The 139,065-nt window shown below is 40.5% G+C and overlaps 18 protein-coding genes across 32 annotated transcripts; 4 read left to right on the forward strand and 14 right to left on the reverse strand.

Moving 5' to 3' along the window:
* Nucleotides 1-658: 658 nt before the first annotated feature.
* On the forward strand, nucleotides 659-4,380 carry LOC108597489 (protein atonal homolog 8). The gene is made up of 2 exons (XM_017984070.1): nucleotides 659-987; nucleotides 2,875-4,380. Exons 1-2 carry the CDS (start codon nucleotides 918-920, stop codon nucleotides 3,813-3,815), a joined length of 1,011 nt encoding a protein of 336 aa, XP_017839559.1. The 5' UTR covers nucleotides 659-917; the 3' UTR covers nucleotides 3,816-4,380.
* A 3,200-nt stretch (nucleotides 4,381-7,580) lies between these two features.
* On the reverse strand, nucleotides 7,581-9,205 carry LOC108600837 (galectin-4). Its single transcript, XM_017988636.2, has 2 exons — nucleotides 7,847-9,205; nucleotides 7,581-7,787 (listed from the first exon to the last, which is right to left on the reverse strand). The coding sequence occupies exons 1-2, from the start codon at nucleotides 8,991-8,993 to the stop codon at nucleotides 7,735-7,737; spliced, it is 1,200 nt and encodes a 399-aa protein (XP_017844125.1). The 5' UTR covers nucleotides 8,994-9,205; the 3' UTR covers nucleotides 7,581-7,734.
* A 117-nt stretch (nucleotides 9,206-9,322) lies between these two features.
* On the reverse strand, nucleotides 9,323-12,849 carry LOC108596325 (galectin-8). Of its 3 annotated transcripts, none has more exons than XM_017981951.1 (3): nucleotides 11,990-12,349; nucleotides 10,736-10,851; nucleotides 9,323-10,677 (listed from the first exon to the last, which is right to left on the reverse strand). In XM_017981951.1, the coding sequence occupies exons 1-3, from the start codon at nucleotides 12,332-12,334 to the stop codon at nucleotides 9,639-9,641; spliced, it is 1,500 nt and encodes a 499-aa protein (XP_017837440.1). In that variant the 5' UTR covers nucleotides 12,335-12,349; the 3' UTR covers nucleotides 9,323-9,638. The 3 variants fall into 3 exon arrangements, with proteins under 3 accessions (XP_017837440.1, XP_017837450.1, XP_017837459.1); XM_017981961.1 differs by lacking the exon at nucleotides 11,990-12,349 and adding an exon at nucleotides 12,723-12,849 and having other exon boundaries at nucleotides 9,324-10,677; XM_017981970.2 differs by lacking the exon at nucleotides 11,990-12,349 and adding an exon at nucleotides 11,203-11,492 and having other exon boundaries at nucleotides 9,325-10,677.
* A 661-nt stretch (nucleotides 12,850-13,510) lies between these two features.
* Nucleotides 13,511-27,856, reverse strand: LOC108607620 (histone-lysine N-methyltransferase, H3 lysine-79 specific). Its single transcript, XM_033294958.1, has 7 exons — nucleotides 27,760-27,856; nucleotides 21,667-21,909; nucleotides 17,388-17,650; nucleotides 17,189-17,320; nucleotides 16,846-17,126; nucleotides 14,035-15,528; nucleotides 13,511-13,974 (listed from the first exon to the last, which is right to left on the reverse strand). Exons 3-7 carry the CDS (start codon nucleotides 17,523-17,525, stop codon nucleotides 13,668-13,670), a joined length of 2,352 nt encoding a protein of 783 aa, XP_033150849.1. The 5' UTR covers nucleotides 17,526-17,650; nucleotides 21,667-21,909; nucleotides 27,760-27,856; the 3' UTR covers nucleotides 13,511-13,667.
* On the forward strand, nucleotides 23,471-49,635 carry LOC108607618. Of its 3 annotated transcripts, none has more exons than XM_017998533.2 (13): nucleotides 23,471-23,566; nucleotides 24,779-24,867; nucleotides 36,555-37,126; nucleotides 37,187-37,386; nucleotides 40,438-40,993; nucleotides 41,047-41,096; nucleotides 41,394-41,795; nucleotides 46,277-46,363; nucleotides 46,423-46,616; nucleotides 47,073-47,298; nucleotides 47,513-47,950; nucleotides 48,008-48,206; nucleotides 48,269-49,635. In XM_017998533.2, the coding sequence occupies exons 2-13, from the start codon at nucleotides 24,798-24,800 to the stop codon at nucleotides 48,437-48,439; spliced, it is 3,165 nt and encodes a 1,054-aa protein (XP_017854022.1). In that variant the 5' UTR covers nucleotides 23,471-23,566; nucleotides 24,779-24,797; the 3' UTR covers nucleotides 48,440-49,635. The 3 variants fall into 3 exon arrangements, with proteins under 3 accessions (XP_017854022.1, XP_017854023.1, XP_033150805.1); XM_033294914.1 differs by having other exon boundaries at nucleotides 23,548-23,566; nucleotides 24,785-24,867; XM_017998534.2 differs by lacking the exon at nucleotides 41,394-41,795 and having other exon boundaries at nucleotides 23,472-23,566.
* Nucleotides 49,636-49,853: 218 nt separating this feature from the next.
* LOC108596893 (sodium/hydrogen exchanger 8) lies at nucleotides 49,854-52,238 on the reverse strand. Its single transcript, XM_017983084.1, has 2 exons — nucleotides 51,455-52,238; nucleotides 49,854-51,365 (listed from the first exon to the last, which is right to left on the reverse strand). Exons 1-2 carry the CDS (start codon nucleotides 52,147-52,149, stop codon nucleotides 50,096-50,098), a joined length of 1,965 nt encoding a protein of 654 aa, XP_017838573.1. The 5' UTR covers nucleotides 52,150-52,238; the 3' UTR covers nucleotides 49,854-50,095.
* A 186-nt stretch (nucleotides 52,239-52,424) lies between these two features.
* LOC108607773 (NIF3-like protein 1) lies at nucleotides 52,425-53,459 on the forward strand. The gene is made up of 2 exons (XM_017998803.1): nucleotides 52,425-52,644; nucleotides 52,710-53,459. The coding sequence occupies exons 1-2, from the start codon at nucleotides 52,507-52,509 to the stop codon at nucleotides 53,412-53,414; spliced, it is 843 nt and encodes a 280-aa protein (XP_017854292.1). The 5' UTR covers nucleotides 52,425-52,506; the 3' UTR covers nucleotides 53,415-53,459.
* LOC108607772 (39S ribosomal protein L4, mitochondrial) lies at nucleotides 53,450-54,443 on the reverse strand. Its single transcript, XM_017998802.2, has 2 exons — nucleotides 53,766-54,443; nucleotides 53,450-53,706 (listed from the first exon to the last, which is right to left on the reverse strand). The coding sequence occupies exons 1-2, from the start codon at nucleotides 54,419-54,421 to the stop codon at nucleotides 53,487-53,489; spliced, it is 876 nt and encodes a 291-aa protein (XP_017854291.1). The 5' UTR covers nucleotides 54,422-54,443; the 3' UTR covers nucleotides 53,450-53,486.
* Nucleotides 54,444-54,593: 150 nt separating this feature from the next.
* On the reverse strand, nucleotides 54,594-60,989 carry LOC108607768 (uncharacterized protein DDB_G0287625). Of its 3 annotated transcripts, none has more exons than XM_033294973.1 (3): nucleotides 60,571-60,989; nucleotides 57,926-60,518; nucleotides 54,594-57,847 (listed from the first exon to the last, which is right to left on the reverse strand). In XM_033294973.1, the coding sequence occupies exons 1-3, from the start codon at nucleotides 60,896-60,898 to the stop codon at nucleotides 54,619-54,621; spliced, it is 6,150 nt and encodes a 2,049-aa protein (XP_033150864.1). In that variant the 5' UTR covers nucleotides 60,899-60,989; the 3' UTR covers nucleotides 54,594-54,618. The 3 variants fall into 3 exon arrangements, with proteins under 3 accessions (XP_033150864.1, XP_017854285.2, XP_017854287.2); XM_017998798.2 differs by having other exon boundaries at nucleotides 56,380-56,486; nucleotides 56,642-60,518; XM_017998796.2 differs by having other exon boundaries at nucleotides 54,594-60,518.
* A 26-nt stretch (nucleotides 60,990-61,015) lies between these two features.
* On the reverse strand, nucleotides 61,016-62,902 carry LOC108607769. Of its 2 annotated transcripts, none has more exons than XM_017998800.2 (4): nucleotides 62,049-62,902; nucleotides 61,814-61,984; nucleotides 61,723-61,761; nucleotides 61,016-61,639 (listed from the first exon to the last, which is right to left on the reverse strand). In XM_017998800.2, exons 1-4 carry the CDS (start codon nucleotides 62,474-62,476, stop codon nucleotides 61,030-61,032), a joined length of 1,248 nt encoding a protein of 415 aa, XP_017854289.1. In that variant the 5' UTR covers nucleotides 62,477-62,902; the 3' UTR covers nucleotides 61,016-61,029. The 2 variants fall into 2 exon arrangements, with proteins under 2 accessions (XP_017854289.1, XP_017854288.1); XM_017998799.2 differs by having other exon boundaries at nucleotides 61,814-61,993.
* A 297-nt stretch (nucleotides 62,903-63,199) lies between these two features.
* On the reverse strand, nucleotides 63,200-64,520 carry LOC108607770 (dentin sialophosphoprotein-like). The gene is made up of 2 exons (XM_017998801.1): nucleotides 63,388-64,520; nucleotides 63,200-63,310 (listed from the first exon to the last, which is right to left on the reverse strand). The coding sequence occupies exons 1-2, from the start codon at nucleotides 64,327-64,329 to the stop codon at nucleotides 63,290-63,292; spliced, it is 963 nt and encodes a 320-aa protein (XP_017854290.1). The 5' UTR covers nucleotides 64,330-64,520; the 3' UTR covers nucleotides 63,200-63,289.
* Nucleotides 64,521-66,115: 1,595 nt separating this feature from the next.
* On the reverse strand, nucleotides 66,116-72,054 carry LOC108607655 (glycogen phosphorylase). The gene is made up of 4 exons (XM_017998597.1): nucleotides 71,638-72,054; nucleotides 68,472-69,000; nucleotides 66,800-68,406; nucleotides 66,116-66,731 (listed from the first exon to the last, which is right to left on the reverse strand). Exons 1-4 carry the CDS (start codon nucleotides 71,878-71,880, stop codon nucleotides 66,582-66,584), a joined length of 2,529 nt encoding a protein of 842 aa, XP_017854086.1. The 5' UTR covers nucleotides 71,881-72,054; the 3' UTR covers nucleotides 66,116-66,581.
* A 1,711-nt stretch (nucleotides 72,055-73,765) lies between these two features.
* LOC108607657 (reticulon-1-A) lies at nucleotides 73,766-85,389 on the reverse strand. 7 transcript variants are annotated; one of them, XM_017998598.2, is made up of 6 exons: nucleotides 84,181-85,389; nucleotides 81,879-81,914; nucleotides 74,748-74,955; nucleotides 74,478-74,686; nucleotides 74,311-74,416; nucleotides 73,766-74,236 (listed from the first exon to the last, which is right to left on the reverse strand). In XM_017998598.2, the coding sequence occupies exons 1-6, from the start codon at nucleotides 85,268-85,270 to the stop codon at nucleotides 74,167-74,169; spliced, it is 1,719 nt and encodes a 572-aa protein (XP_017854087.1). In that variant the 5' UTR covers nucleotides 85,271-85,389; the 3' UTR covers nucleotides 73,766-74,166. The 7 variants fall into 7 exon arrangements, with proteins under 7 accessions (XP_017854087.1, XP_017854089.1, XP_017854090.1 ...); XM_017998600.1 differs by lacking the exon at nucleotides 84,181-85,389 and adding an exon at nucleotides 82,273-82,476; XM_017998601.1 differs by lacking the exons at nucleotides 81,879-81,914; nucleotides 84,181-85,389 and adding exons at nucleotides 78,397-78,544; nucleotides 79,272-79,359.
* Nucleotides 85,390-85,594: 205 nt separating this feature from the next.
* On the reverse strand, nucleotides 85,595-86,388 carry LOC108607658 (zinc finger HIT domain-containing protein 1). The gene has a single exon (XM_017998606.2). The coding sequence runs from the start codon at nucleotides 86,366-86,368 to the stop codon at nucleotides 85,913-85,915; it is 456 nt and encodes a 151-aa protein (XP_017854095.1). The 5' UTR covers nucleotides 86,369-86,388; the 3' UTR covers nucleotides 85,595-85,912.
* A 9-nt stretch (nucleotides 86,389-86,397) lies between these two features.
* LOC108607659 (general transcription factor IIH subunit 5) lies at nucleotides 86,398-86,766 on the reverse strand. The gene is made up of 2 exons (XM_017998607.2): nucleotides 86,657-86,766; nucleotides 86,398-86,601 (listed from the first exon to the last, which is right to left on the reverse strand). Exons 1-2 carry the CDS (start codon nucleotides 86,689-86,691, stop codon nucleotides 86,415-86,417), a joined length of 222 nt encoding a protein of 73 aa, XP_017854096.1. The 5' UTR covers nucleotides 86,692-86,766; the 3' UTR covers nucleotides 86,398-86,414.
* A 79-nt stretch (nucleotides 86,767-86,845) lies between these two features.
* LOC108598327 (transmembrane protein 87A) lies at nucleotides 86,846-89,718 on the forward strand. 2 transcript variants are annotated; one of them, XM_017984947.2, is made up of 9 exons: nucleotides 86,846-87,042; nucleotides 87,112-87,172; nucleotides 87,269-87,351; nucleotides 87,417-87,599; nucleotides 87,786-87,962; nucleotides 88,022-88,521; nucleotides 88,586-88,706; nucleotides 88,765-88,918; nucleotides 88,977-89,718. In XM_017984947.2, exons 1-9 carry the CDS (start codon nucleotides 86,938-86,940, stop codon nucleotides 89,207-89,209), a joined length of 1,617 nt encoding a protein of 538 aa, XP_017840436.1. In that variant the 5' UTR covers nucleotides 86,846-86,937; the 3' UTR covers nucleotides 89,210-89,718. The 2 variants fall into 2 exon arrangements, with proteins under 2 accessions (XP_017840436.1, XP_017840442.1); XM_017984953.2 differs by having other exon boundaries at nucleotides 86,847-87,042; nucleotides 87,801-87,962; nucleotides 88,977-89,717.
* A 1,356-nt stretch (nucleotides 89,719-91,074) lies between these two features.
* On the reverse strand, nucleotides 91,075-92,993 carry LOC108599398 (F-actin-capping protein subunit beta). Its single transcript, XM_017986210.2, has 3 exons — nucleotides 92,977-92,993; nucleotides 92,801-92,885; nucleotides 91,075-92,490 (listed from the first exon to the last, which is right to left on the reverse strand). The coding sequence occupies exons 2-3, from the start codon at nucleotides 92,801-92,803 to the stop codon at nucleotides 91,663-91,665; spliced, it is 831 nt and encodes a 276-aa protein (XP_017841699.1). The 5' UTR covers nucleotides 92,804-92,885; nucleotides 92,977-92,993; the 3' UTR covers nucleotides 91,075-91,662.
* A 7,784-nt stretch (nucleotides 92,994-100,777) lies between these two features.
* Nucleotides 100,778-107,920, reverse strand: LOC108608556 (zinc finger protein chinmo). The gene is given in 6 exon segments (XM_017999979.2): nucleotides 100,778-102,700; nucleotides 102,768-102,915; nucleotides 102,974-103,755; nucleotides 103,813-104,030; nucleotides 107,049-107,607; nucleotides 107,774-107,920. Coding segments are annotated over 5 exon segments (2,499 nt in total). The 5' UTR covers nucleotides 107,167-107,607; nucleotides 107,774-107,920; the 3' UTR covers nucleotides 100,778-101,467.
* Between the last annotated feature and the right edge of the window lie 31,145 nt (nucleotides 107,921-139,065).

Genomic DNA, 139,065 nt, shown 5'->3' on the forward strand with positions numbered 1-139,065 from the left:
ATGCGAAATTTAAACATTTTCCTAGAAATTCCTTTTTTGTACTGCTAACTGCCCTTTCGTTTATCAATATCAATGCATTCTCGATTTCTTTTGTCGCTTAAGTTCCTTTGTATGAAAAGCTTTAATCAAATCTAAATCATGTGATTCAATTGATTCTAGCACATTGTTTCAGATAAAGTAACACTATCCAATTGAATCCCTTCGCTTTCTAACCTATCCAGAGTCGAATTGTAGTAGAGCATTAAAGACAATGAGTATAGCACTTTGTAGGAATGCAGAGCAAGCGAACATGGAAGTGACCAATGTGCGGAATTCCCCATGGCGTTGTTAAAGCTGGAATTACAGTGGGTGCCACTTATGAGCACTCGCTTTACACCGCTGTAAGTAGTTTGCACTTCAACTGTAAAGAGGCAAGCAGTTAATAAAATTTGCCTACAAAATGCACAATTTCAGCCACTGTACTTACTCAATGACGTCACTGCGAACGTGTGTGTATCGAACTCAAACATGTATGCAGCATATTGCCGCTCGTGTCGCACTTGTTCGCAATTTACAATTGCTGCACTGCTCACACATTTACTAACAACAGTGGGCAACAAAAATAAAAAAGTTCTTTTTATTTATAAAATTTAGTTTTAAATTCTCTTTTGACGCGAACGTGAACGGACGTGCGCGCTGCAGCTCCGAACGTGTGTTAAAGAATGGGTCTGAAATAAATGAATATAATAATATTATGAGAAAGAAAGTCGAGTGCAAATAAAACAAGAAATTAATCAATTAATTGCGTGAAACGTTTATGTAAATGAATTGTTAAGTGAAGCGTACAAAATAAAAATAAATAAGTTTTGAAACTAAAAATACGTTGAATTCTTTTGGATTACGCGCATTAACTGGATTGTATCGCTGCCTGGATTATTATGGCAATCGTCGCAGACAAACTTTATATGCAGTTAAATGCAGCCGAACTGGCGGCAATCATCAAAAAAGGTATGTACAATTTTTATAAAAATAAAAAATAGTTTTTGAGGCTTAAAAAATTAGTGTTTAAGGTATACATCGATGTGGTTAATAACAGTAGTGCTAACTACAAAACAGCTGCCAACATATTGTTTTTAGCTGCTCTGCACAGCTATTTGTAATAAATATCTGAAATTGAAACGTCTGGCAAACGAATAGAAAATAACCAGCTGTGTGCTGTATAAATGGAAAGCCAGCTGATGATGACTACAGCGGCAGAGGCTTGGCACCACACGCCCCAGGGTCAGCAGCAACCCCCCACCTTTGGGTCTTGGGGTAGGGGGCAAAGAGTTTATATCCTGGCACTGCTCGCTTTGTTTAATTGTAAAATTTTGCTAACTGCTTTTGATTTGTCGACAAATACACATTTAGTCTTTTAGTTATTTATCAAACACATAATTTATTTTCTTTTGCCTTTGGGTCTGCTCTGGCTCTGCTTTGGTCTGTTGTATTCTCATTGTTTACCCGTCTATCGGATGCGCGGCGTCGTCAACGCTGGCGCCACATCCACAAGCTCTCGGGCGCCATTTGGCAATCGCATTTAGCAGTTGCGATTCAGCATATACACACTACTGCCTTTCCCATCGCCTTTTCTTGGGTCACCCCGGCGTCTGATTGCTGAGCGCTGCAGAGGGAGTGGGGCAAAGTGACATCTGCTGTCGCCGTCGTCGTTGTCGTTTGGCTATTTTAAACGCAAATAAATTGTTTTGCAGTCTTAGATTTTCATAGCTGGCATGCAATTTCATTTTCATTTTCATTTTCAGTGCTTACTATTGCTAATGAATATTTAGCTAAAGATTGTTAACACCTCACAACAGTTGGCAGTTCAAAACTGAGCCGCTCTGGCCAAGAGCAACGACCTGCTGCTGCTGCTGCTGCTGTAGGCGCAATTTGCAAAGCTTGCACTATTTTGGCTGCTTAAATGCGAAAGTCAATAAACAGTTACTATCGTGACTATCTTTCTGATGAACGTTTTCAAGTCTTAGTTATGCATTCGAATTGCTTTCATTCATAAAAGTGACGCATCACAATTTGAAATTGCATACATCATCATATAGGTATGGAACGTACTTATTTCCCTACTATAAGCGATAAGCAGAGGCTCCCACACTTAGACTTTTCACCCTTGAGTCGCAGACTCTATAGTCTGATAACCTTGACTGACACTTTCGGACTGAGAACTGAATTTTCAAAGCCGCACTTATAGTGAGTTATTCGTTTTAGTTAAAAAGCCCCCATAATATCCAAATGGCTTAAGATTTCTCGATGCCGATAACTCACATACATATGTTAGCTCTATTTATACAGCTTGAACTGGATAATTCACTTTGCAAATTGCGCTGCTAAAATTAGCCCATGGAGACGCTGTCTATAGATAAATAAAGAAGTTATAAATAGTTGTGTTAAGCAGCGCTAACACACCTAGTCACATGTATAATACGTATACGTATATCAATAAACCCTGAGTAGGTGTTAATAGCCGATCGACAGAGAGAGACAGCGCATGAGTAACAGAGAGATAGAGAGAGTTCCTAAGACTAGATCTATGAGTTAGTTTTGGCGCATTGCAATGAACTTGAAATGGTTTTTTTATTTGCAGCAACGCATCAAGTGAATCGCGTATCTGAACACTTGTATATATATTTTTTTTAATGCCTTTAGAGGTCATTGCTGTACAAGAGTGAGGCAAATCGGCTGGTAAACTGGTTTTATTTTCGGTTTGCAATGTGAATAACTTGCATTTACATTTTTAAAGGCATTTTATTTTTGCACTGCTCTGCGACCGACTGACTGAAGTATCTGACACAATTGCTTGATGTTTCAGCTTGAATAATACCCCAAATTTGTTACTTGCAGACTCACCTAGCTCCAATGATCGTGATGCGGGCTTTTGCTCAGCCAGTTCCGGCAGTGAGGGTGGCGACGATCTGCCCATGGAGCCGCCCATGGAGGCCAAGCCAATGGCGTTGGTGCGCAACAAGCGCAAGAGCACAGAACCATCCAAAGTCATAGACTCATCCACAGTTAGTCATAGTCACAGTCACAATCACAGTCACAGTCGCAGTCTCAGTCAGAGTCACACAACGTTGGGTCCATTGAAGAAGCGCATACGTTATACCTCATCAGCTGACTCGGGGGTGCTGCTAACGCCACCCGCCGAGTGCTCACCCCCACCGCCTGGCAGCGCTGGGCTGGAGCACGTGTGTCGAACTAGTCAAGCGCTGGCGCCACATTGCCACGAGGCAATGCCACATCCGGCGCACGTTTTTGTGCGACATCCAGGTGTGACAACGCTGCATCGTGATTACGCAGCCACGCAGCCGGAGCAGGAGGCACCCTTGGAGCTAGTTACGAAGAAGCAGCCACAGCAGCACAACAACAACAACAGCAAGTCAAAGCAGGCTGAAGGCGAAAGTGAACTCAGTTTAGAGCTAAACATCGAGGAGGACAACGACAACGATAACGGCAAAGGAGGAGCGCGACCGCAGCAGCGCAACTACAAGAACATGACACGTGAGCGTCGCATCGAGGCCAATGCGCGAGAGCGCACACGTGTCCACACCATATCCGCCGCTTATGAAACATTGCGTCGCTCTGTGCCCGCTTATGCCAGCTCCCAAAAGCTGTCGAAGCTTTCGGTGCTGCGCGTCGCCTGCTCCTACATTCTGGCGCTGAGTCGCATGGCCGGCGAGGACTACAGCGCGGACAGGTCAGAGCCATCGATAGCCGAGTGCATGGAAGCCGTCACCGCAACAATTCAAACCGAGGGCAAGGTCAAACGCAAGAAGGATGAGTAGACGACTGCACTTGCCTCCCAAACGTTGTACCAAGACTGAGTTGCAATTATTGTTACACACACACACACACACACTGTCTATGTCTATGTATGTATATATGTATTTGTAGCTGATGTTCGCTATATAGTCATACTGCTAGCTTTATGGGTTTGCCAAGCTTCTTTTATAAATTATTTAACAAGTTTCTAATTGTAATTAGTTGTCCATAAAGTATGAGGCGATATTAAACTATATATATATGTAAACTGCGATGTGATGTTATTTTAAAGTCGCCTGTAACCTTTACTCTTAATGTACATATACGAGCGTAAGCAGGAAATTCCTAAACTATATACAGAAATGCCTAAAAGACAAACAACTATAACGATAATGACAATAATTGTTTAGCTTTAACACACAATTCGTTAAGAATCGCATGGGGGATATATTTGACTAGTTTTACATAAATGTAATCGAACTGATAATCTCATTTTATATATGCGTTTAAAAATATTTAAGTGCCATGAAGCAGAAGCAAAAGTAACAGCTTGAATACAAAATAGACTATCTTTGAAAACTGAAATTTTTTGCATTTTGTGTATTACTCATGGTGGGTGCGAGCGTACCCGAAAATGTGGTTAACGCTAACAACAAATTGGAGCTACATATGTATACGTTGGGCTTATCTTATCAAATCAAAACAAACCATTTGACGAGCAGCCCAAAACTCAACAGGTGTCGGGTCAGGTTCAGGTGCACCAAGCGAAACACCCAAACACACGCACACAGAGACACACACACTCCCTGAGCAAAGCTGTTGGAAACGTATTTTGGCCCACAGCCGAACTAAAAGCTGCCGCAGCTTATCAGTCACAAAAATAGTACAGCAGTGTATGTGTGTGTGTGTGTCTATGTGTTTGTGTGCTAATCTAGCCAACAGGCGCTATTACTTTTTATCGTATGTCGACTAGGCTAACCTGGTACATGCGCACCTATGACGTACATTGAATGCAATGCTGTTTATCTAACACTTGCATCTACTTGACCCACTGTGCAATAACTGCATTCAATTACATCAGCTTACACTTGTAAGCCCAGAGCAAAAACATTGGCAACTAATTAATTAGATCAAGCCAAGCAGCCAACATCTGTTCGACTATTAAGCTATTCATGCAAATCACGCCATGATTCAGCCCCAGACACTAATCGACAACGCCATATGATAATGGGCAGACAACTAACTGTAAGATTATTGATCTCGTTTTGATGGAAATCTAAGCTGATGTAATGCCAACTTTTGATTGCAATGCCCACAAAGGCAGTTGTGCCAGTAAATTGCAAATATTATAATTCCAGGCTTTGCCTAATCCCTCGATCCGTAAATCATTGCAATATAGCGTATGCCAGTCACATCGTCATCCACTGGCGTCAGGCGTCTGCAGCAATGTGGTTACTATTCCTAGCGAAAGTGCCAGTTGCCAATATTTAATGCCAGACTTGTTTATGGCCCAGACGCTGGCTTAGATACTGTTAGGCTAATGTGCGCGCCACGTCGAAGGGTTTGTACTATGCATAGCCAAACATGGCAGCACTTTAAAAAAAAAGTATCAATTATTTCTTAAATTTCATTAATATACATAATTGGCAATGCCACCTTACGAAGCAAAAAATCGTAGTAAGCAGTGCAAAAAGCAAAAAGTCAATATGAACGCATTAAGATTGCTGGAATTTCTGGGGTGCATTGTTAACCGAAAACTAAGGTTACGAACACAGCAGCAACAGCAACAAAATCGAAGCGTGGAGAGTAAACAAACTCGTCCAGCGTCCAGCGTCCGGCGTCGGGCAAGAGGCAAGAGCAGCCTGACTGACGACAATGCCGAAAAAGGACGTAAGCGATGTGCCCAACTACCATATAAAAATTGTTTAAGCAGCCAAGTATAAGATTGATATCGAATGATTTTCCAAGAAATGGGATGCCGACACACAACGTTTCCTTAGTCGGCGCAGCGCGCCTAATATACAGGATGAGTCCTTAAAAAAAGCGCACATGCGAATAAATTAAAATTCAAGCCTAAGTTAATTTGATTTATAAATATATACATATGTGTGTATATATATTTTGAGGCAGCCCAAACCAGATGCTTGCCTCTCGCGCATCTGATGCAGCTGATCTTGCCCTGCTTTGGAGAATAACTAAGACTGTCAACACGTTACAAGCGCTTAGCATGTAATTGATTCTGACAGCGCTTAAACTCGCTCGACTTGGACTCGGAGTCCAGCGGATTAGCCGCGCCTTGTAAGGCTAAAAAGAAGAAGGTGATTGATTCTCAGACGCAGCTGGACACTGTTTTCAAACAATACTTGTGTGTGTACATCTTCACATGAAAATAAGTATTTTTGACTCGACTGCGTTTTTTCACATTTAGTGATTTTTTTTTGGCCCATCTGTAATTCGGTCGGCAAGCGGCACTTATGGTAGCAAGGCTACAATAGTGTGAGTTGGCTCGCATGCGAAACGAGTTGCATTCCATTGACCATTTCAAACAATTGAGCGCTGGCCAGGAGCAGCCTGTGCGACAAAGACTAAAGCCACGAATTTCGAATATAGTCGCGCTCCAGAAGCATTGATTGCCTCGTTGCCGACTACACAAATGGAATATTAATATGCGCTTCTTTTTGCTGCAGCCGGGAGAGTCCAAGAAAGGGACTGTCTGACTGCCTGAGACCATAAAAAGTGGTGCAAAATTTTGTCAATTGGTGCGAATGAATTTGTAGTCGGTCGGTCGCTCGGTCGGTCGGTCTGACTGTCAACTTTACTAACAATTTTTAGTAGAGCGCAGCAGCTTAGTAATATTTAAATATTTGCTGCGAATTGAGTAATAACTTAATCAACAACAAATTGCTGCAATGACTGCAAATATGCTGAACATGTGGCAAAGAATCAATTAAAGTCTGAAAATATGAAATTAATAAGCAATTTGTGCTCCAACCAGAACCACTTACAACAGCAACTGGTTGCCTACCTGTCCAGGTTACCTGCAACAAGCGCCACACGCATGCTGCTGCTGATTTTGAGCGAAAGCGACTACCGCGAATTATTGCATTCTTATGCTTCTTGTTTCGCTCAACATGTTGTTTTAATTGTTGGGGACACATATACATATTTTCAGCGTGGCAGCAACATTTTAATTTCGGCAACATCGGGCATTTTCTTGACTCTTTTTTTAAAGCTCATAATTAATTCAGGGTTTGATTAATTACACAAAATTGGCTGCTCACATCACGTCAGCTCGTCATGTTCATCAGCACGTCCTCTCAACAGCGCAGAAATTATTGAACCACAATTGATTTATTTTTCAATGCTGGGAGCAATGGCCTAGAAAAGATTTCGCGACAGTTTAAGCCAAGTATTCCTAATTTTCAGTTAGGAAAAACAAAGCAGAGTAGCACCAGCAGCAGGCAAAGCCATGCGAAGACCATAAAAGAGCATAAGGCATGCCTGTCACGTTGAAACTTGAACCATAAATAATAATTTTTTGCCCTTTATTGGTAAAAGTTACCTACGGACACAGCCTTGGGCTGGAGCTGGGCCCGACTTGCCGTTGACGTTTTCGGCTATCCCCAGTGCCTATTTTGATGCCACATGTCAACTGCCTTGCTCAACATATGTAGACATAAACGCCTGTTGAACACAGCAGGCATGCTGACCAGAGGACGACGTCTATAACTATAATCGGTTATCATATTTTATAATCAATTGCGAGCACAAGTAATGTCAGTGTCAGTGGCTGCGATTTCTGGACTCTGTACAACAAATAGACAAAGGTTGCTTAGTTCCGTTGAGATCTGAACAATTTGCTTCGATTTTGTTATACACATAGACCGCAATTTAATACAACCACATATTGATCTCACAATTTAAAAGTCGATTACAAATAGATTAGCGATGGAGATGCGAAGAAGTGGTTAAACGTAAACCGGGAAAGGATCGAGCTGTAAGTTGGCCCCCATTAGTCTTATTAATATTGTAATAAAATTCTCTTTGAACTCACTCAGTCTCAGCAGATGCGGACACAGGAAGGTCTCAACAGAAACATGCCATAGCTTGACATCTCCATATATGAAAAGCATATCCACATCCTCTGGATTCATGCGGTGTCGAAAGTTAACCAGCAATTTACCGTCCACATACACTTCGTAGTGAGTCTTGCGGCAGGCCACCAAGATTACAAACGCCTTTCCGGGTCCCAAATGCGTGTGTAGGCGCGACACTTCACTATTGACCCACTCATCGTTTATATACGCACTCCTGACTATGACTGCTTTGCCCATCTTGGCTTTGCTGGTGCGCAGAAACGTGGGATTGAACATAAACGAAACCGTTGGCTGTGGCCAAATGTTTTGGCCACACTGCAAAGCCACGCGGAACTCTTGGGGCATAAGGCGCACGCGTCCCTCAATGCGTAGAGCACGTCCATCGATTAGTTTTCTATCCGATGACAAATATCCGTAAAATGGCATATTAATTTTTGACACGATCTCTTCATGCTGTCTGAGATATATAGACGGCACCTCGATGCGCAGCCAGTCATTGGGCATCGTGTGTGCGCCCATGGCCCGTGGTTTGCCCTCAGTTAAGGGCACTAGGCCAGCCGCGGAGTGAGAGATGCGTATGGGATACTCTGTAACGTAAAATTTATCAACGACCATGTCGAAGACACCACCGCGTATATCGACGCCAACGATCCATTTGATTGGCATGCGATAAACATATTGAGCAAAATGATATCCGTTTACTGAAATGTAAAATGATTCCTCTGTGAGTAGCACCTGCATCCAAAAGGGGTCTCCATGCTTTAGCTGAAATGGCAAGTTTGAAGAGTTCTCCTGCAGCCCCCATTTATCCATGATGCGTGTATTGCGGATCATAAAGTTCTGCGGCAATCTGGCGCCAATGCGCAGTGGAATGTCGTGACTGCGCTGCTGATCGCAGTGCTTGGTGCTAAAGAAATCAATTGAGAAGTTCTCACAGTCCAATTGTATTACTCCATGAATAAAGAAACTGAGTCCTGGCATTGGCGGTTCCTGCAACTCAAAGTGATGCCGCATACGCGTTAAGCTGCGCTCCTCATAGAATGTGGACATAGGATCAAGTTCGCGCCGCAGGACAACGCTACGAGCACCTTGATAGATATTCATGGCCTTTCAGCCCGCCCACGCCTCTTTCGCATGCTCAAAATATTCACTTTATGAAAATGGCTTGAAATTCAATCGAGAGGCAACAATTTTGACAATGTACTTATTAAAACTTTACAAAATATGTTTCGTTAGTTTACGAGTTAAATTATGACAGACTAGAGTTGCCACACATCGATAGCAGTCCAAAGCTCGATCGATATCGATGTATCGTGAAGAATTTAAAAACAATCGCTGGCGCTCGTGCAAATATTAATTTAAATTTATACTGTGTATAACAACATTATATTACTTTAATTTCTCAGATCAATAAAATAAAGAAATAGAAATATTTAACATGTATTAGGAGCACAATGCTTTCTTAAAATTATGACTTTAAATGAAATGTGGATTTACAATATTTTTAAGCGCTAACAACTGATTGATGTGTGTATGTATATAAGGAAAAACAAATTTACTGCCTTTTAAATAACTTCTTAACAATATTTCGATATATAGAGACGTGAACATTTAAACGTTATGTATAGAAAAAAAGGTTTAAGCTTATGCAATTTTAAATGTATGTACAAAATATTATTAATGCATATTATTGTCACAAAAGGCAAAAGTGAGTAACAAGGCTTAAGGCATTCGAGTTTCAATTCAAATTCAAAAGTCATCCGAGTACATGGGATTGTGATAGATTCGCACACTTTTGCCCTTAACATTAGCATTGTGACCTAGCGTGACATTCCACAACTTGATGTCACCCTGAATATAGACTGTATCCACAATTTCTGGATCCACTTGGTACTTAAACTCTGTTATAAACTTGCGATTCACATAAACTTCAAACGATTTGTTTGCAGAGCATACAATTGCCAATGAAAATGTGCGTCCAGGTCGCAGGTTAGTGTCAAGCTCTGATCTTTCCTCCTCGGCCCAAGCACCATTATGCCAGGCATTACGACAGACAACAGCTTTGCCCATGGTGCTGCTGCTAGTTTGCGAGAATCGCGGGTTTAAATGGAATGCAATAATAGGATGTGGCCAAATATCCTGACCCTGTTGCAGGTTGATGTAAAACGAGTGTGGCAAAAGGCGTACACGTCCTTCAATCTTCAGACAGCGGCCTTCTCTTAGAGATTTAGGTGCCAACTTACCGTAGTAAGGCAGTGTAAGTCCCTGATTCTGATGTATATTAGTACATTTAACATTTTCCTTTGACGGACTTTGTGTTAGTTTCGCTGGCGAGCTGATCAGACACCATTCATGAGGTATACTAATGGTTTCCTCAGCACCTGCGTCGATCTCATCCGTTTCGGTATCCAGCAGCTCCGTAATAGTTTGTTCAGCTGACTCTGGTAAGCGCTGCGGATAGCTTTCAACCATGGTGCGTTGCATTTCCACATCCTCAACGTCGCCTTTGACTTCGAGTATGCGTACTGCCTCAAAGGGCAGTCGGTGCGAATACTCGGCAAAATGCTGTCCATTCACCGAGATCATATAGCATTGTTTGGTGACAAGCACCTGTATGGAGAATCTCTCAGCACGCCGTAGTAAAAATGGCAGCGCTGAGGAGACCTCCTCGCGACCCCAAACATTATGAACTTTGGTATTGCGCACTATATAGTTTTGCGGAAGTCGAGGATTGATGTGCAGAGCAATGTCTCGTGGTTCGTTCTTGTACACAAAGTTGATTGAAAATCTGCAACAAACCGTATGAGTTTATTATAAATGGAATATTGATATATTTGATTACTTACCTCTCGCAATTGCTGGCTATTTTGCCACGTACAGTGAAGCTGACCCCTTCACATAGTTGGCCAATTTCATCGTTATAATATTTGGGGAGTGCGTCGGAATATTCGTAGAACGAAGCCTAAAAATGAAAGCATAGCTTAATAATTAAACAATTTCAAAAATTAAATATTACAATGCTAATCAGCTGTGCATTACTACGCGTTTCATCGTGCAATGCATTCAAATATCTGTATAACGACATTATGGCACTAACAATGTAAACATATAGACAACAAGCCAACTGAGTTGAATTTACCCTGACCAAATTTAGTCTAGCATTGAAATTTTTCCATTTAAGTGCTATGAATGCTACACAAGCATGAGCAGACTCAAGTACAGTGAAACAATTAAATTCTTTATGTTTATATTTAGCTTATACACTTGTAGTTTCAACCTTAGCTTGGAGTGGGAGCACTCTCGGGCTGCTTACCTCATTTAAGCCACCCTTCTTTGCCTGATGACAACAGCAGAGCAGCTTTTGACACACAGCCTTCAAGCACATGTTTGTTTTGGCTTAAATTTAATTATTATTAACTTTTGCTTCAACTAGTATGATCACAGCTGGAATAAGCGCTTTGTTTTAAAGGTAGTTTTGTTGTTATGCTGTATATGTGCACATAAGAAAACGTGTACAGATGTGTATTCAGGGGCTATATTTGTACGATGACCACCGACTAATCACCACCGATTTGCACGACCTTTGTGTATATATATAACACTCTTTTACAGCATTTTTATATTTATTTATATTTTTATTTTAGTTTTAGTCTTATTATTATTGATTTTTTTCGAAGTCGTTGCTCTTGCTCCTTGCTTTGTTTTTTGTTGACTCACAATTTAGCGTGCGAGTCGCGTTAAACTTGAATAAAGTTTGGGCGGAGAGAGACTTGAAAACAAAAGCGATAAGCTATAAAAAGCTTTGTGTTAAAAACAGCTGATGAGAAAGCTTTTGCGCGCGAGCGGCGTAACAAAGCAAATGTAAATAAATGCTTGGAAAGCACACCGAATGTGAAGCAAAAGCAAAGACGCAATAGCTGAGAGCGCTTTTGGCATGTTTATAGAATGAAGCTAAAAATGCTTTTAAGCAAAGTGCGAAAACAATATTCTGTTACGCACTTATTGAAATTAGTGCATGTGTATGTATTATTGCAATTGTGTATACATATTTACATACATATATGTATGTGCATATGCATTTATGAAACTGTTATACGTACATTAAAACCCGTTGCATCCACAACTTCTATGTCTGCATTTGCCAATTCATCGGCTTCCCATTCACATATTTGTTGGCAAGAAGCGCTTGCTTCCACTGCAAAATCAATATCATCTGTGTCCATTACATTCTTTTTCATTTTGTTTAATTTGTTGCGTGCCGATAAGTTGTGCTTATACTGACGTAACCACTGTTCGCGACAATGAAACTCGAATAACTGTAGACGCTGCCGTGTATGATAGTAAAGCAAACTCTGGGGTAAATTGAATTTGTTTTGCCAGAGTGCATTCGACAGACAGATGAATTCGCGAACTGAACTAACAACGAGCCACGCTATTGCAGTCATACTAAACGAGCAAGCGGTCACTACACAAATACAATCTTTGTTATACTCTCTCTCTCGCTTTGCACTCACGCACACGTGTTTACAAACTCTCTCTCTCTCTCTCACAGTCACAGACAGACACAGACGCAAGCTTTGCGGGCTTATGAGATTGCTCTCGCGCAATAGTTTTCGATATTGCTTAGCACTGGAAAACCGACCGGCAGGTAGTAGGTGCTGTTACTTTGGGTTAAACTTATTGACTGTTTAAATATTTGATAAAAATACGCGCTTCTGCTTATCTTTGATATTAAATTGATACGCCCACATAGATTATGGGTTTAAACTTATGTATAATTAATAACACATACTATGGTTGACATACGTGTGCATTATCTATGTGTGTACTCACATCAATATCGGCATTCAAATGTAAACGGTTTTCCTTGCCATCGCGGGAGTTACAATCGGCCGAATGGTTGCGCCTTCCACAGCAACAAATCATTGTATTGCCCCAAAGTTGTACTACTGCAAACTAATAGTGCTTAAACTGTCCGATAATGTGGAAAATAATTACCAACCTTATCAGCCAATGTTGTATTTTCAGGCTACTTGCAAAAGCTTTAGATAAAAATATGTATATTCGCAATTTTATCTTTGTATGTTGTTGGAATACAAGCTGTTGCAAAATAGTGCTAAGAATTTATATACATCCACCTTGAACTGCGAGAAATATTCAACTGATGCTACAAACCGTATTTTTGTCTTAATTAATATGTATAGAGCCATATGAACAATCTGCTCAGTTACAAACACATGCACATATACATATATGTGAGAATATGACATCACGGACTCAGCTGTTGCTGTGGGTGTTAAATATTTACCGCACTGCTTAGGTAAAAATAATCAACAAATGATAAACAATATAGTTTTTTCTTAGTAAGAAATATTAACTGATCAAATTACATTTAAATTGTCGTACATTTGAAAGGCACAAGGACATAGCCTTGATTATTTTTCATTGAGTGATGCTCTTTCTTAAGCTTCAAGTTTAATGCATACAAATTCTATTAGAATAGACAATATAAAATATATATGTATATAATTTGTATATATAATTGTTGATTAAATTTAACAAGATTTTCAATTTTAAGCAAAATACTTTCTAAAAACGAATATTTAAAGCTTAACACTAATTTAATATATGTTTGTATCATATTCTTATAAAAGGCATAGGGTTAGAGTTAAGGTAAGCAGATACACTTACTGTGTACAAATGGAACTAACGTAGATTGAGAAATTTCAACAATGCCTGCACATATTTTATATGTCCAGGCGTAATCATAATAAAGGATTAACGCTGTCGCGTGGACCGGGTGCCCATTGCATGCTGGGATTTTTGGGAGAGCAATCCTTTCTCGTTGCCAGGACTCTTGTAGTATTTGGACATGGTTTTGCTGGTGCGTGTTGGACGATTCGAGCTAGTTCCAGGATCGGACAATCTGCTTTCTGCTCTTAGTGGCAAGTCGTCATCTTCATCCCAACGCTCCTTTCTGCCGTCCTCAGCACCCGAATCATCATTGATGTCTGTTTTTGATTTATAGCGACTGCGGCGATTGCGTGACGACGACGAAATATCATTGGTGCGCTCCAATTTGTCACTGAAATAGAAATTTATATTACTAATTGGCAATAAAATGAAAATTTAATTAAACACTTACTCTTTCAATGTCTTGTTGAGTTCCATGCTCTTTGATTTGCGCTTGAGTAGTTCAAGCTCGCGCTCGGCTATAGCTTTCTTGTGCTCCTCCGCAGATTCACCGGCCACGGGCTTTGTAGTCGAGTCTGCCATTTGCTTGACGGGCTCCTCTTGTTTCAAGCGCTTCAAGTGTTGCTGTTGCTCTTGGGCCTGCTTCAGCGAGCGCTTTAAGGCACTGCGCAGTGTGTCACGGGAGGTTTCCACTGGCACATTCTTGGCCAACTGCGGCAAGCCAATGGCTTCCAAAAGTTTTTTGCCCAGCACCGCCTTGACATCTTCCTTGCGATTGCTGTCAGCTGCTGGCTTATTCAAACTATTGTCTTCCCCGTTGTTGGCGGCGACTTCTTCAGTTGCTTCATCTTCATCCTCTAGTTGCTGCTCCGCACTCTTTAGCGTAGTTGATTCTGGCATTGTGCTGGTAGGAGCTTGTGGCTCTATCTCAACTGCAGACTCGTTTACGCTAGTTTCCATTGAGAGGCTGCGCTCTACCGGGGCTGTTGAAGCTCTTGCTGGTTCAGTCTTGGCAGTAGGAGTAGTAGTAGTAGTATTAGTAGTTTCTATATGTGTCTTAGCTGTTGCATCTTTTTGTTGTTGATTTGAGGTTTGAGCATTGGTCTTGCGCCGCTTTATAATCGGACGTGTTACAACAGTTGGCTCCGGCAGTATTTGTGCTGGCAATTTAAAGCTGACAACATTGGCATTGCCATCGCCATCAGCTTCAGTCTCCAGTGAGGCTGGCGTCTCGACAAGCACAATATCTTCCAAGTTCAGCTCACTGTTTGTGTCAGCCGGAGTCGAGCTGCGGCGCCTGCGTGTCGGTTGACTATGCAATTTCTCGCGTTGCTTCAAGATGGAAATCAAAGCTTCATTTATGGCATCCGCAGGATTTGAGCCAAATTGTGAGACGAGCGTTGTATTAATGTTAAGTAATTCATTTGCAACACGTGCTGCACTCGACGTATTGGCTGCTGCCGAGGTGTCAGCATCTCCACGAGCACGCATCTTGCGCTGCGAACGCTTCGCGTTGGACGAGCGACTTTCTGATTTACTGGGCGAAACAGGCAGCTGTGGTGTTTGTTCTGTGGGGCTTGAAGGCACTAATTGTACTGAAGTTTCTGGCGGTAATTTATACGGCATGGTGCACGGATTCACGTCTGTGCCCATGAGCCGCAGCTCAGTTGCTTCATGAGCTGGGCTCTTGGCAGGCGAAGTTTCTTTAGCAGCATTGGGCGTGGACTGATTCTGTTGCTGTTGCTGCACGGCAGCCATTATTGGTGTCAGATATGGGCCAAGTATCTGGGTCAAATCGTTATCCTGCAACAGGTTGCTGTCAGACATAATAACCGAGAATTTCGAGTTCTTTAAACGCGACATTTGCTCTTCGCTGTTTATGGACGTCACAGGCCATTTGAGCGCCTGAGTAATGAGCCTCAGCAGATCACAAAGCCGGATCTCGCTATAAGCAGTTGCCAAGTGAGGACATGGACATCCGGGCAGGCTTGCCCATCTCCGGCGCCAGGGCATCTAGCTATCGACCTATGGAGCGGCAACAGCTGGCACGCTCAGCAAGCAGGCTATTGTGGTCCTTGGCAGCTGTCGACGCCGATTCTTTTTTCAGAGCAATTAGTTGCGCGACGGCGAGCAGCTGGATCGGGCTTCCCTCGTCTTCTTTTTAAGGTGCCCTGCTAGTGATAGATTGCCTGGCAGTGCCTGCTTCTACGGATTGCTCCTTCGGCCATAAATTGCTTGAATGGTGGCAACAAGACGGTTGTTGCTTACCAAGGGACGACAGACGATATCATCAGCTGGTCTGACCGTGGATGGGACTGATTCAGAGCCGACAGAGCCTGATCCGTGCCCGCAAGAGGTCGCACCTTATATACTTCAATGCATTCTTCAGGTTAAACCGACGCTTCTGTGGCAGCACGTTTACTCACTTAACTTTTTACGGCTTAGGGAGCTTCAAGGATAAGTCTTACACAAAGGGGTCACGCTACCGAGGACTCGGCCTTCGAAGATTCCGATCTGCCACCTGACAGTATCAACTATCATCAATTACTGAAAAGACCTACCGGCAACTGTTGGCACGCCGGAGTGGCTGATGGACTGAAGTGGACGCAGCGAGCCGGGCCTGTAATGGGCATGTAACTGTTGCCCTTAGAACAAATATATCCGTCGTGTTGATTGAATTAGATATAGAGAGCCTTGAGTAGCTCTTATGCCGGACTGCGGTTGCCTTGATAATGGCTGTTCTCCATGTTCATTTACATAGCTCTGATTGCGAAGTATGAGATAGCTATACACGACAACACCCGCTCTGTCCGATATGAGGTTCTTCTCATAATTGCCAGGGCTCAGCTGTCGCCTATGAAATTCGAGAGAAATGCTGAGATTGAATAGATATACAAGCCGAAGCGCCAAAATCGGACGGTGCAGTCAGCATCTTCGAACGTCCAAGATGCGGCCTATCTATATAGTGGTGTAGAGCTGGGCGAGCAGCGTAGGGCTAGTAGCGTGAGCAGAGTTTCCGCAACATAGAGTAGGCGGACTAGTTGAGCTCCGGGGCAGAGCTTGCGGTAGCATACGCATCCGTCAGTCTCAGTGTCTGTAAATGCGCACCCAGTAAAATTAAGTTATGTTGAAGTCTGATGCCGAAGCCAAGCCGAGCAAATGGCAACTCGAGCGGTGTGCCAAGTACTCACAGAGTACTGGAGTTCGCGTGTGAATTTAACTGTCGTGTGTGCAAGCGTGTGTGCAATGGTTCTATGGTCGAGCTGTGGCTAACGTGATCACGATCTCCTCCTTTTTCTTCTCGCTCACATTCACATTACGTGGCGGCAGCGGTATGATGGTTGTCTCCGGCGGACGGGTCAGCATTATTGGCTGAAATGTGTCAATCCTTGGATTTTCTCTACGGTGATCAGAACGGTTGTTATTGCTGTTGCTGTTGCTATTGTTGCTGTTGGTGTGCTTGCTGCTGATACTGACACTGGCACTGGCACTGGTATCTTGGTTTTGTGTTGAAGGCACTTGAGGCACTGGTCCAAGTTTCGGCTGCCCAAATGTAAAGAGATGTCAATTAATAAAGTACTAAAAATTATTAACATTTACAGTACCATTGTGCTTAGCAAAAAGTCGCGAAACACACGTTGAGTATGCTTCGCAATATTGGAGAGCGAAGCGGTGGCCTCCACCTGTCGGTAGCAGGATTTGCAAAGCACCTTTGGCAGAGGATCATCTTCGGCGACCTAGAATAAAAACATTATTAACTTAGCATACATTGACATGAGTTTTTGCTATCATTGGAGCACTTACGGTCAGGAATAGATGCTTGGCTATTTTATCCCTTAGGCCTGCAGTCTTCAAGATGAACACACTCTCCGCCACAGAAGTGTTTTTATTTTTTGTATTGGCCGCGCAAATGCGGCACAAATGTTCAAATTGTGCATCCATCCTACGAAGGTGCGTATGTATTGAATTTAATGTAGGTGTATGTGTATGTATGCCGCAGTAACTTGTTGATGCAGACACACACGGTTAGCTGTACTAGCAGTTGGATCCGTTCATAACTGAATGTTCTGACAGAGAATAATATAAAATTGTAATTGTCCATTCATAAAATCGAATTTAATTTAATAGGGAACGGGAAACCGCCTACAATTGCTGCGTGTTTATTTTTAACTGCAGTTTCTTTTTTGCTTTTAACAAAAACTTTGCTAGTTTGCCAAACTCATTTCGTTGCACTCTTCACACACGCTTCGTTGTCAGTTGTCATTAGTTTGCACTGCTAACATGGCCCACACTAGCTAGCCTTCATGTGCATTGCACACACACACACATGCATACATATGTATATATATACGCATGTATTTTTTATTATTATTTTTATTTTTGTTGTTCAATTACATTTTCGTGAAAGTTTGCGAGCGCGTGAGAGCAGCATACAAAACAACAACGATCGCTGCGAGCTAGAGAGAGTTTCGTTTTCTGCTTCTTCCCGTTGCGGACTCTCTCACACATGCAAGTGTATTTCGGGTTTACGCTTATGTGTGTGAGTGAGTTCACTAACTATGCATTTGTAGATGTAAGCTGGTATAGTTTTGTTTTTTAAATGTGTATTGTTGAATATACGATATTTACAATTCTTCAAAGCAATTCTCCAAGCACTAAATACGTTTGTTTATATGTAACTAGTTTTTATATTGTGTTTTTTTACATAAATTCAACAAACGCGATTTCACCACACTTGCGTTGCGACGAACGAATGAAAACTGAAAGAAAACCGAAAAGAACACATACATATACTATGCGACTACTTTACTCTCTTCCACTGCAATCCACGTTGATTGTGTGAACATCCCTGCAGTACGCGGCACTACTGAAAAATATATGAAAACACTGGCGAATCGTCAGCTATGCCTGATACTGTGCTATACCAAACAGCATCTAATATGATGACTAACTGTTTATAGTTGACCTTATAAGAAGTTTATTTTCAAATTTTTTGATACAGTACCAATAACATATAATTGGCGTGTAAGTTATAAGCATATAAGGGTCAAACTAATTTAAAAAGTTGGTTATAAAGATTTCAAAATTTTTACTAAATGCATCCATATTTATATAGATTAATATATTAACTTATTCCATGACGATCAGTTATATATTTTAATTGAATATATTTAATACATGTATGTATATCGCTAAGTAAAGTCTTCAGCACCTGCGCCCAGCCCATACAAGCTGATATTGCTGACGAGCGTACTAAAGGGACGCGAAGAGCGTTTATTTATGTGTGTGCGTGACCGACAGTTGTTTTTATTTAATGTGAGCTCGCACGCACACCATCACAAGCACACGCTCGCGCACGCATACCAATGCAGTATTCGTGTATTTTGCTTTTTTTTAAACTTGTGTGAGACAATGTCTGTGTTAGACATTGTGATGGCGTACAGCCAGTTTTCCGCTGTACTAAATTGATGTTGTATATTGTCACATGCATACATATTTATGTTTGTGTGTGTGCGTGTGATGCGTATGTATGAGACAATATGTGTAAGTTTTCGCTTTGCCTACTACATTTGCTTCCCCACATTGAGTGCATTTTTTTCTATACTTTTGTAGCTTTGTGTCAGGGTTTTTTAGCTATTTTATTTTCAAATACACATACACACAAGCACACATATTTATTTTTATACAAGCATACATGTATTCACATTCATTTTGGCTTACGCACACAGTTGTATTTTTTATTTTTTGCTTTTCTCTTGCATATGCCATTCGTTAGCAGCTCACGTCTGTATAAGTTTGCTGGTCGGATGAGTGTGTGTATGTGTATTGGTGCGTGATCTTTATTTGCTTTTTCTTCGTTGTGCTTTCGTTTCTCACCAATACAAACGTACAAAATGTACACGCCATCAATGTTGGTCGTTTTTTCTTTTTTTTTGTAGCATTCCTTTTGTCACTTGTTTTATTATCGTTTTGAAAACTTATTTTGATACTTTTATGTGGATGTACTACTACTACATTCATACATATGTATATGTTGTACATCCATTCTATCAAGACTCATCTAAATTGTATTGCTTGTACATACATATTCAAACATATGTATAATAATCTTATGTATATTTATGTAAGTTTGTATGTACACGAATGCAGGCTGTGACATCACTAAGTTAATCGTATTATATGTACATTGCGCATATTTATGTGTGTATAAAAACACTTGCATTATACAATTTTGTAAGTATTTATGCATGGGAATGTATGAACATATGAATTAAGGCCAGCAAGTATTTGCATATGTACATACATATGAATGGTTTCGTTAATCGATGTACATACATATGTATGCATGTACAATAACGATTTTAACTGATAATAAAATGTGTTATGGAAACAGCGATTATTAAAATAATTAAAGCTTCAGTTACTAAATTTGTATAGACAAATAGTCGTTTTTGTTTTAAAAGTATGCAATAAATTAAAGGGATCATACATATGAACCTGTACATATGTATATAATTATGTACTGCATATGTATGCACATAAGAATTGAAGCCTATTGCTATAACAAATTATTTTCAGAACGAAGACATATGTATAGGATGCAAGTTTAAGCCTTAAGGGGCATTACATCTAAAGCAATGTGCAGCTAAAAGGGCTTATTAAAATATTTCAAGGATCTTAGTGCAGGGCGTAGTCGCTCTACAAAGAATTTTTATTGCATACTTCTGCACAAATTTTTGGAATAGCCTTTTTTAATTTTTATGAGTTCATCTGTAATGAGTTAATTTTTTACACATTGTATGTACATAAAACAAACCTCGATAGTAGATAATCTAAGTCCTAAGCAAGTCAAATAAAAAAAACTACTGCATGCTTTTCTGCAGCATTATGTATTAAACAATTTAATAATAATAAAAACAATATATTTTGTTTAATGTCGTTAGTCTTTTGTAAGGTTAGATCATTGCTGTTATAGATATTTGCACTCCATAGCATTTATAAGTGCCTAACGGGTTTTGCAAATCTCAGCATATTTTGTTGCATGCCTAAAAACAGGCAATGATCCGTTTTATTTATTTTACACGGCAGACAGCGAAATACAAATAATTTCTTTGCATACCTCTGACAGTTATATTTATACTATTTCTACTTATGCTTAATTCGGTATATATTAAGACCAATTTGCCATAGCTTGCCCACTTTATATATTCTCAATATTAATTACATGCCAATTAGCAAAAATTAAAATTATTAAATTGTACGAATCTATTTAGCCAGTAGACAAAAATCAACAGGAACTACCATTAATTGAAAGTTAATTTAATTGATTGGGCTGCTTTTGCATTGTGGCCAAGCTGTTACTTTTTGTGGCCGCACACAAAAAAGGGAAGCATTAAATATAAAAGTAACAGTCTAATTTATAAATCATACGTTGCCAAGGTTAACCAACAATAAAGTGTTGAATGTATTGTGTTGTAGTGTGTGCTACAAAAACAAGCCCAATAAAAAATAAATAAATAAAAAAAAGAATTCTTTGGGAATTTAATTTGTGACCGTAAGCTTTACAATTGGGGCGTGTTGCTAATTGCATTAGTTGGAGCTTTAAGTGTATGGTCAAAATGCTAACCAATTTGCCAATGTCTTGCCAGTTGGTTGCCTCATTGCAAGGACGAATCGAATAACTATATGATGGCCATATTCTGAGCGTGCAATCAGATTAACTAAAACCAGTCCAGGAAATGCCAATATGCTACATTTTTAACAATAACTTCCGCATTTTCAACTGTTTTATGTTAACTGGATCCTGTTTCAAGCTGTAACGGGTTCGTAGCCGTTTTATGGCAAAAGGGCTGGCCTAAATGTTACTTGGTCAACTGTAGCTTTGATTCAAAAATTATTAAGAACTGATTGCGATATAAGAATGAATTACCATTAGCCCAATCGAAACGATCAAGGCGTGGATAGTTAGAGACCGACCAGCTGTTTAGTAACAATTACTATTTGCTACAATTTAAATGAAGTGGTTGCGCAGGTTCGCCTGCTTGTTTATGCATAAAACAATTACAGCAACCGAACTACTCACTCTTTGGACTCCCAGCCAAGTCGCACTCGCATTCACATTTACGCTGAGAATGAGAAGCCGCCCAGCCCCTGAGAGTGGTTGGTGGAGATTGCGAAACCGTTCAACGCCACTCCATGCTTTGGCAGAAGGTCAGCCACTTGGTTATTGCTGTCTTTGTTTGGCGTTGCATTCACATTGTTATTGTTATTGTTGTTGTGGTAGTTGCAGTGCTTGCCGTTCTGATTTCAAATTGTTTAGCTGCACCTAAAAAACGAAAAGAAAAAAATATCTAAATAAAACTGAATAATTGCAAGCTAGTGAGAGTGTGTAGCTCAAATATATAATGAGGCGCTTGCATACGCAATTAACAATTTACAATTGAAAGTAAGTTGGCAAAATGTGTTCAGGGCCATTCTAGGGCAGCATTTCGGCCAACTATCCATTACATATGGCCAGCGTATTAGTAACTTGGGCGAAGCTAACATGTGTACAACAATCGGCTGCTCTGAAGGCCGTTCAAATTACAAGTACAGTGTCCGTGTGTAAGTATGCGTATGTGTGTTTAGTATATGCGACTTTGGCTTGTTTTTGTTTTGGTTTTAATCTGCGCATAGCGCAGCCCTAGTGGAAACTATCAAGGTTGAAGTTGTAGATATTTAACGGTTTAATCTGCAACATGCTTGTATCAACATACTTTTGGTATAAAGCCACATCATATGCGCTGTAAATTGATTTTGCAGCCAAATTGCTTCTCATTGTAATGCCCGTAGTGTTAAATCAGCTCAAGTCTTACTCTGATTGCTATATTATGCATTCCTATTTCAATGAAACTTTGTAAGAGTTGTCAAAGCGAGAGAAATAAAAAATAATAGTTTTGCACGCCGTCATGATTATTATGAGCATGTCTTAATATTAACGCTACTCATTTTGGAGCTGGAAGTGAAGGGAGCCACATTTTTGGGGCGCGGTTGGGCTATCAAACAAAGACAAATGGAAGAGGGCGGATCTAAAAAGGGGGGGAAGCCGCGTTTCAAAGCCAATTGCAAGCTGAACACATATACGCAACTAATTTCAAAGTTTGAGTTTTCCAAAAATATAAAAAGGTTTAAAGCTTGGCGCATTACATGGACGCTTAATTTTGGAACATTTTATAAGTAACAATGAATTTGGAGCGACACTTGAGCGCGTTATGCAATTAACGTTTTAATAAGCACATTATCATAATTTGTTTATTAGTGCACATTAAAGTTGAAACTTGTAGCCAAGACAAATGTCAAATTAAGCAAGATCTATATCTACATATATTATAACAGCTGAGTCACTGCGGAAACAACAAATATTCTCGTAAATACTCCCACACACACAAATTGCAAAGCTACTTGGCTAATTTTCATAGCGGATTTGCTCGACTGCTTCGACCCAGTTCTTTGTTCTTAGCCAGCACTTGCAGCTGATTCTAAAGTTTTACTTTCTATGCTACATTTTAGTTTAAGAGCTGCACAAATATAATTAATGGCCAGTTTAATAAATAGCTGACGGCATAAAATCATTTGAAGCTTTGGCAAATTAATGACAAGGAAAAAACTTTATGAATGTGATATATATATTTTGCTCTTATTAACAATGGCTTAAGAGTTACTGCCTGAGCAGCAACTGACCTCGCTGCCAATAATAACAGCAATAGCAACAAATACGGTTAACAGTGCTGCTGCTGTAAGTTAACAGCCAGCAAGAGAGCTTAAGCCAAGCTTGGCAACCAAAACTGGCTCTTGGCACATGGCTCTGGGTCTGGTCGCTGGTGGCGCAGCTGACTGAGCTGCGTTCGAACCACTTGTCTTGAGTTGAGTCTTGAGCCAGCCACAGTCACAGTTGCGTTGTTTAGTTGCTCGGATTAGGACGTGTGTGTCGTTTAGAGCGCACGGTAAGAAGTTGCCACAAATTTGGTTTTGGTTCTGCAGCAGCTCCTGTTCGCATATATGTGACAAACGATTGAATGATAATTAAAATTAATGAATAAGTGCGCACAGCAGGTGTAAATAGCAGCCTTGAGACTGTTGCACTCAACAAATCCGTGTATAGAAAGCTAATGCTGGCAAGGCTGACTCTGGCTCTGGCTATTGCTATTGCTATTGCAATTTGTAGTTCAAAAAACGCGAGTGTGTGCTGTGTGAGAAATAGCAGTAAATGCAGACAGACTGGCTTTTGCATTGAAAAGAAAGTTTTTTGTTAAAAAAGTTAAACAAACTAAATTAAACGAAAACGCTCAACGTTCGCTTTACATCGCTATATTCGCAGTTCGCAGTTTGGCTTCGCTGGCTCCTCGGAGAAAAGCGCGTGGAAAATCAAAATCTGTAGCATATGCTTATCGCCAGTGTTTCTCCATCCATCTTTCTATCTATCTGTCTATCTATCTATCGTTCAAAGACTTCGCTGCTTTAATATGCTGGGTCATTGCAGCAGCGCTTGAAATGCAAAAACAACAATTGTTAAATCACAAGACAAAACCCCAAGTGCTATAATTTATGTGTATTTATCGACTTGTGCTTGTGTGTGTGCGTCTCTGTGTGTGTGTTGCTTTAGTTGTGCGGATTTTCGGCTCAAAATTTAACGAAAGTGAGAATAATAGGGGCAACAGTCACGCCAACTGTAGTCCAACATAGAAAATTATATACAAACATATACATACATATATAAAATTAATGTATACATTTGCATGTATTGGTTATAGTACATGCAGCCAACTTGAATTAAGGTGCAGTCGCAGTTGCATAGTCAAGAAAAACTGTAGCACAAAAGCTTAAGAAAAAAAATCAAATCTAAATTGAAAGATTACGACATTGTTTTCTTACTTACATACAATATATGTAGTATGCTTGTCTGTATGTATGCCGCTGGCTTTTGTTTGCAGTTGAGACTGGTTTGGATTTTGGCTGTATTTTGGATTTTTTTTTCTAAGTTTTTGGCTACTGTTGCCGTTGTGCCGACTTCGTCGTCGTCGTCGTCCGCTTGGGTTGGCTGCCTGCATTTTGGTATTTCAAATTCTGTGAATTAACCTAAAATACAACAATAATAACAATAACAGCAACAGCGACAACAACTGCAACTACAGCATACAAAACAAATAAATTTATAGTTACAGTTACAACAGCAACATGGAGTTTTCATCATATCGAATAAGCTTATACTGGCTGCTGGGATTATGCCTATTGTTATTCGAAACAGGTGAGCGCGCAAGATTCTATGAAAAATCTAACACACCATTAACATAATATAACTATATAATACAATGTCATAGGTTTAGACAGACGCTGTGCGATAGCCAAGGGTGCTATAATAGAAATAGCTATTTGTCTATGTCTAAGCAGAGCATGAGAGGTTTGCCAACTTTGAAAAATATGCTAATCGCCGAAAACTTTGCTATTTGCTCAATTCAAAGCGATACACCCAGCACTGCTTTATTACGTATACGCAATATTGTAGAATCAGTTCAGCACATAGCAATGTCATTTAATAATCATAACAATGGCTTGCGAAATTACGTATTGAAGACTTTTACCTAACAACTAAAAATTAGTTCATACAAATAATGTGTAACATAATAACTTTCGAGCATAACAAGCTCAAGCTCGAGCGATTGGTCAGCTGAGGCTTCAGCTTACTGCGGCCGTTGTCAGTGAAAAGCCAGCAGCAGTCGCAGTCGTAGTCGTGGCTTATGTAAGCCAATCGGACGGCCAGCTTATTGCATATAATATACATATATACGCTGAATAGTAGTGTTGCATGAACGTATTGACCTGATGGCAATGTGTAACCAAATAAATTGTTTTAATAACAACCGTTAATAGTTAACGCATACAACTCTATTAATTGTTACTGTAACAATTAACAGCTTGTGAAAACAACAAAAGTAATTGTTGTTGTTACGTCTTTTGTTTTTGCAATTAGTAACGCCCTGCAGCTAAAGCTTAATTTAATCAATACGCAGAGCATTTCTAGCCAAAATCTGACGTTAGTTGGGGTTATCAAAAAATTACGTGCACATAATTTAATACAGTTTCCTTCCATTCACTTTGCCCACATTGAACTGTGTGCGCTGGCGTGCTGCATGCTCCACTTTCATTTTTGTTATTTTTTTGAAAAACTGCTGGGGTATAGCACACACACACACACACATAGACACATATATACATATATAGTTGTAGTGCATGCTTTTGTTATGATTACGTGAAGTAGACACATGCAAAACAACTTTTCGGTTTGTTTTTGTTTCTTCTGGCCAGAGCATAACATTGCAATTTGCAATTTGCATTTGCAGACACTTGAAATGTACAGTTAGCCCAGGACTATTCTGGCGCAAGAGTCGCAGAGTTCAAGCAGCGGCTTAAAAGGCATTGGCCGTGCAGCAAAGCAAAGCCATAAAACTTAACAGGCCGCTAGTAGTGACAATGCTTTCCATTTCGTTTTGGCCATAAATTAAACGCTTTGCTGTACGTCTGTGTGTGTGTGTGTTAACAAATTAACGTACCTTAGCTCATGCAGTGAAACTAACAAGCATTGTTTTGGCTTCTCTTACATTATAATATGTGACCGAGAAATTTAATTAAAAAGCGAGTAGCACATCATTTTAAGTGCCGCAACGAACGCAGCACGTTACAAAGTCGTGACGCTTTGCTATGTTGCAAACTGTGTTTTGAAAGCAAAAACGGCGCTTGGGTAACATAGATTGCCGCTTGGGAGTTCTGGAGCATCAATTGAAGGTCGGCAGCGCCGATGCCCAAATGTCAATGTCGACATGTTCGAGCAATTAACTAGTTAATAATAACATGTTATTTGTAAACACAAACGTATTAAGACTCTTTTTAGTGCACAGCGTGCGAAAGTGTTGGCACATGCGGAAGGGCGTCATTAAATAACCAACTAGTTGAAAACTATGTGCGCCTGCATAGTCGTTACTCCTAAATTATTGTAATTTTAGTTTGCACACACACACACACACACACTCACAGACACTTGCATGTGTGTGTGTGTGCTGCAATAGAGCTTACATTGCAAATAGGCTTTGGGCACTTTCGTTTTTATTTTCCATTGCACAGTGCAAAACAAAAGACTGAGGCAACGAACTTGCCAAACTGCCAGCAGGCAAGCAGCCAGCCAGCTAGTCAGCCAGTCAGCTAGTCATATTAAAATGCACACAAGCTAGAAACAATCGAGGGCAGCTTGAAACAATGTGCGCTACGTGAGTTGCTCCAAGAGTTTTCTGGCCAAGAATTTATTTTTAGATTTGCATACCGATTAGAAGGCCAAAGTATTAAATAGACTACACAATGGGCACTGAACCGCACTGAGCACAACAATTGACGTCTATATACATTATATCATGAACAATATAAAAAGCAACTACTACAAACTACAAGCCTCAAGTGGCCTTGTCTGGCACGATTGCTCCACTTAACACTCCAACACCTGTCTCTGCCCGACCTCTGCCGCTAAATTGGTCTTTTCTTTCACTCGCTGCCTGCTGCCTGCGTATGTTGTCGTTGTCTTGAGGCGAACGGCTCAGTTCGGATCGGTTCGGTTTGCTTTGGTTTAATGCATAGTGCGGGGCTATTGCGTAAAACTCTTAATGCTCATGATTACTTTATGCGTGTTTCACATTTACGGCTCGTTGCTCCTAACATACTTATCCCCACACACACAAACCTGGACAACTGGACGTACTCGAGGCGCGAGCAATGCATATTTTACTAGATATTGTATATTAAAGTGATTCGCGTCATTGTAATTGATTGGACACAGGCAATGGAGCTGGAGCTGGCATTCTTTTCAGCCACAACTTTCATTTATGAATGGACTTGATTATGTAAATCGATATAAGTATGTGCACACATTGGGGACCATTTGGCAATTACTTTTAATTTACATGCAGTCACTGTTACCATTCGTATTCGTACGCACGTAATTAAAGCCAAACAATTCACTTTCTATATGTCACTGCATGAATTTTAGAAAATATGCCCATAATGTTAACTCGCTTAACTTGCTGTTAATTTGAACCTGTTACACAGAGGTTATAGGTTTCACTTAGAGCTAATTATGATACAAAGCTTTGCATACCTGGGGAAAGGGTGTGAACAGTTACAGTTCCGCCGACTGTGCGGCTTTTGTTGGGACGCCATAGTTCATCGCGCTGTTGTTCGCACGCTCAATGGGAAGTGGAAACGTTGCTGAAAATATTCAAACATATTATACGATGAACATAAATATGTATAACATAATACAATATATACAAAGAGTGAGAGCGCTGGATTATGCACATGCCGCATCGAGTTGATGAGGCAACGACTCAGACGAAAATAAGTTGTCAGTTCTTGGCTTGGCAGTAAAAGGAAAGGAAAGCAAAGCTCAAGGACTGTCAACGAACTTCGGTTCATTTAAAGAATACATTAAACAAAAGCACGTACTAAAATTTATAACGAAACGAAGGCCTGACTGCAAGCTTTTGGCACAGGGAGCAATTTAGAAGATAGCTTTAGCCTTCTTAAACTGCCCCAAGGCCGTCAAGGGCAACTTTTACTACTGGCTACTGCTAGTCATATCTATATGCATATGCATATGCATATGCATGTGTGTGTGTGTGTGTGTAATTTATCAAATATTTACGCGTATTATGCACTGTTGCTTTTGGTGCTAACCTTTCACTTTCACTAACCAATACACTAGTTACCAGCTGCAGAAACTTACGATGCCACTTTGGCTGCACAGTGTCCACGTTTCAGCCGATTAATGACGGCTTGTTGGTTATATAAGAAAGCGACTGCTGTTGTCGTTAGTTAGAAAATCATAACTGCCGCTTATGATTGGCTAATACTTATTTTGCTTTAATAAGAATGTAAGTATGTCAAATGGCAATAGTACGCAATACTTAAATTCAACATTGGGTTTGTTTGCTGTTGTTGTTGCTGCTGCTGATGATGATGATGGCCATATACGCATGCATTTTGTTGATTTCAGTCAAATCATGTTTTCGACGAGCTTTGGCTTGTTGCAATAAACACTGCCAATTTGGTTAAGCATAGCGGGAACCTGAAATTGCTCGACGCATTTTCAATGCCACTGAAATTACCAATAAAAAAGAGAAATAACAAGAAAACAGCGTGAAAGAGACTGCGGCCAGACAAGACGACACAGCACGCCTACCAACTGGTTTAATTCAAAATATATACAGTTTGATGACATTAGGTGTCGCTGCTTATTTATTTATTTATTGTAATGTAGCCAAAGCCACTGACCTGCGAATCCGCTGAGCCAACCCGAGCCGAGCCTCATTGTAAGCGGCTTAGTGCGAAAATCAACAAAATATAAAACTATAGCAAAGCAAAGTAAAGCAAAGCATTTGCATTTGATTTCAACTGTTTGCTGATTGTTACAATCAAAAGTGATAAACAGCTTAATCACACAGTATGGAGTGCGGTACAGTGGCATATAACGGTAAAACGTAAATATACATTTTATTTTTATTTGGCTTGTGCTCAGCGCTGAGGTTATTCACACCGCCTACAAAACGTATGTACAGTGTACACTGTGCGTAGTGAGTGCAAAGTAGTTTAACTTGTTGGCTACGCACTTAATTTTATTTTAGTTGCCAATACAATTCACAGACTCTTATTATAATGTCATGCTCACTTGAAAAATGCAATAAATCCATTTGGTTCTGGCATTGCGTTGGATGACATATAGATATATATATGTATATGACAAGACAAGACATGCCATTGTCGACTTTTGCGTAGGACTTAGCACTTAATCATTGGTAGGCGAAGCAGACAAAGAAAAACATGCAGCCAACAGCAGCAGGAGCAGGAGCAGTGACTGTGGTCTGTCTGTGCTCTCGAGTTCGCCTGTTTTTTGCACTTAGGCAGATGCATTTGTGCTGATTACAGTGCCAACAATATTTTTATTGTTGAACGTGTGTTTTTATTGTTTGCTGTCTCATGTCCTGACGCTGACGCTGACACTGAACAACATAGTTACCCATGCAGCCTCCTCCCAGAATTGTTGATGTGCCCAGCGATAAGCTCATCGAGTCAGACACTGCGTGGTTAGCTGTTGACATTGACTAATGTTAGTGTGGGCTGGCTACAATAATTGCAAACTATGTTGAGAAATAATCCTAAACAAAAAAGTGCTGCATTATTGAATTATAGCCAGCTGATGTCAGCTGTATGTTTATCGAGAATTATTGCCACTAACTCGAATTGATGTCTAATAAATTTCATTGGCCTTCGGTCGTTAGCAGCGTGTAAAATAAATATGACTACCCATTTGTTATTTTTATAGTTAAGCACTCTCGAGAGCATCTAATTGGTGAATAGCAGATACTCTCACGAAATCAATGCAATTCGCGACTGACAAGCCAAATTCACTTGTTCGTTCGTGTCATTAGACAATTATTGTTATTTGTGGCGAGCGTATCGAAATTGCTGCTACTATGTATATTGAAATCAATCAGCAATCAAGCAAACCGGATAACAGTCAAAAGTAAATATTGTACGGCCAACGATATCCGCTTAGAGCTCTGAGCATGCTGAGGAACCTGTTATTGGGCAGCTAACATGTGTATCAGCATAATAAAGCGTAAAATGCTCTGAGGGAGGAAAAGATTTGCATGGCTATGGAGCTATACAGCTATAATAACAATAATAACAGCATAGTCAGCTATCGGAAGTAAATTGAGCATTCAACGCTTCAAGCCAAATATATGCATGAGTATTTCGGCAAACATTAGTCACGGCAACAGTAAAAACTCTGCAAATAGTTAGTCAGTTTAAAAAGCACGCACAAAGAGTTGCGGCCTTGACTTTGGCTTTTCACACATTTATCTGTTTGATTACTCAACGGGTTTTTTCTCTCTCCTTGCATAAACATAATATAATCAATAAAAAAATACCTATCTGTCTACGTAAGATGTTTCTATGCTTCAAAGTTTATGATTTTGTTTACTTAAGCGCAGGCACTCAGAGTTAATTAAATTAAAAGCTGCTAATTTTTAATCAATTTTTGTAGGCTAATTAGTAATTGTTGTAACTGTGAGCGCCGCACTGTTGAGCGGGAAAAAACCAATTTAATTATATCAATAATTAAAGATCAAACTTTGCGAAGCTGTAACTTTGCGTAAAAAATTCCCATTTAGCTGTTCTATACCATTTTATGTAGGTCTGGCAAACATAAATCGAATGAGTATAAATATGCAGGCCTTAAAAAATTGTTTAGCAATGTTATGAACTAAAGTGTAAACAAACAAGTTAAATTTCTGTGCAGCATCAATTTTTCAGAGGCTGTAATTCAGCGAAATTGCATCCGATTTCAAAGTTTCATGCCTTGTTAGACTCGTGAGATGCATAAGAATAAAACTGCAATCAAACTTGGAAAGTCTAGGATTTTCGATATTTTGGAAAACGTGATGTAACCCCTGTAAATTTTTGCCAAAAATGATGCCGTCTTCATTTCTTATCACTTTTCTAACTTTGAGAAGCTATATCTCAGCCAAAAAAAATCGTACAGAAGTGTTTATAGGCTTAATTTACTCATGAGATACTAAATAAACATTTGCTTTTGTTTGATTGATAAATAAATTGTTTTGACAAAGTTATGGCAAGGAAAACCAATGCTGAAGAGGTAACTTTTTGTTTAATTTCAGACTTTGCATAGCTATAAGTCAGCTAAAAAAAATCCGATCCATATGCTTTATACGTCAATTTGTTGGCGTAGAAAGCACAATTAAAATGAGTATAAGAGTTTGTTTGATATAAAAATTATTTGGCGAAGTTATGAACAAAATAGTAAACTAACATGCCAAATTTTTTGTGGAAATATCGCAAGCTTTGATAAGCCGTAATTCAGCGAAATTGCATCCGATTGCGGAGTTTCATGCGTTGTAAGACTCGTGAGATGCATCTCAAGAAAACTGGATTCAAATTTGGATAAATTAAAATTTTTGATATTTTGTCAAAAAATGCAGTGTTACCCCTTGCTTAAATTTCAAAAATGCGAAAATTTTTAAAAATGTAAAATTGAAAAATGTAATGATGCAACTTTGTTTTTAGCATTAAAACGAGCATAACGTAGTTTAACATTCAATAATCGGTTGATTTATACGAAAGTTATGGCATAAAAACCAATGCAGTCAATTTGCTTTTGCTTTTAATTTCAAGCTGCGAGTAGCTGTAACTTAGCGAAATAAATTCCAATTAAAGTGTTTATAGCATATTTAGACACTTGATAGTGTAAGCAAACACTTTCTGCTTAATTTGATGAATTAAAAAATGTATATGGCAAAATTATGGCATAAAAACTAATGCTGCCCGCTTACTCTTATGTTGTTAAGCTCTGTATTTAAAATACAACTAAACTTAATAATGTCGAATTGCGAAAGAGAATTACATCAATAACAAAAACTTGTTACATCAATAATAAAACGTTGCCTTGTGCAATCTTCGGTGGCTATAAAAATGCCATTTGTCTGTTCTATGCCATTTTATTGAGTAATTTCAATTTAACTGCCTTAACTGAGTTTTGCAGAAATGTCTGCCTAAGCAAACACAGCTCACTAGTTGTTTGTTTTCGTTATGCATCAATCTTCAGTCATAACCTTTGCATTTAGTCGGCAATGTAGTCATCAAAAGTTCAAGTTCAGTGGCTAAAGCAAACGAAACAGGTGAAGCGTGTTTTACTGTAAACTGCTGGGGCCCATTTTGGCGGGGCCAGGCTCAGTTTACACTACGCCTCAACAGGTTGGAAACCACTTTCCTTCATCAGCAAATAGCTAAGCCAAGCGAAGCCATGTATCTTGTCGATGCCGCGCAGCATTGAATGAGGATGTTCGCTGATTTGTTTGCCTTCTGTGATTTATTTGATTTTATGTAAATTATCGCAGCTTGTCATTTTGCTTGTCCAACAAGCAGAAAGGTTAAGGTTTTGCCTAAGCTCTGATGAGTAATTAATTTGGCTACCTTCGATTACGAACATAACTCAAAGATATCAGGCAAAAAATCACAACTGCGATAGAGAGAAAACATTGAACAAATTAAAGCTAGAAGCTTAAAAATAGTAGCTTAATTGCTCTGACTTAATGACCGTTTTATGTGAGACACTTTTCAAAAAATGATTTATAATCTAAAAATAAAAAACTATAAAACCAACAAGCGTGTGATTTAATTATTTCTTAGCCCAAAGCTCAATTTTTTTACTTGATTCTGCTCAGTTTATCTCGCAGTCTATCTAATAAATGTTGAGCTTGCATGTTGGCGTCAGGCCAAGTCGCCAAAGCGACGACGCGACGCGACGTGTGTCACCTTTTATAGTCTTAGGCCAGCTTGTTGAGGCGTTGGGTGACCCTGAATTGGTTTCCAGTACGTGCAGAGAGAACGTTCGATTCAATGTACATTATTAAAATGTCATTTAATTTAATGGCAAACAGTAATGGCATGCAATGGCGCACAAAAGATTAAAAAGGTCGAGTTTTAAGCCGAATTGAATGTTAGTAACTGTTTTTATAATGCTAAAGAGACTTGCTTGGCTTGTGCACAGAGATACTTTTGAGTCGATTAACCAAATGTTCCCTAACCAAAGCCACACCCCAGCAGGCAATACAATGGCACTCCAAATCCGTTTCAGACCGGACACACGGCCGGAGTGGAGTGGAGCGGAAAGCCACGAGCAGCAGCCGTTCACTTTTTCGGTTCTAATGGCAAAGTCTGTAAGCGCACTGAACAATTACAGGTTTTATTATTTTTTGTTTGCTTTGTTGAAGGTGTTTAGACTGGCGCTAGCAGCTCCTACAATATGCTCCATTTTCCAAAAAAGTCGTTGGCTTGTTCAAAGGCTTACCCAGTCGTTTGACTATAATAATTTAACTGCGCGTTAATCTGTCTGTTTGTTGGTTTGTATCTGACTTACTTTGCTACCCACACATGAATTAGAAACAAAAAATAACTAAGCGCTTTGGCAATAATTTGTGGCAATTACTTCTGTCTCTAATGGAGGCAGGGCAGAGCAGGGCGGGGCGGGGCGGGACAAGGTATGTCGCACGTTAAGTGAACTAACTCTGACTCTGTTTTTGGTATTTAGGCTAAGGAGTGGATTGAACTGCAGTGAATGCCTGCATTGCTATTGTTCATAGCTATATATGTCTATATATCATGACTGTCTATATAGCATAGGCGTTAGCAATAAATGTTATACAATGCATGTATTTATTTCCGTTTGAATGCAAAACCATCTATTTGTGCTCATTAATGTTTGCGCTTTGTAAACTATTTAAATCAAAACTTTCCGCATGCATTGCCTGAGAAACACATCAGCAACTTCAAGTACAATACAGACAACTTAAATGTATATATGCATATATGTATATGTGAGTCTTTGTTTTCGGTGTTGGCCATTGTTAATCATAATTAAGCCAGCTGAGCTGTCTGTGTGAAAACGCGCACATTTGAATTTCAAATTTGGCATTTGACAACAGCTCAATGGTCTCTAGAGAATTTGAATAATATGTAATAGTAGAGACGACAGCTGCTAACGTTATATTGAAAGCGTTAAACACGCTCATCGATCATTGCATAAAGTTCAAATTCTTATCTACAGAGTGTCGCTTTAACAAGCGTCTCGTCAACAACGTTGAAATCAATTTAAATAGGCTTAATATTTTCATGTCCAAATATTTGCGGCGAGACTTCCGCGCACCTGCAGTCAAAGCGCCACTTGGACTTAATCTGCACATAAAGTTGCTCTTTGTCAGCTTATGCAACACAGTGGGTGCAAATTAAAGCTACGCAACTTTTACTTTTGCAGCTAGATTCTTTGATCGAAAGTAAGCCAGCATTGCTTTTGATCTGAGCCTTGACCTCTCAACAGCTGCAGCAGCTCAGTCTTCAGTCAAAGGGGCGTATGATTTAATTGAAGCCAAAGATTTGTGCGTTGTGGCCATGGAGTAATGTGCTGTGGTTAGCTCAATTGTTGGAATGTTGAAATTATTTTCCCAAATGTAAATTTGGTGGCTTTGGATTTTCAGCTTTTTGTTAACTCCCAGACATGCGCAAGATATTTAAGTATAAATATTTATCAAGTGACGACAGCAAAAGCAACAAAGAACGAGATCGAACCAAAAGCTAATGCTCAGTTTTTTGCGAATGCCACCACATTCGGATTCGGATTCAAGTCATCAAGCATTGCAACGTTTCGTAGTTGCAACCGTTGCAACCAGCCGGCCAAATCGATTTACAACTAAGCGAAAGTGATCGATTTTAAAGCAGGCGTGGCTCACCGCATTTATAATGCACTCTGCACAGGCCTTGCGAAATGTTCACTAGCTCATGTTGTTGTTGCTGTTGTTGCCGCTGCTGCTGCTGTTGTAGTTGCAGTTGCAGTTTGGCTGTTGCTTTGGTTTTGTCGTTGGCAAAAAATGTCGACGTCGCGTGGTCTAGTTGCTGTAACTAACGGCAAGTTTTGAAATAGCTTGTGAGTGAGTGTGTGTCTATGTGTTGGTGAGTGTTGTGTCTGTTTCTTATGCAATATTCTCCGTTTGACCCACATTTCGTACTTGTTCGTACTCTTGTGTTTATTTTTGTGTGCAGTTGCCATTGCCGAACAACATTCACTTTGACTAGACGCCACAGAGCCAGTTAAACCAAATAATCGAAAGTCTGCCTATATAATAATATTCAAAAGTATTGTGACAAGAATTAATAATTCGATCAGTTTCCTTTTCTGATTACGACGACAGCAACTGAGAAGCTAAGCTGCAAATTAGAATGCTGCTTCGAAGGTTAATTGGGGGTCTAGGAAATGAATGTGGGAAAAGAGAAATGAAACTTCCTGAGCTGAGCTTGTGCGTTAGCGTGGCACTCGATCGACTCAAACGGTTTCGTAATAAAAGCAACAAATTGTATTTTACTTGTGCCTTGAGCTAGCCGTTACGCCCTCTCATTGAATTGTGCAATCGATTTAAATCTGAAAGCCCAGCAATGATTTATTTATTTATTTATGTGTATTTTGTTTTGCGTTGTAATTTTAGACCGCACCTACTAAAAAGCTTGTGGACTATATTAATTGTATCAACGCGCTGTTGAGTAGCCCGACCTTTGATCGCTTTACCACTCCAACTATAGTTTAGTAATTAAATTGCAAAGCAACAAATAGAGCACTAACAACTAATACAATAATAATAAGAAATAACTCAGCAAGGCAATTGACAAGCGACCTAGCAAACAAAAATGAAAGAAGCAAAAAATTAAATAAACAAAACAAACCCAATCAGGCTTATGGACGAATTGCACAACAGTCAGGCACGCTCTAGCTTCAGTTCACCCCCCCGCCTGTCTACCTAGCGCCAAATACATATTGTGTTTAGTGGAGCATAAACAGCAACAATGAATCGACAGTTGTGTGTGTTGCCAAGTGGTTAAGACTCCAAACAAATGTCATTCGCTCTCGCTCTCTTTGTGTTGCTGATTTCGCATGGCCAATTGCCATTGGCACGTGATTAGCTTACACCTTTGGTGTTGCCCCTCTTTAAACTCCCTTCACTCTAGATACATACATATGTGCAAACTATTCGGTAGACCGCCTGTCAGTCAGTCCGTCCGTCCGTCTGTCTGTCAGCAAGTGTTGCACTTGTTCAAGTCGTTTGCGACGCTTATGCGCAATAATTACACAAATTGCGTTGCGCGTTAATTTAACATTGGAATGCTAAGTAGACGTCCTCCAGTAGCCTTGGCATGATTGCTCATGTGTGACGTCGACGAAGCCAAAACAACAATTAAAGCACCAATTACTTGACAAATTGCCAGATCCCAGACTATAACATGCTCCACTTAAGCAATGACTAACAACTGAAACTCTTTGCTTTGCAGACACTGCAGCGGCTCAGAACAAGCGTGGATTACGAGTTAGCAGCGCACGCAGCTTTGGAACTAATGTGAAGTCAACGAGCGGCTCGAATGGCATCAGCTTCGACTGCCCCGAAGAGTTCGGCTACTATCCACATCCCACAGACTGCACTCAGTACTATGTCTGCGTCTTTGGCGGCGCGCTGCTCGAGAGCTGCACTGGCGGGCTCATGTACTCGCATGAGCTGCAGACCTGCGACTGGCCACGTAACGTGGGCTGCGAGGTGGTCGACAGCGGCACCTCAGGCACGGCCAACGCTCGTGCGCAGACATCGCAGCAGCAGCAGCATCAGCAACATGTGCCCAGTCGCATCAGATTTGGCGTCGCATTCAGCAGTCCAGCCCAGGAGCCGGCGACGGAGAAAGCAGCCACAGTGCCGCCGCAGTATCATCGCTCGCCACCGCAAATAATTCAGGCGCAGGTGCACAATGTGCCGCCGCCGCCGCCGCCAGAGCTGCGTGTGGCGCCCAATCCGGTGGTCACGGTGCGCGGTCACCCAAAGCCGCTTTTGGACTCACGCGAGGATATTGCAAAGGTGAGCTTGGGTCAGCAGTTATCGCTTGACTAGCACTGCTTGAACTTTCTTTGCTTTCAGCTATATACTGAGGCAGAGGAAACATTGCCGCCTGTTGAGGAGGAGGACAGCAATCGCCAGCAACGTGTCTATCGTGGACAGCCAAGTCCCGTTAGCCAAGTGCAGCGTGATCGCGATGGCATTGCCATACAGCAGGCCAGCATCAATGCCATACCCAATCATGGCAAGATAGGCTCCTATGCCTTTGGCACTGCGTTCAGGTAAGAGCTCGAGAGCTGCTTCTACTTCTCCATCTATCGTAGTAGTAGTGTCTTGTCATCAGCTAGTACTATATAGAACTTGAACTTAATGCTATATTCTCAACTTTCAACTCACTCAACTACTCTCTTTTTCGCACAATGCATACTGCACTTTATCTATAACTTGCTCCAATCAAAAATAAAATACAAACCGACTGCAAATGCTTTTCATTGGCTAAAACTCTGTACGCAAACAGCGAGAGCTTAAGCTTTAACGATGACCTGACTGTTTTAGAACAAGAACTAGCCCAGAATAGACTACGACGCAGACGCCGACGCGATCTGAGTGCCACAACAGCAGCAGCAACACCAACAACAACAACAGAACTAGCAACGTCTACTGAAATAACTGAGGACTCGAACACTTCAAGTGAAGTCACAGAATTTATGCAAGTGGACAGTGACGAGGATACGACAAACAGCTCCAATGACTCTAAAGAGCGCTTAGACAGCAATGAGACAACAGCAGCAGCAGCAACAGTTGCTGCGCCAATACGCAAGTATTCGTCAAAGATTAGCCAAGCAGCGGGTGAGATGGACTTTGCTAACGATTACATAGAAACTGCTGCTAATGACAGCAATGATACAACAATTGAGGAATCAAGGCGCAGCATACGCCAATTGCGTCCGCTGCACTTGAATCCAAATTGGCAAGCGCATAATTATCGCGCCGCAGATCCCACTGCTGCCAATCAGGCCTACAAGGGCAGCTATCGCTTTGGCAGCTACAATCCCTACCTGACGCCTCCGAGCCAGCAAGCGCATAGTCCACATAGCTATAACCAGCTTGCTGCCAACTCAAACTATAAGCTGCCCATACAGCAGCAGCAGCAGCCTAGACTTGTGTACACAGGCTACAACTTGTCGCTGGCACCACCGACTGTGGAGGAGGACAACTTTCGTCCCATTGTGGGCAACTACTATGGCGCTAAGCAAGCAGCTTCGGGCGATTTGCTGCCCTATCTTATACAGCAGCTGAAGCAGCTTAAAGAACGCCGCAAGCAAGTGCAGGCCGAAAACTTTGCCTACTTTCACCTGGACAATCAGCCCGCACCGCCGCCCACGACGCTACGTAATCCACTCGAATATTATACAACAGTCAAGCCCAGCCAGCAGGTTACGCCCAACGGCTATTACACTCATTACAGCACTATGGGTGGCTTCTACAACAATGCGGCGGCACCGCCAGAATCCACCAAAGGCAAGCTCATCGCGCAGTACAGCATTGGACAAGAGCAAGTGCCGCCGAGCACAACTGAGAGCAACTACTTTCAATACAACATTGTTGCCAATCAGAAGATGAAGAGCTTCTATAGCACAACAAAGCCCAATCAGCTGGAGCACAATCCAATCAAAGTGCGGCCACCCGTGACGCCGCTGCATGTAACGCCCAACATTGATATAGTTTCGGCACCTAATCTGGGCTACAACAGACCCAGCACCTTGCAGCAGCAGTTTCCCTATCGCAGTCAGTTGCCGCAGCTGCCGCTGGGCATTAGCTATGCCTCGAATGCAACTATGCCCGAGTCCTATCAGACGTTTACCAAATCGATTAGCAGCACTGCTGTGCCCAGAACAGAGTTGACAACGACGCAGCGCACAACTGTTAGGCCCATAGTCAACTTTCAATTTAATCTAAATGAATTCATGTCGAATTTAAAGGCAAGCGATTTGGCCAGCTTCAATCCAGCCATCAATCCTTTGATAAAGTACTTTAAGCAATTAAACAGCGATGGCCAGCCACAGGCAGCGGTGGTGCTGCGGCGACCTGTGAACAGCACGCGGCATGCAACAAGCACAACGCAAACGCCAGCAACAAGTGCAACACGCGTGCTCAAGGGCTACGAGAGTTTCATACAGAGCATTCAGAATCAAGCGAATAATCAAACAAAGCTCAAGGATAAGCCCGCTCTAAGGCAAAAGCTACGCAGCACAACAACAACAACGACGACAGAGCCAACTGTTGAATATGAGGATGAGGATTATGATGATGAGGATATATTGCCGCCGTTGCTAATGCCGCCCTACATGCCCATGTCGGAGACTATGGCACCGCCGCGGCCACAGTTGATAACTGAGCAACCAACTACAGTGAAGCCTACAAAGCCACGCGTCAACTTCCAGACTGGCTTCATGCAGGCAACCACAACGCGCAGACCTTTTCCCAGCTTCTCGCAGTTCAATCCACCCGCAGCAGACAGTGGCGTCCCTGCGTTTATACACTTTCCCAGCGACATATTCCAGGAGCTGAAGCAACGCTTGCCACAGCAAAGCAGCAGCTCCAGCTCGACTACAACCAAAGCTCCCAAGATGCGCTACACTGTGCGCCCGCAACGCACGCGGGGGCAACAGAAATTGCGCGAGAAGCCCGTCGAGGCGCCTAAGAATGAAGCCAATCAAATTATAGTCAAGCCCAGTGCCGCGCTGGGCGGACATAATCTCAACTCGATACACAACAATGCGCAGCCGGAGCGACTCAGGTATATATAGAGTATTGTCGAGACCAAGCAATGTGCCCAACAATTATTTTATGCCGCTACACACAAAAATTACACCAGCAACAAATACTTGTAAATATTTATAAATAAACCCAACATAACGGCGCTGGCTGCTGGCGCTCCCACTGTTTATAACTTTACGTTCTCTGACCTTAACAGAACTTAACAAAAACCAAAAGAAATGTGTACAGTTGACTAAACAAAGGACTGGGCTGCTTTTCACTAATTTTTCCCCATTACTATCACTCACTCTATCTTTTTAACTCTCTGTCTAATCATCTACATCTACTAATGTGTAATTTATTATTCATTGTTTGTACTATAATTGCCAATTTTTTGTTTTATCTCTCTCCCTCACACGCATTCATATGCCATATGAATATATCTATATATATGTAACTATCTATCTATCTGTATGTGGATTGTATGCTATAAATTCTGTGTATATATATTTTAATCTCTGACCCTACCTGTCTGTGTGTATGTGTGTGTGTGCGTATGTGTGTGTGTACAGGGTTGAGTCATCCTCACCATCATCGCTGGTGGCGCAAACATCCGATAACATATTTCTACAACCAAGCTCACCAGCTCCACCACCGCCACAGTTAGCATCCAATCGTAACTACTATAATACATCCATATACAATCATGGGGTGGTCGGCTACCAAACACTTCAGCAGGCGAAACAGCAACAGCTACAACAACCACATCAACAACAACAACAACCGACACCATTCCAACAACAACAACAAGCGCAACAACAACAACAACAGCCACAAGATTTATCAAATACTTATGATTCATCATACTATTCTGTGTATGATGATGATATCGATTTATATAGGGACATTGAATATCAGCAACAGCAACAGCAACAGCAACAACAACATCAGCAGCAGCAGCAACAGGCACCTCAGCAATATCAACAGGATATACGCCAGCAGCAGCAGCAGCAGCAAACTACTTATCGTCCTTTGGAATTACTAACCACACCCACAACAGCAACTCAACGTCCCAGCTATATACAACCCCAGCTAAGCTATAATGTGGACTACGATGAGGAGCCACAGGTAACATCAAGTTAAACTACATTTTATACAGTTGCTAAGTTGTGAATTTGCAGATCGAGCAGGAGAATGTCTATGAGCAGCCAACCCGTGCTCCTCCACAGCGGTAAGTATTGAGCCAGAGATTTGCTTGCTATGCTAGTTAATTGGTAGCATCTTCACCTTAATGTTAGTCCATGCCCTAAAAGTTACATAGCCCATAGATTAATAAGTGTCATATTTTCGGAGCGACCAATCAGCCAAACTAACTAGCAGCATTAACCTTGAAAATTCTCTACAACCAATGCAACCAACCGCCCCCAAATCAAAGTTAGCACACATACACACACACACACATGAAAATTGTGATTCGATTACAACAGAAACTCAAGTCCAAACACCCACAAACAAATCTATCTAACAGGCCCGATGAGGTAACCATACAGTCTCTAGACGCACGTGCCACAGCTGCAACAACAGCAGCCTATGATACGCGGCATCATTACGATACTGTTGTCGGCTATGAGGATACGGATTACAGCTATGGCAACAAAGCAACAGCGGCGGGTTCCTATCAGAGCGAGCGTCCCGCTGCCGCTCCCGTAAAAGTTACGCAGAAACAAGTGGATGCTGATTATTATGCCAATGATGTGACCATGAGATCAAATGCCTTTAGAGTAGCTTCGACTACGCCCAAGTGGAAAGAGACAACAGTGGCCAGGACAACAAAAACCACTACGCCATATGTTAAGCTCACAAAACCTACAACAACAACAACAACGACTACAACAACAACATCCACAACAACCACACAAAGTCCCTCAAGGTACTTGCTAAGCCACAACCAAATTTAAGACCCACACATGAAAATACTCAGGTCTGCTTTTCTATAATTGGCATTCCATTAATTATACACACCCACACACTACAAGCAAAACTCATAAGAATCTATCAAGCTTAGCATCAGACAAACAATTTAGATTTGCCCATATGACAGTGAAGCTGAATCAATTGTTTATTAATTAGTTTATGCATAGTCTTGTCAGCTGAGCGCTCTACACATTACCATTGAATGCAGTTTATTTATTCATAACTAATCTTTAGCTGTAATGCTCTTTCGCTCTGTCTTCTCTGATCAAAATTTCTTTGCATGACTTGTCGTTTCTTTAGTGTAAGCTACTTATGTGTTTTATTTTATTTATAAGTTTTGTTTCCTAACGCATGAACATACATTTATGCATGTGTTTATCGTACTAAGCTCTAACCAAAAGATCCAGAGAACCAAAAAACCCATATTAGCTACTTATGACAGACGCCCACTCGACTGGTTAAACTAAAGTTTAATGACAAACACATTTCTTCAACAGCTCAAAGCCGCATGCAAATAAACCCCTTAAACCAAATGTTATAATCAAATTAAAGACAACCAAAGTACCACGCGCAACGACAACAACCACCACCACAGCCCGAACTACAACAACAACCACCAGCACCACAACACCCGCTCCTACTCCTACTCCTACTACCCCTCCAGCTCCTTCCACTTCCTCATACAGCTCCAATCCTTTTCTCAAGTCAACCCTACAAATTCTGGCAAGATCTTTGATCGGCGCTGCCGCTAGAGCGCCAGCGCAAAGTGCCAATCCCAACTTGACCATAAACAAATTCAATAATCAGCCACAAGCCTACCCCTTGATCAGTGAGCCGCGTTCGCAGGTAGACAGCAGTACAAGAAGTAGCACAGCCAAGGACATTGAGACCATCTCAGATGGCAGCGAACATGTTCAAGTGCAGACCGAGGCAGATCTGCCCAATCTGAAATATTTTGAAACAAGCACTGCACCCAAGTTTCTTGACTATATAAACAGCGCTGCATATGGCGCAAACGCAGGCAGCGCTGCTACGTTCTACGAAAGCAAACGGGAGAAGCTGCAGCCCAGGGATAACGAGTTTATTTTATTGGAGCCACAACAGCGTAAGCGCATACAGAATTTTGTAGAGTCGGATATTGAGCCCAAGGGCTTTAAGGCTACACCAGGCATACTGGAGATTTTGGACAGCTCAAGCACAACGCGACCCAACAGAATGTATCAGTATAGTCTTGAAAGCGGCTCGCATGGATTCAGTTTGAGAGCAGAGCAGCAGCCTTTGGAGGCGCCCATAGCTAAGGATACAACAACTACACCAGTAACAACAACAAGCACAACAACAACAACTAGCACTACAACTACAACACGCTTGCCGCCAAGCTCAACAGGCAGCCTGCACTCAGTGGACTATGAAGAGATTATACCCACAACTTATGCCCCATTGCGTATTTGGCGCAATGGACGACCCACAATTCAACAGGCACTGAAAAAAGCAACGACCCGAGCTACAATTAGTGCCATCGATTCCGCACACACATTTCCACAGTCCACAGAGCGCACAACTGTGCCCACAATTAGCCCCACTCGCCCCAATCTCTACAAAGACAACTCGAATCGTGTGACCAGCAATCCTGCAATGCGCTTTGTATCGCCCTATAAGAGCTTGGAAAGCCTATTGCAGGAGGAGAGACTGCAGCCAAACAAAGTGCGAACAGTGCCCAGAGCACGTTATCCGAATGCTGCATCATTTCTGCAGACATCGCCCAAGTCCAACAAGAATTACTTCTTCATAGGCGCGCCGCAAAAAAATGCAAGTCTAGCAGTGCTTGCCACAATGGCAACCAGCAATGCACGCAACTATAGCGTAAGTGATGCCATTCTAGGCACCTTCAATCCTCAAGGACTGCTGCAAACAACCACAACAACTACGACGACAACAACAGCTGCGCCACAAGTGCTAAACACAACTGAAGCAGCAACAACTACGCTGTCTACGCTGGTAGCCTCCTCGCCATTGCAAATTAATGAGTCGCCAGCGCGTCCACGTGGACGCTCGCGCTATACAGCAGCTACAGCTACCGCTGTCAATGCACTGAATGAGGCACCCACTACATATGCACCCAAGTTTGAGCTGGGCGAGCTGAGAACTTGGACATCTACTATTTATCCCAGACGCAAGCTAAATCGTGGACGCGTGGCAAGCCATGCGGCACGCCAGTCCTATGTGCTGCCCACTTACAAGTCGCGGGAGAAATATGAAAGCTACAAGACAGCACAAAAGGCAAAGGAAGTGGCCTATAGCACGGAAGTGGCTTCATCTACAGCAAGTGTAAGCGAAGACATTGCAGACAAGCCGCATGCCGAGGCGCTAATAGCTCAAGGTGCATTCAAAACCAAACAGGACAATAGCATTGAGCCTAGCATAAGCTCGGATGCAGCGCCGCAGGAGTATGAAACGTCTAGTTCGACTGAATACGTTGTGGAGTCTACCAGACGCACGCCAGTGAAGTTCCTCTACTCCAACAAGTATCGCCAGGAAACAGCTGAGCGCACGCTGGCCGATAGTTTACAGAATGCCGGCTATATATTAACTGGCAGCAATCGCACCAGCAAGCTGCGCACCAACAATGTGTTGGAGGAGCTGCAACATTTCTTGGCTGCCAGCGATAGCGATGAAAGTGGCGCTTCGCGCTTTGTGGACGAGCTAACGGACACGCAGGAGAAAGCAACAAGCACAACTCCAGCTGCTCCTGTACTGCTACCAAGCATACGCTCCTCACTGCTTCAATCGAAACCTCTCAGAAATGCTGCAAGGCTTCGAGCAGAGCTAGAATCCAATAGCATACCTTTGAGCACTACTATTGCTGCTGCTGCTGCTGGTGCTGCTGCTAGTAGCGCACCAACAACAGCAACTGCAAGTGCAACAGCAAGCACGTCTACCACCACTACCCCCATATCTATATATCCTCCTACACCTACCATACGACTTTCTCGCGTTAACAATGCTATCAAGTCGTCCATTGCCGCCGCTGCTGCTGCCGCTACTGTCGCCCAATCAGCGCCGAACACAACCAGCAACATCTATCAAATGTCTGGGGTTAAAGCCAATAAGTTCCAACACCAGCATACCACAAGCAACAACAACAATGGCAACAAGTGCTCCGATAGCACGCTGAGTGCCAAGTGCAACGAGATTCCGTCAAGGTACTATACACGTGACTTCTTTTTCTCTCTCTCTTTCTCTCTCTCTCTGTTTAAGCTGCTGTTTTAATACTGCAATCATCTCACTCTCCTCTCTACCTTTTATACAAATTCACCAGTAATTGTTTGTTTTGTGAACACACAGCTATATAGAAGTCTAAACTCTAAAGAACTTAAAACCCAACTCGTACTCGTTGTCGTAGATTTCGTTTCTCATTTACCACCCATATATTCACCCCACTTATCTCGAAACTATGTTCGTTTGTTGGCTTTCTACATACTTATTAAAAACAAATAAATTAGCAAAAACATGCCCATAGTTTAATTGCTCCCCTCCTCCTTGGACCACAAATAATATCCAAAAATCACGTAGTATTCGCCTTTTGTCGTTTTGTTGCTGTTTTTTTTTAGTTTCTTTTTTTCGTTTTCTGTTGATTTTTAGTGCAAAATACATAAATACTAAATTCTAAGCTGCTCTGTAAAATGTTGCGACAATGTACAGACTGGTGAGCATATGTAACCAATCACAGTATATAAACAATTATATAGGTGGTGGTTTTTATTGTCTTACAGAACAATCTTAAGCTTCTGAAATGGGCTTTTTCATTTTTAAAGCGAGAACTAAAAAGTAAAGATAAATTAAACCTTCTAGTCATAGTTTGCGGCCTTATACATATAAAATAAATCTTTAATGTTGTTTATGTTTTCAAATCTCTTCCAAATAGCACATTTTACCAAGCCAGACTTAAATATGGTATTTCTGTTCAAATAATTCACAGTTATTATGAATGGACTATGTAAATTTGCACTAAAAATTAAACAACCTTTTCGCAATTTACGTATGTTTTCTATATTTTTTTAAGCAGCTTAAGCGCTGCTAAATAATTATGTACCTATATGTGTGTTTGTATAAACTATTTTCGACTGTGGTCTATTTAGCGAAACAACATAATCTGTTTCTATTCTATCTACAGAGCTATCCCGCAACACTGACATATATAAGTATTCAATATATTTTTTGGTTCTCACTTAATTAACAATTGGTGTATGGGCGTTAATGTAATGTGGTTTGTGTTTGGAAATGGTTAACTATAAACACTGGCTTTTGAACTAACAAATAATGTACGTATGCAATTTTGATTTGTAGCAATTGATTTGTAGCAATTGAACGTAAAATAATTGTTCGGCTTGCCTGAATGTCTTTAAATATAATAATATAAAATATTAAACAATTTAGAAACAACAATAGAAACCGCGGCAGCACAATATATACCAATCAGGATCGCGATGTTGTGCCTACATCAAATCGAGGAACACATCCACCGTAAGTAATGCACACTGATCTTTGTTAGAGCGCTAGGCTAATTGATTTTCAACCAACAGACGAACACGCCCAACGCTGAAGCCCTCTGGCACTATAGTGTCGAAGGCTCAAGAGTTTGTGGATATCTACAGATATCCACCAACGCGCCCGGATCCACTCTATCCACAGCCAACGCCGGATAAAACTGCTGCCAAGTGCCGCAAGGATGTTTGCCAATTGCCAGATTGCTACTGCGGTGGCAAGGATATTCCCGGTAAGTGCTCAGTTTGACTTTCTTTACTGCTAGCCATGCTTGTGGCTTAACTAAACATGCCTATGAATAATAAAAACGACTAGGCGGTTTGAGTGTAACGGATACACCTCAAATTGTTTTGATAACATTCGACGATGCCATTAGTACGCTCAACATTGAGCTCTACGAAGAGCTCTTCAATAACAAGACGCGCATGAATCCCAATGGCTGTCCCTGGCGTGCTACTTTCTATGTATCGCACGAGTGGACAGACTACGGCATGGTACAGGATTTGTACGCTGATGGGCATGAGATGGCCTCGCATACGGTTTCGTAAGTCGCTGGATATCTAATGCATCAACTACTCGGGCTCATCGTGTGCTTCAATTCTTGTCTATGCTTTTTTACTTTCACACGCCATTTTCTATAATTTCCAATACGCATTTCTCTATTCCCCATACTCATTGTGGCTGTTAGGCGAGTTGCCGGTCGAAAGCATTCCACAAATTGTGCTCCTCACATTTGACGATTCTGTCAATGATCTGAACAAGCAATTGTATATAGATCTGTTTGAGAAGGGCCGTGTCAATCCCAATGGCTGTCCCATAAGCGCAACGTTTTATGTTTCTCATGAATGGACTGATTATAGTCAAGTTCAGAATCTGTACGCCGATGGACATGAAATGGCATCACACACAGTTTCGTAAGTAATGCAGACCGATATCATAAATTACTGTCAAACTCAACTCACATTTGTCATGCTAAATTTACTATCAATTCAATGCTAAATCTACTATCAATTGCATGTCGTTGCTTTGATATGCGTACATATAAAAAACACTATAGAAAGTAATATTATGTACACATATTTAAGCAAAATTTTAAGTTTTACTTGAGCTTTGTTTTCCTGTCAACAGTCACAGCTTTGGCGAACAGTTTTCGCAAAAGAAATGGACTCGTGAGATCGCCGGTCAGCGTGAAATACTTTCGGCCTATGGAGGTGTTAAGCTTGCTGATGTACGTGGCATGCGAGCTCCTTTCCTCTCAGTGGGCGGCAATAAGATGTACAAAATGTTGTACGACTCCAACTTCACCTATGATTCATCCATGCCAGTCTATGAGAATCGCCCACCCTCCTGGCCCTACACATTGGATTATAAGATCTTCCACGATTGCATGATTCCACCATGCCCAACTCGCAGCTACCCAGGCGTTTGGCAAGTGCCAATGGTCATGTGGCAGGATCTAAATGGCGGTCGTTGCTCTATGGGCGATGCCTGCTCGAATCCCAGTGACGCCGACGGAGTTACGAAAATGATTATGAAGAATTTCGAGCGTCATTATACCACAAATAGGTAAGTTATCGAAGCTAATTTAAAACCACGAGCCTAACGCAAGCGCTTGCACTCTAGGGCACCATTTGGACTGTTCTACCACGCCGCTTGGTTTACTCAACCCCATCATAAAGAGGGCTTTATCAAATTCCTTGATGCCATAAACGCCATGCAAGATGTCTGGATCATTACAAATTGGCAGGCACTTCAATGGGTGCGAGATCCTACTCCTACATCGCGCATTAATTCCTTCCAACCCTTCCAGTGTGACTATTCGGTAAATATAACTAACATAGGCATTAATAGATTTTTGTAACAATGCTTATTCATTATTTTTAGGACCGTCCAAAGCGCTGCAACAATCCGAAAGTTTGCAATCTCTGGCACAAGTCTGGAGTTCGTTATATGAAAACTTGTCAGCCCTGCCCCGATATTTACCCATGGACTGGAAAGTCTGGCATTAGATCATCGCGTATAGACAATGACAATGTAGAAGAAACAGCAGCGTAAACACTATATCCTATATTCAGAGTCTGGAACTGCATGAGAATGTAAATCAACGCTTACATGGCCGATAAAGTAGAGTAGAAAGTAGTACGCGACAATAGCACAAAATACGATATTCACTCGATAAGAATGTACTTCAATGTCTCAACTACATACAAACATATGTACTTTCTGTAGCTAATTTGTTAAACAGTAAATCATTTAACTGGTTTACCTTTCGGAGAATGTTACTCAAAATATTTATTCCCTAACTATATACAAATTTGAATATCTAATTTGCTGCCCTTTCTATATGTAAGTAGTTTGAAAACGCAATATTAGATTAACTATTTTGATTTTGAATATTCTTACAAGAAGCCTAATAGAATATCCACTTACTGTATAGTTATTAATACGTAGATGGCTAGGCAAAGTAGATATAAAATGTAAATTTAATTTGTGATAAATTTAAGTAACACTACATGCGTCCATAACTTTAGGTGTATGAAACAAATTAGGCATGATTCTCAATAAGATTCTGCAGTACTTATTCATAAGAGTCCAATTTTCATCAACATATGTATTTATCTAAGCACAAAATCCATTTTAAATTATGTATGTTCTTAACTTGTTAAACATTATGGGTAATGGGGTTGCCTAGCATATATACAAGGAATCGTTCATATATAACTACGTCAAGAATTCACTAAATGCCCTACTCAACTTAAAGAAAACCCATAAAAATGTTTTACGAAATCGAATTTTTTACATTGCAATGACGAATTATATGAACGGTATCCTACATAAAGAAAACATAAATAAATGTAAGAAATAAATAAATGTACTTCACTACATTTTATACATGATTTATTGCATTTTACAGTGTAAGATTAGAAATTATTAATCAAATACTCAAATCTGAATTCTGAAACCTTTGAGCACTTAACATTGTACTATGAACCGCAGTTCAGATAAAAGGCATATTAATTCATAAAAAGCTTAAAGGGTATGATGGATGTACGATGTACCAATATGAAAGTATTAGATGAATTTGATATGTATAAAAACTAGAAATGATAAACGATTAGAGTTACTTTTGATGTTATTGTACGTATGAAATGCAATTAGTGAGTGAATTATGTGTTTTGTGCTAATGAATGTAAAAATTAAATGAAGTATGAATATAATAATAAATGCGATATTATAATGAATAAGCATTATGTTCAACTCACTTATTTTTGAAGAATTTTATTATTGCAGATTTTGCTGAAAGTCAAGTTTTGAAAGCTTTTCAAAGGTTTTTGGTTTAATATTGAAATCAATTTTATCACAATTTATTTCGCATAGAATACAAACATTTTTGGCTTAATTTATAGACAATCTTACATTTAATAAATATACAATAGAAATATGCATAAAATATATTTAAGTATTTGTTTATTTATCAATATTTTCTTGTAAAGTTTATCAATCACCCAGTTTAGGACCTTCAAGATTTTGAATACTGCGTAAAGTATACACGTGTACATACATCTATATAACACATAAAGCTAATGCAAATACTTAGAGAAAATTCATAAATTTTATATGTTGCTTATAAAAAGTGTCTGCAGATAACAAATTCAATTATTAAATGGTTTTAACTAGACATTTTGGCCTCATATCAAAGCAGCTTGACGCTTAAGCTTGTGTTCTTGTTAGGTTGACTTGACTAGTGGTGGCTGTTAAGCCAATATCCTCGTCGGACTCATCCGAATCGAGTGGACTAATGCGTATCGCCTGATACCATTTATTTGTCAAATCTGTCATTTGTGACTTGCATTCATGCAGTTCCTGACTATTAAAACGGCGTGTGAAAAAGGGTATAAAGTACTTTCGATCCAAGCGTCCAAAGCGATCACGTGCCTGGGTAAACGAAACGTCCTCTTCCTCGGTAAGCTCTGATAAGTGCTCCGAGTCGATGGCCTGACCCCATTCGCGAGTCTTTGATAATGAAATCGATTTACTACGCTTACGACTTCTACTGCTGCTACGTTGGCTACTGTTTGTGCTGCCTGCTCCGCGAGTTCTACGCTTCTTGCCTGGCTTAAGGTACTTTAGCAAAGGCATTGTGGAGCCGCCCAAGACAAGTGTTGTGAATAACACAATTATAAGCGTTGTTGTTATAATCACACGTCGCTTTTCCTGACTGTCCAGATGCAAGTGCAGTGACAATGCATAGGAAATGGCACCACGTAGCCCAGAGAACCACATGATGAATTGCATTTTGTTATTGATTTTGTGCTCACGAAACTTGTTCACCAAATAGGCCAGCGGAAATATATTGCAGGCGCGTGCTATGAGGCACAGTACTATAGACCATATGACAAATGATAGCTCTACCTGATGCTTGAATGAAAATATCGCCAGACCAAGATAGGCAAATACACAAGTTTCAGCTATGAAAGCCATGGTGCGCATTGTTTGCTGCATTGTTATCTGCGTCACAGTCGATAGATTAAAATGCGTATAGTGCGACATGACAATGCCACAAAAGAGTATAGCCATGATTCCACTCAGGCGTATGCCCTCAGCTAACATATAAGGAGCATAGGTGAACATTAACATAAATGCAAACTCTAGAGACGGATGCTTGCGCAGATCGATATGCTTCAGCAATAGGGCGGAGATAAGAGCAAATACAACGCCTATGCCTGCAGAGGCAAAGAACATGCCACAAAATGTTTTCAGAGCACTCAATATTGCCTCGCCAGTAGAAGCCTCAGCATTGGCGTTGATTGTTATGGATGCAGTTAAGACAATTGATATGGCATCGTTAAGAATGCTTTCGCCAAAAACCAACATGTTCAATATGGGATCCACGTCAAGTGCATGAAATATTGCCACTGTGGCAACAGGATCAACAGCGGATATTAAGCTGCCAAATGCAAAAGATTCGGAGAAGTTTAGCCTTTAAGCCAGACATAAACGAAGAACAATAAAGAGCAGATAAATACATAATTAGCTTACAATAGAAATATAAGAAATGCAATCACTCACCGATAAGCCACTTCAGCCATGCCCAATAGGTAAATGCCGGCTCCAATTATCAGTGCAGAAATAGTTGTTCCAAATATGGCAAAGACGAGAATCGAGCCAATGTTTTGAAAAAAGTTGCCCTTGTGCAAATTATAGCCAGATTCGAAAATGATGGGCGGCAATAGCACAAGAAAGAAACCCATTGGTGAGAACACTTCCTCTTCGCGTTTCCAGCTGCCGTTGTCGCCAGACATCACATTAAGCGAGAGACCAATGAATGCGCCCAGAAAAACCACAACAATGGACTCTGGTAGGTATTGGAATCCAGTTTGTAGCATACAATGTATGAGTAGAATGCCCAGCATTATGACACATATAACAAAAAAGAGCGACAGTGACGAATTGTGCTCCTGCTCTACGGCGTGCGAATCAATCAATGACGGTTCTGTAGATGGCGATACGGTAGAGTTTTTTGTTGAGGTGGAGCTGCTATTTGAAGGCGGCGCTACAGTTCCATTCACCACATTGCCACTTGCAAGGTCTTTCGTTGTAACATTCACTCCAGTTTGACTTGCAACAGCAACAACAGATGTGGACACATTTGCATTCGCATTTTCCTTGTCATTGTCCGACGCTGTCACTCTCAATATGGCAACTACTGCCAGTAATAGCAACAGTAGAATCTTATGATTTCTATGAAGCATTTTTAGCCACATTTATGTTGAGTGCAACTGCAATTATAACAGTTTACACTTTTCTATATTTTTACAAATATTACACACGTCATGAACAGCTGCGCGTGAGATTACTATCGATGGAGCCTAAATTAAAAAACCTGTGCACTTGAGAATGACAGTGTGTTGTTGTGAGCAGTATATACACTATCGATAGATCAAAATGACCGGTCAGCTTGAGAATGACAGTGTGTTGTATTAAAGATAATTATACTATCGATAGATTTCAAATGAAAAAAGAATAAATAAACCGTAAACTCTAACCTTAATATTTGCAAATTTTGTTGCAAATAGAGGCTTTCAGACTTTGGAAAGCAAATATTGAATCATAAGATTTGCATGTTGCTTCTTAGAAAGATGAGCAGCTTCCGTGGACTGAAACTTGGCCATGTCGTGGCGCAACTGGAAAACTTTGCACCGGCTTCGCTTGCCGAAAAGTGGGACAATGTTGGACTCTTGATTGAACCACAAGGAGATGTAATATTTATCAAAACTATAATTTTGTTTCTTGCCTGTACTAATAATACACACAATAATTACAGAAATTGGTGAAGAAGATATTATTAACCAATGATCTTACCGAGCCGGTAATGAGCGAAGCTGTTGATGTCAAGGCCGATTTAATTATAAGCTACCATCCGCCAATCTTCAAACCCCTCACACGCATTACCTGCGCCAACTGGAAGGAACGCGTGGTTGCATCTTGCTTAGTTAACGGCATTGCTTTGTACTCGCCACACACGGCCTGGGATAAGGTGCCGGGCGGAGTCAACGACTGGTTAGCTAAGGCCGTCAATATAGAATCCATAAAGCCATTAGTACCAGAACCAAATGCCGAGCCAGGCACCGGCTCGGGACGCATCATAGAGACTAATATGACCATATCGGAGATAATTGATTCGCTACAGAAGCACATTGAGAATGATGTACATGTAGCCTTAGCTGTGGAGCATCACCCCAAGTCTGTTATACGCACTGTTGGAATTTGTGCTGGTTCTGGCTCTTCGGTACTACAGGGCATACAGGCTGATCTTGTCATTACTGGTGAGATGTCACACCATGAACTGCTGGATTTCAATCATAATGGCACTAGTGTGCTGCTATGCAATCACAGCAACTCGGAGCGTGGATTTTTACGTGAATTCCTGCCGGAGCTGAGCAAGCGTTTGGGTGCCAGCTGCCAGGTGGAAATATCAGAAAAGGACAGGGATCCTCTCCACACAGAATGTAGACTGGCTAAGCAGTAGTGATTGAAGTTTTCTACAATATATATACATCAAGGTAAATGCAAAAACAAATTTTTTATTGTAACAATTATTTTACACTTGATCTAGTTTGAATTGGCCACCTTTGCTGGCAGCATCGTTACGATTCAATTGATAGAGCAAACGTTCTTCCAAATGCTTTACAGCGTCGACAGTAAGCACAAGAGTATCGTGCTTTAGCATAGAATAGACATTTAAGCCAAATGAAGGCATCAGATTTACATATCCCAGCATATCAGTGGCGTAGCATATGTTTTCAGAAAATGTATCTTGCCTGCAAAAAGAAATCACATTTAGTTTCGCTTGCCGTTTACACTATTTGGCTCAACTCACTTATCAATAATTAGCACAGATGGCCCCCAGTTTCGTGCCTCTATTAAATCCTTAATGAATTGGGCATCACGTGTGGGAATGTCCACATTCTCAATTATATGTAGATCATCCTGCGCCAGTTTAACGCTCAACATTGACGTAAGCCCTAGCACTCGTTTGTAAAAAGGCAGCATGTAGAAATGAGTTGTTGGGGATCGTGGACCATGAATGACGCCACCACCCTTGAAGAGCGGTGATCTGATGGAACCATGTCTTGCGCGTCCCATTCCCTTTTGCGGCCAAGGCTTGCGGCCGCCACCTCGCACTTCGGCGCGCGTCTTGGTCTCAGCCATACTTACATAACGATATTTGCGCTGCCATTCAAAATTTTCTTGTATGATGTCAACGCGAGGCTGAGCAGCAAATACATCCGCATGCAGCTCAATCAGTCCCACTTTTCGTTCTGTCACCGCATCAGCATTCTCAATCCATGCCTGTCGCGTGTTCCTCTTGCTTATTGCATGATTTGTCTGTGACAATATTATCGCCGGGTTGGTTTCGTTGCTTGACTTCTTTGTGGACTCTGCAGTTGCACTGCTTTGAGCGACTGTTGAAGTCGCTGATAGATTCCGCACAGCAGGATGTAAAACTTGCCGTGCTTTAATTAACAAATTCATCTTTTTTCAGAAATGTTTAACTTTATTGCTTTGTTTTTGATTTGCACATGGATGACAGTGTGTAGCCTGATGTGTGACCATATTAGTTTACAAAACTTTCAGTATTTTCGTTATCGAAAGCAGTATCTGTTGAAATTTTGAATTAGCTTTTAAAAGCTTTATGCTGCTTAAAAGTATTTTTTATGTATATCTGTGATTTAACATGAGATTGAATTTTGATTTGTATGGTTCGACTTAATCATAGAAAAGAAATTATTTTCGCTATTACATGGCGGACAAGCAACCTCTTCATCATTCTTATCAAAGCAAACGCAATCCGTGTCGGAAACTTCTTCTGCGTAACTATTTCTAGAAAACTTATAGCTTGAATCATACAGCACTGTAATATCATTGCATGTTTGATCATTGCATGTTTCATCATTCATATTTTCAGATGTACAAGTACACAGTCCATTATTCTTGCTATTGTTACATCGACAAATGCAAATCTCATTTGCTTCAATTTGTTCATTATTGTTACATTGACAAATGCAAATTTCATCTGCATCAATTTGTTGATCTAAAATTGGATATGTTGCTTCTTTTGTTTTCTCATCGGCTTCAATATGTTGGTCGAAAATTGGATCTGTTGCTTCTTTTGCTTTAATCTGCTTATCTCTCTTGGGCCTCTTGCAGCAGGATAAGAAACTCGACTTCATAGAGTTACGTTTCGGTTTCTCTTGCTTTTCCGTTTCATTTGCTAATTTTTCACTTGCTGGCTCCTTGTCTTGTGTTTCATATAGTAAACTGTTTGACTTTTGTTCTCTGCTCTCAGACTCTACTGTTTTGTTTTCTCTATTCACTTCCGTATTACGTTTCCTTCCAATTGTCGGACAACAAGATAGTAAGCTTGTCGATTTCTTCTCTCTGGCCTCTGACTGATTTTGCTCCTTCGGCTTGCCACTGGTTCTACTTTCAGGATAAGACTTTTCTTTGTGTTTCCTGGCACAGCATGGGAATAATCCTTTAGGCTGCGAGTCTTTTGGCTGCAAGTCTTTGGGCTGCGAGTCTTTTGGCTCTTTTGTTTTAACCTGCCGTTTTTCGCTATCTTGCTTAGCAAAGCAAGGAAATAAACTTTTAGACTTGGACGCCTTTGTATCTGATGGCTCACGTTTTTTTCTTTTGCAGCAGGCAAAGAAAGTCCTCGAGTTTGAAGTATTCGATTTTTTTTCTTTTATATTCTTTCTACTTTTTATTGGGCAGCATGATATCATGGTTTTTGGACGTGTTGGACTTTTTTCTTCCCTTTTATTAATCCGCTTTTCTCCTTTTGGTTTATTCATACATGGAAATACTCCAAAGCAAGTTGATGACTTGCGATCTTTCCTTTTTTTGCTTTCTTGTGAAGGCGATCGTTCTCGTTTGTCTCGTTTCTTACAACAAATAAATAAGCTTCTTGGCTTTCTTTCTGATCTTTGCTGCTCTCTTTCTGTTTTTGGCCTTTGACAGCACGCAAAAAGGTTTGTTGACGCCTTGTCACCCGAGTCGTGGCTTTCCAAAGTATCCTTTTTCTCTTTTTTGGCGTTGTATTCATACTTGGGTTGCTCGGATTGCGTTGAATATTCTTGAGTTTCATATAATGGAGCACGTTTTTTGTCTTTAGCTTTTTCATTTCTTGGTGTTGAATTATCTATTTCTGGCTCTTGCGGTTCGAAATAATTTGTATCATCAGATTGTTGACTGCAACAAGACGGGCAACAGTCTAAAGAATCAGTATACTTAATTGTTGAGTCTTGATTTCGTCTATATTCCTCAATTTCATGCAGTTCATCTCTACAACAAGGCGGATCTTTGTATTTCCGTTTGGGACTTTCATATGGTGTATAATTTGTTTCATTATTAAGGTCACATTTACATCTTATTTTATATCCCAAGTTTTGCGCGTTAGCCCGACTTCCTGTGGAAAAAGGCAGCCCATTATTCAAATAAGTATTATCTGAATGATTTCTAGGTTGTTCTTTTTCAACAGGATGATATGGAGGTGCGTCATATTTATAATTCCCATCAGGCTTATTCCTGATCTGCCCTGCGGAGAAAGGGAATCCATTAGTGAAATTTGATTTTTCAGAATAGTTTCTGGATTGTCCTTTATCTACAGGAAGATCTGGAATGCCACATGGGGCTCTGGCGGATGCTTTTTGCGTTGCTGCTTTTTGTTTCTCAAATTGATGTAACTTATACCTTTCATAGTTGGTCAATTGTGGTCCCTCAATGTATTTGCTATGCTTATATTGTGGTTGGGGTTTTACATTGCATGGCTGTTTTATTGCCCTGCAATTAATTTGTTCTTTCTGTGCAGAATTTTCAATACATGGGCTAATGTACTTGCGAGTGGAATAAACTTGTTGCATTGTATGAGAGCATTCTAAGGCTTTGTGCTTCACATTGCATGGAATTGCTTGGTAATCTCTTTCATAAAGTGGATCTGATCTACCGCTACGCTCACGAAGTTCGCTCTCGCTTTTATCTTCACACCTACAGCATTTTACTTTAGCATCTCCACTCACTGTAGAGTATTCTTTGCTTATGGCCTGATTTTGCGTTTGGGGATTTATGTAGTCGTATTCAGTTTCTGTAAGTATGCGAAGATTCGCGGGTGTATTTTGCTTTGAGCTAGATTGTGGCATGTGGCTGCAGTTTCCAGATGGGCACATGGACTGGGAATATGAGTATTGAAAGGCATTCATTTCTGGATATATTTGTGGACCGGTCATATAGCAAATATCTGTCATATAACTTGGGGCTGAGCAAGCAGCAAAGGGACATGTGCAACAATTTTGCGCATTTTGTTTGTATTGTTGGCTGGCAAATTCATTATTCGAATTTCTGGCATAATTGTTATTGCCATTCGTGTCAGCGTTTTGTTTGTATTGCTGATTGGAAAACTCATTATTCGAATATTTGGCATAATTATTATTGCCATTCTTATCGGCATTTGGTTTGTACTGCTGATTAGGGAACTCATTGCTCGTTTTTCTGTTATAATTGCTATTGTTATTCTTGTCAACTGACTGAGAAAGTTTTTCCTTTTCTTGTTGAAGACTTTCCACTGCTTGATGTAAGATTTTAATAATCTGATTCATGCAGTCGCCGTTGCATGTTTCAGCTGCAGCACCACCCACCTTGGATGCATTATTTTGAAATGGGTTTCTGTTGCCATTTAATGCTTCACTTCTGTTAGCAGCATTTTGTGAATCGCCTTTATTGCAACACAAGCAGTCTCCGTTGCATGTTTCAGGCGTGCAACAATCTGACGATTCCTTGTCAGTTAACGTTTTACTTCTACCTTGAGTATCATATTTTACTGATTTGCCGTTACTGCTTTGTCGATCTTCCCTGTCAGTTGTTAACGTTTTACTTCTACCTTGCGTATCCTTTTTTACTGATTTGCCGTTACTGCTTTGTCGATCTTCCCTGTCAGTTGTTAACGTTTTACTTCTACCTTGCGTATCCTTTTTTACTGATTTGCCGTTACTGCTTTGTTGATCTCCTTTTTCGATATAAGGTCTATTAGATTTGCCTTTATACTTTTCTTGAGCATCACTTTTGGCAGTTGCTTTAGTTGGCTTACTACTTTGTGGGCAGCTGTCTGAGCAGTTGCAGTTTGAATCACAGTTATCACATTCACATTCACCGTCGTCGCTATCCTTACGTTTTGATTTTTGATTTCGTCCTAACTGTTTCCCCTTCACCTCTTGTGTTTCTTTGGCCTTAGTATTCAATTTTGAAGGCTTTTTATTTGGTGTTAGTTTGCTTTTTAACGAGCTTTTGTCTGTTCCATTTTTTTGCTGAGCATTTTTTGAATAAGCCATGCAACTGATGCGGCATCCATCGCATGTCTCAGCTGTATCATTTATAGTTGATTTGCCCTTACTTCTTTGTTGATCTCGATTATCGGCATACGACTTATTTGATTTATCTTTACTTTTTTGTTGAGCATCATTTTTTGTAGCAGATTTAGAGCAGTCAGCGCAGTCACAGTCAGAAACACAATCACATTCACACTCATCCTCTTCACTTGCATTACGTTCTAATTTCTGGCTGCGCCCTATCTGCTTGATATCTGCCTCAGACTGTTCTCCAGCGCTGAATGATGCCGATTTTGACAATTTTTTACTTCTATACTCTTGCGCCTTCACATTAGGATTAATGCCGCTCTCAGTATCTGAATACATTCCATTCATTAAATTACCACAATGCGGGCACTTGCAGTCGACTTGTACTTTTTTGTTCATAGAGTTAACATAGCGTTGTCTGCCATTGCCTTCACTTTCCATCTGGCTGCCATATTCTTCATATACTGTCTCTACACCATTTTCATCATAGTCGTTGCTCAATTTTCCATTTCTTTTGTTCCTATCCCTATTCGCTTTGGCCATTTTAGACCGTCGATCGCTGGCATATTCTGCATCTTCATCGTCGTCACTGGCTTCTTCGTCTGTTAAATATTGGTTAGCCAATGCTCTGCATTGTTTGCACTGTAGTTGGCAAGCTTCGTCTTTACATGGCTTACTACTATCGCCTTGGATAGCAGACCTTCTCGGACTCTTTTTAGTTGCTGCGCTGCTATTGCCTCTGGGTGGTGACGTTGCTCTGCGACTGTTGTTGACTTGTTGTGCATTTCTCGCATTAGCTGGGGAGCTTCTTAAAGTTTCACGAGCACTCTTTGCTCTGCCAGCCCCAGGCGATTTGACATCTCCCGGCTTCCTCTTCGCTTTATTGTTGGTTTTGTTGGTTTGGGTACATGCGCATACTGTGGGATTATTATCACCTGTGGCAAAACAACAGTTGCTACATTGGCACGTTGCTCCCATTGCCTTAGAAGAGATCGCTGTGCCGGACTTAGCAAGAGATGAAGCTCTGCCACCCTGTGTGGCTCTGTTCGGCCCATTTGGAGCGATCTTTCGGGCAGCTTGGTTAGTTTGCTTGCTTGCCTTTTTGCATAAACACTTTGAGCAGTTGCAATTGCAATTGCAGCTTTCATCAGGATTAGCACTATTGGATCTGTTGCTTGACATTTTTTTGTCGCCCATTGAATTTGTTTTGAGTCCATCGGGTGATTCAGTATTTCTTCTATTAGCGCCATTGCGCTGCTTTCCATTCTTTTCAGCATTTCTAGTTTCAGTATTGGTAATATTTTGGTTTTTCTTAGAATTTTTTAACACATTTCCAGCTGGCTCTGGAGATAATTTTCTTCTGGATTTGCCACAAACTGTTTCACAATTATCAATGTTAGCCAAGTCCCTATAACGCTGCAGCTCTTGGCTATTAGCCAGCTTTAAGCTCCACGCACGTTTGACTTCTTCTTTTATGGACAATTCCGAAGAGGACTGCTCATCGTCCATATCCGAATTGTCGTCATTTGCTGAGTACATAGATCGTTGTTTAGTATTCGAATTGTCGCCATTTGCTGAGTACATAGATCGTTGTTTAGTATTCGAAGGCGGGCGGCTGATTTTTTGAATTTTGTTAAATTTATCCTGATCACAAAAGCAAACATGTCCTTCGATTGAATGAGCGCTGGTCCTTGAGCTCAAATCCGAGGGAGTGTAGCCACCATACTTTTTATATCGATTGCTTTTCGAGGCTGCATTGCTCTCCGCCTCGGACAGCTCATCGTCGTTCGCCAAGCAACAGCAGCTGGCTGAAGAGACTGACGTGGCGTCTGCTCCACCACTGTAAACTCTTTGCTGTGGAATTAGCTGCGGACTGTAGTCGCAGTCATCGTTGTCTATCGAAAGTTCAGACGCAAATTCAGCTGGGTCAGCTTGCTCTGTTTGCGCTGCTATTGTGTTTGTAGCATGGAACACTCGATCAACGACAGTCTTCATGCAAACTTGACAGCTGTTGTCAGCTGTGGGTCTGAGGCGTCGCTGCATCACGTAGGAGTAGAGCTGGTGATCATACGGCGTGCGATTTAAGATGTCACAGTTGATCACTTCATCGAGACTATTGTCATCCGGCATAACATCAGGCGCTTTCTCATCTAAGTTCCAGCTGGAGGGATAGCCAGAGATAGAGCGATCAGTTTGATTTAAGCTATGCCCAGATTTGTTATCTGCAAACAAGCAATATATTATTAATCGATTTGTTGGCTTTCATTAACTTACCAATGTGCCTTAGTTTGCGCCACGATTGCGAGTCCAACTTTTGATCCGCTTCCGATGCGAGCAGCCTCTTCACTGAGGCCGTCCATAGCTTGTTAGACTTACTCCTTGCGGCTCTCTTGTGGCATGGCAACGAATCTCTGGACACGCTCTGCTGCATGCTCTGCACCAACTCAGCATCTCTAGACATTGCAGGCAGCACAGTAATCCCGCGGATGCCACAGCCGCAAGCAGTATTATCCGTTGGATATTGATTGCCGCATATGTTCTTAGTCAGAGCCCGCCGCATGGGCTTGCGTGCTGTGCGTCTCTTTTTCCGAAAGCTGGCCATGTTTAAGCAGTGGTCGAAATCACGAAAAGTTGGATTTAGTTAGACTAATAATTTGTAGGCATGTTGGCAGTTTTTTCAGGCAATGCTTTGTTTGTTGGAGAGCTGGCTTTAGTTTTGACACTTGCCCATGGCTAGCACCAGTTACAGCAAGGTCTGCAGCAATGTCCATAGCAACCTCTGTAGCAGCAGCAGCAACACGGCTTTGGCTCTATAACAAAGGGCGGATCGGCAAATCTATCATAGATTGCTCTCTTTTTCTTTTTCTTGCCAGTCTGTTTCTTCTTGGACAGAGACTGGAAGTAGCAGATGCAGTCCTCGTTGGGTGTCAAACTCTCTAGCAGACACTCCAAGCAGCCCATATCGCACTCCTGCGCTTCGGCTAAATCGCGATTTTCTATTGGACCATTGGACGCTGATCCAGCTCCATAAGGCATATAAAGATTATCAGCTTGTGAGCTGGAGTAAGGCTGCGGTTGCTGCATTTGCGGATCATAAGGAGCAATGCTGTTCATATATGCGGAACTGCTGGGAGCATTTCTTGGCTGTGTTTCGCAGCCTTCGCAGTCTCTGCAGCCCTCACAGCATTCTGTTTGGCTATTGGCATAAGACTGGTAAGGATTACCACTAGCGTTTTCCTTGCCTTGGCCAAAGCCATTACGTTGCTGAGTATTGAAGCTAATGCGACGCTGCTCTTGAACGGGCCCATTATATGGAGTTTGCCCATAAGGCGGCTGACCATTGCTGTGAATATTGTGTATACGATATATTAGATAATCGATAATTAAACAATTCAAAGTAAATGATTTTATAATTACGCTACTCACCCATTATATGGAGTTTGCCCATTAGGCGGCTGATTATCGCTGTGAATAGATTGTGTATAGATTTAATCATAAAACTGAGCGTTATACTTACAAGCTCATTATGTTGTTGTTGTAGTTGGGAGCTCCATTTGAAGACATTACTATAGGTGCACCGTTGCCAAAGTTTATGTTGGGATTATGTGCAATGGGATAGCCGCCATTATAGTCGACTGGAGCTTGATTGGCAGCAGCGAATCCATTTGGTGGCTGCATTGCTTGAGCTCTGGGCGCACTTATAAGAGTTTTTAATTTGAATTATGTGCATAAGTAAACTAAAGCTTACTCACTTGACTACTATCAACAAAATAGTTGCTTGTGGTTGCCTGGTCTCCGAGTTTCTCTTAGCCGTAGCTTGTGGCGATTCAGCTACAGCCTCAGCAATATTCCTTGATTCCATTTCAGGTTCGCGTTCTCTACCACGCCAAGAGTTGTTTTCGGCTGAAGGCGCCGCGCTCCCTAAATCCGTCGTGCGCGAATTCGATATATATCGTGAGTCATATTCTTCTCTTCCGTATTCTGAGCTTATTTTGCTTTTGTAAGTGCTGTCTATCTCCGAATTGTAGCCAGCATCATCCTGTTGTTGTTGCTGCTGCTGCTGCTGGTTGCTGTTGGTTATGCGTGGCCAAGACTTGCAGTTTTTACAACAGGATATAAGCGACTTTGAGTCAGTCCCCGACTCAAGCTCTCTACGCTCAACACTATACATACTGACCATTGACCACTGCAGCCATCTCCCCCTTTCCGTTAGCTTAAATAGAATATTGTTGTCGCCGATTGAACATGAAAATATAGATTTGATTCAGAGCATACTGAGTTGCAGGAACATTACGTTCATTTTTAAGGCATGCGATCGAATCGCTTTGCCAACCTTTGTCTGTATTCCTCTTCAAGTAAGCATTGAAACTTGGCCTCTTGCGCGGCTGTAACATGCGCTCGTGTCCCTTTGGCGCAGTCACTTAAAGGCTTGGACCAGCTAAGGATTTTCGGCACATGGAATTTCGGCAGCATTGGTTGCGAGGTTTGTGTTGTCCTTGTGGCAAAAGCAGCCGTAGGTACTAAAATTGCATGTTCGTGGTCGATTGTTTTATTATTAAGCTTGATAAAACGCACAGTCTTAAAGGCAGTGTTCTGCGGACTACTGGTGCACACGCTCTTGTCCTTCATGACTACAAATTTGACTGCTTGGCTGCCCATCGGCTTGCAGCCATGCTCCGTTTGCTGCAGTTTATGGCAAACTGAAATTTCGTCCAACTCGCTGAGGGGCGCGTTGAATTGCCGGCCATAGTAGCGAAACCTGTCATCTGACAGCTGCTGGTTTATTGTGGCAGTTTCGCCCGCATTGTGTCGCCTAGATTTAGACTGGAGGGCAGTGGTTGCTCCTTTTTGGTGGCAACAGCATTTACGTGCTGGTCGCATATTTGTTATGCGCTCCCTTGAGCCGTCCGACTGATAAATGGCCTCGGTGACTTTACTATACCTTACCGTTTCTATTGAATTTGGTTTTAATTTAATTTCACTGGATATTGCACTAGCCTCTTTGCTTCCGACCCTGCCAAACGTTTTCATTTCTCTTAGCTTTGTATTCAAATTATGCTTACATGAACTGCAAATACAATTGCAACTTGCCTGATACTTGGACGCTGGGCTCATGGCTCTGCTCGACTTTTTCTTTTCCTTTGATTTTGATTTCATCTTGTCAGTTGATGCTATATTCTCTGTGCTATTGCTCATAACAAAGACATTTCTTTCTAAAAGTTGTTCTTTGGAAGTGGAACGAGTAGTGGAAGTAGGAACCCTGGCGTCAGAGGCATTGCTAGATGGCTTTTTATTTTCTTTTGACCTTCCATTCATTTTATTTTCAATAGAAATATCACTTCCCGAAGGAGTTTCAGGCATTGAGGCACTGGTTTTGTCCATCTTGCCAGATTGCTTATTTTCTTTTGGCCTTTCTTTCATATTACTTCCCCTGGGATTTTCAGGCCTTGAGCCACTGGTCTTGTCCAACTTACTCTTTTCTTTTTTATTTTTTTCTTTAGCTTCTATGGAAACTGTACTTTCCTCACTTGAAGTCATGGAGTCTGTGCCTTTGTTAAGTTTCTTCTTATCTTCAGTAGGCATGCTACTAGGCTGACGATTGGAATTTAATGGCATGCTCTCTGTGCTTTTAACGCCACTGCAATCACGGCAGTTGGGACACCACATGGTAGTGCCACAATCTCTACAATCCACTTTGTTCTTGGAGCTCTTGGTGCGTTTCTTAGACTTTTCCGTTGGCGGATTCCGCGGTCTTCTGTTAGTAGCTCCAGCTCGTGGGGATGTGGTTGGTATGGCTCCTGATGCTACAGGTGCTACAGATGCCGCAGCTCCGCGTGTTGCAGACGCCGCAGCTCCGGGTGCTGCAGACGTCGCTGCTGTGGCAGCAGACGCAGACACAGGCTGAGCTTTTAATATGTACACTTTATTTACTGGCTGCAGCTTGGCAGAAGATTTGACGCGACGTTTCATTGGCCGTTTTTCCTGCAACTTATCAAGCTTGCAAAGTGTTTGGTACATGAGATTCGTGAGCATATTTAACTTGCAGTCGATGTTACTAGGCTGCCGATTGCCAGCGAATGGCTGGGCAAAGTGCACTCGTCGTGGAATTGGTGTACACTTACGCGGACAGCTATTGCTGTATACAGATGAGCAGGGCGAAGGTCTAGGGGCAAGTGTGGGCGAGGCGGTTGACAGACAAGAACTGCATTTGCTACATACAGACAAATTAGACGAAACAGCGGGGATATCTGTTTGCATATCATGCACAACACTCTTCAATTCACTGAGTACTTCATTGCAGACGGTCTGTGTCCATGGCTTAGGCAATATATTGCCACCAGAGCTGAAGCGTTCGGGTGTCTGCGAACTCTGGTGCAGCTCGTAATTTTCAGAATCGCTGCTCACTTGATTGAAGTTCAAGGCGTCTGTGGAGTGCAAGATATTCAAGGGTTGGCATCCATGGGTATTGTCTGGAATATTAACACGAAATCTTTGCACATGGCTAATATTTGTTGGTATTACGTTGGCCAACTGTAGTTTATGCAAAAGCTTTTCTAATTGGTCTTCCATTGATGAAAGTTATTGCATTTTTGCCAAGAGCTTACTAAAATTTTGACATTTTTTTCAAAGCTAAATGGATTATGAGCAAATTAATATCTTTACTTTTTTGCTTATATCTTGGCTATAATTATTATATATATGCAAATGATGTGGCTCTTTAAAATATAAAAAATAATGACAAATAATAATTTATATGCAGGAAAATAAGGACGATAATCCGCTGTATTTATTACAAAAAAAATTGTATGCAACATATGCTGAGTAAGTATGTTGCTTAAGTCTTTTGTTTATTTACATTGACAATGGCCATTTTTATCGCGTTTTGCAGCTCCAGCTCCTCAGTTATCCTTTTAATCCCAAAAAGACATGCATTTTCGTGCTCCTGGGCATCAAATCTATCGAACTGCATACCAATTTATCCAAAATTGAAGAAAAACATTTTGTGAAAAAAATTCACAGGGGGTTAGTCGCAAAAATATTGCTGAAAACACAAATTGTCCTTTTACTCGGAAGCCACAAGGACGATTTCGATGTCCTTTGGCATGCAAGTAGTGCTCATTGAGAGCTTCCAGAATATACTACTCAAAGGACGAAAGTCCTTACAGGAGCTGAGAAAATCAGCTTTTTTCGTATACAGAAAAATGTCTATATCTCCCGCATCCTTTGCAGGATCAGGACGAAATTAGTGTCAATCGATCCCTTTTTAAAAGGACTATCAGCTGACCAAAGGACATCCGTATTGTCCTTGTAGTTCCGGAGAAATGGAGCAATGAGTGTTCGTGACCACTCTCCTTGCTCGCCGACGCTGAAAAATTTTAAGTTAATGGACATTTAGATGACCCCATATTTTTTTGATGCAGATCGATAGAGTTTCGTCCTGTGAGTGTCGCAAACCAAAAATTTTGGAAATGTGACAGGATATGACCGAGCTATGGCCAATTTTCTCTAGCGGATTGCCATTGCTCTGCAGCTGCAAACTGTTGCATACTTTCAAGATGAGCGATGTAAACAAAAATAACTTAGGCAACGAACTGGATTATATGCCAAGTCAGCTGATGATTTATGATGATGAAAACTGCCGCTGACGTCACAGAGATCTGATTGTGAGATGACCAAAATGTAGCATACTTCTGGGATGGACAATTAGATTTTTTTTGGTTGCTGTCTTGGCTAATCACATTTACTTAAATGAATAAGTTATTTAAATTTAAGTTAATTCAAAAGTTTTTTTTTTCTAATGGTAAATCAAATATATTTATTTAGTTGTAACAGTTGAACTTTTATTTAACACGCATAAGTATTTGTTTTCCATATCTAAAGAAGCTTTGCACAAACTTGCGATATTCTTAAAATGTTTATTACTTTGAAAGTGTTCCTGAGGTCTTATGGCTAGAGGTACTTTTGCTTGTACACAATTGTAGTTAAAACATTTTAATTAATTTGTATATTAGCAATAAATTTGTTATTTAATTTTATTAAATAAAATAGTATTTAATAGTTGTATAGGTTGTAACAATTAGCCCGATTTTTGATCGATGTACATATTGCTAGCTTAGTGCTAGCTTAAAATTTGGATTTCGCTTTCAGTTAACTCTTAAATGTTGCTTTGTTTTGTTTTGTTGTGTTGTGTTGCACTTTGGCTCCTAAATAAATTTGACTTTAACAAAAGTAAAGTGTACGCATAATAAAATTATATCAAAAGAGAATTGTTGTTGTTAATTGATTTATTGCTGATCCTCGGGGGCCGGCAGCTTCTCCCAGGTGGGCTCGACGCCCCAAATTTCGCGTGCATATTCGGCAATGGTGCGATCCGATGAAAATTTGCCGCTTGAGGCAATATTGTTGATGGACATCTCCAGCCATTTGGCTTGATTCTAAGTAAGAGAAGTTAGGCAATTGATTAAGAGTGCATTAAAGAGATCGTAGTGGCAGCTTGACATACCTGATAAGTCTTGGAGACCGCGTCCTGCGACTTCATGTAGGCTTCGTAGTCGGCCAGCAAGTAGTAGTGATCGTACTTGAGCAGAATGTCTGCGATGTTTTTGAACTCATTGGGATTGCCGGGGCTGAAGAAACCGCCTTGGATTTGATCGATAACCTGCTTGACCTCGGGATTGGCATTGTAGTAATCGTAGGCATTGTAGCCCTTCTTCTTCAGAGCCTCCACCTCAACAACGGTCATGCCAAAGATAAATATGTTGTCCAGGCCCATCTCCTCGGCCATTTCTACGTTGGCGCCGTCGAGAGTGCCGATGGTGAGAGCACCATTGAGCTGGAACTTCATGTTACCGGTGCCGGATGCCTCAGTACCAGCGGTCGAGATCTGCTCGGACAAATCGGCAGCGGGCATAATTTTCTCAGCCAGTGTGACGCGATAGTTCTCCAGGAAGATGACCTTCAGCTTGTCGCCCACAATGGGATCGTTGTTAACAACATTGCCAACGGCGCAGATCAGCTTGATGATTTGCTTGGCCACATAGTAGCCGGGAGCGGCCTTGCCACCGATCATAATAGTACGTGGCGTGAAATTGGCGGTGGGATCTTTCTTGATGCGATTGTACAGGGTGATGATGTGCAGGCAGTTGAGCAGCTGGCGCTTGTACTCGTGTATGCGCTTCACCTGAATATCAAACATGGAGGCGGGGTTCACCTTGACGCCGTATTCCTTCTCCAAAATGGCAGCCAACTTCAGCTTGTTCTCCTGCTTGACGCGAGCCACATTGCGCTGGAAGTTGGGATCCTTGGCCCACTTCTTTAGAGCCACAAGCTGATCCAAATGCACTGGCCACTCGTCGCCGATCTTCTCGGCAATCAGGTCGGACAGGCCGGGGTTGCACAGCAACAGCCAGCGACGCGGAGTGATGCCGTTCGTCTTGTTCTGGAACTTCTTGGGGTCCATTTCGTAAAAGTCATGGAACAGCGAGTCCTTGAGAATCTGCGAGTGAATGGCCGCCACACCGTTGACAGCATGCGAGCCAACAATGGACAAATGGGCCATGTTGATGCGCTTCTCGCCGTCCTCCTCCACCAGCGACATGCGACGCATGCGGTCCAAGTCCTCGGGGAACTTCTTCTTCACATTCTCCATGTGCAGGAAGTTAATGTGGTAGATGATCTGCAAGTGGCGTGGCAGTATCGACTCCAGCATGGACACGGGCCAGCGCTCCAGCGCCTCGGGCAGCACTGTGTGGTTGGTGTAGGCGCAAGAGCGCACCACAATATCCCAGGCCTTCTCCCAGTCCAGATGCTCCTCGTCAATCAGTATGCGCATCAGCTCGGGAATGGCCAACGATGGATGCGTGTCGTTCAGCTGAATGGCAACCTTCTCGGGGAAGTGATCAAAGTTGGTGCGCACAGCCTCGCGCGAACCGAACTTGGACGCCTTGTAGCGGCGAATGATGTCCTGGAGTGTGGCGGCGCACATGAAGTACTCCTGCTTCAGACGCAGCTCCTTGCCCTCGAAGAAGTTGTCGTTGGGATACAGCACGCGAGAGATGTTCTCGGCCAGATTACGATCCAGCACAGCCTGAATGTAGTCACCATCGTTGACTGCAATAAAAAAGCAACAGAGATTAGCCCGCTGCACTTGAAAACTTAACGCACTTGCTACTTACAGAACTTCAGATTGAAGTCAATGGGCGACTTGGCGGACCACAAGCGCAGCGTGTTCACATGGTTGTTGCCATAGCCGGGTATGGGATTGTCGTAGGGCATGGCGTACACTCGCTGGGTGTCCACCCACTTCTTGCCCTCGGGCGTATCAATGACACGACCATAGAAGTTAATTGGCAGCATGAATTCGGGACGTGCCTTCTCCCAGGGATTGCCATAGCGCAGCCAATCATCAGGCTCCTCCACCTGCTCGCCGTTCTTGATCTTTTGGGCAAAGATGCCGTACTCATAGCGTATGCCATAGCCATAGGCAGCCAGGCCCAAGGTGGCCATCGAGTCCAGGAAACAGGCAGCCAAGCGGCCCAGACCGCCATTGCCCAAGCCAGCGTCCTCCTCCATGTCCTCCAGGTTCTCAATGTCAAGGCCCAGCTGATACATGGCCTCCTCGCACTCGCTCTGAATGCCCAAGTTGATCATGGTGTTGGTCAGCGACCTGCCCATGTAGTACTCCAGCGACAAGTAGTAGACACGCTACAAAAACAAAAGAACAAGCAAAGAGAGTTAAAAGTTTGTCAAACATTCAAAATAAGTTACATTATTAACTGCCCAATTGCTCAGCAGCCGGCTGGCGCCAAGCGCTGTCCCAATGACCTAATTATAATGATCTCAAAGTCTCGAAGGTCAGCCATTGGGAGTCTTATCAGTAGCGGTACTTAGCTAAACTATAAATAGACAATTTACATTTGCCGGTTCGTTACGGGCTTTTACAACAAAGCGATTCAGCAGTCAGTCTATCATGCAATCAATCGCTCGGCTTGCTACGTCCGCGGTCATAATAACATAAGTACATTGGATTGATAGCAGCTGTGCTAATCAAGAGATTAGCGAATGCAACCGCATGGCTCATGGGACTGCACTTTGCATGCTATGGAATCATGGCATAGTTTCCATGCAGGCGACATAAGCATCCATATCAATGCATCTCTGGTCAATGCTAAATAAAGTCTGCGAACTTGTAATGCGATTCAAGTGTCGCCAATTAAGATTTCTATGCATCGATTATCAGCTACGGCATCCTTGCTACTTATATAAATCAAAGCTTAGTTCTAGTAGTAGCAACTGCATATGGCCCGCCACATTGTTATCTGAGAAACTGAGCTCTATCTATTATATAGATTCCAAATAAAACCAACTAATAGCGCTATATTGAGCATATGTTCTGCGGTCTTCGTTGTAACTGAATGATAACAAATGCTGCTTTGTTTGTTTACGGACATGTAAAGCGTAACAATTAGAATTATTTATTGTCATATGGTGCGGATAACGTTGTACTAGAATTAATTTACATGACACCTTATGCCATCAATTATTGATTACTACTCTTAAGCACACGCGCTGACCTTCCACTGAAGCATCAATTGGACACCCATTCAATTAGCTTTAAATTATAACTAGTTTAAACTTGTCGTTCTTATATTTGTGTGACGTCTAGCAACAGCTGCTACCCTAAGCTAAAATATATATAAAACATATATTTAAACATATATATAATTTGCCAACTATTTTTTTGTTATGCTACTAAATTAGAAACAATCTTCTTTGCACTCAATTGCACTTCATGGAGAACAAGCACCAACGCACCAATACAAATGCAGCACACACATACAAAGATATATGTCTTTGAGCATACAATGCATATATTAAGGCAACAACAAATTTAGACATAAACGAAACTAGAACGAAGACAGAAAATCATATAATATACATAAGTGAGAAAATTTTCCTGACGGAGGCGGCAGCCACAGGCGGGCACAACGACTCTCGCTTTCGTTAATAACCTTTGATTGACCTTGAAAATATGTGTGTTTTTTGTTAAATGATTGTTAGTTAGTTGCTTACATATAGACAACATATATACATGAATTTTGTCATACTCTAATTGTTATAGTTGGCAAATTAAAATATTCGCTTTTATAATAAACAAATAAACGTATATTGGCTATGCTTTTATTATTAACAGACGGCAGCGTTAAGTAAAAATATGAGAAAATTAATAAAAGTTCAAACTCTTGACATGACTGACATTCAGGCAAGGACAAATTTCTATTGAAGTCATATAAAATGTTGAGATACACGAAATTTGCACGAATGCCGCACATGATTGCATTTATATATGTGTGTGTATATGTATCTTATGGATACACACCGCTGTTACATTAATAATAAAATAACGCATTGGCAGTTGTTGCTAGACGAAAATACAAGTTTGCTAGACAGCCTTAAATACATAGTACACATGTGTTTAGCATGGAGACTATTTAAAAGGGCTATACCCGACTAGCATATACCACATAATGCGACAACAGATGCTACAATTAACAACACTATTATTTTGATTGACTTATTTATTAATAATCCTTATCTGTTGTGTAAACTTTAATGTGCTTTAATTTTAAACAAACTAATAAACAACAAAATCAACCTGTGTGTGAAACAGCTGCTCACTATATGCTCCCTATCAATTATTATTAAAAACTATAATTAAATTTGCGTGTTACGCAGCTGAGAGAGCGAGAGAGGGAGCGACAGAGAGTCGCCGGCTTTTGGTTTAAGATTTATTTTTCATAAATTTGCATTTGCTTTGAACAAGGAGAATGTTGCAGTGAAAGTATCTAATGCATTTATTTAATACCTCGCTGGCATTCACACGTTTTTGGGACTTGGCATTGATCCCAACCCAGTGCACTTCGAGCAAATTTGCGGGCAATTAAGAAAGTGAAAAATAAAACAAGAATGCAACCAAAAATATATGTACATACAATACATACATAGAAATGATAATGAATGTGTGTAGGCAATGAGAGCGCACGACGAAAACAAAAATGAAAATCGAAAAGAAATAAAAAAAGAAAATATTTTTGGCCAACGTTAAGAGTTGTGCATTAGCGCACAACGCAAAATGTCGTAATACCAAAAGAAAAAAAAAAACTATATGGTGGAGCCTTGTTCAAATTAAAATATGTAAACTCGTATACATAAATCTAGTTAAATACTCAGTGGAGCTGGATGAGCGCAGGATAAGTTTGGTTAGGTCGACTTTTTGTGTGCCGTTTAAATAATCAATACTCTACAATGGGGTGGGTCAGTGTGTGTGTGTATGTGACCTACCTTGGGATCCTTCTCGTAGTAATGCTGCTGTGTGCGAATCCAGCGTCCGACCATATTGTCCTTGACGGTATTCGCAAGTGCGAAATAGTAATCACGCAGTGTGGCCACATTGCGATCCTTGACGAGAGTGTAATGCAGGTGGCGATTGAAGTTCTTCTTCACCTCGGTTACGTTGCCCACCTCAGCGATGCCCTTCACCGAAATCTGCTTCCTGCGATCTGCGTCCGATTGTGGTTTCGACATCTTGACTGCTGCCTGCCTTTGACGGAGGTTCTATTAAACACTTGCTCGTTTGCTAACTGCGTGGGTGCGTGTCCCCACACTCTATAGACAATATAAACTATGAAACGAATTAAACGGGCACACCAAATACTCGTGACAAATGCGCAGCCAAAGACAACCGTTCGCGGCAAAATCCGGAGCACTTCTCATTTCTCGCGCACTCTTGCATGCGTTATTAGTCACAAAAGCTTTTGATACTCTCTGCCTTTCGAGCAAGAGGTATGCACAGCTCATCGCTCTGCACATGGGCGCAAAGCTTTAACAGCTCATGCACGCATACAGAGATAACTAATGCTTGCGTTTGGCCCAGGGTATTATCGGCACACTGATACACAATTTGTTGTCGGCGCAAAGCTCTCTCTAGCTCTCGCACACTTTCTTGCCCACTCTCTGCGCTTGCATTTGTATTTCGTATGTTATCACTCTCCACACTCTGCTCTGATGCTGCCTCACTTGTCGTTGTTGATTTTCTGTTAGTGTTGAACAGGTTTACATCACAATAACTGCACTTTAGACAATTCTCTGAGAGTCTTCAGTTTTGTATACTGTACAATTGCTCTCGCGCGCTCGCAGTTTGTGTTCCACCTTGTCACCTTGGTGGCTGCATGAAGGTCATACAGCTGGACCTCTAGCGTTAAGCTTGCAAAGCACGAGCTTTCAAAGCTATTTAACAGCTGTGTTGTTTGCTGTTAAGTTTAAGTTTAGCGCGCAGCAAAAATGCGATTCTGTTAGATTTATTAAAGGTTTATTTTTATTGAAATTTTACGTTTATATCAACTATAGTTCTTTCGAAATGTTACACTTGGTAATTTAGAACATTCTTGTTGTGTATCTGTGTATCATACAGCAAGCTGACTGCACAATTACGTGATATTGTTGTATGTAACGATGATTACAGGTCTACTAAGCCCCTCAAATGGTTTTAGCTTCTCGATTTTCGTTTACACTTAGTTTTTAGATACATATGTATGTATGTAGATAGAAATATCGCTTAAAGTGTGTTTGTAATATGCAAAAATATCTATTATTATTTATATAATTATTCTTACTTGTTTTTATTATTATTATATTGAGGGGGAATGGATAATCAGCGTCACTGGCTTGATACGTTTATACAGCAACTCAAATATAATGTGTACATAATAATCAATAACAATGAGCAACAAATAGTTACAATAAAAACATATAATGAAGCTACAATAGTATAATTATTTAATTCTTGTATACGACGCAATTTTCAATGTTGGCAATAAATCAACTTGCGGCAAAAAATTTATTTAAATATTTTACTTTAGCTTAAAAATTAATTGTACGCAAATGTATTTTTCTGAATCAAGGCCAAGCTGCTGTTTCTTTAAATATAAGTTGGATTCTGTTTGTTTTTATCATAAGCGCAACTCAAATCGATCTCAACATAACAAAACCAATAACGTATTCCAGCCCAAGGCAAATTGGTCCAAATGATGGGCCCTAATTTGGTAGCTGAGCTGCACTTGTCGCTTTTTTAGATCCAAGGACGAAAGCCGATTATTTAAAGTCGAATAGTATTCATATATATATTCGCATTGTTGTTTGATACGATTGCTTAAACAGAAAATAATGAAAAATAATAATTCACTTCACTCCCTGCAAAATGTTTTTAAGTTCACTTTATTTTGATTTTTTCTTTTCTATAAAAAAAATCAACAAAATCAAAAATACAACTAAATCAAAGAATTAATTTAAAAAAAGTGTTCTAATAAAAAATGTGTACATGTATTGATAATTTTTAAAGGCTTCTTGTATAGTTTTACATCTATACATAGTATGTTGTTTCATTATTTGTTAACTAAGTGATGAAATTATACGTTGATTTTTGATTTGGGTATGTCGTTTAAAATCTCTCTCGTAATAGCAAACAACAGTTGACGAAAAAGGGTTCGTGGATGTTTTTTTTCGTTTTTTAATTTTCATGTTCTAGAGTTCGGTTTGAAAACTTTGATAAAAACTTAAAGCCACAATTACTACTTTTCTTGATTTTTTTGTTGTGTCTGTTATTCAATTACTTTGTTAGGTTGTTGTTGCTGCTGCTGTTGGCGTTGTTGTTAAGCTTATTGTATATTATAGTTATACAATTTAAAATATAAACAGTTTGCCGTATTTTATTTATTTGTTATGCCCGATGAATATTTAACCATTCAAATTATGCTTAATAAATAAATAAACATGTAGCTTGTTGTTGTTTCTGTTGCTGTTTTAGTTATGAATCTACTTGTCCTTCTCAGACTCGGCTGCCACTACGGGCTTTTTGTTGCCAATAGGTATAGCCACCCGGATTCTAAAATAATAAATTGATAATTAATATATAGTATAGTGATATACTATGGTAAGTTATAGGAGCTTTGCGCTTACTTGTCGGTGATTTCTGTCAACTTGGAGCGTACCAAATCCAAATAGGTATCGATTGATTGCTTGTTGTTCTCATAGACCTTTGGCAAGGTGAACAGTGACACGAAGGCTGTTAAAAAATAGAAATACAATTAGATACAATTAAACTGGCAGGTTTAAGCTTAACGCACCCAGAATGACCAGAGTCATGCCATTGAACCAGGCACCAATGTAGGTGAAGACCCACAGAATGACGCCAAACTTGATGGAGTCAATCAGATCCTCAACCAGAAACAGGCGCCTCAGCTCCGCAGTAAAGCCATTGATATGTGCAACTGCCACGCCAGCAACGTGCTGAATCTTCTCCTGCGAGAGTGTCAGGTCCAAGTCCAAATATTCTCTGCAAGAGAATCAAAGATTAGCATAACTATTTTATTTAATTATTTATACCAAAAACTTACTTGAAGGGATGTCCGTCGTTTGTCTTTTGTACTGCCTGCATTACAGATTTATAGATTCTGAAGGCAACGGTGCCGAGCAGCGCCAGCAGCGACAAATATGCAAACACACTAATCACGGAGAAGCTGGAGATGGCCACCAGCGTGACCAGACCGGCGCCAAAGACAATGCCAGACTTTTTGACATCGCGCCAGTAGATCAGAGATTCCACTGCAAATGAGATTGGCAAGAAATTGTTATTAATTTGTTAAGTTATATAAGCAGGCGCACAGCTTAACGTTTTTGGAAGCCACATTAGCAATGCATTCTCTATATACATATAGATATGTTTAATAAGCAGTCTCTTGAGTTTTGTCTAAAGTATTTTAGAACCGAAATACCAAAATATACAAAGCACACACACACACACATTCACAAATCCCCTTTAGACAGCTGTCTATAGGCATACACACCAACATCTATATGTATGTATATATCTCAGTCTTTTTTCAACCACAAATTATGCAATCTTTGAGATACATGTGAGGCATACACTTTGCACAGCAAAAATCTCATTGCAGCCAGATAATAATAATGATTGGTAAGCACTATAAGAACTATGCATGTATACATATGTATAATATATGTACTCAAGTACATAATGCGATTATTCTATATGGCATTCGTAGCGCCCGCCCCCTCGCGCTCGAGCACTCACAAGTTTTATTCATTTTTCTTCGTGATTCTGTGGATCGCTCGCCGTGCGGTCGGTCGTTCGACGTTCGTTGCCAAAATTTATACTAGAGAAATATTATTTGGCGTCTGTGCGCTGAACGCAATTCACTCAACATTTTTCCGGATGCCAGGCCGGAGAATGCGCAGAGCGCTCATAAGATTGAGAGCAAGCAAAGAGATGAGCCATGGGGAAAACGCAAATGTAAACAGTAAAAAAAGATACAAAAGTGGGAAAAACAAAGCGCACAGCTGGATGCCAGCTCCAGACTCCAGACAGCAATCAATGCACTTTAACTTAAAATAAATACACGCCTATTGAATTTATTTCAAACAAGCAGCATAAACAAACTGCAGTTAGAACTTTCTTGTTAATCGGCACATCAAATAGAGGAAAAGAAAATCAAAATGTATTTTCTGAAACTTGTTTTGGGGGGATGAGCCTAAAAACAAAAACCAGTAATGTTGCCATGCAGCGAGGCCAACTATATTGAAGACAAATTAGAAAGGAGACAAAAGACTGAGGGTATCGAAACTGGGTTAAGATATAAGCGCATAAGACTTGCATACACAATAACAATATAATATAGTACTCAATGTATTGGAGAAAGTTGTTGCCGGCTGTTTATTGAAAAGGGAATTCGTTTCAATGGCTCCCAGTTGAGCATGTGAAGACATTGAACTGATTTAATGGCAAAACCTGTATGCGCTGAAAGTGAAGTGGTCTAGCTTCTAGTCTAGATAACGCAAACACGTTTGCTAGCGCAGATAGCAGCGCACAAATTGCTTTTAAAACACTTGACACATGTCAGTTACCATCAGCCAGGACTTCTTCAATCAAAACTCACAAATTGTTAAAAGTTTAAACAATTTAATTGGCCATTGGTTGCTGCTGCTGTCGCTTGTACAGCAAACTGTTTCATTTGTGCCTTGCTCAGCAACTCGCAGTTCCCCCAACGTGGCAAAATTATTCACAAATTATGCAAAAAAAACACAATCGAAAATTATTCATGTTGCTGTTGCTGTTGCTGTTGGTAACTTTTTGTTTTGGACAAAAGCGTGCAGCGCTGACTTGATGGGGCTTGTTGGCCACGTTGGCGCTGCTGCTTCCATTTCGGTGCGGCTGCTGACGTTGGCAATCAAAGCAGCGCATTTCAAGTTTACCTCAGAGCGTACCATAGATAACGCTTAACGGTAAATCAAAGGTGGACACACACCGTTGATAAGCATGCTGCTCTATTCAAATCACACATACACATACAAATACACATCTATGTACTTGCATACGTATGTATGTGTAGTTTATAACATGCAAATGCATTTGGTTGCCATTTACCTGGTCCACGCTCGGGCAGCGGCTGGAAGTTGCCGTTGGAGTTGTTGCGTGTGTAGCGTTTGGTGGTGCCTCCGGCCATTATATTGGATTTATTAGCAGTGAGTAGGCGCCAAAATGTATGCAAGTAAGATTCGCGTGTCTAGCACTAATTAAACTTGGCTAAATATGTAGAGAAAACTACACACACACACTGAAGCACACACACACTCGTAACTATGGGAGACGATACTGCGGACCGCCGTCTGCTTCGAACGCAGAAAAAGAACTGGAAGAAGTTAAACAGCGAGCAAGCCCATAAGCCGCTGCTGCCCAATGGAGCTCAGCATTAGAGACAGACAGAGCGAGAGAGGGAGAGAGCGCCAGTTGCTGACTGTGGGTTCGCATTAAACAAGTTTTCTGGAATGCTCAGCATGTTGGGCAAATGCACGAAAGAAGCGAGAAAGGCAACCATTGGGGAGCGGAAGAGAGCGCGCGAACGCCGATCCGCAGTGCATGAAAGTAAAAGATAACGCGCAATAACAAAAACAACATTGAATACGTAGGCAGCAGCGGCGCATTGAAAACCGAGCGAGCGACTCGTATTAAGAATTGTCAACGCAACGTGTCAAGCAACGCGACGAGCAACACACGAAGCTAAAGTTACGTTGCGTCTACGTCGACGTATACGTAATGCGCCAAACGTTGTGGGCGACCCCCGTTTGTGGTTTTTCGACTTCGAATAACATAGTGTGTGTATGTATGTGTATATGAATCATAGGCGCACAAACTTCGCCAAAGCTGCAATCAGTTGTGTGTACAGTTTGACAGTCATTGCTACAATCAACTGCGTAGAACAAAGAGCGCAGAAAGTGGTGAAAGCAACAGTTTTGCTGCTAGAGCCAAAACGCAATTTAACAACAAACTGCGTGTTACGCACACTCACACACATCTGACATCATATTCTAACCCCCATTTGACGCTCTCTCTCTCTCTCTCTCTTGTTTGCTCTCTCCAGCAACTGCAAGCCTTACTCACCCGCTATATACATAAATATATATATATATGTATCACGTTCAATCGTTTTTGGCGCGAAGTGCGTTCAATGAGTAATAAGCTTTGCTTTTCAGTGATATCATTTGCCCGCAAAATATCAAAATAACAAAACAGCAGTCGAGAGCAGACATGACATAATTTGCAATAAAATTTCAAACAAATTAAAACTGCACCTGACATTGTCAAAAAGGCTGCGAGCGCATTGCATAAGCGCTAAGCAATAAAAAGATATTGAAATAATTCAAATAATTCTAGCAGCCATTGAGAATAAATATTAATGAGCGTTGCCATATAACTCATTTATAACTAATTTGATAGACTTGGGGCTTGCAGCTGATTACAGATTGCGTATGCGTACCGTTGGCTGATAATATGCGTTGGTGACATGCAAAAATTTAATTATACAAATACTTGTGCATATGCATTGTATACGCTGTCGTTGGGCCAAGTGGAAAGCAGCAAATGATTATAAATAAATAATGCTTGTAAAAATAACGCACAGGCAAATGTCGCGTCTAAGTATATAACGTATTATAAACTCCTCGCAACAATGTTGCATATAAAATACTTACACGATTCTCTATTAATTGGCAAGTCTTTAATTTCGCCAAGAGTCTGTAGTACCGTTTGCAGCGTTTCTAAGGCAGAAGCCATGATTTATATTTGATTTATCTGTATATATTATATATTATGTCTAGCACTAAAGTAACACGGCTTCAGCTGTAACGAAATAGAGCGAAATTTGTTGTATTACGCACGCGATTCGGCATTAACATGAACCGTTAAATCAACACAACCGACCGAGCGACCGATAGACAGACAGACCGCACTAGAGCTCATCGAACCCAGAACTAAAACCGTAGCCAAAAAAGCCTTCAACTCACCGTTCAATTAAATTGACACAAAGAGCGACAAATGACTTGGCAAAAGTGCATGAAAAAAAGAAAAAGTGCCGCGTCGCTGGCTACTCGACTATGCTACTGATATGAAAATAGAACCGACAACACATACCAGAGACTAACTGCAGTGCAGATAAGTAAAGTGTGTGTGGGTCTTATACAGCATTTGCTGATAAACCTGCGTGCGAACAAAAGCCTTGTCCCTGACCAGAAACAAAAGAGAGAGAGAGAACTGTTGGGAACTGTCTCTCGATTTATGAGCGCACTTGGACTTGCATTAATCGAATTGAAATTGGCTCGCCTTTGAGATGAATATTATTAAAAATGTCCAAGGAATTGGCTTTTATACGTTTTACGTTATATAATTATAGAACTCGCGAATCTTTGTACTGAGTAAAAGAACAACACAATCGACTGAATGCCAATGAAATTCATGCGTGTTGTGTTCTTTGTCTGTCTGTCTGGCGTAGGTCAAGCTGGGGGTTCAACAGCTGGTAGCAACAGAGTTGCATCTGTGTGTGTGTATCTCACGGATGTATGTATCTTACAGATATATGGAAACACGACTATGAGATCGTAGCACTCTCGCACTGAACACTGTGACGTTGACAAAGTCCGGGCATCAACTAAAAGTACAATTAATTTCAGATGCGCTCGAGCGCAGGGCGAGCACGCTATGAATCTGTAGGTAGTACACACACACACACACACATACGCACACAAACTGTATGTGTGTGTAGGTATAGGGGCACCCTCAGCCTATGGTGAATTGCAAATAATGCGACTGAGCGACATTGAGACCTACAGAGCACCTCAGAGAGCAACAGAGCGGCAGAGAGAGAGAGCGCGTCAGAGGATCGCTAGCATTGTTGTTATTTAGCAAGCACACACACACACACATACGCATTGCCAATTGCTGTGCCGATGTGCGTATGTAGGCAAAACTCAATCCGTTAGACTGCAGATTGTTGCCCCTAACATGAACATGATCATGTCGTTGCATGTCTGCAAGCAGGTAAGTACCCAAGGCTGTACAGCTCAGCAGGTACTCAAGATCATCGAGAGAGTGAGAGAGCGAGAGAGAGAGAGCGAAGCGAAGGATCTGCTAGTGCGTACCTGGTTAACTATCATAAACAAGCTGAAGCAAACACAGTCACGCTTTTATTTATTGCTTTATTTTACACACATGCAACGTAACTGTTCAGTCCAATTTTAAGAGAGCGACAAATAGAGAGTGAGAGAGCAGCTGAAAAGCTAAATTTAGCAGACACAAGTGCAAAAGATAGCCGCAGTTACCGGCCGGGCAGTCTGTTAATAAGAGAACGGGCGACAATTAAAACTTTATTGCAGTGTAAATTTGCACTGCTTGCTTAAGCTTTGCACTGCTTAGTTAGTGGCGCGTCTAGATTTTTAAATTGTTTTTATTTCAAGTTCATTATCAAGCGTTGGCGTGGGAATTTTGTAGCGAGACTAATTGAGATAACAATTCTTATCTTATCAGCGCGCTATGCAGTAAGTTGAAATTGCAAGTGCTGTAGAATTTTCTGCCATGTAATGCGCTTAACAAATCGTCTACAATTGCTTAACTTATATAGCTACTATATAATCGAACAAAAGTTATATCCATTATAGACAAACATCGAGCGGCGAAAGTTAATTCGCATATAAATGCAAATTAGCAAAAAGCTTGCAAAAATTCTGATGATCTAATGCGTTGTTTGTTTGACTGGAAGCAAATTTTATCATATCTGTGTATATTTATATATAATCTATATACGTAAACAAAGCTGCAGCGGCAGCGGCACGGCACGTAAGCATTTCCTCTTGACTTGCTTTTCATTCTAAGCAGTTAGCGCAGCGAAAAGCCGGCCGGCAAAAACTAAAGCCATATGGACTAGAAAGTCTTTATTGGAATCACTCGAATGTCGTCATGGGCCAAAACCGACTGTGAAAGTAAGGCAAGCGTTAGTCATAATGATAAACTTTTGGGCTATTAGTATAAATTGTTAGTGTAAATAATTTGCAAATAATTGTCAATAGATCGCATATGCTACGCCTACAGCCAAGTCGGGTGAATGGCTTTAAAGCCGAGTGGCCGCCCATGCTCATGAAGCGTTCAGTGTGCACAGTGGGCAGTCTGGAGCTGACTGAGAGGGCCAGGAGTGCTGCTCTTAATAGTGTAATTACTTTTATGTGATTAGCAAGCGGCAAGTGGCAGCCACAAACTTTGAGCAGAGCCACAAACTACCAAATAAGCAACTTTGATTGTTTGCTACTCAAAATATATAAACTTAGTCATTGGAACCGTAAGCGTAGCTCGTGCTAGTTAGCTGATCGTTTAAGCTTTTGTATAGAAAGTGCACTTTAGCTCACATGTGTATGTGTGTGTGTGTGTGTGTGTGTGTGTGTGTGTTATATATTGCATGCCAGCCTTAAATGAGAGATGCGCGGGGCCGCAGCCCAGACGCCGCCGCCGCATCCACATACAGCACACACACATACATACATAGTTGAATATACTTATATTCGTATCAGTTTTCAGTTAGTCGTTTCGTTGGTGAAAAGTTTTCATTTATATGGCATAGAAAAAATGGCAAAAGTCGCGCTGCATGAATTTGTTTAGCATGCGATCCAATTACGCTCTCTAATCCTGGAGGAGGAGGGTGGCCATTGAAGGTAACTGAACTGCAAGCGTTGCAGGCCATAATTATGGCCAACACACACACACACACATGCATATTTATTAAGTGGCAGGCCACAACACATTTTAAAGCTGCGCCTGGAAAAAGTTTCCAGGCCAGCAGGTTGCATTGATGAATACGCAAATAATACAATAAAAGAAAGGATATGTTGTTGACACACACACAAGTGCACAATGAGCACAACAAAAACAAGGACAGCGGCGGCTTAATGGGGGTGGATGAAGTGAAGTGAAGGGTGGTGGTGGTGGTGGCTCGATGACATCATTATGTTGGGCAACTTATTGTCATAACGCATATTGACAATTGCTGTACAGTTATACACTCAGATTTACAGTAAGGCGGCGCACACAGCTTTAAGCATTCAAAGTGCAAGGAGCGCATACACACATACATATGCATATGCATGTGTGTAAGTACATAGCTTTGTATATATGTACATGGGTGCGTACGTACCTTGTGGGTGCAAACGTTCGGGCTTGAACCAGGCATCTGCAAATAGGCGGATTGATATATTGATTTTCGTTAGTTGGCGTTATATTTTTATTGTGCAAGACAGCAAGAAAGATAGACAGAGAGAGATAGAGAATGAGAGATGAATAAGCAGTTAAATAGAGAGAGGCATGCTTCGTTTAAATGCGCGCAATTAAATGAAAATCAAAAGTGCAATCAATTTTAAAATTATATATACAAGCATTTGTTAACACTACATCGATTATACAACACACACCACATTAAGTTCTAGTTCCCACCCCCGAAACCATTGACAGAGGTTAGTTTTGTTTATAAATTGCATATATGCAAGTAAGTTATGTATATAGCTATATATATATATGTGTGCTGAACTTACTGGGATCCAAAATAGAGCAAATGAATGGGCGCTGCTTGCAGACGCCGTTTTGTCCGTTTTCACCCACTGTACACATTTTATTTCTTCTTTTCTCACTACTTTAATTGTATGCACAGCAGCTTCGCAACTTTTACCGTTCCTACTATATACGGTAAGTATTTTTTATTTGATTGCTCGTCTCACGCGCTGGCAGAGCTTGAGCGTAAGCACTATATAAAGTATTTACGACGAACCGCTTTAACAAATTCTTATGTACATATGTAGTATGTATGGTTGTTTTTTTTTAAATATATATGTATATATGCTGGGATAAATTGCAGTTCCGACTGGCAGGCACACGACGCGTGTAAAGACTGAGCTTGGCGTCAAAGCTTTATGTGTAAGGACTAGAAAAACAGCGCACAATGCGACGACGCGCAGCTGAGAGCGAGAGCGGGAGAACGAGAGAGAGCGAGAGTGCGTAAAATCAATAGATTACCTATTCAATCTGGGGTTGAGCAGCGAAAGCTCAAGCTCAAGCTGAAGCTCAGCGACTGCAGCTGACTAATTCAAGTGTGTAGAGCTTTGTAGAGTTCTCTCGCCTGCCCAACTTGAGCGCATGCGTTCTATCCACATTCTGCAGTTTACATACTCATCGTAGTTGGAGCAACTTAAGGGTTAGATATGCCGCACAGAAATTACCAGACGGCGTTTGCCTTTCATTTTTTTTTATTTTGGGTGCGGTATTTGGCAGGTGCAGTGGGCTTGCACTTAGTGCAGTTACCACTCACACTCAAATCGCTGGGTGTGGTTAGGCGAGGGTGGGATGTGTCGAATTTCAATCAGGAGTCCACAGGCGATGACATGCCTGGACAGCAGATGCATAAGAAATCATAATAATAAACACATCTGCAAGTCCAATCTTAAATTTGTCAGCAAGTTTCCAACATCAATACAATTTTCCGCCATTATCTCAATTTCCATACAGCATGAAATTTAAATACAAATTTAGTCTGCATATGTGCACAGCCCCCCATGTGTTCAGCCCATTTGTCAATTGAATTAGACTGGGCTTAAATTAGTGGAAGGCATAACCATGTACTTATTAGCAGATAACTTGGGGTTTGCAACATTCGTGGAACTGCAAATGCATATACTCAATTTATATAGTTGTTGAGCAATTGTTTTGTTTTTTGTATTAATATTATACACAATTTGTTTCGATCATATACGAATGAATGAACTAGACTACTTATTCATCAAATTCAATTAGATGATTCAACGCATATGTATGCATATATATAAAAAGAAAAATATGTATACATAATATTTATGTACAACACCTTATTTATTACCTGATAAGTAGGAGAGAAAACATTGCGAAATTGCGAAAATACATATAGTTTTTTAATTGGTCAGTAATATCGTGAGGAATGTGTGCAAGTGAGTCACAGAACAAATCGATGACATTGACGTACACACATATACATACACATATAGCAAAATGTTCCCATAACAGATCGGTGACGAGCTTTTCATGAATGATTAGAAGAGTACTTGCATCAAATAAAGAGAAAAGGGTCAAAGAGTATGTAAAGATTACTACAAGTGTAGCAATGATTTGGTTTTATTTAAAGTTTACGAGTCATAATTGTGCAAATGCCAACGAGAACTTGCTACCGATGACATCACGAACGACAAAACAGAAAAGAAACACAAATATACGGCATACGTAATAATCTACTAAGGCCACAAGGGAATGGGGGGATAGGAAGAAAATATGGGCTAAGTAAAAGCAACATTAACATTCACAACTCAGTGTCAATACGGCAAGAGCAAAGGTGCAAGGATGTTAAACAAAAATAATAACAAATGGATAAGTTCAAAAACAAATAATTGAATATAGATTTATAGTTTATTTGCACTTACCGAGTCCATACTTGTAAAATATCTCCTCAACAGACACAATCTTGGGCTGCTGTTGTTGTTGTTGTGGTTGTTGTTGTTGTTTCGGTTGTGGAGCTGGCGTCTTGGGCTTGGACGGCTCTACTTTAGTCACGGATGGCTTCACTGGTTCCGGCTTGGGCGTTGGTGCAATCGCTACTGTTGGCTTAAACTCATCCTCATCAGCATCCAAGTCGGTGACAACAGCTGCAGGTGCAGCTGCTGCCTTGATTTGCACTGGAGGCGTTGCAGTGCGCTCCTCCTTAAAGTCGCTTAGCAAATCTTCGGAAGAAATAAACTTTTCATTGTCCTGTTCCTTAAGCGCATCAGTTATGGGTTTCTTGGCCGGCGACGGTGAGTACGAAACGGACGGCGAATCTGTGTCTGAGCCCCTGCTGGGGATCACATTGGAAGCAGCAACAACTGGCTTGACCAAAAGGTCTTCATCATCATATTCATAATTGGATTTGACTGGAGCACTTGGCGCGAATGGCTGCAGTGGCGCTGTTGAGGGCTTGCTATTAAAAGTGCCTAACCAATCGTTATCATCATCAATTGGAGCCGCTGCAGCTGCAGGAGCAGCAACTGGAGCCGCTGCAACTACAGGAGCAGCAACTGGTGCCACAACTGGCGCCGCAGCTGGTGCCACATGAGAGTTTCCAGCGAAGCCACGCTCGGCGTTCATAAAGTCACTGGTTAGATCACTGATGCCCTGCTTAGCACTTTCGCCTGTTTGCGTAAGAAACTCGTCAAAGTCATCAGCTTTCTGTGCAAACTTGGCATCCAGCTGCTCCTGTGCCTCCTTTGCAGTTGCCGACATGCGCTGCACGAACGCTTGTGGGTCACCGAAATCCAAATTTTTCTGCTCGTTGGCAAAATAATGTTCGGTGTGCGCATTGTCGTCCTGCGCCCCACCACTCACATTAGCGGGGTTGGGGTGGGGATTGGCGTCGCCACTGCTTAGATGGCCAGTTAAATCATCATACGCATTTTTTGCCTTGTTGCTGGCGTTGCTCAAGATGTCCTCAGTTGTTGCAGCAGCTTCCTTTTTCAAATCGGCAAAGTTGAAATCCATATTTCTTTATTTTTTTTCGTATTGCAAGTTACCGCACACTACTAAACAAATCGCACATACACACACAGTTTCAGTGGGGATGCGTTTAATTTCGCTTATTTAACGTATTGATATAAAATAAAATAAAAGCTTGTCGGCAATTTTGTTATATATGCTTTAGACAAAAGTCGTTTTACACAAAATTTCGTTTGGTTTATTATTTTTTTCTTCACGCGTAGTTCATACAAGTTGACACATGTACGCTTACTCGATTGTTTATTTGTTTAAACAAACATGAGCTTGACGCAATTCTTAAAAATACAATATTTAATTTTTATTTGTTTAAATATTCAAATAAAATCTGCCGCACAAGTTCGACGCAACTCCAATCAACAACAACTTTTACACGAGTGTTGCCAAGAGTCATATGCTCAAAAATACCTACTTTCGTTTTGTGCAACTCTGTGAGCTTTTTTGTGGTGGCAGTCCAATATATGGTGGCTGGTACTTTAAGTTTAAAAAATACTAATTTTCGTTTGGCAACTCTATCCACTGATTTTTGTGGCGGCAGACCAATATAGAACTTCTGTTATTTTGATGCTTCAATTAATTTAATCAACTTAAACTTAATGTATATATGTAGGTATTTAGAAATTGTAACTGTTAGCTAGTCCATTTTAAACAGCGGGTATCCTGATGAGTTCGTAGACAACGTATGCGACAGTAACGCGTGCCGCATGCTGTACAAGAATATATCGAAAAGTTGCCGCATACGGCACAGAAGTGGCGCACTGGTTTCTTGGGCTCTGGAGCTGAGGCACTCACATAGTTAGGTTTTTGTTTGTTGTCCTCTTCGAGAAGTTGTTGAAATGTTTTGCGATATTTGGCACGAAAATATTCAGCGCCTTTTCGCTTACCCTTCTTCTCCTTACTGTTTTTAATGCTATCCTGGAACTTGGGTAGCTTCTTGGACATCACAAGATCGGCATGTGGATCATCTTGAAAATTATCTTGCTCCAGAGCCTCTAGAGCTTTGCGCGCACGCCGCTGTCTCGCTGCTTCATCCAGCACACGTTTCTTCTCCGCATCCTTAATGCGATGCGATTCCCGACCCGCCATTATGTTTGTTGTTGTTGTGTATTAGAGAATTTTGTAATTGATGGATTTAAGCGTCTTTTTCATGCAACGGGAAACTGATCCGATCCATTAGCTCATCCACACGCGCCTGCAGCACTTCCACAATGTCTGTTGAAATAAACAAATGGCTTTCGTCCAAATCTTGTATGATGAATTTTCTTCCAAACGCCAGCTTCTCATCCAAATGCAATAAAAACTGTTTCATAGCCGGATCACTAAAACAGTAACTATTTAAGTGATTGTCTATTATTATTAAATGCATGCACTTACCATTCCACAAGCACACCTTTCATAACATTTACCATGTTTTTTGAGGAAATTAAAACATTAGCAAAAATTATGCGAATGCACGATAGCACTAACACTTATCATCCAGCATAAGTCAACGACAACAACACTATTTTTGATTGCAATAACCCGGTGTAAGCACAGTGTCATCCTGGCGATGACTAAAATACAAAGAGAAAGAGCGAGAGAAAAAAACAACCATCAAGCTAACGAAATTGTATATTTTTATATACGTGTATTAGTTTAGTGTATCCATAATCATAATGTCGAGGATCTATTCAGCAGCTTTGGCATGGCTGTGGCTGCTAGGCATCAGTCTAGTAGCTGGCAGATCAGAACCGGGCATCGTAAACATTGTAATAGATCAAGTAAGAATACGCAGCCAAAACAACAATTACAAATAATTCTAAAGTTTAAATGCTTTTTGTTAATGACAGGACCTGCAACCTAGTTTTGAGTCTAGGCCGCTATTAGCAGGCACCAAAATCTACATTAAGAGTAAGTATGCAACGTGACAAGTATAACTGTAACTGTATTAATTTCCTCCACCCAACAACTCCCCCGCCACACACCTACACATACAACCATGCATAGTTGAGTGCATGTCTGATGCAGAAATACCGCTAACTATCAACTTTAAGCTGACAAAATATCAATGCCTCTATGAGGGACGTTTTGTGAGTGCAATCTAAAATAAATTGATAAAATAAGAGCGCCAACTAATAATAATGTTCCTTTGCAGCTTCAATATCTGAATGACAATCCAAGTTTGCAGCAAAATGCTAGTATTAGCCAAAATATCCAATTGACAACTATGAGCGCCAAGTGCACACATTTAATTGTTCTGCGTGAAAGCAGTGAAAGGGCAAATGCTGGGCCCCCGGAGCTAGTGCATCCCATGAAGCAAGACAAACATCCACTTTCGGTAATACTCAAATGACTCAGCTAGAATGCCACGCATATCAGCAATGAGCGTAAAACAACATTAACATATGTACAAAAAGAACTCGCATGTGTTATCAAGTATTTTTACTTATCGCTGGTATAGGCGGAAGTAAAAAACTCTATAGATAAAATATTAGGTAGAATTACTACAAAATTTAAAATGTAGTCTTTGGGTTTGCAGGCAACAACCAAGCCCATTGCTAATATCGCTGAGGATGGAATCTATAAAATAGACCTGAGCATTCAGTCCGCGCAGCCTGAACAGAAATTTCGAGCTTCGGTGAGCATAGAATACTTGGGACCGCATGGTTATATCTCGGCCAGGGATTGGCCTTTACTGCCGGTAAGTCTGAAGCATATATAGATGCATATTATGTAGCTAACACATTAAAATACTTGCAGTTCTATTTGTCCATGTGCTTTGTGTATGTGGTTTTTGGCATCATTTGGCTAATCGTCTCATTTGCACAATGGCGCGACTTACTGCGCATACAGTTTTGGATTGGCGGCGTCATATTGTTGGGTATGTTAGAGAAGGCCTTTTTCTATGCCGAATATCAGACGGCAAACACCACGGGTCATCCGGTGCAACATGCCGAACTGGTAGCTGAATTTGTTTCCTGTGCAAAACGTACACTAGCTCGCATGCTGGTCATAATAATGAGCTTAGGATTTGGTATTGTTAAGCCACGACTGGGACCAATGCTGCATCGCGTTGTGGGCGTTGGCGCAATCTATTTCATACTAGCCTGCGTTGAGGCCTACATGCGCATCACCAAGGATATAACTGAGCGCAGTGATCTATGGGTGGCCGCCATACCGCTAGGTGTACTTGATACATCCATTATTTGGTGGATTTTCAACTCGCTAGTGCAGACGACTCGTACATTACGCTTACGCAGGTACTAGCAAACCTTGATAATTTGCCAGTGAATTAATAATATTAATATAAACTTATACTTTTAGAAATATGGTGAAATTGACGCTGTACAAACACTTTACCAAGACACTAATATTTGCTGTTATTGCTTCGGTTATCTTCATGCTATTCGCCCTTCGTTTGCATAATACTCAAAATTGCACTCCAGTAAGTTTGGATTAATATTAACAGTCATTTTGAGTTCTACTCACTTTCTGCTTCACAGGGTTGGCATGACAGTTGGCTTAACACAGCCTTTTGGCATATGCTCTTCTCATTGCTGCTGCTGGTCATCATGATACTCTGGCGGCCAACAAATAACAATCAGCGTTATGCTTTCACGCCTCTACTAGATAATCCAGAAGACGAAGATGAAGAGGGTAAGCTCACTTGGAACCTGAATTTTTGATTCGTATCAAATTAAACTCTTTTGTGTAGATGAAGAAGACCAGTTTGTGGCTGATGCCTATGGCGTTAAAATGCGCAGCACACAATCAAATGGTACAGCAAAAACGCCATCCAATTCACGTGCAGCGACTACCACAGAGGAAGATGATTTACGCTGGGTTGAGGAGCATATACCGTCTGCAATGGGTGATTCTACGCTTCCAGTGCTTGACTCGGACGAAGAGATCATTAATACAAAGTTTGAAGTTTCAAAAATGCAATAAGCCCACTGCCGCTTGTTTTGGTTGCTGTGTACCTAAGAGACTTTTTGCATATTTCTTGCACATCTATAATCATAGTATATATTTAAAACGCACCAACACCATATATGATTAATTGCTGAACATTTGAAAAGTCTTCGCAGAGGAGTTGAGCCTCCATTGTTGCTGCCGACGCTTTTTATTTGGTTCGCTTGTTCAAGACCACGACTACGATATCGATATCGCTGCGCATCAGGGCAAACGCACACTTTCCGATCTGCCCGTGTAAAATACTGTATCTAATCGTTACTTATCTTATTTTAAAGTCACGAAAATAAATCTAACTTATTCATAATCAGTAGCTTAGCTTAAGTTGTAGATATTTTCAAAGTCACATATGGGTAAGCACAGAAGATTGTTATAACAAAAACGACACGCCCATATGATCAACCAGTATATACATCAATGCGCTCCAGTTTAATCGTCGTATTTTGTACAAATTCACAATCATATTTTCATAATATATGTATGTATTTATCTAACTAATATAATATTATAAAAAATGTAAGTGTGAAAATATTTAAATTGTCATAGCCAGTAGACGCGTAAACAAAATAAACCAAAAATTCCAATAATTTTTCGTTTCGTACCTCTAGCTCCTCTGTTATCCTTTTAATCCCAAAAGGACATGCATTTTCGTGCTCCTGGGCATCAAATCTATCGAACTGCATACCAATTTATCCAAAATTGAAGAAAAACATTTTGTGAAAAAAATTCACAGGGGGTTAGTCGCAAAAATATTGCTGAAAACACAAATTGTCCTTTTACTCGGAAGCCACAAGGACGATTTCGATGTCCTTTGGCATGCAAGTAGTGCTCATTGAGAGCTTCCAGAATATATCACTCAAAGGACGAAAGTCCTTACAGGAGCTGAGAAAATCAGCTTTTTTCGTATACCGAAAAATGTCTATATCTCCCGTGTCCTTTGCAGGATCAGGACGAAATTAGTGTCAATCGATCCCTTTTTAAAAAGACTATCAACTGGTTAAAAGACATCCGGACTGTCCTTGTAGTTCCGGAGAAAAGGAGCAATTAGTGTTCTTGGTAACTCTAATCGCTCGCCGAGGCTGAAAAATGCTAAGTTAATGGACATTTAGATGACCTCATATTTTTTTGATGCAGATCCATAGAGTTTCGTCCTGTGAGTGTCGTAAGCCAACAATTTTGGAAATATGGCAGGATATGACCCAGATATGGCCAATTTTCTCTAGCAGATTACGCAGTTCTCTGCAGCTGCGTGGTGTTGCATACTTTCGTAAGATGAGCTAATGTAAACAAACAAATGACTTAGGCCAACGAACTTGATCATATGATCCAAGTTCGTTGCCTAAGTCACTTTGGCCGGTGCGCCAAGTTCGTTGCCTAAGTTCGTTGCCTAAGTCATTTTACATGAAAGGCTACCAGCTGCTGATTTATGTTCGCCTGGTATTTTAGTCAAATATTGGTGACTGCGCGAGCTAAAAATTTCAGCTGACGTCACAGAGCTTCGATATGGTTAAGTGCTGCATACTTTTGGGATGACCATATAGTTTTTTGATGCTGATTGATAGCATTTCAGCCTGTGAGTATCCCGAACTGGAGAGAGGATATGATCGCGTTATAACAAGTTTTCTCACAGACATCGCACTTGAATGAACAGCTGTAATATAATAATATAAGTGTGTTTCCTAAAATGTTTATTGTATTAATGTAATTATACTTATGTGTTTGTGTACTGTAGGCTCATCAGAAAGGATCCCAGGCCGTATCAAAAACACTCGCATCATACAATTTTTTTGTTTTTGATTCCTTTGATAAATAATGATTTAAAATGTGACATTATAGTTTTGCAGATCGGTATGTAATGTGTATTTCTTCACATATTACAATACATGTTAATAAAAGTACATAATGTAAAATTTATGCTTCGAGCTTCTTATTGTTAGAATACACATACATATTACATGTTATATATAGATTTCTTTTTTATTTATAAACACATTATCTATTCTCAAGTGTACCAAACATTTTTAACATATAGAATGCAAACTTATTGGACAAAAACATTTGCCTCAGCTTTCAGTTACAAATTATGTATTAATACAAATACTTAAAGATACTGTCTAGAGGGCGGCGGCGGCGTCGTTGGCGCGATTGGCAAAAACATTTATGTTGCGACATTTGTGGGTATGTTTGGGAACTTAATTTTCAAAACTGCAACAATCGGTCAAGAATCGGGGGCTGTCAATTTACATTAATATAATTTTCATGATAACAAGTTTCACTATTTTGGTTTGTTAAGTTTTATCATTTACAAAATTAATGCCTGTTTGCATTGTGTTTGGATTACTTTATAGTCTCTTATGTTTATAATGCAATTGAATTATTGACCGTGTACTTTCCCTGCAACGCCCAAAAGCGCCAAGGCGTCAACTGCCTCAGTTCGATTCGGGTTTAACATTGCGTCTCAGTATTGCGGCTGCCAGATCCTGTTTCATAGCCGCCTGCTCGCGCTGATCGGCCAAGGACTGTGTGCTGCGCAAGCCGTTGACAATATCTTTGGTTTTGCCAAAGTAAATTGCGTTAAGAGTGTTGCGTATCTTGTTCTCCATCTCCTCAACCATTTTGCCAATGTTTGCAATATGTGGCGAGGATTCGCTTACATTAGCATCCTGCTCAGTCTGCCGTGTTAGCGAGCCGCCCAGATTCATAGTGCCTGAGCCCTGTTTGTTTGTCTGCAGCCATAGCATTGCCGTTGAAGTGAGCTTGTAGTGCGCCGTGCGACCAGTAGTTTTCTCCTGCACTTCCACCACATGTATGGAGTCCCAGCAGCCACGTATCATTTTACTACCATCACCTGCTTTTTTGATTAGTATCACAGCAGCAAAACCGTGATCCAAGTCCCACAGATAAACGGATGAGACGCCGCCCTCATAGTACATTTCACGATACTGATCGAAGGCATAATTGGCTTCGATTTCTAACTTGCGCAAGCGCTCCGATGGCATTTGTCCATCCTCTAAGGGAGGAAAATAGCTATTGGACCAGGGAGATCGATAGGAGTCGCCATCGCGGTTATAATCACAAAGCAAATAGTCCTTGCCATGTTCCTTGTCTTTGGCAATTTTTAGCGGCTGATCTACCGAGGACAACAGCTCCTCGCATAAATCTGGCGTTAGATCAATCAAATCAATCAGATTCTTCTCAATCTGCTGAGGTGGCAACCGCCTCATCAGATCCAACGCACAATCCATTTGCATTTCCGACTGTAATCAACACGAAATAAGCATTTGTTATTAAATTTGAGTCATTTCGCGATAAGCATAACTTCCCCTTCCCCCACTGTACAGCTACCGGCGCTCTGAGAATTCGATTACCATATATGGGCATTGTATTGCTTTGCAGCACACAGACCGCAATTCGCCACCCGCCTGCCCTAAATGCATTCACATAAAATATATCTTTGCCACATTCTCATTTTCATAACAATATGTTATGCTCAACCTATGGCCACAGGGCGGTAGCCATAACTCGTTTTTAGTTGCCTTTGTATTTCATATCTTTGCTATTACTCACCATTTTGTGCACACTTGCTGTTTTCTCTTATGAAAGCTTTCGTTGTTGAATATTTTGTGTTAAGTTGCTCAGTTCTTGTAGAATACTATTGTTGAAACAGAAATACCGTTTAGTGGATAACACAATAAAATCACAAAACAATTAAAACCATCAACAATTTACATTGTACAACTTACTCGATTATAATATTTTTTATTTCGATGTAGTGTTGCAAAATCCACTTATTTTAAATCGTACATCTTACAACACTTTATATTTAGCAGCTACTTATCGAGCAAAGAAATCGAGCACAGCTTATCGAGTAAAAGAGTTTTAACTTTACGCGCGACTTTTTAAATATGTAAATCGTACAATCAATTGAAATATCGACGTGTATTTCAAAATTATGAAGTCATTAGTTTATTTTAGCAACAAGTTTATTGAAATCAGAATCAGTTTTGCAGTTCTTATACTTTAATGCTCAATTTTCCCATTTCCATACTGTGTGAGTTTTCGTTACAATGCGTTTTTTCTGTGAGTTCTTTGTTGTGTGTTGTGTTGTAGCTTAGACCTTATATGTTACACAAAAGTTAATGCCAAATATTCATTAAAAATATATGTATTTAAGCTGTTTACTTAAATTTCACGCTTGCACATAAACATGGAGTGATAATACAGTATACAGATTAGATACATTTTGCCTTCCAAGAATTTCTTAAAACTCTTACATACATGCTTACCAATTTTGGTTAATGTGTTTGTATGTATGTATGTATTTGTATACAGCCAAATACAATTAAATATTGTAATAATCATAAACTTAGTTAATTGTGTATTGTTTGTTTTTTTTTTCAATTGTGTTATATACTTTTTAGTTAGGTATACTTGACCACATAAATGTAAAATCTCAGACTTTAATTTTTAACTAAAGTGCACTAGTACATACATACATACATAAGGATTTTGGAGACTCATCAGATAAATTATAAATACGCGCTTGCATGAACATAATAGTTCTGGAAATAAATAGTATTTTTTTTATTTTGTTTTTTACTAATCTTTGAATAAATTGCAATAAATTTAATTATAATGTGCAATATATATTTCTTGTATTCTCATTTTATAAGTAAATCTTTTAAAGTTTAATATTTCGGCTAATTAAATATTTATTTAATCATGCTTTACGCATTTATAGACATTCTTTGCCAATCATTAAATCATAAGCGGATTTTTTAAGTACTCCATTAATCAATTCTCAATTGTCGTATTTCGTATTTGTATTTCAATCATTAATTATGCAACATTTTTCTTATCAACGCATCGACAATTAAATGTAATCACAGTTTTATGTTTTCCTTCTTTATATAAACTCATTTTCATTTAGCTATTTTCATTTCACTATTTTTTGCTCGACGCCATTGTGTGTATGTGTGTGTGTGTGTGTATGTGTGGTTGTTGTTGTAGTTGTTGGATTAGTTGATGTTGTAGTTACATAGTTATGTGTTTTTGGGTTTGATTGATTTAAATTAAAACATACATAAATACATTTATGGTTACAAAAACTCACTCTATCCTAATCCTTTCATGCCAAACATCCTTATGAACACTCGTGCTAAATTTTCACATTGTATCAAACATTGTATTCTTTTTCTTGCTTTCTTTCGTTTTTTGTTTTTTTTTTTGTTATTACTTGGTTAATACTATTACGTATTTAGAAAAATTTACGAATATTGCACAACTTTGAAATGTCGTCGTTCGGTTAATAATTTAAAAAATATGTTTCTTTATATTTAATACCTGAGTTGTTCATAATCTCTATGCATGATTATTTTTACACTGCTGTTTGCTTGTCATTTAATTGTAATTAGTACAAATAGAAAAAACACTTTTCATGTCATTATTATGTTTTTTTTTTTTTATTATTAAATGCATGTATACTTCATTTTGAGTCTTGATAATGCCCTGAGTTTGCTCCAAATGGATTTTTATGCTTAATTTAATTATTTTCGCATTACTCCATTCAGTTAAGTATATGTAATAAGTTCCAATAATTTATTGCTGTCTGCTCGTAACTCTAAATTGAGTCTTTCTTTAAATTTAATTTTTCTTTAATTTAATCAAACGAATTTTTCGCTCACTTTGCAGTTCAGAACATTGGTAGCTTAAAAATTTCTCGCTTCGGATAATTACTCTATTGTTTTGCTTTGAATGTGTAACTCAAGTTTTTGAATTCTTTTGTACTCGTTTTAAAAGTTGTTGGGGAAAATAAACGAAATCCTGCATGACATAAGAACAAATTAATTAATCTTAACTTTAGTGAGTAACTTAATGATCAATCCAGCATCCGAAAGTCACACTAGTGCCAAGTATTTGACAATTTTACGATATCTAAACATTATGTTTTTGTTTTATGCCGAAAAATTTGTACGATATTTATAATATATGCACGTTAAGTTAATTTAAAATTTAACTGCTAAATTTTGTATTACCTGAAAATTTTGTACTTATCTTTGTTCCAAAAGTTTTTGTTTGTTTAGCTTTTTAGCTGGTATGGCCTTAATTCTTTTAAGTGTGACTTACAAGTTAAGTTAATTATACTCGAAATCAAAACACATACAAAAGTTGCTATTCAAGAAATGATAAACATAATAACTGAATGTCACTTAAGTACGTTAAAAGTAATTTGTACTCGCTTCGTATTTATAATTTTCGATTCTCTTACGACATATTGGTAGCAACTTGATTTACACATTGAGACAAAGGGAGAGCCTACTTTTGAATACTTTGTTGAATGAAAACATCGATTCTATATTATCATATCATATATATGTATACCGTATAAGCCTAAAATCGTCACTGAACTGAACTGTAAAGTCGCTTAGGTCTAAACATTATTAATATATTTTGTTTTTAGTTTTTCTTTTTCCTTTTCATTTTGTTTGGATTTTGGGTATTATGTAGTATACGTATTTGCATTAACATATCTAAGTAAAAACTGTTTATATTTGTTCAAAATCATATGTTGGCGAAACAAAAAAGGAAATAATAAAAATAGTTCGCTTTGTTCTATTTTGTGTACATAACAATTTGTATATGACCAATAAAAATTGTCAATTGTCAATTTTTTCAGCTTTATTTTGTTTGTTTGTTTGTTTGATTTAACATTTATTTAGTTGCATTTATTTAGCATTGTTGTAAATAGTATATTGTGTGTGTATATATAATATAAATTTAGTTTTAAACATAAACATTACGTTAATTAAAGTTATAAACAAGCCATTTGTTGAGTTTGTATATTATTTTAAAATGAATTAAACAAATTAAAATTTTACAACACATATCAAATAATATTGTTTGTTTTTATTTCACTTAAATAAATTGAATTTCGATTACAAATATTTGTGCATGCAAATGGTTTCATTTTGTTAATCCTTTTTATAGTTATTTTAAATAACTTAGCAAAATGTATAAATGTAAATAAAACACGCAGGTGGCAATACACAAAAAATAAACCAAATAGAAGAAGAATATTGCATAGAAAGATTCGCAACGAAGTTGATACAGTTACAGTTTTTAAAGCAGAAGTCGATTATGGACTATAGAGTAAAGAACTAAAGTTAAATAAAAACTGTGTACGCCTTGGTAAGTACAAGTGGGTTGCATGTTTCATTTTTTATATGTTGTTGTTGTTGTTGTTACACTATTGTTATATTAAACTAAATATTAATAGAAAACAATTACTAACAAAAATATATAACAAAAATTACTTATATAATGTATACACAACATACACAATATTATTATGTCAAAGTTTACATTCATCATTATTTTTATAGCGTAAATTTTGTTTTATTTTCGAATTTTGTACCTCTACACTTTACACAGTTTCTTTCATGTAAGTCCTCTCTTTATAATTTTCGTTTTTCGCTTACACAATTATATTTTATACAGCTCAAATAAACGGTAAGTTTTATTAAAAAATAAACAATTTACAGCATTTGCAGAGTTTATGAACAAAATTTTGAAAATACATACACATTGATTTCCAACATTATTATTGTTATTTATTTGTAAGTATTATTATTTACATTTGCGTTCCTTTTCATGTTTAGAAATTGCAGTTGCTTGGTAAAGAATACGCGTTAAATGCAAAATGGCGACATGTATGTGTTGAATTTATGTTTGTATGTAAAATTTAGATTAGCTTTTTATTTTTCGTCACTTAATGTAGTAGATCTTGCAAATACATTTATATTTTACAAAGAAATTATTTTAGGCCGCCTTTTGTCAAAAGTTTGGCCTAAAATGTGTCATTTTTATTTCAAGCTTTTATGCTTTAAATAAATATTTATCCAAATAACTGTTAAATTTTTAATATACATAATTCGCTTATGTATTTTAGTGAGTGCCTAAATGTTCATCTCGGTTTAAGTAGTTCATAAAAATATGTGTTTAATTTTAGTTTTTTTTTCCCAAATGTTAGCCTAAAGTTATTTTTTTGTTTTTTGAATATTTACGCATGTTTCTTTAAGAATATTTTTTTGGATGATTTTTTTTTGCTTGCTAATATTATGTAGTTTTTTTTTTATAACCATTGGGTTTCATTTTAAATTAGGTGTATTGGCTGCCATCAAAATGATTGGACAGTTACGCATAGCTCTAAAAAAGTATACCATTATTCAAATTATCGTTTTCATATTAATTTTTTTTTCGTTTTTCTCTTTTTTTTTTGGGTATTTGTGAAATTTTTGTTTTCTTAAATTTTGTATGCCTTAAATAATTTCTTTGTATTGGGTTGTGTTTATATATTTAGTTAATATATTGTGTTACTTGATACTTTCGTTTAGTTTTAATTTTAAGGTTGCCTCATTTAGTTGCTTTGCCAAAGAATTTTATGTATACAAGTTTACCTTACACGATCTTCTACATATATAGCAGTAGGTATAATGTAGTTTAAATGTTGGCTATCAATTTCGTATAGTTTGAGTTCGTATGTAGTATTAGCCGAAATCTTGCAATTTACATTAAATGTATGCTGTAATTGTTGAAATTTCGTATTGGTTAATTTTAGCGCATATTTACAAAAACTTATCTAAAAAGAGCGGGTTCTATAAAGATATATATTTATAGATTACATGTATTTTTTGTAGTTAATTTTAATTAAATTTTGTTGCCTTAATTGTAGCCGAAAGTTTTACAAATTGATTCGTTTTTGTAAATACAAAAGTTTTTAAATGTTGTTATTGCCAAAATAAAAAGCCGAAAGGTTGTGTGTGTGTGTGTGTGTGTGTAATAATAAACAAAAGCTGTGTAAGAACATAAGACTAAGTTTAATTGATGTGTTTTATTTATTTGCTTTACTGCACAGTCTATGGGGACCATTTGAGGTAGTTACGTTTACTATTGCAGTTCGATATTGTTGTTTAACTATTTTTGATTCAAATAATTGCTATTGTATTGTTTGCTGTTGTCAGTTACAATTAAAAGTTAGTTATTTATATGATTAATCTTAAGTAAAACTAAAACAAATGTCTCTCTCTGTGTGTGTGTGTGTTCATTTGTGTTGTGTGTGTGTGTGTGTGTGTGTATTCTGAACTAAAGCTATTTTCAGTTAGCATCTTCAAATTAACTTGTTTTAATCTTTTTATATTGTTTGTTTGTTGAGCAAACCAATAATAAAAACAATTAAAAACAAAGAGGTAGTTTCCATTCTGAGGTATATGAGTTCCTGAGTTTGATTTACATACATAAAGTTAAAGTACCTGAATAAACGCATACGCAAACCTAATATCTAATCAAATCATAAATCTAAACAACGTAGGCTAATGTGTAAATTAAGGCGCAATGTGCCCACGCCCACGCCCACTCCAAGAGCAGCTCGCCGCCCCCACAACGTACTTAAAAATAAAATGTAATTCAGACTCCAGAGAACATTGCGGGGCCGTCGAGCTGTCTATGTAGTGGTGGTGTAGGCGTTGCCTGCCTTCTGAGCAGATAGATAGTTGGATAGATAGACATATAGATAGTATAGGATAGGGGGACAAAAGGTGGTTTGTTGTTTATCAAGCAATATTAAATTATACACAATAATTAATTATAAATGTATTGTAGCAGTTTTTCTTTCACTTTGCTTTGTTTGTTTGTAGTTTCTTTGTTATTGCAATTAATTACAAAAGATTGCTCGACCTAAGAGTTCTTCTTCTTCCTTCGAGTTGTTGGTAAAAACAAGAAAAGAAACTAAGTAATTAAAAAATTATTTAAAAAAATATTGCAGCGCCAAACGAGGTTTGGGCACTGCACATCACAGAACAAACTGGGTTTTGGGTAAATTACGTAAGAACTACATAAGAAATGTAACGAATAAATAAGTTAGGACCGTTCTATGCGCTTCTCAGCGCGTCAACATAGTAGCGGTAGTAACTAGTTCTATTTGCTTTCTATGGTATTCAAATTTTGCACTCTCTCTCTAATAATTGTGCGTGTGTGTGTGTGTGATTAACATTCGATATATGAAAATATCGCATAAATATTTTAACATTTGGCTATTTGCTTATGCATGCTGTTTCTTGAATACTATTTGAGTTGTTTTTAACTATTGTATTTGTACAATTCTGTGTGTGTGTTGGTGTGCGTGTGTGCGTGTGTACATATATCACCCTGTAGTCTCTTAAAAACTGAAAAACTAAAAATCGAAAATTAATCATAATGCATATAAACAAATCAACTTCTTGCTAGCAACTGTTGGCGAGCCTAAGTGTTCCTACATATGCGCATATTATTTATCGAATAGACGCTTTATATGGCTTAAGCTAATTTACAACTGATGCTTAGGTATAAAATATTATTTCATATGTATTTACAGTGCTGTGGGTAGCGTGCGGGTTAGTAGGGGAGGGGGGGAGGACATACTTTTCATTATATAGTTTTGTTCACAACAATAATTCATTTTAGTTATTTTACAGCATATTATAATCGGTTTGTATAGAAATCAAATTTGTCAATGAGGCCGAAAAACAGAATTTTGAATTTAATTTCTTTGTAGTTTTGTCGTTTGTTTCAAATAAAAATACATTGATTTTGAAAAATGTTTTCCAAAGGCGTGCCAAAAGTTTTCATTTTCATTTTCATTTTCGTTAAATTGTTTTTGATTTGCTGTAAATATTGTTGCTTATTTGATGATGTTGCTTTCAAGTTTTTGAGAACGTTTTTGAGTGGTTTTTGCTTTCTCAACAAGTTTATTTAAGCTATAATAATTATGTTTATTCGCTTTTCTATTTATCTTTAATAAATATGCTTTATAGTTTTCATTTATGTTATAAAATTTCACTAGTAGTTTTTAATCGTTTTTTAATAGGCACCCAATTAACCAATTGTTTTATATCTGCTTGGTTGAAAAAATCAAAACTTTTGAAATCAACATAACGAAACGAAACGTATCGATATCGAATTCGAATTCGGAATTTCGGAATACTAAATAAGAATCATTATTCACATATAGATTTGTTTTTTGTAAGTTTACGTTTAAATTCAATAAAGCAAATGACGCTATTTAAGGGTATTACGTTTAAAAGGGGGAGCATGGCACGGGGCCAAGTGTTAAGCGAGACCAACTGTCTTGTCGTTCATTATAAATTTAATAAAATTATTTACAAAAAAGTCGACAATCCGAAACAGTTGGCGCCCAAGGCAATAAAATTGTAGTTTGCTCATTCTCATTTTTTTTTCCTTTTTCATTTTTCATTTTGTTTTTTGTGTATATTACTTTGTTGTTTATACTATTTAATTATTGCAGGTACTTGTGGTTGCGATTTTGTTGCTATTGTTGCTTTGTAGTATTTGTTGCTGTTGTTGTAGTAAGTAGTAGTAGTAGTAGTGAGTATGCTTATGCATATTCATTTATTTTGTTTGCAGTTTGTTTGTTGTTTGATTTCAGAGGCGAAAAACGTTTAAACAAATTGTGAATTTTACATAAAACACACACAAACAATTGTTATCATTATTATTATTATTATATTTCAGCTACATGCGCGGTACCAATCAAAAACGTTCAAACTTTTCTTCACTTTAATTTTCTTGCATTTTCCTTCATAGAGTTTTCAATTGTTCTGCTTTGAGGCGATTCTTAATTGGTTTCTCTTTCTTTTCTTGATTCGTTAATTAGCACCCTGAAAACGATTTTTCAACCGGATTGCAGTATTATTTAAAATTGCCATTTAATAATAAAAATTCAATTGTAGCTCTCTCAGTTAAAATTCTTGTTGTGGCTGTGGCTGTTTTAGTGTTAAAATGGGTTCGAAGAACAGTTAAAAAAAAGGAAAATCATGCGTTCCAAATACATGGATGTGTGTGTGCGTGTGTGTTGGTGTGTGTGTGTGTTAAGGTGAGTTCTGTTATTCAATAAAGTTAGTTAAATTAGTTAGTAAAATTAATCAATTGCCTAGGCCAGGCCAGTGGGGGCAGGCGTAGGTCTTTTTGGTGGTCTCCGAGGGCAACGACAGTTGCAACAGTAGTCATCATCATCATCATCATCATCATCGTCGTCATCGCCAGATCTCACTCTGATCTGCGATGCTCATAGCGCGCGCGTAAATCGTTTATCATCAATAATCACTCAATCAATCAATAAATTTGCATCAATTCTTAACTTAGTTTGGGCTTGGGCTTGGGGGGTGGGGCTTGGGCTTGGGCTTACTCGTTATTGGCATCCACATTGACCTTGGGCGTGGAGGTCAACATGGGCACCTCGTGTGGCATCATTTGGCTTGTGGGCGTGGGCGTGCGTTGCATGCCATCGTCGGCATCGTCGTCGAGAGGCTCCTCCGCGAAGGGCATATGCTCCTCCTGCTCGTCCTCCTCGCTGTCCGACAACGGCTCGATCTTGGGCTCGACCACAACAAGCTCCGACTCTGGCTGCATTTCGGGTGAGCGCATGGGCTCATCAATGTCCATGGCTAGCGAGGGTGCCTCGCTGGCCTCCGCATCGCTGCCGTCGGTTGTTGTGGTCGACGCATCGCCCGTCATTGTCGTCGTTGTCGTCGTCGTCGTCGCCGACGTTTCAGTGGCCGCCGATGTGTTTGTGGTCGTGTTGTGGGCCGTGGTGTCCATGGCCTCCGCCCGCTGTTGCTGCTCGCGCTGCTCCTGCTCGGCGGCCATGGCCGCCTTGATTTGCATCGCCAGCTCGTGGTGCACATGATGCTGCTGTTGCTGCCCAAAGCTCAGCAGATCCTGCGCCGCCCGCGCCGCAGCCGCTGCTGCAGCCGCCGCCGCCTGTTCGCCCCCCTGCTCCCCTGCCCCAGTGCCGCCCTCAGCGGCCATCGCGTCCCGCCGCTGCATGCACTTCTCCAATGCCATCTTGAGTGATTTACGTTTACGCTGCTTCGCCGCCTCCTTGTGCGCGCTCATGACTACTGCTGCCGCTGCCGTTGCGGCTGCTTCCTATGGTGAGTGATTGGCGGCCGCTGCTGCCGCCGCCGCTGCCGCCACATGGGCCGGCGCAATGGTGGCGCCGGCCGCCAGGCCAATCTCCTGCTTGTGCTCCCGGGCGATGTGGCGCCGCACGGTGTTGTTCCGCGTGAAGGTTCGCTCGCAGAATGGACAGGGCACTCGGATGCCCTGATGGCGCTGCCGGATGTGGGCGCGCAGGTTCGTCTCGTAGCCGTAGAGGCGGTCGCAGTAGAGACACTTGAGCTTCTTGCCGTCGGCGGTGTTCACGCTGTTCTTGTTGTTCATCTTCGTGGCGTTCCACACGTTCAGCATGTCCGCCGGCGCTATGGACGCAGCCAAGTTGCCCGACAACGAGCCGTCGGCGTTTTTCAGGTTCTCCAGCAGCGCGTTCGGTGTGGTCGACGAGGTGTTCGAGTTCGCTGGTGGCGGTGAGAAGTTTGAGTTCTCCAGCTTGACGCGCAGATCCTCGGCGCCGTTCTAAATGGGGAGAAGCACAACAAAAGGATTAAAAGGGAAACAGGAAAGCGGCGCACGCTCTACGCACATCTGTGGACTCATCCATGAGCTCGCGGTCGTCATCATTGGCCTCGTTGGCGCTGCCATTGTTGCGCTCCGACTTGACAATGCGCACCAGGTGGCTGGGGGTGTTGCCATTGCCCGCCGTGGTGCTGGGACTGTTGTTCTCGTAGCGACTGCAAAGCCAAAAGATAATCAGAGATTGGTTATGGGCAGACCGAGCGTGGAGCTTACCTGGACTGCGGCGAAGCGCGCTCCGAGTGCATTGTGTCCGCCTCTGTGGGCGCTGTGGAGCTGGCGCTGGACGAGGGTCGATGGTACGGCGGCTTGTTCACTGGACTGGGGCACTCGGACGAGTTCTTGGAGCCATCTCGCAGCACACTGCCGCGCAGCTCCTGCTCGGCGAAGGGACTGCGCAGCGGACGCTTCCGCAGCGGCTCGTTGAACGGCTGCATGGGACGGTGGTACATGGGCGGCACATAGCCCATCGAGGAGGAGCTGCTCGGATGCATCAGCGAGTCGCACTCCTGCTTCATTATGTTGGTGGAGCCGCCGCCCAAGTGCAGTGCGGCGCCAGCGCCGCTGCCCAGACTGATGGGTCCGTTGTTGCCTCCGACGCTGCTGCTGCCGCCATTGCCGCCGCCGCCGCTGCCAGCGCTCAATGGGCCAATGCCCGAGGGCGAGCCGCTGCCGATGTTGCCACCCGCGCTGCCGCAGCGATCCAGCGCGCCTGCGCTCGTCGCCAAGGCGCTCAATCCGCTGGCGGCTATGCTAGCAGCCGCAGCCATGCCGCCGGCCGCTGCCATGCCGCTGAAGGCGCTGGCCAGGCTCAGGCCATTGCCGTTGCCCGAAATGGCGCCGTTGCCCGCAGCTCCGACTGCGCCGCTGCCGCTTAGACTGTTGCGCATGCTGCGTCGTCCGGTGGGTGAGTCCAGCGGCGATAGATCGCCGACCATGTGTTGTTGTTGAGCCTGCTGGGCGGCCAAGCGACCAGTCTCCGTGGACAGACCCTTGACCTGCAAGCCAAATGGGCAATTAATTCCGATTACTTGGATTGAGAGTGACGAACTCACCTGCAGACTCTCGGCGGACTTGAGGAAACTGTTGAGCGCCTCTTGGGACACATGCACCTCTCCCTTGTACATGAACTCCAGCAGTGCGGCCATGTTGTCCGACGTGGTCGCCTCCAGGATGATGACGCACTGGCCATTTGTGGGCGTGGTCTCAAACAGATCGGCAAACTTCTTCGAGCAGGCGGCCAATATAAGTTTGTGGGCTTTGAAGACGACGCCTGGCGGAGCAGAGTGGGAATGGTGTTTATTAGCAAAGTGTGGGGAATTTATGCACAACAGGTGGCGCCACGCCAAAGCGAGAGGGAGAGCAAGCTGAGAAGACCTTGAACTCGTAAAAATCGCGTCAGTCAGACAGACAGACATGTATAGAGAAAAGCATAAAAAGGAAAATGACTTCCTTGCTACACACACACACACACATACATGAGCAATCAAATATGCTTAAACACACGTACACAGACGCACTTATTTGCCCTCCAATGTGTGGGTGGGTGTGAGTTATATTCAGCATCAACATCAACATCAATGTCTTGGCCCTCGTCTTACACACTTACACAAATGTATGTGTGTGCGTGTGTGTGTGTGTACCTGTGACATATATATAGCAGCTGTGGCTGCTACTGTGGCGTATACACAATATCAAAAGCATATCCTTTTTGCCCTCAACGACACTTGAAGTATTTTTTTATGGCTTTGCCTTTTGTTATGCTGAGACTGAGGCTAAGACAGCGACTGCGACAGCGACTGCGACTGCGACTGAGGGCAATTGGCCATTACAATTTTTCACGCGTACGCTTTTAGCCAAACTTTTATATGGGGCACTTGTTGTGCTCGGCGCAGTGTTGGGCTAAACAGCATTAAGTAATTGTTTAGCCAGCAGATGCACAAATACATAAGCACACATATATATATGTATATATAAGCGCGAGCAATCTTATCGCTTGAAAATATAGATTCGTGGGTTTTTGGTTATAGAAATGTGTGTCAATTGTTTTTGGGAACTGACGCCGATAAGGAAGCAGCCCGCCCATATAGAAGCGTCAAACTCGTGTTTATATTCTGCTGTCAAGGTTACCCGCAGAGCGAAACGCATTACGTATACGTAATAAAATATACGAAACTGAACATTGCAGTCGTCTAATATATTCCACTTGTTTGTTTTCATATCTTTGGCTGATTTTTTCAACACTTGATATAACAAAAATTGGGTCACAAGAAAACGCAAATAAAATTAATAGGCAGCAACTATATACACGCCATATATATATTTAAATGCATATGTATTTGAATAGCTGAGCTGATAAACAAATAAAAAATAACACTAATTGCCTGCTCTTGTTTACGTTCTGCCGCACACACACACACACATACGCATATTATATTAATATACATATGAAATTCCATATGTTTGGAACTTTATTTAATGCTGCGACGCATTTAATGCACTTTCAAATTGTTGTTTACCAAAAAGATGACAGCAGCGCTGCTTGTTGTTAATTCTTATTTTGATTTCAGTCTTAATCTTATCAATTAATGTGCGGCATGAATCATTTATGTTGTCAGCATTTAATTTAATAGAAACTAAACAACTTTTGTTGCAAGAAATCGAAGTTAGAATAAAAACGCTAAACATTTGACATTTATAAAAATAGATAATGAAGTATGAGCGACTTTCTGCCTGCTTCAGGCTGTCACATAACTTGAGTATACCCTTTATGCAATACAAAGTGCATAAAAATATGTTTATGTGGTATGAGACTAACCCCTTGGAACAGCAAAAATACATCCCTCGCTATATTTTTTCGGAATACTACATATGAGTATTAAATGCTCGAGGCTAGGCAAATGTTCATTTCCCAAAAGTGCTCATTTCTCAAGAGCTGAAACACCAATGCCAGTCAAATTCCATATAAATGTTATGAATACTCAAAAACAGTTGAAAGAAACATACGTTATTTACTCTTTTTGTTGGCAAATATTTAATGCTTCATTTGAAAATGGAAAGCAAAAAATAATATGAATATGAGGTGGTCCAAAAAAATATGAAAACCTCAATTAAAAGCAGCAGTCAAAACAAAGCAACGACCAAACAACATTCGCTTATGTAGGGGGTTGCGCATTTCGAAATTTTAATCAAAAGTAGTAGCACTTCGATTGATATAGCGAGGGCTTTGCTATTTTTGTTGTTTTTTGGCTGGACCAGACAGAGCGAAGGATATGCGGATTTGTGGAATCCTTTGCCCACAGCCAACTCAAACCCACTTAGTACTTAAGCACACAGTTCGGATAACAACAAACAGACATGCGAATCAAGCGGCTGGCATTGCTTATTCAATAACTCTGCATATGCACACACTGCGTATGCGTAATGTTTTAGCTTTAAGGCAACAGCTGTGGCTTTAATACGTCAAAGCACACACACAGACAGAATTGGAGCATATTTAAAGGCAACTCAAAATGCGTACTTAAAAAAGGGCCAACGAAGGATCCCAAAGATGGAAATGTGCCACAACATGCAAAAGTCCCAAAAGTATTACTGACCTAACACAATTCGACGGCCAAAATACTAAATAAATAGATAGGTATGTGTGTGTGTGTGTGTGTGTGTGTACCTATAAAGCGCTGCTAAATGCCGACGCGCTCGCCCGCATTTATATTCATTTAATAAGCCGCCATAAAACTGTAGTAAAAGCTGTAAATGAAATAGTAACACACACAGACAGAGACACACACATACACACACATAACGCATATATATAAAAAGGAGCCGCGTCTCTTTGGCCCCAAAAAGGAAAATCCATGTTTGTCTGTCTGTCAGTCGTTTGGGCTTTTGGAAAATCTGCCTTCGTCTTTGCCTTTTATGCTGCTTTGCTGGCTTATTAGCACACACACACACACAAACATGCCTCAATTTATGTGTGTGTGTGTGTGTGTGTCTGTCTCATTGTCTGCTTGGCTTTGCTTGTCTGTCCTTTGCTTGTTTATTACATAAACAAAAAGTCGATTTATTGATTTAGCCAAAATATAAAAAAAAGAGGCTCAAGCAGCGCTTGTAATCGTTTCAATATCTTAAGGCGGCACAACGCAAATTTAAAGCATGCTTTTAGGCGTGCAACCCAAAGACATTACTTCGCATATTGTTAGCCTTTAATTTTCTATTCAAGTCGTGTCTAATCAGCTTGCATTGCTTTTAATGTCACTTATAGTTAATAAATTAATTTGTTTTTGGCACTCACCATCGCAGGATAATATAACATCGGCCAGCAGATCCGATTTGAATAGGTTGGAGAATGTGATTGCTAGATTGGACGAGTAACTGTTCCATTTGAGGCAGAACTGCTGTTGTGGATCCATTTTGCTAATTGTCCAATTTGTTGCTCTCCCTCCTGTTGTTGTTGTTGTTGTTGTTGCTCTTGTGATTTAGCCTTGTGGGCGGCAGGACGTTGTTGCTGGCAAAGCCTGTTGCTTGCTTTTGTTGTTGCTTTTGCTTTTGCTTATTGTTGATTTTTTGATAATATTTTTGTGTGTTGCCAAAATGGAATTTTGTTGAATTAATTAGCAGCCGGCTTTGCATAAAAGCAATTTGGCCACTAACAATTCTTAGCCAAAGGGAATTTTGCAATTGTTTGTTTAGTTTGTGCGCTGTCAACAGCTTTGGCATGAAATGCCTTTTATTATTCAATTGTTCAGTTGTCGTATAGCAAACAAAACAATATTATTAACGAAAGTTGTTGCTGTTGCTGCTGTTGTTGCTGTTGTTCAAATTCGGGACGCGCACTCCGCACACGACAAATGCTGCAACGAGAATGTTTTGAAAAGAATTATTTGGATTATCGTATTAGGTTAAGATGCGTTGACAAGAAGAAAAATTCACCGCCTGCTTTGCTTTTCTCGGCAGCAGCAGAGGCAGCGGCAGAGGCAGCAGTTAGGTGCAACAAGCGTAAAGCTCTAGCGGTCTCACCCTCTCACTCGCGCGCTCTGTTGTTGCCTGTTGCCGTCTCGCTCTTGAGATTGTTCGTGAGGTTCGTCTAAGCCGCATAGCTTCAGATTTCATCGTCAAAATGCAACCGCTTCGTATATGAAATTCTATATCGTATACACCCGATTGCTGTGACTGTGACTGCGACTGTGACTGTGACTGCGACTGCAGCATTTGCTCTATGCGATGCCAGCAGCGTCAACCAATTTATTAGAAATTAATCGAGCATTTAGAGCTGGCCCCCAAAAGAGATACGATTTAATTCCCGGAATTAGTGTAGAGCTCAATAAAAAAAGCGCAAAATTAAAATAAAAAAAAAACGCCGACAGCTTTGACGTTGCTGCAACTACAATTTGTTCCCTACGCTTCGCTCCTGCTCTCTGGGCTTTTGTATGCGTCGTCTCATCTGCTGCTACGTCTACAGTTTCCTTGCGTGCCTTTTAACCTTGGACGCTTGCCAGTTCCTGGAAACTGCAGGTGACGAACGCCAACTCGGAGCTTGCTACTCTTGCTGCTGCTGCTGCTGCCGTTGCATGGGATGCGCTTTTTTTCTCCGAATTTGTTTAATCGTTAGAAAAATGCGACCGCGCAACTTTATTCTGTATTTCTTTTGTTGTTTTGCGGACTCGCTACCTTTGCAGCCTGCACTGCCCCTGCCCCTGCTGTTATGTGGAAACCAAAACCCTTTGGCCACAGCGCCCCGAGGCATGAATGTTGCAAAATCAACGGCTTCTGCCGTTGCCGTTGCCGTTGCCCCAAAAAAAAAGATATCGGTAAAAAGCTATTAAAAAATTCCAGCGAAGTTTGCAGTTCACTATTAACTGAAGGCAACAGCAGCGCACAAAGTTGAGTTGAGTTGGAACTAGCGTAGAAATAATTTTAATTGAATGAAGAACGCGCCTAACTGTACTTCGCTCTTCTAGGGAATTTGCACAGCTGCAATTGAGCGCTGCGAAACGAAGACGCACAAAAATTCAAAATAGAGCAAAATCTGTTGATCTGTTGAGATAAAAAAAACACATCATAAGCCACCTGAAGGGAATGCTTTCAAGTTTCAAGGCAAGATAGTTCAGATTACTCACTCTCTCTCTCTCTCACTGTTGCTCTCTCTCTTTCTATACCTACCCCTATGGCGCCGCTGCTCGGTGCCAAATTTATCTGTTTTGACAACAACAACAACATTGAACTGCGTTGTGCGTTGAAAAAAAAAACACGTAAATCCTTTTTGAGGCACTCACACATACGCGTGCGTTTTGCTGGAAGACGCATAAAGAGGACGCGCAGCTTTTGTTGTTGTCTTAGATTTGAATGTGGAACAGGAAGGGATTGCCAAATGGCATTTGGGGTTGCTCGCATCGAACGACGCACTTTACGTAACCCAAAAAAAATATCAAAATTACGCAATTCCAAAATGCAACGCAATAGCAACAATATAGCAAATATATATATATAGCTGGTATTTCAACTTAAAGACCTTGTCAAGTCTTTGACAATTCGAATTGTTGCAGTTGCAGTTCACATAATATAAAGTGATTGAATGAATTGATTTGTGTGGCAAATAATTCAAGTTAATGACGCATTTTATTAACTGTTTTTATTATAATATGCTGCATGTGTTTTATTTGTGCACACATTTCATCAAAGCAAATGCATTATAATATTAATGTGCTATACTTTGAATTTGTTGCTGGACGTTTCTTGCTTTGCTCGTTCTGTCTGCTAAAAAGTGTTGATATCAAAATAAATATAACAATAAGCCAGTTAATAATACACACCTCCTGCTTGCCAACGTGTCTACGCACAATGCCCACAATTAGACCCACACTTAGTGTGCAAACCACAAACACAACCAATAGACATTGCAGCAGCGCCAGCAAATCGTGAGTTTGCAACTCGGCGTTTTCATCAAATAAAAACATTGCTAGTTAATATTTTAGAACAAGTTGAAACAGAACACAAGGTGCACTGAGTTGACATAAAATCTAAGTTTAGTACATATAACTCTTTGATTTTGAACTTGACAGCTATTATGGAATAACATCCTGTCAAGGGTTACGCGCTTGCTTCGCGGGTGGTCCTTAACGCATTTGACAGCGCCAAGAACTCAACTCAGCTATATATATTACATATTTATCGATAGCGTTATAAGGCATTGCAGCATTAGTATTACAGGTTTCAGCTCTATTTATAGCGCTCACATAATCAGCAGCTGCATGGAATATATTTTGCTGAATTGCATAAAGTAGCGAATTATGGCAGACTTATGCCAGAACACATAACATTATGTTGCAGGCAACAGCTCGACACAGCGGGGGGTCTGATATTACGAGCTATTACAAATAGCTGTGCATTGAGTAATTCTGAGTCACAAACTCGTTATGGTCGGTATAAAAATAAATCAGTTTATAAATACCCAACGTTATTTTAAGTCACAAACCCATTGAGAAGTGCCCATAGTTACCTGCAAATAAACAAGTGCGAAAATTTATTGTTAGACATGCAGCTTTAATATAGACGCTACTTTAAAGTTTGAGTGGACTTTGTTGCATGCCACATTCATCAGCGTACAAAATAGCAAACCCCTTCTATTCTATACATGTGTGTGTGTGTGTGCATTGCTCAAACCCAATTAAAAATGTCAAAAAATGAAAATACCTGTAGGTAGTTAGCAGTTAACGCACGCAGTAAATATTCATCACGCCAAACCAAACCAAACCAAGCCCCCAGCCCTGGGTCTGCTGGCTCCAAGTGCTAGCTGTAGGCTTGAGGCTGAAACGGAACCCTTGGTTGCCACGCATTTGGAAATGGCGCGCGCGTCACACAGTTTAACTTTTCATTTCGCGGCTGAGCTGGACAGCGCGGGTAGTGGCTAGTGGGTGGGTGGCTGGTTGGGTGGTTGGGTGTGCTTATCAGCATGAGACGCACACATGTCAGAGCTGGCCATCATGGAATGCATTGTGGGCGAGGAACAATTGCGTTTGTATGTTTTCGAGCCTCGTCAGCAAAATTAAAAAATAGATACGCGCCTGTTCGCTCCAGAGCCGTTTGACAAAACTTCTATAAAAGAAACACACACACAGAGACACAGACACAGACACACACATGAGAAGGCAGCAGCATTGATGCGGCTCAGTGGCCAAAAGTGTCCACTTGCTCCCACTCTCAGTGCGACAGCAACGACAACAACAAGGACATTTTGCCAGTTTACGTTCATTCAACGAATTCAAATATCACACAAGGATCGAAAGGTACGCATGGATGGTTTGGCCTGTGTGTGTGTGTGTGTTGCTTTATTGCAAAAATACACAGGCTAACAAACGAGAAATCAGCAACCAACAGCTGCCAGCCCCCAAAGCAAACAGCAGCAATGTTTTGCTTTTGCTTTTTGTTTATGCGCTCTTTAAAATTAGAGTACATTGAATTTGTCATATGCTATATAATGTGCTAACTATAAGTATTAAATAAATGTGACATGGTCTTCACTTTGTGTCCAGCTACATTAATTGCGCTTGGAATGGGCATGAGCTGAGGCATGAATGGTTAACTTTGGGTCTTTGTTTTCCCAGCCAGATACGAGCTGCGTATTTTTTTATTGTATATATCATTGATGAGAACAACGATAGCAAATCTCAATCAAATGTCAAAAAGGTAACAGACAGCGCCTCCACCCCCCACACAGCATAGATGGACAGTTGGACAGATGGTCGGTTGGACAGCTTGGACGCACAGTTGCCCCCTGTACATGTTGTAATGTTGCAATTTTCACGCAGGCCACGCGTCGTATGCGCAATTGTTTCCAAAGCAAAGGTTGACCCAACACCTGCACACATTTGACAGCTTGAATTGTCTTCTCGAATTTGAAGCTGTCAAAAAAGTGTCTCTCCCGCTCTCGCTCTCCCCTCGTCTCTGATCTCTGGCATATGCAATTTTTGCTAATGTTCCATGCCTGTCAAATGTCAGAGTGTTAATTGAAATGGTCAGGAGCGCTTTATGCAAATCGATTGAATGCCAAGACATTCTCTAATTGATTTTGGCAACAAGGCCTCGGCTTTTATTGCAGTCGTTCAATATTTGTAAATTTCATTTTCATTTGCTGTAGCTTGTTAAATTTAATTCCAGCTTTTGTTGCCCCCCAACAGGATTTGTACTTCGACCATTGAAGGGCTTAGCGCACTAATTGACAGGCAAGCAAAAATATTTACGTACTCAAGTCCAAACAATCTAATCAATGCACTGCCCAGCCGAGGGATGCGTTTTTCAAAGGACACAGCATATTACCAAATAAATGGTGCAGTCTGTACCCCCAAAAGGATGCAAAGGACTAGAGAGGCCTATTGGCCAGCAAATAGAAGAGAACAGAAACAGAAACAAAAACAGAAGGCGAGCCGGATGGAAGCCTTTCAAACAAATAACAATCGCCTGGACTCCAGCGCTGGGCAAATTCATCAAAGTGAAGCCCCACGCCCCCAACAGTCTCCATATGTGTGTGTGTGTGTGCGTCTGTCTAACTGTCAAAATGCGTCGAAGCGAACATCATTGGATTTGTGATTGAACAAAAATTTCCATACATTGACTCTTTCTTTCATTTTATTTTATTTTTCTTTTTCTGTTATTCCAACGTGTGTGGGGCGCAGTGTTTCATTTGCAAAAAATTCATGCTGGAGTGATAATATTAAGCCCCTTAGCCAATGTCAGTCAATCCTTCATTAGTATCCTGACTGCTGCTGTCGTTGTCGCGCTACGTTTTAAATTTATATTTAGGGTATCGTAAGTTATGCAGTCGAGTGATTCGCACAAATCGTCAAATGTCCAGCGCGCGCTTCCAAAACAAAACAAAGGGCACAACAGTCGTGCACAGAATTTGTAGTCACTGTACTGCAAGTGGTTTTCGCTGTACGATTAGTCAGTTCAAGCGGCATATATCTAACCCTACTACACTCATTCGATTTCGATATCGACGTTCAATAATTGTGTAAAACGTTTTCAGTTTTACATTTCAATCTTAATTTAGTTGCAGGCAGCCAAGTAGACAGCCCAGGGTTGGGTACGCTTGGGGTGGGGGTTGGGCTTGGACTGGGGGGTTGTTATTTTTGCTGTTTGGCGTTTGGCATTTGGTCAGTTGATTTCTGTTCTAATGAAGTTTGTCATTGAGCTTTATTTAATTTTGAGTTGAGGAGCAAAAAGGATAAAGAGTATACAGTTCAATTCATGATTGATATTCCCCGATTAGCTGTGCAATAATAACAACATTTTGTAAACTTCAGTTCAAGCGGCCATTACTCTAATCGAATTCGAGGCACAAGCCAAAGGACTCGACGCTGTTGCAACGCCTATTGCTCGAAGCTGTTAAAAGGAGCAGCAGCTGCTTGTGTGTGTGTCTCTGTGTGTGTGTGTGTGAGTAAAATGTCTAACAAACATGCAATTAAGTCGTTAATACTTCATCGATTTAATACACGCGGACAGCCGACAGCCTGTGCTGCCAGCTGACAGCGTATCCTGGCCAAGGATTAAAGCATTAGCGCGTGCGAAACTGACAACAACAGTTTGCATTGCAGATAGCCGCGCGATAGGTATCGCACTAAGCAGGAAACGGAAATAAAAGTAAGCAACATATACAAATTTAACTTTTTTGCTGGGCAGCCCATCGATGATGACGATGGCAGACATTTGATTAGTTTGTTTGTGTTGGGCTTGCAGGATTCTCTTCGTTTGCGATATGCAATTACGATATAAAAGTTAAACAAGCAAACGATACGTCAAAAAATACGCGATTCGCAACGCGTTTTAGAAACATTTGATTAAAAACGCAAACAATCGCCCACTCACTCGAGTGTGGGTGAGGAGGCAGTAACCGTTGGTTGGCCAGGTATATATATATATGTAGGTATTATCCATCCAGGCACACATAAAAAATTAACAACGACGAATGTCCAAAGCAAATATAAACACACACACACACACACACATTGACAATTCATCAAGTCTAGAGCTGTGTCTACCTGTAATAAAATCATAACTGAGCTGCTGCTGCTGCTGCTGCTCCTGATGCTGATGCGGGAGCCAGACGAGACGCACTCCACACGCACGCATATTGAACTAACGACCGCCACATGCAGAGCGCTCGAGAGAGTGTGAGAGCGAGACCGCATATCTATGTGTGCAAAAGGTAAAAACCAATCAAGAGCATCAATAAAAGGCACGTCAATCAGTGTTGGGGGGCCAGGTTTGCACTAGGCTTAGACTTTGGCCCACTCTCTCGAAATTCTTTTTGTTTAGCACCCGCCCACCGCAGTTCAAAAATTAACAACAAAAAAAAACAAAATCATATTTCCGTGCGTATGTGAGTGGCTTTGTCTAGCTTGCTCCACACTCTTAGCCATGCGGGCTTTAGTTCAGTCAAGCTGTCATATCGACGCTTTGACTTGACTGCGGCTCCGCCTCCAACTCCTGCGCTGTCTGCTGCTGCACATATCATGATTTTTCAATAAATTCAGACGCCGCCACTTCGCTCATTGAATTTTGAACTAAATACAACTTTAACATATTAAAAGCGAGTTAAATTTTTATGCGTTTCATCTATTGTTTTTATTTTTTTGGGGGACGCACTTTACTAAAACAAAAGACTGTCGTTAATCAGACGGCGCGGACTCGAAAGTAATAACTCAAGCGTGCCCAAAGCGCATACGCATATCAAAGTAAAGCACCCACACACATGCAGCCGAGGACTGTCGTGAGTCCTTTTTGCCAGCAATCCTTTCAAGCGCACGCATTGCTGCATTAATGCGTATGGAAAACAATTTTTTTATGTTGTTTATAGCCGCCAAAAAAAACGTTATGAATATTGCTGAGGGTTGCAATGCGTGTGCGTGTGTGTGTGTGTGTGTCTCAGTCTGAGCCGAAATACGCGTCAGTTCGCGTTTTCTATGCAGATATATCCTTTCACTTTTCGGTAAGCCGCAGTTTGCGTGTCTCCGTTGACGCGCGGCCCCAAACCGAGCCCACAACATTTATGAAATATAATACAATGAGCCAGAGCCCAAAAGGGTTTACCCAGTGCGTAGCTAATGCCGCCATAGCTGTAATTGCTCTTGGCTAGGGTTAGGGTTAGGGTATGCGATCTTCCACTTGAGCTCGCTCCTTCGAGCGTCTGCGCTTTGTTTTTTATTTAATCACATATAAAAATCAGCCAACTCCAATTTCATTAATGAAAAGTCAAGTGATTTGCCAAAAAACTGGGCGTGGCACACACACGCACACGCACACAACTTGTTAGGGGTTGTCGCCCACAATACGCAGCTCTTTAAATAAAATAAATGCATATTGAATAAATTCAATGAAGAAGTTTTGATTTGGCTCAAAGCCCCTTAAAGTTTCAACAATCAGCGAGTGCGTTAATTAACTTTATTGTTAGTAATAGCTGCAGCTGCATTGTTCATATTTATTATCCTTGCTGACGTCATTTCGAAAAGCTCCCAAACTTTTTCGCCAAGTGCGTGACACACACACACAAACGCACAATTTGTTGCGTCCACTTTATGACATTTGCCTGCGTGGGGCACAGCCGATCCAGCAGTTGAACTTAATATATAAAACACACGCACACACACACACACATTGCATTTGCCTCTCTCTTGCTGCCCATTTATCGGCGCGTCTTCTTTAGCTTTAGCCTTGCTGCCTCTGCCTCTTCTCTTTCGCTTGCTGCCTGCGCATTCAGTGCACGTTCCCAGGCTTGTTGTAAATTATTGTGTATACGCCTCAGTGCGCCAAAAATGCGTGCGGCATGAGTAATTAGCAGCACACACACACACACACACACACGCTCACATATATTTAATAATTGCCTAATTGCATTAGACGCCACACAGCAGAGTAAAAAATAAAAAGCAAACTCTGCTGCACTTTTGCACTTCAAAGCTTCGTTTGCTTATTTCTCTTTCAACAAACCAGGGAGTGGGCATAACGCCTAAAAAACTGGGTGACAATTTGCTGCACAAGTGCGTAACTGTGTGTGTGTGTATATGTGTGTGTGTGTGTGCGTGTGCAACCCCCAAAAAAAGGCAAATATAAGTTTATGCGGCCCCAACTGCGTGCACTCACCCTTAAGCCTAAGGAAAATTGATTTTTCCGCAGTTTCATTTCGTTCTTGGCTGCAGCCTGCGTTTAATGTGCGTGTTCTTCCATTTCTTCTACTTCTGCTGCTTCTGTACATGGGCATAAATTATGTGTAGAGAGAGAGAGACTGGGGGGAGGGGCCGTCTGTGCGCCTGTGCGTCATTTGTATTGTTTTGACACTTTTACTATAGTTGATTTGCAGCCTGGAGCTGGAGCTGCCTTAACTAGAAGTTAGCAAGGGCCAAGCTTAAGCCGCTTGCATTCAATTCTTTCGAAATTATAAATTACACTTTAAGTGCGGCAGTTAAAAAGTAATTCCGGCTACTGAAGCACTTGCAACCCCAAAAAGAAAAGCCGCAGCAACATTTGCCAAATGTCACTTTGAGAACTTGAAGCCAAAAAGGACCAAGTATCTCACCTATTTGGACAGAAATCAGTAAAAACACAAACAAGAAACAGAAACCGGTTTGGCAGCAGCATGAAAGGAAAATCCTTGTGAAAACTGCAATTAGTTGAAACGGCACACGCCTGTCACATCAGCAATTTTGACAGCTTAACAGCATTTTTTTTGTTGCTGAGCAACCCTTGCCCAGAGTTGCAACAAAGATGCTCACGATGTTGCTTAATTAACTAAGCCCGCCAGCCGGTTTGTTGCAAGAGTTGCGCACTGAGTTGTTGCACTTCAGCAACTCTATGGGGTGGCTGCTGCTGCAGCTGCAACACAGCAACATAGATTAGGCACAGAGCAACACGCAGTTCTCACCCCGGCGCCACACTCGACCCCTTGGCTCAGTTCAGTTCAGTTCTGTGATAAAGGGAGAGGGTTGCATTGCCAGTGGCTTCATTATTATCAGCGAGCGAGCGCATTTGCAGCACGTGCCCAAAAGGAAGCTGAAGAGAAAGCGTGAATGGGCCCGACTGCATTTGCTGCGTGGCCGAGATTTTTCCTCGCTATTTTATTTTCATACAGCAGCGCAGCGCAGACTGGCAAAGGTGGTTGGCGACGCTTTACACTTGAATTTTCATCAAAAGGAATTGCAATTTGTTGTTTTTCCTTTTGTTGTTGCCTGTGGTTGCATGTCAAAGCGTAAGCGGGGTGTGTGCTGCTTGTGTGGGGCAGCAGCAGCAGCAGCAGCAGCATGTGCATCGGTGGTTCAGCCAAACCAAAGTAGAACATTTTGTAACAATAAAATTAGTTGTGTGTGGGGGGGGGAGGCAGTTGGGCATATGCTGAGTTACTCCTGGGAACGATGCTGCAAGCTCTGTGCTGTGTACTTTCTGTTGTTGCCACTGCACTTACCCTCTAAGGGTTGCAGCAACAAAATCGATAATTAGTAGAGCGAAAACTTACATAAAATATTTCTCCACGGGGTGGTTGCTTAATGAGTAAACAAAACATTTAGTTACCTGAAACGAGACGCAAAGAGTTGAGCATTAATTAATGAAAACTTTCTTAGGCTCTCATACATTCGCATACGTATGCGAAATATACAGCGAAATCAATGCCCAGCCAATGGCAGCAACGTGTGCAATCAATGCCATTGGCAACTGAAACAACAACAAGTGCAGTCAACCTTCGTGCACTCGCAAGCCGACGAATTAAAATTCAAAGCGAGCCACGAACTTGAAGCGACGCCGACACGAAGTCAAAAGCGCATGCGAATCGAACTGCAGCGACGCCGACCGAACGAACGAACGAACGAACGATCGTGCAAAAAATAAATGCACGCCCACATACACATGCATGCATGTATTTGTAATTGCACTACGTGAGTTTCAATTGCACAAAATGGCGTCGCTGAGTCTTTGCCAGACTGCGATTGCTTTTTAAATTGCTCACACTAATTGATTTAGCGTTTGTTTGTTATAAATAAATGAAATCATCCACGCATTTATTGCATAATCAATAATTACGCTGCACTCGAAATAAAATTCGTTCATTTGTTTGTATTTTGTTTTTCTTTTTTTCACCTTCAAAGTTTTTGTGTTTTTTTTTGCGCATTCGCGTGATTTCCGCAAATTTAACCTACATTTTGAATTTTTGGCATAAGCGAAGAGCAACAAAAGCAAAATGTTCAATAAAAATAGCCAGAGAGAGAGAGCGAGAGAGAGAGAGAGCGCAACATTATTGCGTTTAACATTTTATTAGTGCGAATATCATTTGCTCAGCGCTAGTGCCAATTCCCCTATATAGAGTACGAGCTTTCTAATGCACGAGTAGGCGTTCGAATCGAGTGCATGGGTGTGAGTCATGTGTGCGTGTGTGTGTGTGAATTAAAAAACACTTGCGACAGCAGACTGTATTAAATAAGTTTGAGTTTCGTTCTAAACGAATGTTAAAAGCAAAGCAAATAAGCATGAAAAAAATACATAACACGCACACATTGATATTGCTATGTATGTGCATAAGCCGGTATACACACACACAGGCGCACACAAGCGCATGGAGTCATACATTCGGCATATCTTGTTTGTTCTAAGCTACACATACATGCGCAGTATGAAACAAGGTCAAATGCAGTTATTTGTGTAGACGACGACGACGATGATGGCGACGCCGAAATTCGGCAATGGCGAATAAAAACAGAAATTGCGCTAATTGAGTGAGCGCAATTACTAAATACCCTCTAGTCGGACGATCTGCTGCAACTGATATATCTATATATATATATATTAGCTGCCTGATCTGAATGCAGTGTAGGGTATTCAAACAGTTTGATGGACACGCAGCTTGTCGCACTCTTGCGGCATATTTGCCAAAAAACTGTATGAGTGTGTGCTTGTGTGTGTGTGTGTGTGTGTGTTTAGTTACTGTTTGATTTATCTTTTCCGTTGTTGCTGCTGCTGTTGTTGTTGTTGGTTTGGTTGCTTTTGTTGCTGCCGCTTGCTGTGCAGTCGCAAGTTTAGCTGCGCTAGCTTTTGCTTTTGCTTTTGGCTTTGCTTTTGGGTTTGGGTTTGGGCTTGGGTTTGCTTTTATTATTATTATCGGTGTTTGGCTCTTTCAAGGATATTCGGCGCCGTGTGCTTTGCTTTGCAATTTGTATGCTGCGCGTGTGAGAAGCGACAGCAGTGAGAACTTTGTGTTAGTCAGTCAAAGGAATTCCAGGAATCAATGGCGCATGCGAGGGAGGTGAGAACCAAAGCTACAAGATCTTGCTCAAGTATGTACCTGGCTCTGTATGTGAATATTGAATGATTGTCACCAATTAAGCAATAAAAATAAAACGTTCTCACTGCTTTTGTTGCACAATTAATAAATAATTAAGCTTACTTCACATCGATCGACACACTATATATATATATTGTTTTGTTTTTTGTTTATAATTACATTTTCTATATGCATATAGAGCCTGCCTCCATCTCCATGTGTGTGTGCGCACAGAACCCGGACTCAAACTGAAATCGCGCTGACAAATAAAAATTATTTACTTTTTTGCTGCGGTAAGCGAAATACATACAAATACATATATATGTGTATATGTGTGTGTGTGTATAAATAAAGGCGCATTCGGTATCCTCTCTTTTGCACTCAAAATTTGCACACATATTTATATGCGCTGTCTCTGTCTCTCGCGCTCTTTGGCTCGCTCTTTTGCATTTACTCTGCTTGTTGCTATGTGTTTGCTCAGATCTGCGACTGGTACAGAACACAACAACAGCAACAACAACAACTAAAGCAACAATAGCAGCAACAAATAGCGCATTCGTCATTGCTGACCTTGGTTGCAATCTTGACTGAGTGTTTGCTTGGCAAATTTTTTGGTATTTTTCGCTTTATTTTATTCTTTATATTTTCAATTTCAAGTTTTTTATTATTATTATTTTGTTCATTTTGCATTTTAGATATGCAAACAACAACAACAACAACATTTAGCAGCAATTTATTTATATAAGTGTTTTTTGCTGCTATATGCAGCTGATCGAGAAACGGAAGCGAGTAAATTGCACTTGAGTCATATTAAGCATACGCCAGCATATTAAGCATACGCAACGACGTCGTTGCTCTAATCAATTCTATTTGCTGCACCAGAGACCTTCGCATCAAATATTTGGGCTACTGGGTGCCGAAAATCAGCAACGAATTCTGTCTGACATTGAAAGACACGCGCGAATAGTTTTTTTCTATTTTTTCTCCTATTATTATTTTCGACATACAGACTAGAGTAATAGAGCTGGAGGGGCAGCAGCCAGTTTGAGCGCAGCATTGCACACAAGTCGAGCACAGACACAGACACAAAAAAGTATCTCACAGATACGAATACGGGCGTAAGTATGCGGCGCTAGCTAAATACTAAAGGGGTTCGAGACTGACTGAAAGCAGAAATGTCGACAACAAAAAAACATACGAAAAATAATAATAATAAAAAGCGCAGACACACTGCACACAAGTGTCCCAGTTCCACGAATCTCTCATTCTACGCTGCTTCCACAAAAAGCACACAAACAAAGATAAATACAACGCAGCAACAGCGAATGCGAAGAGAGTAAATAATCATGCTAATACATAATAATAACAATAACAACAACAACAGCAACTACGTAAACATCAAACTGTTTTTTATATTTTTTACTTTGCGTCAGCGTCAGCGTCGACGGCGGCAGCTACACACACTTATAGATACATTGACGACTGATACGAGCAGCTGCAGATACATTTTGTTGGCCAAAAATTTGTTCACAAATTTCATGCAATTCGACTCATGTACACACATTTAAATAATACTTAATATATATATTTATCTCGCTCTCTCTCTCTCTTAATTTGCACAGTTATGTCACTTTAACTGATTTGTTATTGTTCTCTTATGCGGAAGCGTTTTCTTTTTTTTATCATTTTGCGCTGCTGATATTTCAAATATTTATAGTGCATTAAATAATAGCAGCCTTGGTGCTTCAAAATATTCATATAAATTATTTTTATTATTTTATTCAAAGTCTAATGGCATTAAATTATTGTTCAGTGACACATTTTATGCCAGACACGAGCCTGTGCATACATTTGAATATTTATAAACAGCTGTTTGTTTAGTTTGCACTTAGCTCAGTTAAAGTTATTGCTCAATTCTAAGTTCAAGTCAGTTTTGTATTATTGTTGCAATTGTTGTTGCGACTTAGGAACAAATTGCGCAGTGCATTCATTTATTTATTTATACAATTGTTTCATTTGCAGCCGTGCATGCATAAACAATATAATTAGCCAGCTCAGCAGCAACAAATACAACAGATTGCCGCTAAAATGTCTTACCAACAATAAGACGGTGGAGCTGACAAAACGTTTCGTGGCTTTCCCCTCCCCCCACCGCCGACTGCCTCTTTCTCCAAATGTTGAATTCGATGGCTTCGTTTTCAAGTTCAAGTTCAAGATAAATTTTATTTTATTTTATTTCAGCTGTTTGCTTTTATTTTTTCATTTTCTTTTTACGCTACTTTTTTACATGCCACACAGCACACACACACACATATATGTATGCGTGTGCGCATGTGTATGTGTGTGTATCTTGGCGCTTTATATGCATAAATATTTTCATTCATACAGCTGAGACAAGCGCTGAATGGAAGTTAAAGTAACGAGAGCTAAAGCGATTTTCTTCTCACTTTAACGGCAACAAATAATTAAATAAATTTTGTGTGTTTGTTCATTTGTTAAACAATTGCAATTTGTTGTAGATGCATATCGAAGCACCCACGTCTAACTTTCGTTTGCAGTGTCGCAGCTTTCGCTTTCTTAGCTGAGCTTCAAATAAAACGTCTCGGCACTTGGCTTAGTCCCCCCACTGCGCACCCCTTGGCTGCGTTTGGAAGTTGCTGCACGCAAGCAGCAGCAACAATAAATAAAATGTGTGTACAGACAGCAACAACAACAACAACAAAAAGTAAAAGTCATGCGACTTTACTTTACTTTTTGTTATATTTTTTGCTTTATTTCCTATACACACACATTTTGCAGTAAATTGCATGCGACGTATTTTTGCGCCTTTTGTGTGTCGCAAAGTCATGACAAACGACAAACGACAAACGCGTCTGGGCAGCAAATTTGTGTGTCGCCTAACCAGCATTAAGCTACCTCTGTAGCTCTGTATATAAATAAATGTGTGTATATAGTTACTCATGTACTTAAAACATTTGTAGGCGGCGCTGTATGCGTCACTTCGATTGGGGCAGACAGTCCAAGTCCAACGAGTGCATTGAGCGCCTTTTTTATTGCCATTTGTGTATATATTGTTTATAACAAATTGTATAACAATTGTTGTTTTCATAAGCTTTTGACATTTGCAGCATTGGGGGCGACTTGGAAGACAATTAACAGTTTGCGTTGCGTTTGCTTTGTCAGCTTATAAGTAATTTTATATAAATGAAAGTTGTTTTGCCCATGAATCAGAAGAAAGAAACATTAAGTTATTATATATAAAGCTGCTACTTGCTTTAGTCCTAGCTTTGATACTCTAACCCTAACCGACAACATATGAAACATTTGCGTTGTTGGTTGTTGTAGCAACTTGGGAAACGCTGCAGTCGTGAAGTGAAAATAAATTAAAATATTTTTATCTACACTCAAAGCACGTAGCGAGCCATGCAACCAACCAGGCAACCACCCCTTGTGGCAAAAGTTTTTCCAGGCGCTAGCATTTCCGTCTCGCGCGTCTCGCAAAAGTTTTCAGTTTGCCCAGAGACTGCAGCAACCCCCCCGGTCATACCCCCACCACCACCCGAAAACAGTGAACCACCCACCTCCCCCCCTCTGGCCTTGCTGGCTGCAGTTTTCAACCCTAGGTTGTGTTTTTCTTTATTTGCGGGCTGCTGCACTTTGGCCGAAAATGGAAATGTACATTTTATGAAATAATTGCAACAACGGCACATAAAAAGGGTTGCAGTTAGCTCTCACTCTGTCTCGCTCGCACACTCTCTCTATTTATCTCCATCCACACACACACACAACTGTTTACATAAACTCGTGCAAACACGTAGTACGCTCATATATATACGTATATATATAAATATGTATAGTCTGCTTTTTGGCGCATTGCACTATATGCCCAGACTAAAAAAAAATATTGCCGCATGACGCGCAACTTCACATGCAAAAAAGTGAAAGTTTCTGTTGCTTCTTTTTTGCAGTGAGCGCACACACACACAGAAACACACACATACACATTTATAGGTGTGGGTGTGTTCTGTATGCTTGTGCAGTTTTTTTCTTATTTGTTGTTTTTGGGGTTGTGCAGTCGCAGTCGCAGTCGCAGTCATAGTCAGCTGTCGCCTCGGCCCCTGCCCTTGCCACAAACCCAGCGCAGGCTTTGCCAACTGCTGCAGGCCGAGGGTTGCTTGGCTTGTGTTTTATAATGATGACAAGCCAAAACGTTGATGCTGCTGCTGCTGCTGCTGCTGCTGGCTCGTGTGCTGATCATGATGACGATGATGACGTTGAGCAGAGTCTGTCCAACCCTCAAACGTTTGGTGTTGCTGCTGCCATTGATTTTTTGCCTTTTGGGGAGTATGAAAGAGCATAGAACAACAACAGGCAAGAGCCGCACAAACTCGCAGGCAACACAAACTGCATTTTTTGTACGTCTGTGTGTGTGTGCGACAGACAAGTGGGTTGGCTGGGTATCTGGGTGGGTGGGTGTTAGTTTTGTTGGCTGCCGCCTGCATAGAAAATTCATTTAAAATTGTCAGCATACTATGTGTGTGCTTGTGTGTGTGTGTGTGTGAGCTGCGCTGTCTGGCAAGGAAATCACAGACGATAAGGAAATGAGCGAAAATTCATTTTGGCTTGTCTGTCCGTCTGTCTTTTGGGCTCTTTATATGCAAGCGACAAATACTACGCGCATTCAACTTCAACTATACATATATATATATCTACTATATGTAGTATTTACTACGTTGAGGCTTTGACTTTGGCTTTAACGTTGTCTTCTTCGTCAGCTGAAGTTTTTGCGCCCATGCTGTGGCCATAATTTGCCTGCATTTTGCCTTTGCCTGCTTCGCTACACTGTGTGTCATTCGCCCAGTGGGTGGGGGGTGGGTGGTGTGTCTCATAGTTTGTGCAATTTATCGCATTTATTGCGCATACTCCTCTCCTCACTTGACTTTGATCAGCAGCAATGTTGTGCTTTGGCTTTGACTTCTCCATGGTTAACGTATTTTTCATTAGACTTTTGTCTGTCCATTTGTCCGTCTGTCTGTTTGTCATTTTGCGGCAGTTTTTCAAGTTAATTTGTGGCCTTTTGCTGCATTGAGAGAGCAGAACTTATGTCTTCAAAAAATGCAATTAAATCGATTCAACTCGCGCATAGTCCTTTAAATCCTTTTTGGATATATTTACATGTGTCCAGCTGTATTCCTTTTTTTGTAACTCGACATGTCCATTTCCAATTTCGCTTGATAACACTTTTTTCGATTTCCTGTTCCGCTGCTGCAGTTTGCAATTTTAGTTCGCTTTGAATAAATTGAAACAAAACCCAGGAAAATAAAGCAAACAAATTCCTAAATGGATTGATGATTTATTTAAGCTGCATCTAAAACAAAGAGCACAAAAAAACAAAAACTTTTGCATTGCACTTTATCGTAAAATTTATTTATCAAAAAGTTCGTTTTTTTTTATCCACTATGCCCAAACAAACAAAAGCCCTGAAGTATTAATGGAATATTGCCGAAAATTCTGCAGAAAAGCGCATGCAAACAAAATTCACACACACACACACACACACAGTTGTGGACACACCCATATGCACAACAAATTACAAAAGCAAACAAAAAGCGGCGCTTAAAACCCAGACACAAATTTCATAGGAAGTGCTGCAAAAAACAAAATAAATATTTCATTTTTTTTATGCTGTTGCTGCAGTTTTCAGATTGTTTGCCTAGGGGGGAATTGGGGGCGAGTGGACTGCAGGACAGGTTGGGGCGCACTGCAGCATTTTTGGAGCCACGCCTACCTACCGTTGAGAGGAAATCAACTTTGGGGCGACATATTGAAATTATATTGGACATTTGGGCAAACGATCTTTGTGTCTCGCTCTTTTTGCGCTAACTGCATAAAGTTGTTCTTATTAAAATTAATAAACTGTCTGTGATTGCATGAAAAGAGTTGAAGCTTTTGCTGGCTGTGGTGGTTCGATGCATGGGAGCATGACATGCAATAAAATGCCAGCTGGGTGGACTGCGCCTGGGCAGGATTTAGCTGGCGTTGGACACAGCCATGCGGGCGCCAGGCGACTGTCATGGGGAGGCTACTCGACTCGACTCGTGTCTAAATTAAACTTCATCATCATCAGCAGCACCAGCAGCAGCAGCAGCAGAACGTGGAGCGGAGCCAGGCAAACAAAGCGCACCGCAGTGGGCAGTGGGCTGCGGGCGTGGCAGCTTCAATGGGCGTTGGAATTTTCTTCCTCTACTTTTTCTGTATTATTTCTTGCTCTCTTTATTTGGCTTTGTAAAAATTGCATAGACCGTGTGCTCTTGTTGCTGTCGTCGTCGTCGTCGTTGTTGTTATTTGTGTTGTTTTTGCATTTTTTTGCCAGTTGCAGAAATTGGCATTTTTGTGTACGTCCCTGGATTAGGTTGGGTGGGCCGCCCGCCCCGACTGTAGAGGGAAGGCGAGCGGGAGCAGTAAAAAGGGACAGCAAAGAAATCAGAAATTATTGTAGATTGCAGGCAAAGTCACAGCACCAATGGACAACGGTGCTGACCAGCGCATGCAGGCGCCAGCTAAATGAAAGCAGAGCGAGATAGAGCGAATGAGAGAGAGAGAGAGTGCGAATGAGAGAGGCAGCGTGGTATGTAAAAAATGCAGAAAAGCGAGCAAGTGAAGTGCATAAATGGATTTTATAACGTCCAATGCTAAAGTAAATTTATGCTTTTTAATGCAATTGCAGGACGAACCAGACCGTGAGTGGGTGGCTGGGCGAAATGTTTGTGAGCCTGGTTTGTGCTCAGTGCCTCCTCGAACACGCTTCGTTGGACGGGCTACAAGCCTTTACAGCTGCAAGGGTTGGCCCCCCCAACTGCCAGGGCTGGGGCAGTAAATGGCCAGCCCCCAACTGCTGTTGTTGTTGCCAAGGGGCAGACAAAGTGACATTTGTCGTTAATTGCAAAATTTATGGCTACAAGATCGAGTCAGAGCTAAATGCCTCTGGCCACCAAAGGCGCCTCACTTTGATTTCAACATATAGAAATAAAGGAAATCAACTTACATACAAAGGCACCTAGACGGCCTAATTAGCGTCTGCTTACCTGCAATAAGAAGAGAAGCATATATATGATTAATTTATATATAAACTATATACATTTGTTTTAATATTTGATAGAGAGTATAGCGGGCAATTAAGTATTTCAATTGTAGACTTCGCTTGAACTGGAACGGAAGAAAAAAGAAGCAAAGGCAAACCGCATTTCAACTAAAGTTTTTCTTTTGGCCATGCACAGAGCTCTAATGAACTCCACTTGCTCCACTCTCCACTCCACTCTATACTCTCTGTTCGTGCCACGCCACAGGGCCTGGCCCTGCACTTGCAACAGCGGCAAAGCGACGCTGCCGTTGCTGTGGCTGCATTTGTTAATTAGAATGGGTAACTAGGTGGGCCCAGTAGCAACAATTTTTCGAGTTTCCAGTTTGAGAGTCACTGTCTATCAGCAAGCAGCATTGTGTGCAGTCTAACCTTGCCCCTGCCCCCTCCCCCTGTCACATTGTAAAGCGGCGCGTTTCGATGTTGTTGAGTGCACTTCAAAGTAGCAATTCAATTTCATGGCTACCAAGATTGTCTTGTTGCCTCATTTTTTAGCTATGCGGCAGTTTCTCTTGCTCTTTTTTGTGTGCGCTGCTCCAGTTGCACGTGAGAGTGCAGCTCAGTTTTATAGCTCACACATGCAACGCATATAGAAGTGCATTGGAATTATTCTAATTAGATCGTTAGACGCACCAGGCGGTCGTCAAACTCAAATTCAAGCCTCTGGCTGTTATCGCCAATCAAACGTCAGTGTAAAAGTAACACCTAAATAACTATTACTATTAACTTCTATTCTGTGGAACAAACAATGGAAATGCGCTTTACACTCGGCGAAATCAGCCACGCATAACGATAACGAAAAACCACAAGCCTGAGAAAATGCATAAATTAAGCAACAGCCGAAGCGGCGGCAGCGGCAGCGCCAACTGCAGAGCCCAATTTCGTAAGACCCCCTATTACCAAGAAGAAAACCAACAAACGGCACACGAAAATGCATTGCTTCATGTACAAGAGCCGTAACAAACAATAACAAACCAACAACAGCAACAACAACAATAGTAAGAAAAAAGTGTGACATACAAGCGAAATTAGGCAACGAAGCGTAAGAAGCAACAACAAAAGCCAACAAACTAACCCGAGACTGGGCTCTCAACTCTTGACGCTGTTGAATCTTCAGTCAGCCAAGCGCAAAGCGGTCCAAATACAGTGGAGAGTGGAGGAGAGAGAGAGTCGCTGCAGCAGTCTCGACTGCAGTTCGCAGGCTTTAGTCTCTGCTTAGCTTAAAGCATTGACTTTCCACTAACTGCTTAGCTTAAATTTGTTTATTTAAAGTTGTGACCAGGGCTGAAGTGCAGTATGGCTGCAATTAGACTCTGCATACGGCAATTATGCGGAAGTTGTATCAACCTTTCCTGTTCCACCCCAGCCCACTGCCTCTAACGGTAAATGCTGCATGTGTGAGTGTTGCTTGCGTGTTTCTCAACAAACCCCTTTCTCTCTTTCTCTTGCTCTTGCTCTTTCGCCCTCTTTCGTTCATTGGCATTGTTTTAACGGAAGCTGTTGCTGTTGTTTTTATGCTTTTTTAATTTCCTTAACCATTTTGTCTTTGTGCTTTTTGTTTCCACTTCTGTTCGCATAACTGCGACGAGTGCACTCCAAACGTCTTTGCTTGACTTCACTCCCAAGAGCCCATCACCATACACGAGGGGGAGGCGTAGCCAAAAAAAAAAAATCAAAAACATACACACGACAAATATACAAATTATACATTATACACATACATGTGCATGTGTGTGTGTGAGCCATCTCATGTGACAAACACCACAATGCTCTCAAGTGGCGGCAATGGCGCTAGAAGATTGGGCCAATTTACAAGAGTCTCGCTGGAAGAAGTCAATTTCCAAAGTGTTTGCTTGTGTGTGTGTGTATTATACTTGACTTAATTATGTATGATTATAAACAAATTGAGTAAGAGAAAAGGGTTCTTGCAATTAAAAAAACATTTTTCTTCCGCTTGAACCAATTTTTGATTTGACTGTTTGCCTGTAATATGATAAAATATGAGACTAACTAAAATTTATGTTTCTTATCAAATTGTTACAATCTACAACTTCCACGAATCCCAAGCTCTACCTGCATACGACAGATCTCAACTCTTAGCTCAGACTGTTGAACACATGGCGATCAGTAGAAAAAGCTTCACAGCTATTGCGCAAAGCTTACGCATGTATAAGTGCGTAAGCTTGCGAGCAACTATGTCAAATCAGAGAAACACACGCACACATGAGCATTTGAGCTTTTGCATTTGTGAGAGCTGACAAAATAGTTAGGCCTATCATTCTGAAACAAAATGTACGTGTTTTCATTTAATTTGGCGACGAAACAATTTTTAGATTTTCTCTGCATTTGTATTTGCAGTGTGGAGCTTTTTTTAGAGCAGTTGTTGTTGCTGTTCTTAATATTAATAATATACATACGTGTGTATGTGTATGTGTATATGTATTTATTGCGCGTGAATGCCATTTATAAAGCAGGAAAAGCTTTAGCTATGCGTTTGGCTATGTTCATGTGTGTGTGTGTGTGCGTATGCGTGCCTTTGTATTAGTGTGCGTATACGCACATTTTAATTATGTTGTGCGAGCTCAAGGTTTTTTTTTTTATACATATTTCTAACGCTGCTGTAGTTTTTTATTTTCGGTTGCTGTGCAGGCGTCGGCGATAGAGCGAAGCGGCCTCCATTTCTCACCCTCCCCACTCGCCCCTCCCCGCTTGTCTATAACGCGTACGCACTTTGAGCCAATTCAATTGTAGGCCACAATAACGCAACGCATTTAGCCAAATATTTATGCATTTCGATTCTACATCTTCAGTTTGCTTCACATTATTTAATCTGTTGATATAAAATATTTGCATATGTAAATAAAGCACAGATTTTCTCAGACTAACACCTTTATATATGTAGCTACCCTTGAACAAAGTTCATGTCACACGCAACAGTTTCGCATTATAACTGCACTTAAATACATAAGCTATGTACATAATGTAACATGCAAAGCTTTTGGCATAAAAAGCGAAATCATATTTTTTTTATATAGTGCTAATTAGGCTTATCGCTCACATAAATATAAAAGCTATAAACACACAAAATAGTAGTAGTGTACTTTTATTAGTTTTTGTTGCTTTTTCTTTAAAAGTATTGTCAACTACAGGGCCGCAAAAGTTTAAGAAAAAATGTAAGCAGCGCAGAGTGTAAGGGGTCTAACAATGAAAACCTGTCAGTGTCAGTCAGCGTAGTATGTGTGTGTATGTATTTATTTATTTTGTTTTTATTTTTTTTTTCAAATTGTTTTTGTTGGCACTTGAGTGTTTGGGTTGGCCAAATGGTTGGTAGGCCTATGGGCCTTACAAAATGACTGTTGCTATCTGTAAACGAAACGTGGTGGAAACGTGTGTGTGTGAGCATAGAGAGCGCATTGCACACACATACATGCGAATAGTTGATATGGCAATGTTGGAGGCATGCCATATCTACAATATGTGCAATGCTTTTGCTAAACTATGCGTACACACACAAACATATATGTACACACATACATACACATGTGCATAGTACATAGCTTTTTATTCCCCAACTGCTAATTGCCAGTTTGCTTTTTTGCTCTATTTTGAGCACACACACACAAGCACACGCCTACTCCCGCTGCTCCAACTCGCACTTTGGAGCCTGAGGCCTAAAAAAAAAAGCATTTGCATGCGTGTACAGTAGTAAAGTAGCCCTCTCCACGCATACACACACACACACACACACACAGTACATACGTTTTTATGTATTTGTGCACATACAATTTGCATACTTGCGGTATTTGGTTTACTCACCATAGCTTACATTAGAAAAAATATACACTCGAGCAATAAATGTGCAGTAGTTAAAAACTGAATTTAATTTTGTTAACTGTAAACCGAAAAACGCACACACAACAGACGACGCGACGCACGCAGCATTGCCAACAGCAATTTCAATTGCATTGCTTTGCAGCCAGCATCGTATTTTGTTTTATTTAAATGATGTAAAATCATATTACACTATGCACTTTTCGTTTATATGTATTTTGATCCCTAATAATTATGCGCACATTATATTTCAAGTAGCCGCGCATTCTCGAAGTTAAAAGAAATGACGTCGTAAGTCAATCGCTTGTAAAAACCGCGCTGTCTGCAACGCATTAAACTTGAGACTAAAAGAGCGAGCGGCAGAGCAAGAGAGAGCCAGCAACTGATTGAGTGGTAAGGCGAGCATTAGTAACTGTATTCTAAGAAATTGAGTGCGAGTGTGCAAATGCAAATAGATGCACTGAGCGAGCGAGAGAGTGGGGGCACGAAACGGACAAAAGTTTGACACAAACGCATTTTTAGTTGCATTTCTTTTTATGCGGAAGAGCATAGAGAAGTTGTGCGAAAGGGACGGAACAGCACAAAGGTATAAACAACAAGCGAGATAGTAGACACAAGTACACACACACACACACACACACACACGAAATTATTTGGAACGCGCTGCGCTTAAAGTAGGTCAAAGTGACAGCGCGACAAACTCGCCGTCAGTCAGTCAGTCAGGGGGAGTGTCAACCAGGGCTGTTTGTGGGGTTACAGGGGAAGGGGGTTGCGTGTCGCATTAGCGTAGCGAGCGTCAGTAAAATTTTTAATTTATGCAAAATTGTAATGAGAAAACTTTTGCTTTTTTCTCTTCACTTTATGTGTAATTGTTATTAATATGCCACGTAGACAATAGATTCAACAACAAATGCATAAATCATAATTACGTTAATTGTACTTCAAGTGCGTAAAATACTGCAGCCAATTGACTGAACGATATATATCTATGTATATATTAATATTTATTTTTGAGCACATACCTTTATATCCAATTGCCAGAGTATTCGCGTTAATCCCAGAACTTTATTTATCAGCTTTCTTTTTCGCACTCCACTTATTTCAAATGTTTAGTTTTTATTTTCAATTTTGTATAGTTGTTATTAAAAAATGTTTACCAATTTGTTGCTTTTTGAATTTCAAGCTTAATTATTTGGCAATTAATATGCGTACTTATTTTATATTTTGTTTTTGTTTTTATCCAAACGAAATTTTTATGCAAACTAACACACACACGATTTTTGCTGCTGCTGCTTCATTAGTTGTTGTTGTTATTGTAGTTGTTGATGTGATTGTTGTTGTTGTTGTTGTAATTGCTGCTGCTGTGTTTAGTATTGCGTTATGTCCGAACCAATAATTTTGAAGAGTTTTCCCAATTTGAAGTTGTCTTAGATTTTTGCGGCTTTAGTTGATTTTTATTTAGCTGAATTTTACTTGAGTTGTTGTTTAACGGTTTTCTTAAAATTACATTTAATTAGCTTTTTGTATTATTATGTTTTGTTTTTCAATTAGCCAAATATTTTGTGGTTTTATTTAATTTTCATGCCCGCAGCTTACCAAAAATGTTTTTTCTTTTTGTTTTTTAATTTATTATGTTAGCCAAAAATGATTTTTGCCAATTGGAAAATTTTGCATGTTGTTTCTTAACATTTACAAATGTTTGTTTAGTTCATTTTTGTTTTGAATTGTTCGCGTGATTGGAATAAACCATATTTAATCCATTAAAATTTTAATATTTTTTGTTTTATGTTTAGTTAGTTAAATGTTCAAAAATTGCATTCTGCTGCAAACGCCAATTGTGCTGTCGCCTTAGGTTGCTGTTGGTCTGGCTGTCGTGATTTGTTTGGCGAGACATTTTTACAGTGACATTGGGGTCTGTAATAAAGTCAAGAATAATGTAATAAACATAATTAATAATCGTGTATATATAGAGGGCTACATACTACTCGTCGCTGTCGCAATTCGACAATTTAAAAATTCATTCATTCACAAAGTCTGTTTAATATATTTATGTTGCTTATCAGCTGTAAGAATTTTTTGTTTTGCGCTATAAATTTTAGAAATTTAAATCAGTGCATTTCACAATTTTTTGCCTGTTTGTGTTCGTTTCTCTAATCTCTCGAAGAGTTTACAAATTATTTTTTTCTGGGGTACTGAGACACATTCAGAGTTAAAGGCACTTTAGCATGTGCGTTTCATCAGCATAGATTGTCAAAGCTTATCGCTTGCACATAAATAAATTCTTATAAAAAATAGCATTTAAAGCTTTTTTATTTTGAGGAGTGTACTTGGATGGGTTTTGAGAATCGCAACAAGCAGCACGAGTCTTACTATGAGCTTTTGAATTTGATTTGGCGCTCTTGAATTTAAGATACTTAATTTTAATAGTTTCCTTATTTACACACACACACATACACATTCACATGAAGTTTAAGAAAAGGGGTAAGGTTTTCAGTTTCTTTGTTGGTGGTGCCTAAAAATCATTTTTATTTACTGCCCGCTACGGGGCAGATTCACTTATTGTTTGGAATTGCTGTGGTAGTATTAGTAGTGATTGTTTGCATTGTTGTTGCTTGATTAAAAATGCAAACGATTTTCACGTCATGCATCAAACTTATGCTCGCTTCACGTTAAAGAAACTTCATCCAGAGAACGCACAACAACCCCATTTTCGCTTATATACATGCATATATATGTATCTATGTAAATCCTGCACACACACACACACACACACACGCACAGGGATACGCATACCCGAAATTGGGATACACTCGTGGTTATTGAGATTGCATTTGTAAGGATTGTCCAAGACGAATAGAATAGATTGAAACTCGTTGGATTTGAAAGCTTTTGAACTTGACACTATTTACAGTTATCTCACAGTCTGCATACATCGATTTGAATTGAAAAAATATATATACACTTTATATGGCAGTTTAAAAATTCATATTTTTATTAACTTTTTATTGTTTCAAAAACAAACATTACCTTAAGATACACTGAAGGAACGGAGCACACACATGTAGTAAAAATTGCAGATTTGTTTATATGTATGTTTTTTCGCCGGCTTTTGTTATTCGTTTTTAATATAAATTAAATTAAAATAATAATTTTAAAAAGTGTTTGCATTGAATTTTTGCGCTTATTTTTTATGATTTGCTTTTCTGTTGTTCACTTAATTGCAATTTATTATAGAAAATATACAGATGTTTGTTTTGGGTATTTATTTTTAATGCATTTCCCCTTGCTGTTGTTGTTGTTGTTCGTTAATTTAATTTTGATGTAGTAATTTTGCTTATTTAATTTTTATATATTTATATTTTTGTCAGCTTCTGTTTGCTGCTTGCCGTTTGTTTCTGCCGAGACCGAGAGGAGAGAAAATGCACACAACGAACGCGCACCACCGAAACCTAGCGCAGAATAGACGAGAATGAAATTCAAAATGAAATTCAAAAATTGCGTTTATGGCCTATCAACCAGCAGCAGCAGCAGCAGCAGCTCACAAACACACTCACAATAGCCACCACCAGTCAAATGCAGAGCGCAACAGCTACAAGAGAGTAAAAACGCAGCAAAGCGCAGCGAACAAAAAGCGAAAAACAACTCTCACACACACACACACACTCACACGAATCAACTTAGAGAGCGAGCGCGGCTCTCTTAGCTTTTATAGCAAAAACAAGTTTTCAGTAGCGTTCAGAGAGAGAGAGAGCGCGCGTTGATTTTGCATTGCCCACCATATTTTATTTCCCCAGCTGGGGAGCATACGAAGCAATTGATGTTTGCAAGAGAAAAAGCTCAAGCTTGCGCCACTGTAAAATGAAGTATTGTTCGGTTTGTTCTTTTTTCTTCTCACTTTTTTTTTTTTGTTTTTGTGCACAATATTGAATGCGCAGGAGAAACGAGTTTTACTCAACCGGGTCGGCAGCTTTGAGTGGCTCTGAAAAAACAACGCGTTGCGTTTCTGAGTGCTTTTTTGGATTGTCTTCTTGGGCTGTAATAAAATACATCATTTCAATTAATAATAAAGGCATTAATTGTAATTGTTCAGTTTGCAAAGATTTTAAGAACAATTGCAATTACAACTTGATTGTTAACGTGTCTGTGCCTGTTAAATAGCCGTTGATACTGTGGGAATTGCAATGGTCAAGCAGTCCCAGTCCCATGTGCCCTTTCAATAGGACAAAATGTCCATGCAAATTGCAAGCGTAACCGAAGAACGAGCTTTATTTATTGGTAAGCTTGAGATTTTATTACATGTTATTAAATAATTTGTTATGCTTAGTTTATACAATTTTGACATTAGGAGCGTTAGCTCCCAGCATTGTTATTAGCATTATGTAGCTCATATAACTTATGCAATTTGCCGAAAACTCGTGAGAGCAATGCAGAGAGTTTGAGCAGAACTCACCCCCAAAACAAAATCCAGAAAACGGGGCGGCAGTGCATACACACAAAACATGCAAAGTTGCAGCTATGACATCATAAGCTTCAGTTAGAGTTTAATCAGCCCTTTTACCAAATTGCCTAGATTTGCTAATCTGCCGTAAAATAAATAGCTCGGAGTTTATAAATAGTTCTTTATACAATTCTATTTTCTCAGCTGGCAAAGCCTCGATATACATATTTTAATTCAACCGCTGCAGAACCTGCATTCCTATTCTAAGCCTGCACAGTTTGCTGCGCAAGTGGTTGTCTATACATACTTACATATACATATATATTTATATACGCGTGGGTGTATGAGAGAGTACAAGAGAACATATTAGTGCGCTCAGAGAGCGCTCAGCGCCGCGCGCAAAATAAAACAAATACAGCAAAAGAGCAGAAGAGTGAACAACACTCAAAATATAAAAAAAAAATGATTCGAGCTTGCACACAACAGCAGTTGAGAGAATGAGTGTTGTTCTCGCAACGCCAGCAGCAGCAGCAGCGGCAGCAAAAGCAAAGGCAAAAATAATAACAACAACAACAAGTTTACGCAATTCAAACAAACACGTGGAGGCAGCGGCAGCAGCGCAGCGCCATTCCACCTCCCTGCCGCTCTCGCTCTCTTTAGCGCGTCTATCAAACTCTCTCATGCTCAGTTGCGCTGTTGTTGCTATTGCGTTTGTATGTAAGCATGTACATATGTATGTATGCTGCCCAGCCTACGAGAAATCCAATAAGCAAAAAGCTTTGTGCGTTGCTCGCACACCAATGCAGGCCATTATATGCGTGTATGCACGAGCATTTTATTGCTGTTTGTGTGTTTGTGTTGGTGAGTGCGTTGCGTAGTTTGTATGCGTATGCATGTATATATATATATGTATGTCTAATTTTGGGTATATGTGTGTGTGTGTGAGTATATTGCGTATTTTGGCACGGCCCCCCAACTTTAGACGTTAACTGCGACGCCGGCATCGCTTTGCGTTTGTCGTTTGCAGCACTGCACGCATTTTTCGGCCTACCCTGCCCTGCCTACATTTTTGCTTAGCTACACACAAAAAGTTGTTGTTGTTGTTGTTGGCATTGCCTATGTACAGTTTTTTGGGGCGGTTTTATATGCTCCACTTTTTGGCGCCATCCCGACACATGCTGCTGCTGCTGCTGCTGCTCTTGCTGTTGCTACTTCCCACACCAATACGCACACACACATAGGCCCATTAACCGAACGCACTTTTGCAGCTTGCGCTTGTGTGTGCTTTTTAGTTCGTATATATGTGTGTGTGTGCGTTTTTGTGAAATTTTAGCATTTATTTGCTATGTGCTTGCTGCTGCGTCGCAGCAACTGCGCTGCGTAGGCGCGTTATATACACTATTTGGAAATTATGTGCATACATACAAACTTATTTAGACAAGTACCTTCAAGCATACATATATGTATGTGTGTATGTATGTGTCTATGTGACCCTGGCGCGGCTGCTTACACATTTTTTGGGTTTGTGTGTATACTGCATTTTTTGCTGGTCCCTTCGAAAAGCTTTTGAATTGCACAAAGACAAATGTTATGCTAGCTATGTTTGTATTTGTAATGTGTCGTATTTATATACACACCCACATACGCACACATATACGTACATCTATATGTGTTTATTTTTCATAAGTTTTGCGCTTTCAGATAAGATGATATCATTTGTTATTGTAACATTGTTCATTGGCTGTATGCATGAACATAATTGAGATCTTGCAATATGTTGGGTTAAGTAATTCTAACTAATTACATAATCTTCGAGTCATAAATGGCAGAGGGACATCCCAAGGACTGAAATCGTTAAAATTATGTTTGCTAATTTCGGGGGATTCGGGGGGTCAATTACTTGTGAGTTCATAAAGAGGGCGTAGAATCAACAAGTCGCCTGCTCATCTCGATTTAACAATCATACGCCTTCAGTTCCTGCAGCTCCATTATAAAGGATACTGACTGAGTCAGCCTCAAAAATCAAGAAGCAGAGCGCGTGTTGTGCCTAACATCAAAGCACTGAAAAGGAGGAAAATAAAAAACCTCAAAAAATAAACGAAAACAATTTAAAGAAAACCGCCAAAAATACGCTGCACGCCACAAAGTTGGGGGGAGGGGGGAGGCTAACTGGGACGTTGAAAGCGAAAAGCTATGGCAAACAACAAGGAATCTATGTGTGTGTGTATATTTAGCATAAACAATGACGCCGTCGCATAATCCTTTACAATGAAAACTGTTGTCCTTTGCAGAATGAGGAAAAGAAATGCACAACAACAACAGCAAGAACAGGCAAAGGGGTTCAAGGACATTTTACACATAATTTTTACTACCTTACACGCTCGAAGGACAGACAAAAGGCCCCGGTCCCCCCCTTCATTTTGAGGCAGAGCAAAGCAGAGCTCATGCTAATGTAATAATTTTCAAGATGTGCGCCAGGACTTGCTGTTGCCCTGATTTCTTCCGCAGCCATGAATGAATGGAATATACATTTACATACATATATAGAAGCTGTTGCTTGAAGAGTTTAACGCTCTATTACGTACAGCAAAGTAAAGTAAAAAAAAAAAGAAAGCACGCGGGGTAGTAAAAATAAAAAAGTGAAATAAAACGAAGCGGAACTTCTAGGACGACGACGACGACATTGAATGCCTTTTTACCTTGGCTAACGCGACCGCACACAACCCCCCACCCCCCTCCCGCTCAAGAATGCTTTGTTTACCTTTTTGGCTAAAGCAAATCAATGCTCATAATTTTAGGTGAATGAACCTAAGAGACCCCCATGTATCCTTTAAGTACTACGAGTGCTAACTTGGCATTGACGTTAGTCTGGGTCAGCTATATACATATCGCTCTCTCGCTCGCGCGCGGCGCTAGAGTTCAGAGTTGAAAGCTGCTGCTGCAATTGCAGCAAATTAGTCTGGCCTCAAAAACTGTTAACTAGAGCACAGCGCTCTGTGTCTATTGGGGCGCTTGTCTGTGTGTGTGTGTGTGTGTGCTGCTTTGTGTGTGTGCGTGTGAGAAGGAAATTAGGTCACGCACGCATTTCGACGCTTGTTGTTGCAGCTACGCAGTTATGTTGCCAACAGATGTGGCATACGCGAGATGCTTGCCAGTGATAGCAACAACAACAACAACAACAATATAAACACAATGGGGCAGACAATGCGACGCAACGACGTATTGTAATAAGAGGCAGGGGGGAGCGTGCTACAGTGAACACTAACTACAAAAGCTGCAGCTGCAGCAGCAGCTAATCAATTTATACACCCCATACACTTTTTATTTATATGAAGAAGCAGCCACAAGCAATTGCTAGTTGCTCTTAGCGTTAGTTCACTGTAGCTCATTGTCATTTACATGTGGCAATAAGTACACTCAACTAGTTGGTGGGTGGCGCTGCCCATCTCATCTAATTTACGCACGCTGATCACCCCACACAAATACGCGCTCTCGCTCTCTCTCTCTTGCCCTCTCTTTACATTCTCTGCTCTTGTTTATTGTGCTGCATGCAATTCTTGCTCAAGTTGAACAAAAAAATTGTTGTACATTTGATTTTTTTTTGTTTGTTGATTAAAATTAGGTCATTGCATACAATTTAGACTGCGTCTGCTTGTGTGTGTGTGTCTCCATCTGTGTGTGTGTGTGTGTGTTTGGTGGATGTTGCAATATTGATGATGGCGCAGTCGCTGCTACTGCCGCTGCTAGAAACCGTAATTTCTGTAAATTGCTGCGTTTGCTTTGATCTCTTTCGGCGCAGTAACCACTGCCCCCCCCTCCACGCCACTGTTCAGCTCATGCTGTGCGCTGTGGCAACAGTTAGAATGCAATACATCAACAGCAGCAGCAGCAGCAGCAGCTGGGGCAAGCTTCAGTGACAACAGCGCAGTAGCTGCTGCTGCTGCTGCTTTGGCTTCATCATTATTTTTATTAAACTTTATGTTTTCCCTTTCTTTCTAGCTCTTTGGCAATTATGTAATCTACTGCGGACTTGCTGCAAAATGTGGAAGAAGTTGAGGAAATTCGCTACAGGTATGTCCAGAGTTATGGCAGCGAAAAGTTGCTAAGTTGTCTAAAGTGCTTAACGTTATATAAATGAATGACAGTTGCACATAAAACTAACCACCAATACGCAAGTACTTGAAGCTCTTTTTTTTTTTATAAAAGGAAAGCATCCCCAAAATTGTAGCATTTGTTGCAAATAGTCCTGCGCTACGTCATTGCTCAGCTGAGTAGCTGCAAGTCGCGCTCACTTGACTTGATTTATGTTGAATTTTCTTTATTGGTTTAATATGCATGAATTCCGAATGTTTAGCGTTGTCTTCTGACTTGCAGCTCAAAGATTCAATTGAGTGTAAGCGCGTCGAAAAAAAAGAGAACCAAAGTAATTGTGAATATTAATAGAAAGTAATGACTGCAGGGCTGTGGCTGGGGGGCGGCGGCGGCCTTTGGGTTTTTTTGTAATTATAAACATTTGTTGCTGAACCTTTTGGCGCGGCGTGTTCGCCGCTGCTCCAAAAGTTTCACCGCGGCGCGAAAATTGTAGCCAATTCCAAGTTCAATTC

Source organism: Drosophila busckii, chromosome 2L (assembly GCF_011750605.1).
Source record: "Drosophila busckii strain San Diego stock center, stock number 13000-0081.31 chromosome 2L, ASM1175060v1, whole genome shotgun sequence".
NCBI lineage: Eukaryota > Metazoa > Arthropoda > Insecta > Diptera > Drosophilidae > Drosophila > Drosophila busckii.

Coding starts and splice junctions, on each gene's coding strand:
- LOC108597489 (XM_017984070.1), top strand. CDS start 918: ATGGCAATCGTCGCAGACAAACTTTATATGCAGTTAAATGCAGCCGAA. Junction 988..2,874: donor GGCGGCAATCATCAAAAAAG/GTATGTACAATT, acceptor TGTTACTTGCAG/ACTCACCTAGCTCCAATGAT.
- LOC108600837 (XM_017988636.2), bottom strand. CDS start 8,993: ATGAATATCTATCAAGGTGCTCGTAGCGTTGTCCTGCGGCGCGAACTT. Junction 7,788..7,846: donor TCCGCATCTGCTGAGACTGA/GTGAGTTCAAAG, acceptor GCCAACTTACAG/CTCGATCCTTTCCCGGTTTA.
- LOC108596325 (XM_017981951.1), bottom strand. CDS start 12,334: ATGACTGCAATAGCGTGGCTCGTTGTTAGTTCAGTTCGCGAATTCATC. Junction 10,852..11,989: donor TGGATGCAACGGGTTTTAAT/GTACGTATAACA, acceptor TTTCATTTTTAG/GCTTCGTTCTACGAATATTC. Junction 10,678..10,735: donor ATAGCCAGCAATTGCGAGAG/GTAAGTAATCAA, acceptor GGTTTGTTGCAG/ATTTTCAATCAACTTTGTGT.
- LOC108607620 (XM_033294958.1), bottom strand. CDS start 17,525: ATGGATGCACAATTTGAACATTTGTGCCGCATTTGCGCGGCCAATACA. Junction 15,529..16,845: donor GTGATCACGTTAGCCACAGC/TCGACCATAGAA, acceptor AACTGCTTATAG/CGAGATCCGGCTTTGTGATC. Junction 13,975..14,034: donor CTCAACAAGACATTGAAAGA/GTAAGTGTTTAA, acceptor TTTCTATTTCAG/TGACAAATTGGAGCGCACCA.
- LOC108607618 (XM_017998533.2), top strand. CDS start 24,798: ATGGAGTTTTCATCATATCGAATAAGCTTATACTGGCTGCTGGGATTA. Junction 24,868..36,554: donor CCTATTGTTATTCGAAACAG/GTGAGCGCGCAA, acceptor TTTGCTTTGCAG/ACACTGCAGCGGCTCAGAAC. Junction 37,387..40,437: donor GCCTTTGGCACTGCGTTCAG/GTAAGAGCTCGA, acceptor GTGTGTGTACAG/GGTTGAGTCATCCTCACCAT.
- LOC108596893 (XM_017983084.1), bottom strand. CDS start 52,149: ATGTGGCTAAAAATGCTTCATAGAAATCATAAGATTCTACTGTTGCTA. Junction 51,366..51,454: donor ATGGCTGAAGTGGCTTATCG/GTGAGTGATTGC, acceptor TCTGGCTTAAAG/GCTAAACTTCTCCGAATCTT.
- LOC108607773 (XM_017998803.1), top strand. CDS start 52,507: ATGTTGCTTCTTAGAAAGATGAGCAGCTTCCGTGGACTGAAACTTGGC. Junction 52,645..52,709: donor TGATTGAACCACAAGGAGAT/GTAATATTTATC, acceptor CAATAATTACAG/AAATTGGTGAAGAAGATATT.
- LOC108607772 (XM_017998802.2), bottom strand. CDS start 54,421: ATGAATTTGTTAATTAAAGCACGGCAAGTTTTACATCCTGCTGTGCGG. Junction 53,707..53,765: donor TCTGTGCTAATTATTGATAA/GTGAGTTGAGCC, acceptor TTCTTTTTGCAG/GCAAGATACATTTTCTGAAA.
- LOC108607768 (XM_017998796.2), bottom strand. CDS start 60,898: ATGGCCAGCTTTCGGAAAAAGAGACGCACAGCACGCAAGCCCATGCGG. Junction 60,519..60,570: donor GCGCAAACTAAGGCACATTG/GTAAGTTAATGA, acceptor GCTTGTTTGCAG/ATAACAAATCTGGGCATAGC.
- LOC108607769 (XM_017998799.2), bottom strand. CDS start 62,476: ATGGTCAGTATGTATAGTGTTGAGCGTAGAGAGCTTGAGTCGGGGACT. Junction 61,994..62,048: donor ATTTTGTTGATAGTAGTCAA/GTGAGTAAGCTT, acceptor AACTCTTATAAG/TGCGCCCAGAGCTCAAGCAA. Junction 61,640..61,722: donor GGGCAAACTCCATATAATGG/GTGAGTAGCGTA, acceptor CAATATTCACAG/CAATGGTCAGCCGCCTTATG.
- LOC108607770 (XM_017998801.1), bottom strand. CDS start 64,329: ATGCTCACGAATCTCATGTACCAAACACTTTGCAAGCTTGATAAGTTG. Junction 63,311..63,387: donor GCCCAGCGTCCAAGTATCAG/GCAAGTTGCAAT, acceptor AACGTTTGGCAG/GGTCGGAAGCAAAGAGGCTA.
- LOC108607655 (XM_017998597.1), bottom strand. CDS start 71,880: ATGTCGAAACCACAATCGGACGCAGATCGCAGGAAGCAGATTTCGGTG. Junction 69,001..71,637: donor ACTACGAGAAGGATCCCAAG/GTAGGTCACATA, acceptor TTGTTTTTGTAG/CGTGTCTACTACTTGTCGCT. Junction 66,732..66,799: donor CGGTCTCCAAGACTTATCAG/GTATGTCAAGCT, acceptor TCTCTTACTTAG/AATCAAGCCAAATGGCTGGA.
- LOC108607657 (XM_017998598.2), bottom strand. CDS start 85,270: ATGGATTTCAACTTTGCCGATTTGAAAAAGGAAGCTGCTGCAACAACT. Junction 74,956..81,878: donor CGAACGTTTGCACCCACAAG/GTACGTACGCAC, acceptor TCTCATTTGCAG/TGGAATCTCTGATCTACTGG. Junction 74,417..74,477: donor CATGACTCTGGTCATTCTGG/GTGCGTTAAGCT, acceptor ATTTTTTAACAG/CCTTCGTGTCACTGTTCACC.
- LOC108607658 (XM_017998606.2), bottom strand. CDS start 86,368: ATGGCGGGTCGGGAATCGCATCGCATTAAGGATGCGGAGAAGAAACGT.
- LOC108607659 (XM_017998607.2), bottom strand. CDS start 86,691: ATGGTAAATGTTATGAAAGGTGTGCTTGTGGAATG. Junction 86,602..86,656: donor AAAGGTGTGCTTGTGGAATG/GTAAGTGCATGC, acceptor TTACTGTTTTAG/TGATCCGGCTATGAAACAGT.
- LOC108598327 (XM_017984947.2), top strand. CDS start 86,938: ATGTCGAGGATCTATTCAGCAGCTTTGGCATGGCTGTGGCTGCTAGGC. Junction 87,043..87,111: donor TAAACATTGTAATAGATCAA/GTAAGAATACGC, acceptor TGTTAATGACAG/GACCTGCAACCTAGTTTTGA. Junction 87,352..87,416: donor GCCTCTATGAGGGACGTTTT/GTGAGTGCAATC, acceptor GTTCCTTTGCAG/CTTCAATATCTGAATGACAA.